The sequence below is a fragment of the Zea mays genome, chromosome 7 (assembly GCF_902167145.1).
Source record: "Zea mays cultivar B73 chromosome 7, Zm-B73-REFERENCE-NAM-5.0, whole genome shotgun sequence".
NCBI classification, from domain to species: domain Eukaryota; kingdom Viridiplantae; phylum Streptophyta; class Magnoliopsida; order Poales; family Poaceae; genus Zea; species Zea mays.
Window position 1 is genome coordinate 168,022,538 of NC_050102.1, and position 126,655 is coordinate 168,149,192.

The following is a 126,655-nucleotide window of genomic DNA, read 5'->3' on the forward strand; positions in this document are numbered from 1 at the left end:
ATCACATTCGGGGATGGAAACCAAGGTTTAGTCAAAGGTTTGGGTAAAATTGCTATATCACCTGACCATTCCATTTCAAATGTTTTTCTTGTAGATTCTTTAGATTACAACTTGCTTTCAGTTTCCCAATTATGTCAAATGGGCTACAACTGTCTATTTACTGATGTAGGTGTCACTGTCTTTAGAAGAAGTGATGATTCAGTAGCATTTAAGGGAGTGTTAGAGGGTCAGCTATACTTGGTAGATTTTGATAGAGCTGAACTTGACACTTGCTTAATTGCTAAGACTAACATGGGTTGGCTTTGGCACCGCCGACTAGCCCATGTTGGGATGAAGAATCTTCATAAGCTTCTAAAGGGAGAACACATTTTAGGATTAACGAATGTTCATTTTGAGAAAGACAGGATTTGTAGCGCATGCCAAGCAGGGAAGCAAGTTGGAGTTCATCATCCGCATAAGAACATCATGACGACTGACAGGCCACTCGAGCTCCTACACATGGACCTATTCGGCCCGATAGCTTATATAAGCATCGGTGGGAGTAAGTACTATCTAGTTATTGTGGATGATTATTCTCGCTTCACTTGGGTGTTCTTTTTGCAGGAAAAATCTTATACCCAAGAGACCTTAAAAGGATTCTTGAGACGGGCTCAAAACGAGTTCGGCTTAAGAATCAAGAAAATAAGAAGCGACAATGGGACGGAGTTCAAGAACTCTCAAATTGAAGGCTTCCTTGAGGAGGAGGGCATCAAGCATGAGTTCTCTTCTCCCTACACCCCACAACAAAATGGTGTAGTGGAGAGGAAGAATAGAACTCTATTGGACATGGCAAGAACCATGCTTGATGACTACAAGACTTCGGATCGGTTTTGGGCCGAGGCGGTCAACACCGCTTGCTACGCCATCAACCGGTTATATCTACACCGAATCCTCAAGAAGACATCATACAAACTCCTAACCGGTAAAAAGCCCAATATTTCATATTTTAGAGTCTTTGGTAGCAAATGCTTTATTCTTATTAAAAGAGGTAGAAAATCTAAATTTGCTCCTAAGACAGTAGAAGGCTTTTTACTAGGATATGATTCAAACACAAGGGCATATAGAGTCTTTAACAAGTCCTCTGGACAAGTTGAAGTTTCTTGTGACGTTGTGTTTGACGAGACTAACGGCTCTCAAGTAGAGCAAGTTGATCTTGATGAGATAGGTAATGAAGAGGCTCCATGCATCGCACTTAGGAACATGTCCATTGGGGATGTGTGTCCTAAGGAATCCGAAGAGCCTCCAAATGCACAAGATCAACCATCCTCCTCCATGCAAGCATCTCCACCAACTCAAAATGAGGATGAGGCTCAAGTTGATGAAGGAGTAGATCAAAGAGATGAGCCACCTCAAGATGACGACAATGATCAAGGGGGAGATGCAAATGATCAAGACAAGGAGGATGAAGAACCAAGGCCGCCACACCCAAGAGTCCACCAAGCAATCCAACGAGATCACCCCATCGACACCATTCTCGGCGACATTTATAAGGGGGTAACCACTAGATCTCGTGTTGCACATTTTTGTGAGCATTACTCTTTTGTCTCCTCTATTGAGCCACACAGAGTAGAGGAAGCACTACAAGATTCGGATTGGGTGGTGGCGATGCAAGAGGAGCTCAACAATTTCACTAGAAATGAGGTATGGCATTTAGTTCCACGTCCTAATCAAAATGTTGTAGGAACCAAGTGGGTTTTCCGCAACAAGCAAGACGAGCATGGTGTGGTGATAAGGAACAAAGCCCGACTTGTGGCGAAGGGATATTCACAAATCGAAGGTTTGGATTTCGGTGAAACCTATGCACTCGTAGCTAGGCTTGAGTCAATTCGTATATTACTTGCCTATGCTACTTACCATGGCTTTAAGCTTTATCAAATGGACGTGAAAAGTGCCTTCCTCAATGGACCAATCAAGGAAGAGGTCTATGTTGAGCAACCTCCCGGCTTTGAAGATAGTGAGTACCCTAACCATGTTTACAAACTCTCTAAGGCGCTTTATGGGCTCAAGCAAGCCCCAAGAGCATGGTATGAATGCCTTAGAGATTTCCTTATCACTAATGGATTCAAAGTCGGATAGGCTGATCCTACTTTATTTACTAAAACTCTTGACAATGATTTGTTTGTATGCCAAATTTATGTTGATGATATCATATTTGGGTCTTGAAAGGGAATTAGGCTTACACCTAGTCCCTAATTAATTTTGGTGGTTGAATTACCCAACACAAATAATTGGACTAACTAGTTTGCTCAAGTGTATAGATTATACAGGTGTAAAAGGTTCACACTTAGCCAATAAAAAGATCAAGTTTTTGGATTCAACAAAGGAGCAAAGAGGCAACCGAAGGCACCTCTGGTCTGGGGGCACCGGACAGTGTTCGGTGCACCACCGGACAGTGTCCGGTGCACCAGAGGACTTCAACTCGAACTCGTCACCTTCGGGAAATTCCAGAGGCGACTCCGCTATAATTCACCGGACTGTCCGGTGTACACCGGACAGTGTCCGGTGCTCCAAGGGAAAGCCGCCCCAGGAACTCGCCAGCCTCGGGAATTCACTTCAGCCGCTCCACTATAATTCACCGGACTGTCCGGTGTACACCGGACTGTCCAGTGTAACAGCGGAGCAACGACTATTTCGGCGCCAACGGCTACCTGCGTCGCATTAAATGCGCGCGCAGCGCGCGCAGATGTCAGACATGCCCATACTGGCGCACCGGACATCCAACAGTACATGTCCGGTGTGCACCGGACATCCAGGCGGGCCCACAAATCAGAAGCTCCAACGGTCAGAATCCAACGACAGTGATGACGTGGCGGGGGCACCGGACTGTCCGGTGCGCCATCGAACAGACAGCCTCCCAACGGCCACTTTTGGTGGTTGGGGCTATAAATACCCCAACCACTCCACCATTCATTGCATCCAAGTTTTCCACTTCTCAACCACTTACAAGAGCTAGGCATTCAATTCTAGACACACCAAAGAGATCAAATCCTCTCCAATTCCACAAAAGGCTTTAGTGATTAGCGAGAGAGATTTGCCGTGTTCTTTTGAGCTCTTGCGCTTGGATTGCTTCTTTTCTTTCTCACTTGCTCTTGTGATCAACACTCAATTGTAATCAAGGCAAGAGGCACCAATTGTGTGGTGGCCCTTGCGGGGAAGTTTTATTCCCGGCTTTGATTTGAGAAGAGAAGCTCACTCGGTCCGAGGGACCGTTTGAGAGAGGGAAGGGTTGAAAGAGACCCGGCCTTTGTGGCCTCCTCAACGGGGAGTAGGTTTGAGAGAACCGAACCTCGGTAAAACAAATTCGCGTGTCTCACTTTATTATTTGCTTGCGATTTGTTTTGCGCCCTCTCTCGCGGACTCAATTATATTTCTAACGCTAACCCGGCTTGTAGTTGTGTTTATATTTGTAAATTTCAGTTTCGCCCTATTCACCCCCCCCTCTAGGCGACTATCAGGTCTACTAACGAATCTACTTGTGAGGAATTTAGTAGGATCATGACACAAAAATTCGAGATGTCGATGATGGGGGAGTTGAAGTACTTCTTAGGATTTCAAGTGAAGCAACTCCAAGAGGGCACCTTCATTAGCCAAACGAAGTATATTCAAGACATTCTAAACAAGTTTGGGATGAAGGATGCCAAGCCCATCAAGACACCCATGGGAACTAATGGGCATCTCGACCTCGACACGGAAGGTAAATCCGTCGATCAAAAGGTATACCGGTCGATGATAGGCTCTTTAATCTACTTATGTGCATCACGACCAGATATTATGCTTTTTGTATGCATGTGTGCAAGATCAAGCCGACCCTAAGGAAGCTCACCTTACGGCCGTAAAACGAATCTTGAGATATTTGGTTCATACTCCTGGTACCCTCGGGGATCCACTTTTGATTTAATTGGTTATTCGGATGCCGATTGGGCGGGATGTAAGATTAATAGAAAGAGCACATCGGGGACTTGCCAGTTCTTGGGAAGATCCTTGGTGTCTTAGGCTTCAAAGAAGCAAAATTCCGTAGCTCTTTCTACCGCCGAAGCCGAGTATATTGCCGCAGGCCATTGTTGCGTGCAATTACTTTGGATGAGGCAAACCCTTAGGGACTATGGTTACAAATTAACCAAAGTTCCTCTTCTATGTGATAATGAGAGTGCAATCCGCATGGCGGATAATCCCGTTGAACATTGCCGCACTAAACACATAGCCATTCAGTATCATTTCTTAAGGGATCACCAACAAAAGGGAGATATCGAGATTGCATATATCAACACTAAGGAACAATTAGCCGATATCTTTACCAAGCCACTAGATGAACAAACTTTTAACAAACTTAGGCATGAGCTAAATATTCTTGATTCTAGGAATTTCTTTTGATGTTTTGCACACATAGCTCATTAATATACCTTTGATTATGTCTCTTTTATATGCTATGACTAATGTGTTTTCAAGTAAATTTCAAACCAAGTCATAGGTGTATTGAAAGGGAATTGGAGTCTTCGCCGAAGACAAAGGCTTCCACTCCACTCCATGACTCATCATTCGCCGTCGCTCTGAGCAACTCTTCGTCTTTGGTATAATCTTCACTCATATTTTATTTGCCAAAGGGGAGAAAGTAGTAATTAAGGGCTCTAATGATTCCGTTTTTGGCGATTTATGCCAAAGGGGGAGAGAGCATGAGCCCAAAGCAAAAGGACCGCACCACCACCAATTTTAAATTTTAGTCTTTCAATTTGGTCTTAAAGAAGTATTTTCAAATTGGTATCTTATTTGTGATATAATTTCAAATTGGTATACCCTCTTCAAAATTAACATCAAAATCCTCTTGAACACTTAGAGGAGGATTTCATTAAGGGGGAGTTTTGTTTAAGTCAAAGGAAAAGCATTTGAAACAGGGGGAGAAAATTTCAAATCTTGTAAATGCCTCTCAAGAATCTTATTCATTTACCTTTGACTCTTTGCAAAAGACTTTGAAAAGAATTTTCAAAACCTTTGCAAAAACAAAACATGTGGTGCAAGCGTGGTTCAAAATATTAAATAAGAAAGAGAAACAATCCATGCATATCCTATTGGCTCAATTCTAAATAACCTTTGCACTTACAATTATGCAAACTAGTTCAATTATTCACTTCTATATTTGCTTTGGTTTGTGTTGGCATCAATCACCAAAAAGGGGGAGATTGAAAGGGAATTAGGCCTACACCTATTTCCTAAATGATTTTGGTGGTTGAATTTCCCAACACAAATAATTGGACTAACTAGTCTGCTCTAGTCTATAAGTTCTACAGGTGCCAAAGGTTCACAATAAGCCAATAAAAAGACCAAGAATGGGTTCAAACAAAGAGAGCAAGGGACAACCGAAGTGTGCCCTAGTCTGGCGCACCGGACTGTCTGGTGTGCCACCAGACAGTGTCCGGTGCACCAGGGGACTCCAAGCTGAACTCCTCACCTTCGGGAATTTTCAGAGAAGCTCCGCTATAATTCACCGGACTGTCCGGTGCACCACCGGACAGTGTCCGGTGCCCCAAGGGAGAGCGACTCTGAACTCGCCAGCTTCGGGAATCCGCTCCGCTAAAATTCACCGGACTGTCCGGTGAGTCACCGGACAGTGTCCGGTGCACACCGGACTGTCCGGTGTGACAGCGGAGCAACGACTACTTCGTTCGCAACGGTCGACTGCAACACATTAAATGCGCGCCTGTGAGCGCAGAGGAGCAGAGCACGCGTGGGTGGCACACCGGACAGCCTACAGGGCCTGTCCGGTGCACCACCGGACAGCCAGGTGGGCCCACAAGACAGAGCTCCAACAGTCGAACCCCAACGGTCTGCTAACGTGGCTGGCACACCGTACAGTGTCCGGTGGCGCACCGGACTGTCCGGTGTGCGATGCGACTGCAGCCTTCCAACGGCCACTTTGTGGTGGTTGGGGCTATAAATACCCCAACCACCCCACATTCATTGGCATCTAAGTTTCTACACTTCTACACCTTACAAGAGCTACAGCATTCAATACTAGACACACCAAATAGATCAAATCCTCTCCCAATTCCACACAAGGCTTTAGTGATTAGTGAGAGAGATTTGTTGTGTTCTTTTGAGCCCTTGTGCTTGGATTGCTTCCTTCTTTCATTCTTTCTTACAAACAACTCAATTGTAACCAAGGCAAGAGACACCAATTGTGTGGTGGTCCTTGCGGGGAAGTTTGTTCCCGTTTGATTGAGAAGAGAAGCTCACTCGGTCTGAGGGACCGTTTGAGAGAGGGAAAGGGTTGAAAGAGACCCGGTCTTTGTGACCACCTCAACGGGGAGTAGGTTTGCGAGAACCGAACCTCGGTAAAACAAATCCGTGTGTCGCACTCTTTATTCGCTTGCGATTTGTTTTGCGCCCTCTCTTTCAGACTCATTATCATTTCTAACGCTAACCTGGCTTGTAGTTGTGATTAAGTTGTTAAATTTCAGATTCGCCCTATTCACCCCCCCCCCTCTAGGCGACTTTCACCTATCTACTAGGACCACCACTCTCAAGGACCCATGCCTTAGGGGCATACCCTAGCTCTAGGCAAAGTAGTGCCCTAACTCTTCAAGCAACTTGATGTTGGAGCACTTTGAAAGAATGAAATCTACACCATAATGTCCCATTAAGAGCAATTAATGGTCTTGAAGTCCTCGTGGCCTTGGAACACTCTAAAGTTCGGGGCACTCCAACACTTATGGGAACCAATATGCAAGAATGGTCTAAGACGTAGGCACTGATGTCTGGAGATGCTCCTAACTAGAATGGTATAAGTCTTAGGTCCCTATGCCTCGAGGTGCTCATGATGAAATATTTAATTGCATAGGGCTCTCTGGGTCCAAGGGCACTCATAATGGCATAAATGTTTAGTCATTTAAGGCCCTCTACTGGCATCTAGGTCCTTAAGGTCCCTAGTCTCATATAATATGAAAGGTCGAGCCTTGAGCCCATGGGGATAGAGGCCTCCCATGGGAGCAAGAGACTCTTGCTATGGCTAATATGAAGCTAACCACAAAATAGAAGAATGTGGGTGGTCCCATCAAGGGCAGTACAACCTCCAAAATAGGGACACCACATTTGTGGTCTACACTTGATAAGCTCATAACACCGGCATTTTAGATAAGCCTTCCATAAAACACAATAAATGTGTTATGTGTGATGTTAGACTGACAGGTGCATTATTAGTTTGTCAACACAACTTAGGTTGCAAGGGACTTGAGACCACTATTTGCTACGTGCATCAACCCTATGGCCACACGTGCGCATGCCAATGTACCATGAAGTGTTATCAAGTATAGAATGCGATATCGATTACCAAGTATATCATACCCAACAACATGGGCTCTAGAGGCTATAGAACTGACATAACATAGATGTTCCCATAGCAGGTATGGTTGCCACTGAAGAAGGACATCCCTAACACTATGCAACGACCAAAGGCATGGCCCTGCGTATGACTTCATGACCAAGATAGGATTGGATTTGTTGGCTCTTAGCTGACCAGACCCATGATATGGCTGACATATAAACTCTCTCATTCCTTACTCTATAAAAGGGGACGGAGTAAGGAAGGAAGGGGGTCATTTCGAAATAAAGGGATAATATTCTCAAGCACAACATCTAAAGGCAGACATAAAGGTGAATTAAGAATCGATATGGCTAGCACACTCACTAGAACCAACTGGAAATGGAGAGCTAGGAGGTTATGGTATTCAAATGGTTCTTGAGCTTGTAATCTTCTTCAACTTTATGTTCATCAATCAATGAGTACCAATAGTACATAGGGTATTATGCACAATATGACCCAAACCTCTTTAAACCGCTTGCTTATTGGTTTCTGATCATGCTCAAGTTCAACACACAACTTTCATATGCCCCGCTCTCTAATAACTCTCTTCGTTTTGGTACCTTACATACTCTATGTCTATCCACAACATTTGCTATTCTAGATTTTATAGGACATGCTATAAAAAATTATATACCAATCATTGGCCAATGCCAACTCTATTAGATGCTAGGAACCCTATTCCTCCATATCTCCCCCAAACACATCAATGGAAAATTTGTGTCTTGGCAGCAGCTACTGTTGCTGCTCCAAGTGACAGACGACGATTGAGTGGCATCAAGGGTGACCTGAAAATCTCCCTGCATGGGATTTTCTAAACACCCTTGTTAATGATAAGCTAAGAATTTGCCCTAACCCCTTAGGCACGATAAGAAGAAAGCCTCCTTTATCTATACGTTGGATAAGATGTGTCCTATCTCAATCTCCTAATGTAATAACATCTTTACCGACCATCCCATTGTCCCGTCTGGTTACCCTTGATTCTAGCCCCTAATTTCTTTAAGACTAACAATTGATCTTTGAACATGGGAACCACAAACAGAACATGCTCGTCCCAAGATGTTCAGCAGAACTCAAGTTCAAGCTACAAGGAAGTAGAGCCTCATCACAAAGTCACACTGACCTTATAAGATAGGATAGAGTGTCATATGTAGCTTGGGTAGGTGGTCAAAGCAACCAATGAGGACATCACCGAGGATCATGAGTGTGCCCTAAGGGGCCCACGTAGCCAATATGTCAATAAACTTGGCAACTAATGCCTTTTGTGTTTTAGTGGTCTTCCATCAACTAGCTTATCAACTCATTGAACAATCATCCTATCAAAATCCATGAGGCCTCAATGATCAGTTCGTCACAACATGATGGACTATCTGTCATGACACCAATGGATTTACAACATGCAAGTGTAGAGAAGCCTCTTTCACCTATCTAAAAATATGAGATCCACTATAATAATGTTGTCCTATCTACATCTAATTTTAAAGTCAAAAACTTCTTCATTTTTAATGCCCCATCGACCTCGTTCAACCCTTTTTCTCTTCATTATTTATATATAGTATCCGGTAAAAAATATCAAAATCAAAATTTAGTGTAAGTGGGGTCTCAAACGCTAGACCTCGTGATCAAAAAGGTACTTGCATGACAATACGCTAAGCCAACACTTATGCTCTTTAAGAAATCATTTTTTTAAATAACACAAGATGATCCAACATCATACCAAAACGTCCCGCAACCACCGTGATGGTGCCATGGTGGCCATACATGATACATATAATTCGATTATTGCAAAACTCAAGTGTTGTATTGTTATGAGGAACTCCACAACTAACATCTCAAGTTCACAAAGAACGTAAATACGCTTCCTAGCTAACTAATCGCTCGGGCTATTCCGGTGCAAACATCTACTCTTCTTCGATCCGAAGCCACTCTTTCCGGATTCAAATATGGTGTCATTTTTCCTACACGCCTAAATCTATATTATCCATATCCTCGACTACCTTTCACTTTCCGATAAAAAATTATAAATCCATATCTTCAACTGATGTTAAAAAACTTTATATCTTTAACTAATATTAAAGAGCAAAAAAGACCTTGGTCTAGCCCGCTTTTGCATTTTATATTTTTACTTTTCAAACTGTCCTCGCGTCCTTCATATCCCATGACTTGAACTCGAGCAGGGTAAAAAAATCTCGAATGAGACTCGGCGAAAACCGCCAAAAAATCTCGTTCTCGATGTTGGACGCCTTCAAAAAAACCGTAGATTTTCTCATTATTTCGTTTTAATTTTTTTATTCCAAAATATATATATAAACTAAAGAATCTCAGGAGTTTATAAATATATTTTTATTCAATAATTCATGTATTGATATTAAAAACAAATTTGATTTACTCTAGACCCGTTAACTAAAACCCGAACCCATATATTCTCTCCCACCAAGAAAGCAGCGAAAACCATCGAGAAAGTGGTGAAAACAGCCGAGAAAAATGAAAAACCAATATTCAAATTTGAAACCGCTTTTTCGCTAAAAACCCGTTCTCGGGGGTGAGCGAAAAATCACTTTAAAACAGGGTGATAAACCCTAGACCCGTTGTAACAACTAAGGGCATGTACAACCTAGATACAGCTGCACGGTACTCCAAGTATAAGACACAGCTAAAACACAACATAATACAGTGGTCATGTCTAAAACATGTGTCTTACCATATTCATTGTACCAATCAGAACATTCAATAAATTAAAGTGACCAATCAGATAGTCTCCTGTCTCGAATATAGAGCTAAGACACTGTGTCTTCGTCAAGATACATGTCTTGAGATTTTTTACATTCACCCCCCTAGACACACTCTAAGACACAACTTAAGACACCCACTGTACATGCCCTAACATCTAGCAATGATGTATTAGCTTCTCTAAGGCCTTGTCCGGTTATTGACTCCTAGGGATTTAAACCCACTCAACGAACAGGCCCTAATCACTTTAGGGCTTGTTCGGTTAGCTCTCAATCCATGTGGATTGAGTGAGATTGGATGAGTTTTAATTCCAAACAAGTCAAATTTCTTCTCAATTTTTTCCAATCCCATCCAATCCATGTGTATTGGGAATAACCGAACAAGCCCTTAAGTGTTTTATATGGGGCTCAAACTAATGATATGCACTAATACAAGCTAGAACAACTCGTGCATAACAGTAATGAGTCCCAACTACGAAATGTATTGGGCTCTATTTCAACGCATGGAAACATTCGCTAGTATTCTAAAGTCTAAACTGGTTTTAAAGTACTAGGTAGAAGCTACCTAAGCTGTTTTGTTGTTACAGGTCCCTAGGCTTAGCCCGGGTGATGAATAGATAGATGCGTGCGCAGTCGTTTAGTTCAGTCGGTGGCGTAGCTGGTAGTACTCGAAACTGGTTATTATACTAGTGTTTGAAGCGCGCCCCGCACGCGCAAGCCTGCTGTTTCTGAAGTATCTTTAGAATTATGATTTTAGCAATAGATATTATAGATAAGATAGTACACATTTGATGATCATACTAATATATGTAGCATATTTCATTTCATATATGTCATTGGACTATTGCAGGTACTGAAGAACACTGAACAGCACTGCGAACAGAAGAGATTCAGGAAGCACTGTTAGTAGAGAGGGCCAATAGCATTGAATGACAGAAAAACAGTAATGCGTTGTCCTAAACATATGTCCATGCGGAGTACATCTGGCCAGTTTGAACTGTGGTGAAGGATTTGTGCAGATAGTCATATGTAGTATCTTAGCGTGTGACTGCGAGATGGTCCAAGAAAAAAAAACTTATAGAATGTACTTAACATATATCATATCATTTTTTGACACTAAACATGCTTTACATACCATCATATGTTGTTAGTTTTCTTAGAATGATGTTTGTGGATGACGTTGTGAATATAGTAGTAGTCAATATCGATTCAAGAACTATTGTATAAAATTTGCAGAGCAAAGCTGCATTATTTATTTCCATGGTTGTATAGTGATCAGAGATCACAATCGGCTCAGCTGCTGACGAAATTGGAAGATGCTCCTAAGTTTGATTTTCCTTGCATGATAAAGAGAAGTGCTGCTGATTTTTTTGTGCAGTTTGATAAAGCCAACCCTATTTTTATTTCCACGAATTCTCAAAATTAGTATTCCTGAAAGTCCTTCAAGACTTCAATGCGCCCATTTTTCCTGAAACATAAAGCGTAAATTGATTGGTTTCTGAATATTCTGCCAAATAATTTTACGAAGTCTGTGAGAAGAATGAAATTCGTTTTATAGAGAATATGGCCATCACAGGGGCTACAACAGCAAACTAAATCGTAAAGACCTCGACCAACCTGAAGAAACACAAGCGGTTAATACTATTGAAGGTCCAAATACAACTGTGACTGTGACGGGTGTGTCAGGAATTGAAGCTTAAACTGAATGACCTCACACGCAACAAACGTAACCTAATTGGGTGTGCTTCAATTGTTCGTTGAGGTCACCTACCTTGTTTGGATTGTGAATACAACTGTTCCTAAAAAGCTAAATCTAGAGGCTATGTTCTAGCTTTAGCTAGATATCTACATAGCAAGTAAAATGGATGTTGGACAAATTTGTAGCACCAGTTTTTCATTTACAGTGTAAAAATGACCCGGAGTGAAATGCAGTTCCCAGCTATGTTGTGTCATCTTTTATGTGGGAGCAATTTGAAATTCCGCGATGAAGAATATTTGTAAAGGATGAATCCTTTGGTGGTTACCATGCTTTGAACATCAAAAAAAGTTCTTTGAACACTCTTCATGACACGTCACTCTCAGTAGCAAAACCATAGCTAGAAATTGATTACTTTCATTTTTTGGAATAACGTAAGGAAAATTATGCAAGTATGAAGCAATTCCTTCAGATAACGCTTCAAATTACTAATGACAATGCTAAGTTTCACATTTAACCTAGGCATGCACTCCACATTTCCAAGAGTCGATGATCAAAAAAAATCTGAACTTTCTAAAAACTCACACAATAACCAAGTACACTATTGTTCTGTTCGCAAGAATCATGGCACACCACTTTCAGTAACAAAATCAGAGCTAGAAACTGATTACTTCATTTTTGAAATAACATAGGGAAAACTATTCAAGTATGAAACAATTCATTCAGATAACACTTGAAATTACTAATGCCAACGCTAAGTTTCATATTTAGGCTAGGCATGCACTCCACAATCTCAAGAGTTCAAATGGATCCTCTATTTTATAATGTTTGCAACATTTATATGATGACATGATCTGCACAGCTAAAAATTACTAATATATTAGAAGCAGTCTTCTCACTAAGGTAATGACATATCATAGCTCGCCAAGTACTTTACAACACGACAGAACAAAATTTTTTAATTGAACCAGACTTGCAGGAAGAAGGGGTACTCCCGGTACAGCACGAGCGCGAGCTTATAGAGGACACAGTTCCCTTACAATCGAGCAAAATAAATTTAGAGAACTGCATGAAACCTGAGACGTTGCCATGGAGTTTCTAGGCCCACTTGGAGAACCCTAGGTCTCTATCCCCAGTGTCGTCCTCACCACTGATCTCTGCAAACCACATACACATGCAAAAAACCTCAACCCCTAACCATTCCCAAAATCGAAACACTGCCACGAATGGAATGAACCCATTGCATTGAACCTCGCGTGTATTACCGTGAGAGAAGAAGGGGTTGCGTTGGGAGCCGACGAGCTCGACGTGGATGAACGTGTAGTACAGGCTGAGCTAGCCGACCAAAATCAAATATGGTAATATAAATAGGAATTGATGGGAAAGGCAGGATGCCTTAAATAAATCAAGTATTATGTTTAGGCACACCTAGAACAAACATCAATTTCTTCAAAGTAAAGCAGAAAAACTCCATCTAAATTTGTGTGTCTTCAAATAAAAAAGAAGTTGTATGACGACCAAAATTACTAAGAAAAATAAAACAATAACAACTAAAGAAACATCTAAGCACCTCCATAAAGTAATTATAAAGCCTAGCGATATACTATCATCAATATGAAGGTTGCGCGAGTGTTTTCCTGATTTGTTTTCATAGTTTAAAGAGTGTTATTTTAGACATATAGGAGCAGCAATGTATGTAAATATATACACATATATATACAATTGTTTACAGTAGTAGAATAGTTAATTATGTAGATATAACAACACATGCTATGATGCATTATAAGCAATTAATCATCATCCCTAATGAAATACGTTGTATTACGGGGGATTTAACAAAATAAATTTTGTAACACAACATTTAGTAGCTTTTTCATCACTAAAAGTAAATGTAGGTAATCTGTAGCAACAAATACAGGTGGGTGTAAATAATTTCTCTATATTAACATGGAATTATGCCATCTTGAATCAATAACATGGTGTACTCCATAGATTACCTTATATTAAGAGCCCTGCAAGAAGGGCTGACCTTGTCTCACTTGTACAACAACCCTCCTTATATTTTAACGAATCCCATTGAACTAACATAGAGAACAAAGACATGATTGAGGTGGAGGCTCAGAGCAACAAAGTTGGAAGCAGTAACCTTGTCCAACGAAATACAACAACATAACAGAATAGTTGTACATTGGAATTCTTGATTAATATGCTTACAATTTGAGTGAAGTATAGCTAAAAATATTAATGTTTATGACACCAAATAAGTGCACAGATAAAAGTAAGTTAGTGCACAAAAAAATGGAATTGTCTCACCTTGATTCAATAGCTAGCATGGCGTACTTCATACATTAAGAGCCCTACAAGAAGGGTTCGACCTCCACTCACGTGTACAACAACCCTCCTGATATTTCAATGAATCCCATTGTATGGTTGAGATGATGCCTAAGAACATCAAGAATTGGAAAATAGAATTGCAACAGTTCCAAGAACTAAATCCTTCTGTGGCTAGACGTGAGAAGCAGTACCACATGGAATGATGCCCAGGAACATCAAGAACAGGGAAATAGAATTGCAACATAGTTTCAAGAACTAAATCCTTCTGTGGCTAGACGTGAACAACAGTACCACATGGAAGCAAGAATGTTTTCGAAAAATGTAATAACAGCCAAAAATGACTCGTCATTGGCTGGTGAAGGCCTTGGCTGATAGTATAACGCTAGGCTTTATATTGATGTAGCGAGAATGACGGTCGCGCAGCCCTCATTCGGGATTCGCCTGTCACCATTTTAATAAAGCATTCCAGCTCTAATATTGAAATGCAATATATAAGAACTCATCATCCGTAATGAGTGCACGTGTTGTGTTCACAGAAGGTTTAACAAAATAATTTTTTAACACAACATTTAGTAGGTTTTTTAATGCTAAAAGTAAATACAGCTAATCTGTAGCAACAATTCTAGGTGGGTTTAAATAAATCACAGTGAGAATAATTTCTATATTACAACAATTTCAGTAAATTGAGAATTTGAATAATTTTAACGCAAAAAGTAAGTTATTGTACAAAAATGGAATTATGTCATCTTGAATGAATAGCATAGTTCACTTCATAGGTTAGGAGCACCTGCAAGTAGGCATGAGTTCTTCTCAATTGTCCAGCAAGTGCTTCATGCAATGTCCAAACTCTGACCATGATGTTGTGGCATACTGTTTTCCCACTATGAGATAGTAGACATAAGTTGTTAGGTAAAAACAATGTGAAATTGATAGAACTATTAAAAGCAAGAATTATCCATCATTCGATAGCAATTATTTCAAAGAGTAAATAGATGAGTAAATATAAGATATTCTGTTACCTGGAAAGTTACTCATAAACGGCAGCACCTCTCGGTCGTCCAAAAAATTGCAGAAACTAAAGAGAGAGTGAGATGGTTCTGTCGGCAACACATGCAACATTTCCTATTTGTGCTAGATTATTAAAAACATTGATTTCAGATCTAGCCCCAACAAAGCATATTGCAAAGAGAATCCAGAAAAGCAGTTGAAGATCAGTAGCTCGCCTTTGAGTGTCTTCCCTTCGGCAGAGGAGAATTCACGCGCGAGAGGCAGAGGGACATTTCTAGGATTTTTTTGATAGTCTAGACCAAAATACAAAAATGTGGATCTAAAATTTAAGAAATTTAACTTATTCGTGTCCAATATGACTAAATAATACTGTGATTTTTTGTGTGCTATTCATTCCTTTGTGTCGGGTTTTATCTTGATCTGCGAAATTCAGAGAGTGTAGTCGAAGCAACTGGTAATTTTGAGGCCCATCCAACGAACACGAATCAAACTATGAGCGGATGCAAGTGGATGCTAATCAAACTGATAAAGAAATTTTAAAAAAATAGATCAAACAGAAACACAAAGGAAATGATGAGCGTGGATGGTGTACCTGCTGACCCATTACAGCCACGACCACATTCTTCTCTGTTGCTGGCGCGGGCAAAAAAACAGATCAAATAGAAACACAAAGGAAAAGGATAAGCATGGATGCTGGACCTGCTGACTCGTTGCCGCCACGATCCCCTTCTTTGTAGCTGTCTTTTGGAGGCGCTTGGCCCCGAGATGCCGCTTCCACTTCCACTTGAGTCCAGATCGCCCCCGGTGTGAAACTCGTCCATCTTGGGCGTAGTCCGCATGAGGAGGGCAGCGTCCATCCGCGCGGCGTCTTTCTCCACATGAGCCTCCGCGGTGGTGATCTCATCCTCCTCGCGCGTGTCGTTGCCGGCGGGAGTGGCAAGCATAGGGCGAGACGAGGCATCTCGTCCCCCATCCGGGCCTCGGGGATACATCACAGGCGGTGGTGGAAGAGCAGGAACTAGACAGAGGCGACTTCGAGGATGGGTATGAAACTGAGCGAGTGCTCGGTGGCGGTGTAGGAAGTGGGTGTGCGAGACGGCGAACCGGCGAACCGAAAGAGTAGAAGCGGGGGAGGGATTCCTTGCCTCGCAGAAATATCTTACTTTTTTCGCCAACGCTTGGAGCTTCCAGAACAGTCATGGAGAATGGAGCAGCGATGCGTCTGTTACTGTCAGCTGCAGGTGTTTTTAGCCGTTGTTACTCAATCGGATGGACGGCATAAAAGAGAATGACGTGGACGCACCAGGTGACAGTTTTCGACTCCGCTTTAATATATAGGAAATACCCAGTGGCACTGGCATAGCTAATTTCGTTCCTTTTAGCTCAATGGCACTGGCATAGCTAGTGTTTTGTTATTTCTTTAGAAATTCAGGTCTTCATCGAGGAAAAAGTCAAAACTTATTATATACCCACATGTCGTCTATATTAATCCAAGCTAGGTTGATTAACCGAATATTTCTTTTTTTTTCCTTTTTAGTCTAATATATGGTGTATCTCAGACCAACCAAACATGGCTAGAGATTTGTCTTTACAAGGCAATGTGAAATCTCATAATATCTTAATGAATATAGTGAAAAAACCGTAGATAAATGGCCTACTAGAGTGTTCGCAATGAAAAAACAATCAACGTAGATGCAGTTGAACAGAAAGATGACTCTTTTTCAGAATTTTACAGAATGATGAGAAAATGTTGAACTATAGCTTCATCTGACCAACGCCTCCCCTGAATGATCCATATAAAGGCCTCGACCTCCTGAAGCCATAAATATCAGTTATCTCACACGACGGCGGTGGCGGAGCATTTTGCACTATGGTTTCGTACTCGGCAGAATGGAGACCACCGTACACTTGTATACTAAGAATCTTCTTTTGTGGTGCATTGACCTTGACATGATCATTGAAGAAGCCTACCAACTCTTCCTTCTTGAGCTCCCTCAGTGCAGCAACCTGCCATCATAGAATTATCTTGAGTTCGCAAAAATAATACACGAAGACAAACAAGAGTACACACCTCTGCTTCTTTTCTATCAAATTTGAGGGTTCCTTCAGAAATCTCTCCATAGAAGAAAGCTGATTCTTCGCGTATGTTTTTGTATTTCTCCAGTTTCATATCAATAAGAGCACTTACATTACTCTGCAGGTGAGACCATTCAATTGTTATAATTCATTTATTATAAGATACTTGCATAAACCATGTAACAAAGCCAGAGAATGCTGTAAAAGAAGCAAACAATGCGACTCTGTTGGGGTTTTTTGTGATGAATACTAATTCCTCGCTTACGTCCTAGTTTTGTGGCTTTGTGTTTTTGTTGGAGTTTTTTCCACATTTGTATCTCTACTTTGAAGTGTTTTGGGACCGGCTTTTCCCTCGTGATAATAACACGTGCAGTTCTCCTGCATTATTCCGGGAAAAAAACAAACGATCCTCCTTAGAATCCAACACAATGTTATAATTTCCACTGGAGGGCTGGCCATGCTGCTCCAGATGCTCGGCGGCCAAGTGCCAAAAGATCAGAAAACACCAGAAGCAAGCTGCCACAATTCCAACGTCTTTCTTCACGGACACAACCCACAACGGCTTTTTTCACAGCCATAGCCTAACCAAACAGACCCTTAGTCCCAAACAAATTAAAGTAGGCTACAGTTGAAACCCAACAAAAACTATAAATCAAGGATCAGACATGTGGATAGTTGTTTTTGTTCACTCTTGTTCACGACTAAATCTTTGTCTATATTCTATCCGTTCAATCTTTTTTTATTCTCTTCCCATATGAACTTCAGTTCTCTCTCTTCACATTACTATCATGCTCTAAATCCCATTGTACATTGGTGTCTCTGAAGGTCTCTGTTGGATGTCCAAACTATTTTAACTGATGTTGGACAAGTTTTTCTTCAATTACTGCTAACCCTTAGCCTACCACGTATATCATTGTAGGCTCGATCCTTTCTTATATGGCCACAAATCCAACACAATGTATGCATTTCCTCAGCACTCATCTGCTAAATATGAGTGTCTTTTTGTTGTAGGTCAATATTCTGCATTAAACAATATAGCATGTCTAATTGTCGTCCTATAAAACTTGCATTTTAGCTTTTGTGATACTATCTTGTCACATAGCACGCTAGATGCTTGACGCCACTTCTTCCAACCTGCTTTTATTCTATAGCTAAGATCTCCATCAATTTCGCATCTCTGTAGCATTGATCCTAAATACCAAAAGGTGTCGTTCCTAGACACTACTTGCCCTTCTAAACTAACATCTTCTTCCTCGTATTATCTCCTTCCTCATTTGTAGGAGTGCCAAAGTCACGTCTGTTATTTAGTTTATTAAGTCTAAAACTCAGCCTTTAGGGGGAAAACCACCCCTATGGTATTATTTTAAGAAGCTTAATCGGAGCCCCGACCGAGAAAGGTCACGAAAGAGTCTCTTGTCACACGCTAGAGGCCCTTTCGCTTAAACTCTAGAGTCCTGTCACAGCTCTAGTTTTTTATTTACTCCTAACTGACTTTCATCAACTAATACTATGTCCATAAAAAACATACACCAAAGAATATCCCCTTGTACATGTCCCTTGTGACCTCCCTCATCTATCACCAAAGCAAAAGGTAAGGGCTCAAAGTTGACCTCTGATATATTTTTTTCGAAAAACACAGGAGAGCTGCGCATCTTTATATTAAGGTAGTGTTTGGTTGAGGAGCCAAGTAGAACGGAATCGTTCCGTCCTAGTTTTGGTGCTGTTTGGTTAGCAAGAAACTAGAACGGAGTCGCTCCAATTAGAGAATATTCTCTCCAGATCTGGAACCATCCCACTCCAAAAAATTGAGGGGACGGAGCGGCTCCGTTCCCAGCCCGCTCTCCTCACCGCTCTCTGCTGGGAACGACTCAGGTACACCTCTCTCTCTCTACTGGCCGCCACCGGCACCCCTACCTCTGCTGGCCGCCGCCGCCACCTCCCTCTGCTGGCCGCCCTCTCCTCTGCTGGCTCGCGCGCGCGCCCGTCCATCACCTTCCTGCTAGCTCGCGCGCGCCCGGCCGTCACCTTCCTCCTCTGCTGGCTCGCGCGCCCAGCCGTCATCTTCCTGCTAGCTCGCGCGCCCGGCCGCCACCTTCCCTCTGTTGGCTCGCGCTCGTCCGTCTGCTGGCCGTCGAACGGCCGGCCATCTCTCTGCTGGTTCGCGCGCCGTCCCGACGGCCAGATCTGGCCGGAGCAGCCATGGCCGCCTATTTCTGCGCAGCTCCCTCTGCAGCTCCCTCTGCGCCTCCCTCTGCGGCTCCCTCTGTTCAGCTCCCTCTGCGCAGCTCCCTCTACGCAGCCATGGCCGGAGCAGCGCCTCTCCCTCTGGCAGCGCCTCTCCATCTGGCAGCGCCTCTCCCTCTATCTATTTTTGGTTGATTGTAAACTAATTCACTCCTTGTTGATTGGAAACCAGATTGATTGGACAAAGAAGGAGAGCCAAGAACAACTACACCAAAGGTATACTTGTAAGACGAATTTGCCGCTCTATTGATTTGAATATACTATCTTCATGTGTTGTGAATTGGTTATGTATTTTTTGTTGGCATATAGATGGATGAGGGCGATGAACTTGGTACTCAAACCATAGCTGGTGCTATACGAGATGCAGCATCAAAGAGAGCGTTGCCACCAGGTTTGTTTGAAGCTGTGGATATTCTTCCTGATTTTGAGCTTAAGCACAAGGTTAAGTACTATTCTTATTTGCTGAACAATCCTAATGTTGCACAAGAGTTTGTGGAGGTGTCGTTGTTGTACAAGCTTAGTATGCTTACTGAGTTCATTAATGGTAATATGTAGGCTTGCTAGGAATACTTCATTTTGGGTGACATAAACTAGTATGTCATGTTCTATGTATCCATAAACAAGGCACTTTGGAATACTTCATTTTGGGTGATATGAACTTGTATGTCATGCTAATTGTATTCATGAACATGGCAATTTGGATTATATGAGTGTTGTGATGACTTGTGGTTTATATGTTATCATGTCAAATATATGCATGTTGTGATGAACTTGTATGTCATGCTAATGTCTACTTCAGTGACTCTTCAACCAAACAAAGGATGGAGTTGTTCTGTTCCAGTTCACTCTGCAACCAAACAAAAAACAGAGCCGCTCCGTTCCAGTTTACCAAACACAGAACAGAGCCGCTCCGTTCCTAGAATCAGGGATGGAACGACTCCGTTCTACTTGGCTCATCAACCAAACACTACCTAAGAAGGGAAATTAAGGTCCAAGAGGACCAGTACAAAAACCACCCTATGGTGGCCAGCAACAAGCATAAATAAAACTTCTGCGCATCTTTATATTAAGAAGGGAAATTAAGGTCCAAGAGGACCAGTACAAAAAACACCCTATGGTGGCCAGCAACAAGCATAAATAAAACTGTCCATAGGACCAAGATACAAAAAGACGACCAATGAAAAAATTAAGTCGAGCATGCTGCGCCTAGAGCGGCAGCAAAACCAAGGCTTCCGAGGTGTTTGGCACCAACCAGCACCCATAAGGATAGCTCGTCGATGAAGCTTCTATGCACCTTGCCAATGGTTGGCGAATCTCCATCGAAGATAACTCTTTCTGTGCAACCAAAGGCACCATGCTCCCAAAATAATGGCATTGTTGACTCCCTTTCTCTTGTTTCTGTGCACCTGAATGGTCACTATTCCCCACCAATCAGCAAAATTAGTATCCTCTGGTCCTGGAGTTAGGTGGCCCATACCAAAGGGGGAGAGGATGCTATGCCAAAACTGCCTGGCGAAGACACAACCAATCAACAGATGCTGAACTGCTTCTTGCTCTTGTTCATAGAAAGGGCATGCTTTCGGATGGGGAAGACCTATTTTTTGCAGCCTGTCAGCTGTCCAACACTTATAAAGTTGACCTTTGATATAGTCCTATTTTAATCAAGTCATCCCTATCCCCAACACTTGCTCCAACACTAGTTTGAACACTAGTGACTAGTCATAACATTGTTGTACATGTGCTTAATGGGTCCAACATACTTCGTTAGAACTTTATATTTGTCCAAAGTCCACCACATAACATTTCATGATATTTTAGCATAAACCTTCTCCAAATCAATAAAAAAACATGTGTAGATCTTTCTTTTGCTCTCTATACTACTCCATCACTTGTCTTATTAAGAAAATGGCTTTCATAGTTCACCTTCTGAGCATGAAACCAAATTGGTTCATAGTGATCCGCATTATTCCACGAGAAAGATGCTGGACAACTATCTCCCATAGTTTTAATAGTGTGGTTTATCAACTTAATTCCGTGGTGTACAACTTCGAATATCTGCCTTATTCCAAACTGCCGTAATTCCAATCCAAGAAAATTCATAGCACAGGAAAACCAAAAATATGATGCAGTCAACGCCTTGGGAATAAAATAAGATAGCTCACTTATGCGTCCTACCCTCTTTCATTACCAACACATGGGTGAAGAAAGAGTATCATATCCTTCACGATTAATAATAAGTATCAGTGGCTGGAATTATGGCTAAATTTAAACGGGCAAGAAAGGTGATCCAAGGGTGGCATAAATCCCTCCCCAATCTAGCTAAGTTGATTGTTAAGGTGAAAATGATCATTCAGCTTATGGACTTCATTGAGGAAAGCAGAGACTTAACGATTCAAGAATGGAATTTTAAGGATGTTCTCGTTCATCATTTGCATGATCTTCTTTCCAAGCAACGAGCATACTGGAAACAGAGAGGCCAAATCAAATGGGCTACTTTGGAGGATGCTGGCACGAAATTTTTTCACGCAAATGCCACTACCAAGCATCGTCATAACCTTATTTTGTCTCTCGTAGACGATAATGGCATTGTTGTTACCTCTCATGTGGACAAAGAAGATGTGCTCTTCCAAACCTTCAAAGATAGATTGGGGACCTCTCAACAAACGTCTATGGTATTCAACTTGTCTTCGCTGATTCAGCCAGTTAGCAACCTGTCAACATTGGAGACGCCCTTCTCCCGCAGCGAGATAGACCAGATCATCACAAACTTACCTACAAATAAGTCGCCAGGCCCTAATGGTTTCAACACGGATTTTGTGCGTAAATGCTGGCCGGTGATTGCTTCAGATTTCTATGAGCTTTGTGATAAATTCTATGATGGATCCATCTGCATGGATAGCATTAATGGATCTTATATGACTCTCATCCCTAAACATAGTTCTCCTGCCTCGGTGGGAGATTACAGGCCGATATCCCTCCTCAACACAAGTATGAAAGTGCTGACAAAACTTCTTGCTAACGTCTTCAGTTGGTGATTACCAAATTAGTCCACCAGAATCAATACGGCTTTCTGAAGGCAAGGACAATTCAGGATTGTTTAGCATGGGCTTTTGAATACATCTCTATCTGTCACAAGTCGGGCAAAGAAATGGTGATTCTAAAGCTGGATTTTGAAAAGGCTTTTGATAAATTAGAGCATGCGGCTATCATTGACATATTGAGGCATAAGGGCTTTGGGACCAAATGGATCCACTGGATTTCAATGATTTTAGGATCTGGTACATCACAAGTACTTTTAAATGGTGTCCCTGGAAGACGTTTTCACTGCAGGCGCGGAGTCTCTTCTCTTTGTCCTGGCAGCAGATCTCCTTCAGTCAATTATTAACAAGGCTAAAGACTGTGGCATTCTCAATCTCCCAATCCCGCATTCATGTGGGGTTGACTTCCCGGTTATTCAATATGCAGATGACACTATTCTGATCCTGGAGGCTTGCCCTAGACAACTTTTCTTCCTCAAAGTGATGCTTAATTCATTTGCAGACTCCACAGGCCTCCATGTGAACTATCACAAATCCAATATTTATCCCATCAATGTCTCAGATCAGAAATTGGCAATCTTAGCAAATACGTTTCACTGCAAGGTCGGAAATATGCCTTTCACGTATCTCGGGCTTCCTTTGGGTCTTAAAAAACCCAAATTGGGAGCGTTCCTCCCCCTCATTCAGAAGATTGAAAGAAGACTCACATCCACTTCTATCTTTTTATCTCAGGCTGGCAGATTACAAATGGTCAACGCGGTATTCTCCTCTCTCCCAACATATTTCACGTGCACCCTGAAACTCCCAAAAACAGTGATCAAGCAGATTGACAAATTCAGACGGCACTGCCTTTGGAGAGGAGCAGACATAAACGCAAAAAACCATCTCAAGTCGCTTGGAAAGCAGTCTGCAAACCAAAAGCCCAGGGGGGGTTAGGCGTCATAAACCTTGAGTTGCAAAACAAAGCTCTTCTTATGAAATGTCACCATAAATTTTATAATAGAGCCAACATTCCGTGGGTTAACATTATCTGGGCCAATCATTACAGCAATTCTTTACCTTCAGTTAAACCAGTTGGTTCATTCTGGTGGAAAGATATCCTCAAAATTCAAGACGTATTTAAGGAATTAGCCCGGGTGGAGATTGGAGATGGAAAAATTACACTTTTGTGGCATGATAATTGGGATGGTTTGCGCAAATCTGTAAGATTCCCGGAGCTTTGGTCTTTTGCCTCTCTCAAAGACATCACCATTAATCAAGCAAGGCTGGCGTCGCCGAACGAAATGTTTCACACTCCCCTGTCTGCCGAAGCGTTTGAGCAGTTTCTTGCCCTACAAGACATTCTGACAAATCTTCAGTTGCATGATCACAATGATAAATGGCTCTGCATTGCCTCTTCCAGTTTGTTTTCTTCTCAGAAGGCCTATTCTCACATGATAGGTAACCAACCGACTCACCCCCTCTTTTCCTGGTTGTGGAAATCCAAATGTCAACCTAAGCACAAGGTGTTCTTCTGGTTGCTGCTTAAAAATAGATTGAATACCCGCTCTTTCCTCAGGCGGCGTTCAATGGCATTGGACTCTTTCACTTGCGATAACTGTATTCTTCAGATGGAAGAGACGGTTATTCATCTTTTTTTCAGATGCAACTTTGCTTAGAGATGTTGGTTATTATTGGACATCCGTCCGCCTCGAACAACGGATCTTCTTCATACCTTGATGAGGATTAGAAGGAGATGGCAAGTCCCATGGAGGTTGGAAAGTGTCATCATTATGACGTGGTGCATTTGGAAGAGCAGAAACAATTGGATTTTCAATGAGATCCCACCCACAGTTAATGAGTGCAAGGCAATGATTATGAAAGAAATGTTTCTGGTGTGTCATCGAGTCAAGCCTTCTCTCAAAGGGGAAATTAGTAATTGGTTGCAGAATTCTGTATTGTAATCCTTCCTCTTTTTTCTTTCCTTTCTATGTAATTTGCATTTCTTGACACTAGTTTTCTTTTGAGTTAATAAAATTACTGTAGGTCCTCCCTACAGTACCTTCACTTCAAAAAAAGTATCAGTGGCTGGAAATGCAACTTGCTTTCATTCTGGTTGATAACAATACTACAAAACTCAGCTTGCAATAGGTTTGTCTTACTTTTCAGTCAAAATAACAGAATCAGGACCTGGTACCGGACAGCATAGATTTTTCAACTACAATTACCAAGCATGTAATTTTTCACAACTAATTAAGCAGTTTATGTATGGGTTTTTAATTTGAACACAATGGTGTGACTGAGTGGGTGTGTCTTGTATGGGTTCCTCCCCGTTTTTTTCTTCTTAATGTGATGATGAGTACGTGTTGGAGAAAAAAAGTTTGCGCATGGGTTAAAGCATTAACATGTTAGCAGATAAACATCTCGCAATCACCAGATAGGAAGCAACATGGTTAAACAGAGCACAAATAGCTTGATAAAACAGTAATTACATGGAAAGAGAAGCATGTCTAACCTTGAACTCTGCATCAGACATATTGTAGACATTGCTTTCAAACATGTTGAGAAAATTTTCAACTCTGGCATCCAGATTAGCAGGATCCTATTGAAATTGTACTGAATTTATTAGAGCCGAAGAGTAATTACACGTTCAAAAGAAGCACTAGAACTGTGAAGAGGATATTTTAAAAATAAATAACAGAAATGGATAAACTTTGTAATTAAGTATATTTACCTTCACCGTTGACTGGATTATAAATTGCAACCCACGGACACCTGAATCATTTCTGGGCGAAACACAGGTACACATTTTATTGCCAAATACATTACACAAAAATAAAAGATTCTCATGTAACCATAAAAATAAGAAAGGGTTCCTTGTACCTTTGCCTAAGAAGCGCTATGTAGCCAAGTTGCTCAACTGATCGCAATTGATGAAAAGCTGGCTGCTTGCCAACAAGAGCAAGTAGTTGAAGTAGAACATTTTGCTTAACATTATCCTGATGAGTCTGCAAATATGATTCTTATAGCGTTATGTTGTGTAGCAGGTAACAAATCCAGAGTCCTGGCACAATGTAATTGATCCAGGCATGGTACAATGGAATTGATACGAGCATGCATAAAATTACAGAACAGGACTACGTGAGCGTCAACTATGTCGCACAGTTAACATGGTGTAGCACTATGATATCCATTAGGTTAATCACCTAAATTTACTACTATATGCAGATTAAACATATGAATCTTTCAATAGCACATTTTTAGAATCAATTGGTATTACTTAAGAGGTACTTCTCACTGAAAACAATCATTCAAGAAGAAAAGTATAGAAAGCATGCCTGAATATAGTGCAGAAGAGCAGAATTTTCATCTTGGTGATTTGAGCACATTGCTGGATAATAGTATCTCAAACCCTTCTCAAGCTTTACAATCCTCTTGGCAAGATGCTGCGATGGGGATAGTGGCTTGCAAGCACTAATTGGTGCATTGAATAAGACATCTTCAACATGTTGAACGATATTGTTTGCTTCATTGGGTTCAATATTACCTGAAAATGATATATGCAGTTAAGAAGGGTAAGAATGAAGAGTATCGTCAGTCAAGACAGAAAATATGAAACAAGGGTATTAAATCAAATTCTTTTGAGGATGTATCAAATATTCCAGTCAACTAAATAGATAAACCTGCAAAATAACACTCGATGAAGGTTTTTGATAGCAAATGGGGCAAAAAAATTCCCAGATCACTAGCTTCAAGGTGAGAAAGTGCAGAAAATTCCTCATCCCATGGCCATGTTTGGTCCTCCAGTATTAGCGAACAATAATATAGGACTTGTTGGTATGGCTGCCGAAACTTGAAATTCTCATACTCCTTTGTCATAGCTTCCTGATGACAAAAAGAAAACGTCTTTAGTTCATACAAGTGCATAGAAGAGTCTCGGCTCACAATTGCATCACCTGTAAACAAGTACAGTAATAAAGAAGGCATGACCAGAAGCACCTTTTGATATTCTAGAACACCTTGGGTAACAGATACTATCAACTTGATTATTAGATAATAGAAGTCCCAATTCAAATAACAAGCAACAAATGTATGGCATGTTGATTACCCATAGATATTCAGATAAATTGCTTTACATAGAAACATACTAAAACAGGGTGGTAAAAAAGCTTAGGACACACCCCTTATGGAGGCCGAAAACAAAGAAACCTAAAAGTACTCATGTAGAAAACAAAACAATAGACGACCTTTACCACGATACAAAACATTTATGGCCAAAGACCACGTAGCCCTGCTGCTCCAGCCATACACCAAAGAGAAGCCTCATCTCGATTTCCTGGATGATCTTCGCAATGCATGGTGGAGCCTTATCATAGACACATGCATTTCGATGTTCCACAACATCCAAGCCACAAGTGAAACCAGGGTGTTAAATCCTTTCCTTTGTATGGCATGTGTAAACAGTCCCAGTCACTAATTCTATTAACTTCTCCATTAAAATAACAACATGAAAGAATTTTTTATCCTTACCATGTTTAGCGAATTCAAATGAGACGTTGAGAAGGCTCTTTGTTGTACAAGAGAGAGAAGGGGGGGATTCTGACAGTTAAATTAGAGTTTCAGCCCTGCCGCGGTGCCGCCGCCGGATCTAGATGGCAACAACTTCCCTCCCCTCGTGCAGACAACCATGGCACGACCAGATGAGACTTCCACCATAGCCACCACTTGCCGCGACCTGGAGTGGTTCTCCACCCATGTTGTGGTAGCGTGCCTGAGCCGTGACTGAGCCGTGACAGGCCAAAGGTGGACATCAACGCCGTCAAAGCTACATTCAACGCTCAGTTAGGCATGCACCCTGACAACATCACGGTGACCAAGCACTTCCCTGAGGATTTTTCATCACGTTCAAGCATCAGCACCACCGAGACATGGCAATGGCACGCAGAGACTTCTCTTTCCATGGCCGCCACTTCCACGTTAGGCGGTGGCAGTTGCCACTAAACCGTGACCTTGACGAGCTCAAGTATCATGTGTGCATCTGTCTCGAAGGGATCCGACTCCACGCCTGGAAGGAGAGCATCGCCAAGCGCACAGTAGCGACGTCCTGTGACATGAACTACGTCGAGGAACAGTCTCTGCAGCGGGGGACACCAGGACCCTCAACCTTTGGGCATGGACCTCGAACCCTTCGAGTACGACCAAGGTAACTTGGCTTACGCTTAGGCCATGCTCAGCAAAGCGTGCATATAACTGTAAAGAACATTGTTTTGCACTATAGAGTGCACTGTTTATAGAGTGGAGTTTGAAATAGGGAGTGGGATAGGAAGGCTACTAGAGATAGCCTTACCAGCAGCTGCAACTCCATGGTTGTCCACAGTGGAGTACCACTCCCTGCGGGAAGAGGCCTCACCTTCAGGACCATTGTGCACCTCGACCTAATGGAGGGACCGATGGGCAGGGATGGGTGCACGGTACCGAGGGAGGTCGAGTGGCGCTTAGGCGTCATGGATAGTGAGAGCACAGTATGATACCGCCATGGGCCTCTCTGATAGAAGCAGAAACCCTAACCCTGAAACAGGTTGGGTGATGTATTAATAGTAATATTAGATGGGCCTAGGCCCAACACAAAGTCAGCCACTCATACAATACAATAGACGCACATAGTACATCTAATATTCTCACTGCCACCACGATAGAAGTGGCCACGACAACGATGAACACCGCGGACACTCACGCAAGGAAGATAGGTACAGCTCTCGTCTTTTCCGCAACCTATCATCCCCCCCCCAAAGGGAGCACAAGAGATCGAAACTGAGGACAGGCGACAACAAAGATAGAGGCCCCATCACCATCGAATGATGTCGTCACCTCGCCAGCAGCCAACAGCAGCAGACTATGTCTTTGTCACAGAACTTGGTTCAGCAGCAGCAGCACCTTCAGCTTCACCATGAACTGCATTACACCACCCCCATCCAAACCTTATTCACCATGACATGCTGCAGCTTCAAGGAGAGTCGCTGATTTGCAGTTGCACTGCTGCTGGACTCCAGGACCAGGCTCCAGGCACCGGTGGGATGAGCGAAAGTGGGAGGAGCTGGTTGAGAAGAGGCGGGAAACACCAGCAAGGGAGAGAAGGACCCAGCGGTGGAAGAGAGGCGCGCTGCAGGCCACGGGAGGAGGCTCTCGGAGCCTGTGGAGGTTGGAGGGTGGAGTGTGGAGAAGGCAATGCGTGCGCTCTCATAAAGCACCAGCCACTGCTCCTCCCCCCCCCCCCCCCCCCTTTTTCCACAATGTATATGGTATATATACCAAAACCTAAAGGCCAGCTAAATCGGGTCAAATTCTTTGTGACAAAATATTTCCTTGGGGCCCAACTAGTCGTCCAGACTACTTGTCGGATGATGGATCGTGATTAGTCGCCAATTAGTCGGATGACTAGTTTTTTAATAGGTCTGATCAAATCGAAAGCCTTATCCAGTCCCAGTTTACGGTTAGGACAACTAATCACGATTAATCATGATCACTCGTCCAATCTAATAACACTGACCTAGCGATCGGTGGATGGCCCCACCAAACTTCCTGCACCCTTTGCACTGGCGCTCCAGAAACGGGACTTCACTTATGCCTTCACTGCCCTTTCGCCCAGTTGGTTTGGACACAGGTTACAACCTAGGACCAAAGAGCGACTTTCGATACCTCACAACACACCCCCAGCAAACTTCGATAGCATCAGCAACCGGTTTGAAGCCAAACTGATACACAAAAATCATAAGAGGGACTTCAATGGCATGGTCATCTACATCATGTGGAACTTATGGAAGGAGCTTAACCAGAGAATCTTTGAAAACAAGAGCCTAGCCGCAGAACAGGTGGCAGAGAGAACTGAAGAGTGTCTAGAAATTTAAGCGGGGTTCCAAAATATGTGTAAATCGGGCTCTCTCTGTGGGAGGAGCCGAGGAGGGTTGGCTCTTACCTAGCACCTGTCTAAAGCCAGGCTCAGGAACCTTAGCTCGGCTTTGGTCCGCAATCTTGTACATATACTCTTTTCTTACATAATTGAAAAACAGGGCTCCTGACACTTCGTTCAAAAAATATGGGGTATTTTAATGTGAACCCAGTCCCAACTCTTAAGGGCTCCTAAAAGTTCCAGACATACAACTCACACAAGAACAACCAAACAACATGCAATTTTGCGGGGAACTATTGTCGATTACCTTTATCACAGAAAAACGGTCAGCCTTAACTTCAAATTCTGCAATTTTTCCAATAACAGTCTCCAAAAGGGTTCTCATTTTGTCATTGAAGCCAACCATAGTTACCTACAAGATAGTACAAACATCGAATGGTAAAGGGACAGCCTTAAGTTTCCAAAACGAAAACAAGAAATTCATTTTGTATCATGTTACCCAGTGTCGTAGGCTTCCCGCACTGTGCGGGGTCTGGGAAAGGGTATCTTTAAGCGCCAAGCCTTACCCGCATAATATGCAGAGGCTGGGGCTCGAACCCGGGACCTTCCGGTTACAGACGGTAGGCTCTACCGCTGCACTAGGCCCGCCCTTCCTCATTTTGTATATTAAATATATTCCCTCAATTCAAAATTATAAGGTGTTTTTACTTTTCTAGATACATTGATTTGATTATGTATCTAGACATAGTGTATATCTAAGTGTATGGCAAAAACTATGTATCTAGAAAAGCCAAAATGTCTTATAATTTGGAATGGAGAGAGTAGGTAGTAACCCAATAAATAATAAGTAGAAAAATACATCCGTCATCAAGGAACATCAGGCAGGCACTCTGGTACCATGCAGTCTATGTGAGCACATGAGCGTTGCAAGGGGCATCAGAACTTACAACCGACTAAAATGTGTTTTGTAAATTGTAAAAGCACCAGACAGCAAAGAAACAGTAAAACTTCATACTGTAAAAGTGAGCATGCATCGAGTAAGATATGAGGTATTATATCGGTCCAAGTACTATGTTTTTACACCAGTAAAAAAATACAAAAAATAAACAAATTATAGACTAATATATGTGTGTGAATTACTTGAACAACCAACCTGAAAACCAGTGTCATTTGGCTTAACAACATAATAGAGGCCAGCAACTTGGGCGTCATAAGCTGAAAGCAAAAAGAAAATTGGTGTCATTACAAAAGATAAGAGTGCAAGTCTGAAACAAGTTAACTTAAAAAAAACAGTACAACCTTCCATGATACAATGCCTGACTCATGAAAAAACATGTATCTCAGAAAGCCAACACCAGAGAATAACATTTGTAAAACACATTTCACGGACATCCCATATTGGTATTTTATGTTACCTTTTTATTTCTTTAACTCGTTGTATTAACTGGTGTATATGTATATGAATTATTGCTAAATATGTTCCAATAAGAATTTTTTCACAGTTTCCATTTCTAGTATCTAATACATGTTGTATCCATTAATATACCCATGAGAAATTATATGACAAACAAGTGAAAGAATGCACTAAACAAATTGATCAGCCTGTGTTGGAACTTGGAAGAACCATAACAACAAATATCTAAGGGAGTCATACATACCATAATCATTCAAATAATCCATAAGCAACCTTGTGAATACATCAGTAAGAACTGCCGACTCAGGTGAGCTTTGAGATAGTGGACAGTGAAAATCCATCTTGATATAAGCCTTGGGTGTGAAAAACATTGTATCGGGCTTGTACCAGAGTCTCGAAAATTGTGTCTTCCTCAGCATGGCAGGAAAACTTACCTGGATGTAACAGAGATAGAGCATAAGCAGACAAGATGAAGTTAAGCAGGCAAGCCATTCAAAATATTACCTTTTCCTCTACACTTCTCAGTGAAAGATCACTTGGAATGAAGATGTTACGCTTTGGCAGGTGTAGATCTTCCTCAGGGGCTTTCCCTACCCATTTCTGCAAAATAATTGCCGTATACAAGACACAGGTACTTTTCTAGCTTCAACACAGAAAGTAATGATGTCCAAAAATGTACCTGTATGATTGATGGAGGGACAACTTCGACAGAATATGATGTACCATACCATGGCTCTGCTAATTTTGTTTTCCCTTCAAACTTTTTCGATTCCCAGAATATTCTGATAGGAAATATGGAGAGCAAAGGGAGATTAAAACAGAGGGAGCAAAACAAAAATTGCAAGACAGAAAATAAATTTCTCCATTTGTAATTTGTATGCTCACGTAGTGCCTTGAGAATTACCTTACAGTCTCAGGAGTCAGTTCATTTAAAACATTCTGAATAGCATCTGGTGAAAACTTTGATGGCACAGATGACGCAATCAACCAATCTTTTGGTGGAAAAATCTGTGGTGATAACAAAAAGGGTCCATTAATGGGTGCCATAGTTTACCGTTATTATAAAAAGAAAATAAGCATTTGGGGTAGCTTACAGCCTTACACTATATTAATCAAGGGAACTACCATATCCCGATATAATGTATAAAAATGACATTGTACAACATTTGTATAATTTTGTGTGAATTTGCCTACATAATACATATAGATCAACATTTACCACACTCAGATTGCTATGTGCCTAGACATGACTACCACAATCATGGAAATTGTGAAATGTGTTCTGTGGAAACCAAAGTAGGATGTTTCTACATATTATTTTGGTCCTTCAATGGCATGCAAATTAAAAAATGATGATATATTGCTTTTCTTTCATTCAATAATAAGTTTTACTCACTGTATAGAAGCAATTCACAGAGACAAAAGGTTCAGGTTGCAAAAGTCAAGATATCATTTAAATATATGTGAATTGCATTAAAGTGCATCAGAATCAGATGTTACCAGTTTTTAGTTTCCATTTAAATACATGTGAATTGCACTAAAGTGCATCAGATGTCACCAATTTTTAGTTTACAACAAGCATGTGCAAATAAATCCAGTATACAGAAGGGCAACAGTTGTGAAAATAAATTTAAGATAAGCATAACCGAAGTACCTGCATGTTAGAAGAAATATTTACAACATAATTGATAGGGGGGCTCTTGTCTCGGTAGTGGAATCCTGTCTCACAGATAGCTTGAAGCTTCAAAGTCCAACCAAAATTGTATTAGTATACGAAAAAATACATGTCAACAATCTGAAGCAGAGAGAGAGAGAGAGATCAACATCTGTACATTGTTGTTGAACAATGCATTTGTATTACTTGATCGTTTTATTTCGCCAGTCAGTGAAGCATATAAATAGTTATGCATGCGCGGATGATACAAACATAAATTACTGTTTCAAGACAAGATCCATGTTTAATTGGGTGATGAAGGAACATGCATTACATTGCAAGTATACTCCAAAATCAGATCTGTCTTGTAGGTTCAGCTAACTGCAGTAGAATATATCAGACAACTAGCTACTACACAACAACAACGGTTGAACAAATCAATGAATCATAACATGGAACTATATCTCATGAAAAAAAATCAGTGGAGACTTTTGTTCATATTATAGTGTTAGGCTGGTATTACTGATAAAAGGGTAAGTGGCATGATTGACTAAATTCCAAAATATACTAAAATATTTGTAACAGTCCTTGATCTAGGAGGCGTTTAGAGGGGGTTATATGGGGAATAGAGTAACGGTGGCTGCCCTAGGGCAGGCCGTGCCTAGAGGGAGGGAAGGGGCAGCAGCAGCACCAGCATGCCACAGCTGTCTGGCATAAGGGAAGGCGGTGTAGCCATGGCGGCTGGGAGAAGAGGGAGGGAGAGAGGATTAGGGTTATTGTTGCTCCATCTCAAAGAATACATCTCCCCATATATTTATATCTATAGGGAGGACACGACCCAACTCAACTTGACACACAAGTAACTATAACTTCTGGACTCTTCCAAATCCTAAACCTAGATGGGCACTGTAACGCGCTACAGTACCCGCAGGTACTGTTCACGCTAGGACCATATGACCCGACTTGGGCCCAATACCTCCGTAGCCCGTCACAATGCCCATGACATCATTCCCCCCCTTTTCTTCACAGCATGCCCTTGCATTGTGTCCTTGCCCAGTCATGGACGTCATTCGAAGAAGAAGCTCCTCCTGGTGGTGGCGCATGTTGTTGCTGAAGTGGCACCATGACGATAGGTGTCGGGTTTGGATACGTGACACTTCTCCCTGCTTCCCGAGACAGCACATCCTTGTGCTGGTATCTGTCACGGTTGGAGATGATGTTGTAGCGGTCATCTGTTATTTTTGAAGTGTTGAAGCATGCTTGATGTTGCCGGTTGTGTAGTCGTGGTGGTGGCCATGGTGGTCGCTTGAGGTAGCCCAATGGACTAGCTGGTGTTTGGTACTTTATCACGTCTGCAACACTAGGGTGGTGATGACGATGTTGTAGTAGATGGTGTTGATGCCACGGATGTTGTTGATGGTGTTGCCTCTTAGTTGTAGCGGAGTAACAGCGTTGTAGCTGGTAGTGGCTGTTGAAGTGTATAAATGGATTGGCTACCTTCTCCCATCAGCTTAAGCTTTTGGGTTGAACTGGTTAGTGCGTCCATTCTAACATGGTATCAAAGCCAGAGGTCTCGAGTTCGAATCCTGGCAGAGGCTTTATTTGTGCCTCCACCCATTTTATTTCCACGTTTGCGCCTTTCTCTCTGGCTGCACGTGAGTGGGGGTGTTGAAGTGTATAAGTGGATTGGCTACCTTCTCCCATCAACTTAAGCTTTTGGCTTGAACTGGTTAGTGCGTCCATTCTAACAGTGGCACGGATGTTGTAGGCCATGTTGGTGTTGAAGGCAGCGTCTCGGCGATGCTACTAAGGCTTGGTTACTACTTCTGATGAAGATGATGGTGTAACCCATGGTTTTAAAGTCGTCCGACTAATCGCGATTAGTCAGACTTATCGCTGCTGTAAGGGTGATTAGGGCTACCGACGCGATTAGGGCGACTAGAAACCTAGTCGTCCGACTAATCGCGATTAGTCGGCGATTAGTCATCCGATTAGGGTTGTGTCCGACTAGGTTCTCTGTTTTGGGCTCCAGCAGATGAAGCAGGTATCTGCTCTTTTCCATTTGGGTCGGCCCATCATGGGAACTGAAACTGAGTGCCGCTGCCCTTAGCCCCTTATACAGTCTTTTGCCCTAGCTGGAGCTGAGTGTCGCCGCCTTCATTTGCTTGCTGGACTGCTCTGAGCGTCGCCGCCCTCATCTGCTTGCTGGAGCTGGACTGCTGAGCGCCGCCGCCCTCATCTACTTGTTGGAGCTGGACTGCTGACTGCTGAGCGCTGCCGCCCTCATCTATCGTCGGCCCGTCGCCCTCATCTCTGCTTCGACCTGTGACCTGTCCCTGCTCCAGCATCCAGGGCGCGGCAACCTCTGCTCTAGGCTTCCTTCTGCTCTGTTCAGAGCTCAGACCATCCTCCACTCCCTCCTGCTCTGTTCAGACCTCAAAGGCTCAAACAGAGATGAGCACTTCTGGTAATCCCTCCTCTAGTCTTCTGTCCTTTTGCAATCTAGTATGTTGTTATATATATATGGTCTTGTTATAGATGGACGACTAGGGAGTCGACTAGGCTCGACTAATCGAGCTAATCGACGACTAGTCACCTTATCGGTGCTTAGGCGACTAGAGTCGACTAGCTGACTTTAAAACCTTGGTGTAACCCTTATGTCCGGGAGCGTATTGAGGCACCTTGTTTGTTGGAGTTGCTAATGTCGGGGTGTGGAGGATAGCATACATCAAAGTTGGTGTTATTAGTTGTAGAAGGAATTTGAAGTTGTGCCTATAATGGCAGTGGTGTTGATGATTGATGCTAGGTGTAGAGGTTGTTGTGTGACTGTTGGGATTGTTGTGGTTGTCACTTGTGTATGTTTTGTGTGGCCATCAATTGTACAATCCACGATTTGTGGTGCTGGTAGAGGGACAGCAAACAATCAATGCACATGACGCTTATTGTAGGTGGTAGTGTTGTGGCATCCATTGTTGACATAGATTTGGTGCAGTAGCACGTCGAAGAGGTGGCACCTATGGTTTCTTCTCTCGCTATTGGAGTTGAGTAGTACTATAAAAAGAACTTATTGAGCTCGAGTCCATATGTTGGCCAACCTAAGGATGTCCAATTGCGGTAAGGGGATCGTTGGTTGTTGTAGGTCGGAGTTAGTTGTTGTGGTGGCGGAGGTAGATTCGGTGGATTACCTTGCATGGTTGAGGATGAGGTGGAAGCATCTGGTTCTCGTTGTGAAGCATGATCGCCACGAGGGTAGTAAGGAACTAAGGATTGGTGATGTATGGGTAGAACTAGTTTTTTAGCCTCTTATATTCCCTAGTTTAGCTCCAAATTTTGGCCTAGAGCTCTATTAGTTGTCATAGGTGTTAGAGTACCTGTTTAGGGTTTGGGTTTACCCCATGTATTTACCATCTCACCCTTATAATGGGCTTGGCCCATCTTACACAGTCTATTAATACATCACCCAACACCTTGTTAGGGTTAGAGTTTCCCACATGGTATAAAGCTAGTCTTCTTTCTTTTTTCCTCTTCACCTCCCGCCCAGTCGTCGGCCTCCCCTTCCCTACCCCCAGCGCCTACCCCCCCCCACCAGTCAGCTCCCCCATATAGGTCCCCCCCCGCGCGCCCCTAAACCCTGATCATGTTGAACTTAAACTTTGATCTTTGTTTGATGCATATGCTTGAAATGTTCAAATTTGATTTGTGCCTTGGTTGGATTTGAATTCAAAAGAGAAAATAAAAGGAAAAGGAGATTAGAAATTCAGAATAAAAAGAAAACCCAAAGCAGCACGCAACTCACCCTGACTCGGCCATTCGGCCCAGCTCCCCGCAGCTCGCGCGCCTGCTCCCTCGCTCTCGCTGCCAGGTGGGACTAGCCTGTCGGCGCCAACTCTCTCAGCCGCACGCCGCTCCCTCGCTCTCAACCCTGCGGGCCCCACGCGCATAGCCGTTGTCACCCCGACCTTGCCTGCGAGCCCTGTCTTCCCCTCCCCGCAATCGCCGCTCGCTCGGCGCGCATGCCCGTCGAGAGAGCCAGCCCACGTCGCGCCCCACAACCCTCCCCCAGCTCTTTTGAGCCTCGCGCACACCTGCTCTCTCTCTCCCCTGCCTCATTTCTCTCGCCTGCGGCCCACCTCGCGCACGACTGCTGCCGCCCGAGCTCATCGGTGACGTGCGCCCGCCGTGTCGAACCGCACAGAGCTCCCGCCGTGCCGAACCGCACAGAGCTCCAGACCCCGCACTCTGTTTGACTCGATTCCACTTCTCTGCAACGAATTAGAGCTCGCCGGAGTTCTGGCACGTCGGTCCGCCATGCCTGTGAGTGGATCACGAACGGACCGATCCCCTGGCCCAAACGGTCTGCACCACCAACACTTAGTGCACTTCCCAAAACACGCTTATGAAAAGATTTTAACCCTCGAATACGAAAGCGTTGTTAGTCCTCATGCAAATGCAACATCTAAATATTGTATGAGGCACTAAGTTTCACACAAAGAATTATTATTGACCCCTCATAATAGTACGGCTATCTAGCTACTAATCTGGTAAATTCTCTAAACACCTTGTGACCAGCAAAAGTAAAATCCTGCATAATACATTTGCTTTCATCCATTCCACAACCAATGTTTAAGTCTTCAAGACTTTCAATAAAGCTCATCTCTCTGTGATCCAACCCGCATTCTTATTTCTCCAAGAATTTGTTAGTCCACATACGGTTGTCATTAATTACCAAAACATCACTTAGGGACCTAGATGCTTCACAGCTGCGAGGGCAAGGAATGGCCAAGGTGGCCGAGAGTCGAGAGAGGACGTCATGGCTGGAGTGGCCAAGATAACGGTGCCAAATGGAGGCAGGGGCAGGAGGACGTAGGGTTGGACAACATGGGTGGAGGATGTGGGGCGGGGAAGCGAATGGGGTATAGGGGGTTGAAGTTGTCGTAATGAGCAACCACAGCCCGAGTGGTAAGATCCCGTATGGTGAGCCCCTAGGGATCAAACTCCATAGAGCAGCGGTGGTGAAGCAACAAAACGATAGAAGGTTCTAGATGATGTTGGAGGCAACAAAGATGTTGTTGAGGTACAAAGGACCAAGAAGGACCGTGTACCTACTGAGGTGACAGGCAGAGTCGACCCAATACTGACAATGGAGTAAGGGAAGGTGGGGCTATGGGGATGGAGTAAAGCGACAGCTTTGGGGTCGAGAGTGGTGTGGAACGAGGCACCGGAGTTGGCAACCCAGTTGATGGGAGGAGGGGTTGGCGAAGACATGGGGTGCGAGAAGAAAGCCAAGGGAGGTACCCCTAAAGAGCCACCGGATGGGGGCTGGGGTCGGGAGCGGCGAGTATGCTGACGGCAAATATGGGTGGTAGTGTGCGCCGAAAAAGCTAGTCGTCGTGAAGGGAGACGTGCACACGGTAAGGAGGCACGTGAGCCGCGACGGAGCGAAGGAGGGGCATCGAGGGAGCAGGTGCACGAAGGGTTGCACCGACCGAGAGGGTCGCGCCGCCAGGGAAAGAGGTGTCACCGAGGAAGAGGGTGCAGGCGGAAGACGCGGCCGCGCCGAGGAAGGAGAGGGTGACGGCAGACACGTTGGGTGACGTCACGGGGCAGGCCGTTCCGGGAGGGAAGTCAATGGCGACACAGAATGGTGCAGACATGGATGGGAAGGCGTCGAGGCCAGAGCAGAGGAGGACAAGCGTGTTGCGCGCTGCAGGTGAGGGTGGGAGCAGGTTTCGCACTGTCGGAGAAGGGCACAATGTGCTGGACGGTGCCTGGACGACGAGCTAGGTGGTGCCGGCGACACAGAAGACAGAGCGTGGGCGACTGGATTCGGCGGCAACGGGTTGATGCAGGGGGAGGGAGCTACGGGCTAGAACAGGGGGAAGAGAAAGTGGCCGTCGTCAGGAGGGAAGTCGAGGGGCATTCGGTTGCCGGCCATGGGAGGGGTAGTGCCCCATGGTTGGAGGGGAAGGAGCAATGGAAGCGGCGGCAACGGCTGGATGGGTGACTAGGAGGGCGCGGGCAGGCCACGCATCCAGGCGCGAGGAGACGCAAACCAGCGACGACATCGGGCACAGACCGAGCCACCGAGGCTAGCATGGGGCCGCGGTGGGCAAGGCGCGAGCCGAAAGCGAGGAAAGAGGTGGGCCAACAACGCCGGCCGCTGGGGCGGTCGGAGCAAAGCAGGAAGGGTCGTGTCACTACGATGACTACATATCATCAAATAGCTGAAGAGTAAAGGGTTGGTGCCTTCCAGTTTGAATGTTGGGATTCCATAAATAGGCGAGGATGCACCTTGTAACAGATTCATGAACAGAAATAACTTCAAACCAAATAGCCCATACCTCCTCTTCTTCCCTTGTCCTGTCGATTCCTAGTCTTCTACCTTGGATTCTTCGTCGCCGCCGACTAGGTCAAGATGTGACAAGTTGGTATCGGATTCAGTTTGGGCACGTGTGGTTCCTCCCTGTCTACAAGGAGTTTTCTTGTGCCTGTGTACCTCTCCGACGAGTTCGTGCTCTTACCATCAGTTCATCGCCACGGCAGGTGATGGCTGGCATCTCGGAGATGGAACAATGTCTGGCTGAGAAGTTCGACGGGACCATCAAGTTGTCGGATACAACACTCAAGGAACATCCAAAAAGGATGACTCGACTAGATGAGGTCACCAACAAGTTGGTCAGCATCGAGAAGAAGCAAGATGAACAAGACAAGTCAATGGGTTGTATTCAGGCCAAATTCGACATCTCGATGAAATCATTGGCGCAGATGCAGCAAAAACAGTCTAAAGAGTCGGGTATGATGGGTCATCCTTCCGCCACTGTTCGCATGCCGAGAGATGGATTGATGGGGGCCAGGCCACCTCCTATTGGGGCTCCTCTGAATGGCTCTTCTGTTGGACCTTCCATTCCCAACCAAATATTGATTCTATTCTGAATATGGCGACAAAGAATGACTCTTCTGTTTCACGATCATGTTTGCCGAAAATGGATTTTCCTTGTTTCGATGGATCAGATGTGAGAGTGTGGTTGGATCAGTGTGAATCCTATTTTACATTGTATTCGATTCCTGGTTATTTCAGAGTTACTGTTGTTTCCCTCCATTTATCAGGAAAGGCTTTGTATGGGGTGGATCCTAGCACTGGTCTTCTCCCAGCCCTACTACATGTAGATCACTCCGAGGCTTCCAATGTACTGCAAGAGAGACAGTCATTTTTGACAATGATGAAGACAATTTAGCCCAAGTTCAAAACAAGATGAAACAACAGGCTGATAGACACAAGACATTTCGTGAGTTTCAGGTTGGTGAGTTGGTGCTTCTCAAATTATAGCCTTATGCTCAGCCTTCAGTGGTTAGTCGACCATGTGCCAAGCTATCATTAAAGTTCTTTGGGCCCTTCAAAGTGCCTCAGCGAATTGGCCAAACTGCTTACAAGTTGGATTTACCTGAGGATGCCAAAATTCATCCAGTCTTTCACACGTCTCAACAGAAGCCTTTGTATGTGTGTGTGGATTGCTAGGCCGATGATACAGGGGCATAAATAGGCGAGGATGCTCCTTGTAACAGATTCATGAACAGAAATAACTGAAAACCAAATACCCCATACCTCCTCTTCTTCTTCGCTTGTCATGCACTCATGTTGATTCATGCTCTTCTACCTCGGATTCTTTTTCGTCGTTGCCGACTAGATCGGGACGTGACAGGCCGACAGCCTAGGGGGGTGGCGACTGTGGTAGGGAGGGAGGAAAAAAGGACCTAGCTAAATACCATGTTGGAATATGTGAAACCCTAACCCTAGGTTGGGAGTATATTATATAGAAAAGTTAGGTGGGTCAAGCCCATTACAATAGGGGTAATTAGGTAAATACACTGAAATAGTAACCTAACCCTAAATAGTAGTCTAACAGTGGACACCAAGGGTATGTTGTTGATCAGACCGAGGGCGGCCGGAGCAGAGGAAGGGTCGACGGCCTGGGGCGACGACTATGGGAGAGGAAAAAAGGTCCTAGCCAGATAACATGTTGGAATATGTGAAACCCTAACACTAAACCTGGGTTGGGAGTGTATTATATAGAAGGGTTAGCTGGGCCAAGCCCATTACAAGAGGGGTAATTAGGTAAATACAGGGAAACCCTAACCTAACCCTCATAGTCTAACAGTGGACACCAACAGTATGTTGTTGATTAGACAGCTACCATTGTTATTTGTATTGTTGATGCCTTTTCCATCCAAAGACCCCCTATATGTATCTATGGAAAAAAAATTGGGGATTAATTTGGATGTCACATTCTATAGATGTCATTGTTGTGGTCCTCTTGCGAGTGAGATTGGCGCCTCTGGATTTAGATCTAGTGTCAATATAAAACTTTGGTGTCGTGCAAAAAAATTGTCCAGCTCTTTTCACCAATGATTCGAGTGTTGTTATAGATGGTGTTGGTGTATAACTGTATATGTTGTCAACGTCAACATTGGTTTGTTGATCGATGCATAATCGTTGTTGACGATGTGGTAGAAGTCGTTTGAATCTAATGACACCCTAAATGCATCCATAGAACAAAATTTGGGGGTAGTTTGGATGTAGAATGCACTAATTGCTAGAGTTTTGAGCGCATTGTTCTTAGATTTGTTCGGGTCTATTGTTGGGAGACATTGGTGTTGTGTTGAACTCTTGTCCAATTTCCTCGTCCATCTGTAGTAGATGTTGTTGAAGCTCAGCATTGTAGTAGATCGAGACGTGCCCAAAGGGTCGATCCGGTCTCTTGATATCAGGTGTAATAGTCCTTGATCTGGGGGCGTTTAGCGAGGATTAGATGGGGTATAGATGAGGGAGGGTGGCTGCCATAGAGCAGGTGGGGCTTAGAGACACGAAGGGGGAGGCAGCCGCAAGATATTGCAGCCGTCTAGCGTAGGGGAAGCAATGTGGCCGCAACAGCTAGAAGAAGGGTAAGGAAGTGAGGATTATGGTTCCCCTAAATTATTCAAGCTTCATCTCAAAGGACAAGTCTCCCCCTTTCCTAGGAATGGGTGTGTTTGCTTGCGTATAAACTCTTTTCTTCTATTAATAAAATTATATGCAGTCCTCCTGCATGTTCGGCAAAAAAAAATATAGGGAGGACTCGACCCGACACAACTTGACTCACAAGTAACCCTAGCTTCTAGACTTTTCCTAATCCTAAACCTAGATGGGATTTGCAACGCACTACAGTATGTGCTACAGCACCCGTGCTGCAGTACTTGCGGGTATTGTTCAAATGGGCTTAGTGGGCATGACTTGGGCCCAATAACTATGTAGCCCATCACGGCTATTTAGGCCCGTAAAATACTCATAGAAACTAAAAAGATCTCTGACATGCATGCGCGAAGCTTCAACTCATCGCTCATGAAAAAATAAAAATGATTTGATTTTGGTAATGTGCAATGTTATTCATTTTTATAATAAAAACATGTATTCCAAACCAAATTACCTCATCAAATATCCACTTAGGAGTTCCAGAGTTCTGCAGCAACTTTATATATCTGAACAATAGTCCGAGAGTATCCTCCATGTGTTCTATCACCAGTAATCAGGTTTATGATCTTCAGTTACATTTAAAAAGTTGATATCAAAATGGCCCCTCAGAAAGTACAACTCACCCTGGCCTACATCTGTGAGCTGAATAACAACGCAGAAGAATGAAAAATCATGACTCCAATCCCCTTCACCAGCTTCCAAACTCATAGCCCATCCTGAATATAGAACAGAACTGGAATTCAACCATGAATCCGTGATGACCAAATAAAGAGGATAAAGAACAGAGTTCTCTTGGAGAGGAATGAAAATGTCAGCAAATAAGTTTCATACATGAAAAAGGCATAACAGCAATAAAGAAATTTATACAGAACTGAGGCAAAACAATGTTGTTCTTTTTCTTTATTCGTGTGAAGTTTGTTTCTCTTTGACTTCATGACTTGTCTTCTTCAAATGTATGGAAAGCAATTTCTTCAGTATTTACTGTAAAGGCTTAAGCTACCATGGTAATTCCTTTCAGCTCTAAGTGATTCCTAACTAATATTAGCGGCACAAGGTTTAAAAAAGACATGTCATACAAAGAGCTACATGGCTATTTATTTAATTACTAAGTTTGTATGTAAAAAAAGGAATGAAACAGACAAAAACATAAACCAACATGTCCATCTATGCACTCTGCAGATAAGTGTAACATACAATAACAATAAAGAAAACAAAAATAGAGCTCTGGGAGTGACATGAACATGATAATATGATATATAAACATCCGGGTGAGGCATTCCCTCATTTTTCCAACCGGAAAAAAGAGGGATGCCTCGCCGGGATGTTTTGCCCCACGTGTGATCAAGCCCAGGAGACAATTCGGCACCTTCTTTCTGCTTGCATCTTTGCTCAGCAAGTCGGCATATTTGGCACAAAATTCTTGCTGCTCTTGGCTTGGGACACCTCACTCCTACAGCTGACGAGGAGTCTTTTGCAGAATGGTGGAGAAGGGTGAGCATCAAGGTTTCCAAGAGCAAGAAAAAAGGGCTTAACTCCTTGATCATCCTGGGAGCTTGGTGTCTATGGATTCAGAGAAACAGAACAGTGTTTGATGAAGAGTCCCCCTCATTATCTAGAATTCTTCGAAGGTTCCTGGATGAATGTACTAGCTGGGCTATGGCAGGAGCTGAAGAGCTAAAGCGCCTAGGCTTAGTTGCAGCTCTTAGCGAGGTCGGGTCAAGACTTGGTTCCGGTTTGTAATGTCCTACGGGTGTGTGTAGGATCCTTGGGGTACTTGCTTAGCAAGATACCCTCTTTTGTATGGTTTTTTCCTCTCTTTTATATAAGATGCTGGATGCACAGTTCTCCTGCGCGTTCGAGAAAAAAAATATGATATATAGTACTCCCTCCATCCCAAAATAGTAGTCGTTTTAGCTCTTGATTTTTATGTCTATATTCAAATGGATGTTGATGAATCTAAACGCATATATAAAACGCATACATCAAGTATTGTATGAATGCATTATTTCCCTAAAACGAATTTTTTTTGGGACAGAGGGAGTAATCACTACTCAGACACAAGCGATTTAGAACAAACACACACCGGAGACAACCCAACCTAAAAGCCCCAGCAAACACACGTCCTTTCCCTCTTCTGGCATGCGGTAAAGATTCCTAAACTGCAAGGAAGGCCACGGAATGATAACTTACCCAACTTCTTAAGTACGTAAAAAAGAGATCCTTCTCCTTCATGACCAATCAGATGGCTAATGTACTTGCAAGGGCCTTCTTTGTAACAACGGATATTGGGAGTGATTGGAAATAAGATTCTCAAAGTGTGCCCTTGTTTAATGGGAACTGCTTTGACAAGGACCTGCAAGGGAACAACTTGCATAAACAAGTGCACAAGCATCTGTAGCTGCAAGTCTCCTTTGTAAACTCATATCCTGTAAATAGCAAACCTGGAGATGTTCAGGTGTACATGGATGACCAGGAAATGAAAATGGCTTCCTCCCAACATCTCTAATATCGCAAAACTTATTTTCAACAAGGTTCTGCAGGTTATCAAGGCTATCTGCAAAATACAAAAGATATGAGAAGCAAAACAACCAAAAAAAAGTTTTAACAGCATATAACTTGTAAGGAAATACAGAACAGTTTGATGGAGAACCTTTTCCATACACAACGAGTTGCATCAAGTTAGCTGAGTAGTGTGAATCATAAAATTTAATAAGCTCAAGCCTTGTGTCCAATCCTTTCTCCTTTGCTTTAACTTCAAGTGTGTTCCAATTTCCTAATCAATAAGAATTCTGAATATCAGTTCTAAGGAATTGTCCAATATTTCAAGCAAGCAGTGAGAATCAGTTCCAAGAAATTGTCCATTATTTCAAGCAAGCAGTGAAAATAAGTTCTAAAGATTTCCAATATTTCAAGCAAGCAGTGAAGCATATATCATAAAAGAACTCTTTATTACATTGAAACATCATTTATTGTTGAAGCAAAGAGATATCATGTCAAAATGAAATTTAATAAGCTCAAGCCTTGTGTCCAATTTTATTTCTATCACTATCAAAAACTGAAATAAAAGGTTTCTGTAAACAACCAGTATGAATGCTAAAATAAAGAGATGTCATGTCATTCAAAGAAATATAAAATTAGATAGGAAATGAGCAGTGTATTCTAAATGTCATTAATCGTATGTAATGTAAGAACAGAAAGGAAAGGGAAAAAATGTTCAGAAAACAACCAGTGCTAAACTTATGATAAGGATGATTCTCTGCACAAAGATGCTTCTGAAGCTGAAAACAAGAAAGAACAGATACAAATAAAATCAGATCTCTATAATTAACTTGTCTGATTATTTAACATGAGCTTGGAAAATGCAAGTACCTGACTCATTCGCCAAGGATCTGACAAGAGGTTTTTCTGATTTTCTAAAAATGAAAAATGGAAGTTAGAAAATTAAAGTGTCATTCCAGTAACAGCAACAGAAAAAACAAAAAGATATCACATACCAGAGTCAACAGCTTTTATTTCCCTAAGTGTAGCATCTGGGGACATCAATGGCTTGATAAAAAATTGGGCAAACCTAAGATTAGATGGCACAAGCATAAGTGAAATTTCTCACAAGGAAAATAAGGTTAAAAAATAAAGAATGCAACAGGACGTACCTATCTAAAGCATCGTGCAGGCTATCACTGTTCACATCAAAATAGAAGTTTGTGTGTTCAGAAGATGTGAAAGCATTCGTTGAACCACCATGCTACAAGAAAACACCCATTATCCAAGCACTTTACCATAAGCAACACATAGCGACATAAATTTAGTGTAGAATAAAATGCATGGGTAGTCCCTAAACTTGTCCTAGGGTACCAACCAGATCCCCGAACTCTAAAAAGGTATTTTTAGAGTCCCTCAAAATATCATTGCCAGGTTCCAAACTTATCATATGGTGTCATCCAGGTCCAAACAAAGGTGGTCCCACATGTAAGCCTCTACCGTCCACCTCCATGCTCACACATCTCTTTCCCTCTTCCTCTCTCCACACTCCAAGCGGCACTGCATCCCCATCCAAACTTCTGCCTTCATCATCATCCACATCGAAGGTCACAACATCCACAGTAGTGAAGGTGGCTAGGCCGAACACCTAGGCGGATGGCTGCTTTGCTAGTGAGTTCTCACCGCAGTCAATAATGAGGTGTGGACCAAACCTCCATGGCATACAACTCAGGGCATGGAGATGATCAGGGCCCATTTGGACCTAGACAACATACTATGGCAAGTTAGGTGACCTAGATGACACTCATGACACCACGAGACAAGTCCGACCTAACAATGGCATGTTAAGAGCTTGGGCCCTTATATTGGCATGATATATTATCATCTTTTGGTCTTAATAATATCAGTCCTAAGAGAAGGGATACTTGTTTTGTGGACTGGTGGAGGAAAGCTCCTCACAGGGTCCATAAAAACAAGAGAAAGGGGTTCAGTAGTATTATCATTCTTGGAGCCTGGAACATTTGGAGGCATAGAAATAAGTGTGTTTTTGAGGGGAAGCATCCTCGCTTTTCTTCTCTGGAAGGAGGATATAGGGATGAGCTCCATCTATGGCGCTTGGCAGGGGCTAAATACTTAAGAGCCATGTTTGATCCTGGTTAGATTTGAGGATCTCTCTTCTTCTGCACCGCTTGTGTGCGTCTGCGGTGTGCTGGTGGCCTGGAGTGTGTGCAGGCCTAGTATCTTTTGGGTGTGTGTGTGTGTGTTTGCGGGTGTGTGTGTTGGTTTTCCTTTTTGTATGATTCTGGCCATGTGCCTTTTTTTCTTCTCCTATTAATACAAAGATATGCAGCTCTCCTACGTATTCGAGAAGAAAAAAAGAGCTTGGGCCCTAGAAGACACTCAAGGACAAGTTTAGGAACCTAAAAATAAACTTATGGGTGTTCAGGGACCTAAATGAAACCCAGGACAAGTTCAAGGACTGCTCATGTATTTTACTTTTGAGTGTATGAAATCTGCAAGCGCACCATGATAGTATAGAACAAGATAAATAGTACTCCCTCCTTAGTCATATATATATATATATAAGGATTGGAGAAGTCATGAACAGTAAACTTTGAACATTAACTTTTGTTAGTACATTATCAAGTACAAGGGTGCTGGGGAAGCAGCCGCGGCTAGGCCAGCTGTGCCCGCGCCTGTGGCAGCAGTGACACGCGCCCGCACCAGCGGCAGCCATGCGAACGGCATGTGTCGAGCCAGGGCAGCGTTAGTGAGAGTGGGAAGGCCAGCGATGGCAGTGAACGACGAATGCCCATAAGGGGACAGCGCGCCGGCTAAAGGGAGAGGAGGAGGAAGAGACGACGTCACGACGCCAGGGGAGAAGAGGGGCACGTCGGCCATGGTGGTGGCAGCAGCTACAAGGCTCTAAGGAGAACCTGTCTCAGGATACCATGATAGAGGAAGAAAAAATACTACACATTACAGTGATTGGAGATAGGGCTACAACCCTAATGGGCCTCTTGGGCTGGGCTCTAGGCCCAATACACACTAACAGTCTAACAATGTTGACAGGTTGTTGTTAGTTCAGGATTTAGGATATATTAAGCAAAATATTCCTTTGGCTATCACCAGCTTTCAATTTTCAATTGTTTGTTGTTTTCAATTTTATCTTTTGTGGGAAAAGAGAAGTTCAAGTAGTTTCCATGAACTCATTATTTGAGTTAGAGAAAGCTGATTTTTTTTACAATTGTATTAGTCTATCCAGACCAAATAATGGTCGAGGCTTTCATCAGGTCTAAAAACAAGGAAAACCAAAAACACTACAATTAAATGTTTTATGATGGTTTAGCTATTCTAGAATTAAGCTGCTACTTGTCAAGTTCTAAACAAGTTCCACTGTGCCAGCAAAGCTTCTAAGAAAGAAGTCAGTCACCACTAACAACTTGAAGAAATGCATCCAGGAGCTAAAGAAGAAAGAAGGATTTCATTGTCAACCAGCTAAATCCAATAACAAATTACAATAAAACAATTACAGCTGTTTACAGGAATCTATTTGTAAGAAATATAAACAAGACAAAGAAAATTCTCAACCTGACGAAATAAGGCATACCTCTGCAATGTACTTTGAGTAACTGTCTTCTTCTGGATATTTTTCACTGGCATAGAAAAGCATATGCTCTGTAAAATTGGAAACATTCATAAGGATAGGGAGAAAAAGAACAACCCACATAATATTCAATTTTCATCAATATGTTAGTAAAACTGTAACTAAAGCAGTATAAAAGCAGAACAATAAGTGTCTATATATGTAGAAATACAAATTAGATATATTGTTTATATATTATTAATCAAGTCCACAGATATTTAATTATCACCTTAAATGATCCTGGCAATTGGGTAAAGCATCAAACCAAGCAAAAAATGCATAGATAAAATTCAGGGAACTTTATAGAATGTCAGACAACTTGTAGAGTTCATCAACTAAAACTAATTCAACTGAACTTTCAACTAGCATATCATCCATAAATGGGAGCATACCATCAAAATGACAACATGTAAAGGTATTCTCCCAGCATCAATCACATTATTGACGTTTGTTTTGTTGTCATGCATGCATGGTTTCAGATGAGTAAGTTGTCTTGATGCTTTTTCACCACTAAGCCACAAGATACTTGCAGATTTTATGGATAAAACTTAGTTTCTCCAAACTAAGTGACTCTACGACTCACGTTTTTTCAGGGTTACTGGAGTATCCCAGTCCAGATATCATCAAACAACCGATACTTTCTGTAAATTTGAAATATAGTGAAAAATGCCAAGGAAGTTCTTTATTCAGCACAGCATGTTCACTCCACTCATCAAATTCAATGATATTTCGGCTGGTGGTAAAAGTTCATTTTGAAATGTTTTTTTCTCAGAAACCAGTACATACTTGAATGCTCAATGGAATATAGCAGGTTTAAGGAGAGAGAGGGGGGGAGGGGAGGAGTAACATATTTGACTGGACCTAGAGTATCGCTCAACGCTCATCCTCCTTTTTCATGTTTATTTGCACCTAATGCCTAATAGTATAGCGCTCTTGATTTCCATGTATGATCAGAGGAATAGAGAAGTAATATCTGTTTGACAACCAAATGCACATTCAAATGCAGTGTAACAAGCATTGAGACCTAAGTTGCGATAAGACGACACTACGACAGTACATGCAGATAGCACAGAAAAAAATACTAGTGTTCACGTATTTCTCACTTCCAAACTACTCACAACCAATCAGAGAAAAGCTACCAACAAAAAACAGGATCAAGCTGAAGCTCAGTCCAGTTCAAGCAGTAAGCGAGTTCAGGACTTCAGATGCAGCAAGATGAAACCGAACACTGACCGAGGAAGTGTGCGAGCCCTTCCAGCCCATCGGGGTCGCAGAAGTACCCCACCGAAACATTCATTGACGCCGCCGCCTGCAAAACAAAGCACAATTCACAACCTCGAAATCTCGCACCAAAATCCAAAACCCGTCGCCAAAACCCCCGTTCGGTCCATCCTAGCACGATCGGTGTAGCAGACCTTATCGGTGTCGGGGTCGCTGATGAGCAGGCACTCGAGCGAGTTAGGGAGCACGACGCGGCGGTACCCACGCTTGTCGTTGCGGGGCCTGATGATCTCGACGTCCCCGGTCGCGGCCGTCACCGCCGCGGCCAGCGGAGGGGCGGCGCCGTTGGCCGGGTCGCCGGGGGCGTCAGTCTCGCGGGGCCTCGAATCCATCGCAACGAGACTTCACGACCGCGACGCTTGGAGCGGAAATTGGCAACAAAGCGGAGCGGAGCAGTAAGCTGGTTTGGTTTGGCTTTGCTCCCGCTGTTGGATTTGGAGGGGAAGGGTGGGGGCAGACGGCGACAGGCGGCGCGGGTCAGTCAGATATCAGATCGGCTGGCCGGTCGCTTCACGGCACACGGCTTCAAGACTCGTCAGTAGGAAATGGACTGGACCGGCCGGTTGGCTGAGCCAGTCTGAAATAGATACGGCTATAGATGTCAAGCACGTGGTCTGTTAGCCCGGTACGAAACACGTTATTTTAGCACGACACGAGCACGGCACGGTACGGATTAAAGCGGATCCGGGCTCAGCTCGGCCCGGATAACGTACCGGGCCCGACAGACATTTGAGCCTGTTGGGCTGGTCCAAGCACGGCCCGGTATTTGTCGGGCCTTTTAACCAGCCCGTTTATTCTAAACCCCCTAAAACCTAAATCCCCATTTCCCCACCCACCCCGCCGCCAGCCCACAAGTCCCCGAGACCCCGACGGCCCAACCCGACGGCTGTCGTGTCCGCGTATAACACCTCGTCACCTCCTAACGCAAACTCTAACCCACTCTTCCTCCCTCTCGCTCCTGGATCTCTCCTCCCTGCGGCGGCGCGACGCGGCGAGTGCCGAGTGTCGGCATCCAGTGCGCACAGCGCACGTCCTCCCTGCTCCCTGCTCCCTGCTCCCTCCTGCAGCTCAGCAGTCATGGCTCGCCCCTGCAGCAGCAGCAGCGCCGCTGCCCGCCTCCTCCTGCTGTTCGTCGCTGTCGCAGCGGCGCTCCAGGCCACGGTCGTCGCGCCGCCGGTGGCCAGCGGCTTCATCCGCAAATCCTGCCGCGCGACGCAGTACCCGTCGGTGTGCGAGCATAGCCTCGCGGCGTACGGAGGCTCCCCGCCGCCGCGGGGGCTGGCGCGCGGCCCGCGCTCGGGCAGCGTCCGCGTACGTGGGCCGCCTGTGCGGCTCCCGGTCCGGATTCGGTGATGGCAGCCCCCGCCGCGGCGCGAAGAAGGGGTCAGCGGTCGCAGGTCCCGTGCGCGACTGTCTGGAGAATCTAGCGGACAGCGTGGGCCACCTCCGCGACGCGGCGCAGGAGATAGGCGGCGCCGGGATGGTTTTGTGTTTTGCGGGCTCGGGCCGGCACAGGCCACTAAATGGGTCGTGCTATTTAGTCCGGCCCTGCATGGTCAGTCCTACACCGTGCCATGCTCGGGAAGAGTTATGGGCCCGTCAGGCGGTACGGCACGGCTCGATTAAGTGGTCGGGCTTAATTGTGTCGGGCTCAAACGGGTCGGGCCATGTCTCCCGTTTGGACATCTATATATACGGCTTCACGGCACACGCTTTTTCATATACACTCTTAACGATAATAACCAAACTAGAAATTTGGGTTGTTGATGTAACAAACCAGCTCACAAGCTAAAATAAGCTAAGGTTTCTAATGCAAGGCAGGCAGCCCGTCAGTGATTTCTTGCAGCCTACGATCACAAGGGAATCCTAACAAGCCCACCAGAAAAGTCAAACGATCAGCCTTTGTGCGATGAATATGTGTGACCGTGATGTTCCGATTTCCCAATCCATCCACCAATAAAAAGCAAATGCTGCCACGAGTTGAACCCTCTCCGGAGGCGAAGCCTAAACAACCAAACAGGTGGCGTGGTCGATAAAAATCTACAAGTCAACTGGCGCGCGCCAGCGCGCGCGTTCATCTTGTTTTTGATGTTATACGTTTTCAGCAAGCCGAAGCAAACGATTCTATATACGAAACATGACGGTTCGTTATAGCACCTGATAAGTATACAGAAGGGTACATGACATAGTAGTACATAGATATCATGTAGCATGTCCAAAATAAGATCTGCTTCATGGAAGCTGTGACTCTAATTATATATAGAGACAAAATAGCGACGAACATGTTTTTTTCATCTGAATTTTGGCTCCGACGTTCCAAAATATTCTTATATTCTTGCGATACAACAGTAGGATACTTCAGTTATGCAGCAAAGTTTGGGTTTATTTGAAGTCTTGGTTGCATCGTTTACCTCGCTGTGTTGTGTTGTAGACAACGTCTACTCTTGTTGATTCTTGGGATTTTGTTTGATTCTGGATGAATGTAGGCTAAAAGTTTAGCTGCATAGTATAGCAAATATACTAATGGAGGATCGGGGACTCAATTGTAGACCTTTTGATTCTGAGATGAGAATTATAGACCTTTTTGTTGGCGACTCAATTGTAGTTGTAGGAGCTCTGCTTCTGTTAGCATCGGGGAGGTTTGTCTATGCAATAGTTAAATTATTTGTAAATGAGTAACAGGGAAAATGAGCGCAGTTGATAAAGGATACTGAAAAAAATACAATTATTGTATACTGAAAATATTTCAAGAAGACATGTCCTATTTCAAAGTATTTTCTTATAAGTGTTGGTGCAGAACCTGGTGGGTTGTTTGCTTCTTGTGAAATAGGCTTACCTCAGGCTTATTCTTTGCTGGAGAATATGCCAGCTTTCGGGTCATCTGAGGATGATTGAAACATATGTTACTGTATGAAAGCTTAAGAATGAAAAGGTAATTGATAAGTATGATTTAACTTACGCATGGTGAGTCTGCTGTGGAAAGTCTAGACATGGGTGTAGAAGGAGATTCGGCAGCTGTTGTTATCAGTTTGTTTTTTGTTGGAGTGAGAGGAAGTTGCACATCATCTTTTTCTTGTACTATTGGTAGTGATGTCATTCTTCCATATGATGCTACAATTCCTTTGATGAGCAATGTTTTTTTCTAGAAATCTGAATGACTGGCTGTTGAATTCTATAATGAATGTGTATTTCCGTGAAACTATTGCTGCAATTTCAGGTGGGATAGCTGATGCATCAGGAAAGGATGCAACAACTGTTGGACATGGTTTCCCAATAATTGTCCTAGCAACATTGTCGAATGCAAACATTTCAGCTTCTTCAGTTCCATCTGATGCCTTGAAAGTGAGCTTGTATCTATAACGGAGAGGAGAGTGAGTAAATTGTTATATTTTTATGGTACATTAAAGAAATTATTAAAAGTAGGTTGGAACAAAGCAGATATATTTAGTTGTAACAAACCAGACCTGAAGCAGTAATTTGTTGATCTACATGTGGAGCATTGACGGATGACGGGATCAGTGCTTGGTTTGTTTGGGCAAGTGTTGCAAGCAATATAATACCAAGTCTTGCCTTCAGGAATACATGTAATGGTTACCGTGCATTCATATCCTTGATCCTACGAATGAAGTATAAACACATGAATTACAATCGTGTGTGGAAGAAGAATTTTTGAGGTAATGTAAATTAACATTAGATATGCTTACCGGTACATCATGTGGGTTTAAAGACAGTATGTATTTAAGGTTGTGATGTTCTCGTTGTGGAAAACTTGGAGGTGTAATTTCTTGTTTGTCAAGACTGGGCAATTCTATGTTTATCTTTTCAGATTCAATCCTGTGAATGATAAAGTGATGTTAGTCTTCATTGTCCATTTTCCTTTTTTTCTAAAAAAACGTGGAAGTGTGTAATTGTTGTACCTGCTATAAAAAGCTTCAGCTTCTTCAATTGATGGGTTGAAGTACCAATGACAGGTTGCGCCACCACTTAACAGTACTTCCCCTATATAATTAGAATAAATGAAGATAAGAAGTGTATGAGGCTAAAAAAGCTATGAGGAAAAGTTGTATTTGTGCACCTTGATATTCTTTTGGTAAACAACCAACAAATAAGACCACGATAGGAGTTTGTTTCTGTGGGTCATAAGTGTTGGTCAACGAAAATTCTTGTGCACGTTTTCCCCATAGAGTAATTTTCAGAATGTGTCGCTGTGAGACAATTTTAAAATAAGCATGTAATGTATGTGAAATGTAGTGTTTGTTGAGCAATGAAGAATCAACTACTAATATGCAAAATAATAAAATAAGATAGTAAGGATGCTTTATGTTATAAAGTATTAACCTGAGGTTTTTTATCAGAACATGTCGATTGTAAGACGAGGGTATGTGTGCATTTTCGACAGGCTTAATCGCAGAGATTTCTGTAATAATACCAAGGACGTCTAATGTTTCATACAATAGTAAAAAAACACCAGGATTAAATCAGGCGAGAGATTGGATAGTTGTGAGAATGGGATTTCATGTCATATTTAGGAAACATACCATGGAAGTTTCTTGCATTTGATCCATCTGGATCAATCTTGTCATAGCTTGTTAGATGATAAACATAAAGGGGAAAACATGATTGTGAAGTGTGGCAAAGTTCAAGGGTTGTGTATGGTGTGACATACAACATGAGATCACCATCAACAGGCTTGTAGGTGGATTTTGCACGGGCTACTGAAAAGCGGGTCATCTTGTATATTTTGCCAACTTGAAATTCATCGCCTCTTGTAGCTGCTAGGAACGAAGGAATCTGACAATGGATAGCATTGCCCTGTGCAGTGATTGAAAAACTACTATAAGTATTTCACATTTTAGGTATTATAGAATACTGTCTCAACATAGCAACAGAAATATTTTCGCATATTGAAGCTTTGGTTACATTGGCACACAGAGCTAAATCTGGAGGTTATTTTTTGGTGTGCTTAATACTTACTGTGCAGTCTGTCAGGATCATGTCGATGTGTAATATAGGGCCATTGTCAACGGCACCTCGAAACTCCCATTTCCTGTGGATCTGTATTTGAACCTCTGCATTTCGATCTTGTAGAGTCAATGCTGAAAGTGGTTTATTAGGCATCCTGTGTAACATGGGATAGATGAAAAATACAGTTAGCATTTTGTTTAGAAGTATGGTATAAGAAATATATGTATGAGAAATATGTATGAGTTAATAATGCAGCATCATACAAAGCGATGATGAAAAACAAATGAAATCTGTACAGGTAGATCAGTTTACTCCTTTCTTAAGTGAATTAAAAGAGAGTAAAATTGTATGTAAGTGGAGGGAAAAGGGGGGTAAAAAGAGAGCAATGAATTGTACCGGCATTAAGGGAACCAGGAGTACTGTAGGGCACAGAGAGCATCTTCTGTACATGGATACTATACATAATAGGCTTGTTTAGGATATAAACTGAAATATAAAATGTATTTTTTAGATATTATTCTGTACATGAACAGCAAGTTGTAGATCATCCTTAATGCGCAGGAAACCGGGAAAAGATTTTCCTGTAAACAATATTTTTGGTTTCATCTGTTGATTTGCCATCATCATCTTCAATCAACACTCTGAGTCCTTTTTTGAAGTAACTCTAGAGAAAGCAACATATAGTTGCCCATGTGTAAAAACAGGTTTCTTCAAGTACACAGCAACACTGGATAAAGTTTGTCCTTGGCTCTTGTTTATTGTCATGGCGTAGCAAACTTTAATGGGATACTGCCTTCTTTCTAGAGTGAATGGTAGCTTCGGTGTTTTTAAAGTTAAACAAACACGTGGAATCAACACAGTTTTGTCCTTATATTTTCCAGTCATGATCTTAGCTTCAATAATCAGATCTCCTAGAGTAACAATGATTAACCTTGTTCCATTGCAAAGGCCTTCGGATTGGTTAATGTTGCGCAAAAGCATAATTGGACCTCCTTTTTTTAATATTAACTGATGTTGAGGGAAATTGTTGCCAGTAATTGAATTGAGGAATTCAACAGAATATAATAAGTCATATAAATCGTTGTTGTCTGGTCCTTTTACTATGCTATCACAGCTAAGATATTCCCTTGGATCACCAGGTATTAGAGTGACAACGAAGTTGTTGACTGTGTCTATAACATCATTCGTTGGAGAAAGTATTGCACATTCTTTCAGGTATTGTATGTCTGCATACTTATCTGTTAGATCTGGATACGCGGAGTCTACAATGCATTGCAGGCTATTATTTTGAGGTGTTAGTAAAATGTCTTGCAGAATTTTTATCCAATATTTTTCTGTTTCAGAGTCTTTTGCTCGTGCTGGTACTTTGCCATCACCTATGTCCAAGAGCCATTTGCTAAAGGAAGCAATTTCATTCTTACTTGCAGAATCTAAATGAGGTGATTTTAATCTCATATTTTCAGTCAAGTATAAGACAGTAATAGAAGTCCATAGAGGAGAGCTAGTTATTGCTGCGTCTATAATCTGTGATTGTGAACCACCTTCAATAACTGGGAGTATCTGTCTAGCATCACCTCCCAAAACAACTACCTTTCCACCAAAAGGTGTTTTTTCAGCTACAGGACATCGAGTTGAAAGTAAATCACGCAGTGTTCGGTCTAGAGCTTCAAAAGCTATTCTATGAGTCATGAATGCCTCGTCCCAAATGATTAATGAAGCAACTTCAATCAGTTCAGCTAGCATAGTTCCTCTCTTGATATTGCAAGTAGTGGTTTCATTTAAATCACATGGTATTTTAAATCGGGAATGTGTTGTACGACCTCCCGGAAGGAGTAATGCGGCAACCCCTGAAGAAGCAACTGTAAGAACAACCTTTTTTCTGCGAACGCAGATATGCTACGATGGTATTCCAAAGGAAGGTTTTTCCAGTCCCACCATACCCCGAAACAAAGTAGAAGCCAGGCTGTCCAGATAGCACATTTTCCACAATAGTGTTAAAGGCTTTCATTTGTTCTGTGTTTAATTGATGAATTAGGACTTCAGATTCATATGAAAGGCTGTTTGCATCATATGACAACTCTTCTTTGAGTAAATGATTGACATTTCTACCTTCTAGGTTGTCGGTTTTCCTTGGGAGGTTGAAGTCATGAATGTTGCCGCCACTCTTGTTAAATAAAACTGCTAGCTTATCTAGTAAATAATTCTTGAGATCATCTTCTGGTATTTGATAATTAGTCTGGTTAAGTGCCTTACGAATATTATATTCGATGTCATCAGCTAGGTATTTCCAAACTTTCCCAAAAAGTGTATACTCATCGACTACCTGACAATAAAGAAGCATTGTGACAAAAAGTTGTCTTAGCTGAGAAGACGTTGCCCAAGTAGCAGCTTCATTGAAAGCAGCCAACCATTCTTGATCATCACCAAGGAGCCCACGTGCTTTGCATGCTTCTTTGAAGGTATTATAGACAATATTGTTGTAGGTCCGAACCTCCTCATAACTGCGTGCACCTTTGACAACTAACAAAAGCATTCTAAGGTAATACTTGTCACCTGCCAGGGGATGCACATAGTATAGACGTCCTATCTTGCCTTCTCTTGTTTGTCTAGGATGCCAAGTTCTGGTCTTGTCATCCCATCTCCATTTTGATGGGAATTGAGAGTATGTAAGATTTCTAGCATTAGAATGTTGTTGATTAGTGGTAAACCATTCAGTAAGCATGGTTTTTCTGAGAAATGATTGTGACAATATGCCTGCCATGTTAGCTGAAGTTTTATATGTTATATAATTTTCATTTGGTAAATGAACATGCATTCTTTCAACAGCTGGGTAATGTCTATGTATCTCAAATCCAAATACTCGCCAGCAAGAATCAATGTCACAAAGGTATCTACTGTCAATGTATTCTTTGATTTCATTTCTTGCATCAGTTTCTTCATCATAAGGAACATCTTTGCCGCTCTGAATCCTCTGAAGAAACATTTTGCTACGATCTGGTCCTTTGGTCACATATTTGAAAAGGTATTTTATAAAGATGGTTTTGTTGCACCATTCAACATTTGTATGTGCACCAAATTTTTTCAATAACAACAAATTTGAAGGCACAATGTACCTATTATCCAGTGCAATCTTATTTTTGAAAACAACACGTCCATTATTTCTTCTTCTGTAGAGAACAAAGCCATTCTCATCAAAGGAAGTTTCCTCTTGAAGTTTTTTTGGATAGTTTTTTGAACATCGACCATTTTTCATGCAAGGAGCATGTTTGTTGTAATCTCCACATGGGCCATGGACCATATGTTCAGCAACTAAGGCGTACCCTAACGGATCAGTTTCTGGATCTGGTATCTCAGCAGTTATAAATGAGTCAATTAGCTCAGGTGTTGGTTGAGAAGTGTCAGTGGAGACCCAAAATATAATGTGTGCATGAGGCAAGCCACGTTTTTGGAATTCAACGGTATGTAACACTGCATGTAAATATAGATAATGTAGAATTTCAATGCGTTAGATCATAATGACAAAACATAATCAGGAAATTTTGCAAACGATGTTGCGTGAAGAGGAGAACATAGGAGAAATGTGTCAGGGTAACTAATATAAGATAGAAATTTTGTTGCGTTGGAAATTTTTACAGGCAGAAGTGTACCTGCCAGTAACGGACCAAAGATAGTTCCTGATCTAATATCCTGAAGTAATTCATGAAGCTTTAGATGGAAGACCCGTGTAACTACGTCTGATCTGTCAGGAGCTGTTTGACCATGCTGAAAGATACTTTCAGTAATTTCAGGCCATGAAGGGTTACATGTAAATGTAACAAAAAAGTCAGGAGGACCATACTTTCCACAAATTGCTAGACCGTCATGGTAATTTTGAATCATATAGCGTCGTCCTCCAACGTGCGATGCTGGAAGAACAACTCTTTTTCCCATTTCATCGCCATTTATGCATCCACGGCTAACAGCATCTGCTATTCCTTGGATACTTTCCATCCGTAAGTTTCTTTGATTTTGAGCAATGTAGTGAAGTCTACTCTCCTCAATAGCAGCACGTGCGTCAACTTTGGCTTGGCTTGATAACAGACCATAGCATAGGTACGGATTTGGCTGATTCTTCCTATAATGGAATTGATAGCAATAGTATTCTTGCATTGTCATATGGCGTCCTGTGGTTGCCCCAATAGGATTTCTATTACTGTAATGAATACCGAGCTGGAATCCACGTTCACCATAAGGAAATAAAAGAGGATATTGGAGAGGCATGTAAGCTGGATGTAATGAGGAGATTCTTTTAAGCTCTCTATTATGTGTTTCAATGATGATATCACGTTTGTACGTATCTAAAGAGAAGTCACCAACCACCAACATTGCAAGTTCATCAGTAGTTGGTAAGTTGTATTGAACTGGATCACCCTCTTTTGCGCCAACGATTCTGATGATGAAATCTTCATTATTGTGGTCAGCCAACTGATCTCTTGTCATTCTAAATTTCTTAGCAAATGGATTATGTTGGTCTAACATGCTAATCAAATCATGTACAATTGATGGATCAAGCGATTCAACGGGTCTATGATCAGCATCAAGACATTTCAATCTATTACTAACTTCGTTAGCAGTGTCGTACACATAAAGTTGAAGAAATTGTGGAGCAGAGTCATCAAGGGGTAAAAGAGAACCAACACGATGATGTACTTGACCACATATCTTGAACAGCGGCGGTCCTCGACCATCATTAATAGAGTTATCAATTCGTGCACCCATTGATGTGAAAGCAAAAAGACAGTTATATTGCCTGATACTACGCATGAATTTCTTGGACTTAGAATCACCATTGAAGATTGCCAAGGAAGCCAGTGGTTCAGGCCGATCTCTAAACGAAGGTATATAAATTTTCCCACTCTTACAGCAGGTATGATACTGAGGCCTTTCAGTTTCGCGATTTATAGAAGACTTCTCACCATACCAGAATAAAGCATGACAATGTTCACATTCATAATCTAGTGTTCCATGGTATGATCGACCTCGATATGACGCTAATAGGACATAAAAATGTTAGTAATTAATTAAAATTTTTCTGAAATACAATTTTATATCTATAAATAATTATACAATTATATAAGAGTCTATTTATTACTTGCATTAGAGGTGCATTGTTGTCATACCTTTAAGCGCAGCTATGTACTCTTCAGGAAAATAACCACAATTCATTGGTGTTCTAATACTTTTGGCAGGACCTGTGTTATTGTATTGTTAGAGGCAGCGGACCAAGTATTAATGTTGGTAGTCATTGTAACTATCGTCTATCCATTGGTACCTCGGGTGAGTAATCGCCGCTGGTCTAACGCTCTTTTACGTTGTTGTCGTGCCAGTGCAGCGTTTTTTTGGGTAGTCACAATTGAAAATTTTCTCCGAGGAGTAAAAGCCCAAGTATCGGTTACATGTGAAGCCACATGAGAAATAGGGGGATCTGCTTCGTCGTCGCCGTCCATTTCCTTTGTTGCTGAAGAATCACTTATTTTCTAGATTAATCTCTATATGACTGGGGAATTACTTGTCCCATAACATTTTGTCGAGGTATTATATGTTAGTTTGCGTTATGTATGAATGTAAGTACTAATTACGAAAACGGGAAAAAATGCAGACATATGGTAGAAGTGTAATCAATCAAAGAGATGGGAGTGGTAATTACCATTACAGATTCTGTGAATCGAAACTGAACACAGTAAAATGGTGATCTAAAAAATCATTGCAATGATCAGAACAGGAAGGAGGTACTATATTGCGTTATGCATGAATGTAAGTATTAATTACGCAAACGAAAAAAATACAGACATATGGTAGAAGTGTAATCAATCAAAGAGATGGGGAGTGCTAATTAGCATTACAGATTATGCGTACCGAAACTGAGTATAGTAAGATATTGATCCAAAAAATTATTGCAATAATCAGAACATGAAGGAGTTACTATAGTGTGAATTAGGAAGGTAATACCTTATCTTTGTTGATGGTCGATATTGAGCTATCGGAACCTTTTTTACGGATGAACTTCGTACTGCTGCGAAACACGGTTATTTTACATGTATTTGTCTACGTAGGTAGCATAGTAAATATATCAGAGAAAAAGATTATAGTTAGAAACTCAGCTCTTTGGACCTGGCTTCGAATGAAAGCGTAATCCCTGCAAAGTACAGTAATCGCAGACTTTAGTACGAAATATTTTTATATTGCGAAAACAGGAGATAAGATTGGAGAAAATATTTTAGGCACAAATAGATTTAAGGTTGAGAAATTGTGTGCAACTGCATACAAATTAGAAGCTGAAAGCGTAACCAGGAAAGTGACATACTGATTGTTTAATAAAGGGATGATAACATCTTAGTTATTTCATCAGTAAACTCTAAAGACAAAAGATTCTATTGCTGTTCCTTTTTTTCACATAGGAACCTCCGCTAGAAAGAGAGAGAGAGAGAGAGAGAGAGAGAGAGAGAGAGAGAGAGAGAGAGAGGCGGAAGAGAACGAAAAGAGGGGACCAAAAATGTATCTTCTTCAATGAAGAGAGCAGGAATCGAACGAAAAGAGGGTCATCTAGGAACCTTCGCCAAACATTTTATCCCAGATTTTTTAACAATTTATCGCTCATCGCAGTACCAATGAGGGCAAAAATAAAAAAATGATGGATGAAGTGCTGAAATGGCGTAAGAGAACATGGACTTCATTGAAGTGCGGTAAGATAAACTGGAAGGGGATGAATGGCGGTAAAAAAGTGAGGTTAGCGCAGAGAGTAAAAAATCACATAAGATTTTTTCGCTTTAGAGAAAAAAAATAAAGAAGGTTAGCTGAGCGAGAAGAAATCGCAGAAGATCGATTTTTTTTTAACAATCCACAACACTTTATAGCACATCTAAAATGTTGACTCAAGGATGGCTGGAAAAATACTATACAGTAGCAATGAGAGTAAAATATGGAGGTAGAGAACTTAAGGGAGGCAAGAGAACCTAGAGAACGATGGATGGTGGGGGAGCTGATGTCGTCTGGTGATGGCGGAGTTCTTGATGTGGTTGCGTTTCCTCTCTCTGTAAATGTGACGTCCTGCCTTCCTTTACTTTTGATAGGAGGTTACGGTGGTGAAGCAGTGTTTCTTTCTTCTTCTTTTTTTATTCAATCCATGGAAGACTCTGCACGCAAGCACAAGCGAGGACACGTGCCTTCTTTCGGAAGACTCCGGAGCACCTGACATTTTTTTTCTTTCTTTCTTTCGGAAGACTCCGGAGCACCTGACGGATTTTTTTTCCTTTTATTTTGAGTTTTATACGGGACATCGGATCACAATCTAAGGGTTGGAAATATAGTAGTGACGTGGATAGCATGGTTGCGCGGTTATGTTCAGCTGGTTAATATAGTAAATAGTGCTGAGGCTCTCTCCATCAAAAAATATCATATACCCAAAATATAGCGGATACAAAGTCTATTTAATTAAGTTGTGGCTGTAAAAAATTGTGAGCTATGACGTGTGAAAAAAGTTATTGTATGATGTGAGCTGTAAAAAGGTTGAAAATTGTTAAGTCGAAGCCATTAAAAGCTATTAAAAATATGTGCAGAGATGTTTTAAATTTTGCACTGCGAGAAAGTCAGCTTTGTTTTAGATAGCTAATTGTATCGCGGTATATTATTGGCAATTGGTAACTTTTTCTAATTTATTAGAATCAGTAATACAAACAATATTCAGTAACCACATACAACAGTCAATTACATAGGGGTATATATATAGTGCCTAGTTGCCGGTGCTTTGCTACGGTTGTTATATACTCAAATATAACTATTGTTTATTTCTAGACACTAAGGTACATTTGTTCCGGTGGTTAACTCCAAGTTTTTAAAGCGAGTGGGTGGCATTCGAGTGCTCGTTCTTCACTATTTTTTGCACGGTGTGGTGGGTGGGCCTAGAGTGTCAACACGGAGGGTGAAGCACTGGTATCACCAGTGCCCACGTTAGGTTCTTAATAGATTACTAGGGATGTGCATGTGCATTGCGACGGCACAAAATCTCTACTCCCACGAAACCGAAATCAACAACACAATCAGGTCTTAAGATGTGACTTATTCCCTCCATCAACGAAATAAGCCTGAAAAATTCTATTTGAGGCCTAAATGACCTTGCAACAGATGCTTGCAATCTGACAAATCTTTTTTAGGTACCAGAACATACTGAATCTTTAAAAAAGACAATTCAGATTGACACATAAATGCAATGACATGATCAGAAAAAGAAAAGAGGGGATGTGACCAGCCAAAAACACAAGCCCCATATAGTATCAGATGTCGTGCGTTGCGATGGTACATAAATTATTCGATAAAATATTAGTATATAATGATTAAACAAAAACAAAACACATGTTATCATCGATTCCCCAGCTGTCTGGGTAGCTGCCAACATGTATCCAATGAGTACAAATAATCCGATATAAAACATGATCGCATGTTCATCACAATAGTATTCCACAATTCAGCCTGCTTCACTGATTCCTTACACTGCACTGTAGGAAGCTCCTACATCCTTAATATCAGTCTAGAATCAAACCTGCTTACGGCCTAGAAGACGTTTAACCATCTCATCCTCAGACAGTCAAAGAAAATCACAATGTCTTATTCTGTTCCAACCTGAAATATCCAGGTAAAATAGTAGATTGATATTTCAGAACAGGTATAGAGTGTTCAATTAGATTACTACTACATGTGGAGGAAAACAGTAAGAACAATTCAGTTGGCATAGTAGTGTTCATAATGAATGACTTCAACAACACAAATTGATGCAAAACAGTAAAGGCACATCTTCTTAAATGATATCGATGTCAAATGTGCATGTGCTTATAAATGATTAATAAAAACATGACTATAAAGTAGAAACAATAGAGAATGACATGCCATGAAGATCATATTTAATCATCAATGAGCACAAAAAATGCCAACAAAATTAAAATGACTGCATGTACATCATATATAGAGAGGTGTTATTTAGAGTTAGCATGCAAGAAGAAAACCCATAACATGTAAACAACTTCAACATTACCTAGCAAATCAGAAATTCTGAGGGAGCTTAATGAAACTCCTTTAGAATATGGGTCCCTACATGGCAAAAATAAGGACCACTTGGCAAAAAAATGTGTCGAGCAAATGTTTATGCTAAATATCTAGAAATTGGAAAACAAAACATCAGACCAATCACTACCAATTTGATCGGCCACCAATGAATGTGGATGTTTGTTTGTGTTTATCAATTCGGTCCCTAGTCAAGGGTGAGTTCCTTTTAAAACTTTGCTGGTCCTCACCACCTTTGCTTATCTGTTGAACATCACTGGCATCTGCTCAGATTGATTTTCCAATTCACCATCACCTTTGTCCTCCATAGTGACATTAATTGTCCGAGGAACCAAGGTTGGCAAACATTTTACTTTCTTTAAAGCTTTCTCAATGGTGTACGAGTCTACCAGAAATAGAATACAACCGTAAGATTCTTGATAAAATAAAAAGACAACCATGGAAGGATAATCATACTCCAAATAGCTTCACATTCGATGAAACATTAAAAGGTATATGCAAATATGCAATAACTTCGCTCCTTAAAAAGCACAGTTGGTGATGGGGTCCTCTATTCTACAACCTCACATCTCTTCTCACTTCTCTCACAAAATAGTCAACCAAGACATGTGGGCTCGCCAGTACCAACTCATCGAGCACAACCTACAGCCAATTGAGCTCACCCCTCCTCACCTAAGTACCTAACTAATCAGATCCATCTAGTGCTTGAGGCCAGGATGAGTGCCAAGACAATACTCCAGCAACCATAGTGGTTCCTTGCCTCCGCTTGTCATTACATAGCTCCCGGCTTGCCCTAAGAAGGCATGTGCCACTACCATCAATTCTAGATACATCTATCTCCCTTTAGTCCTCTCCACCCTGCTTTATGCCTTATTTGTTCATGTCATCTTTAAAACAAGGACAACTTGAATGTCATATTTATATTAATTAAGCTCAAACGAGGTGACAATATTTATTTTGAATTTAGTTTAGCTCTATTTAAGGATAAATCAAATGGCATGTTTATTCTGAAGCCCACGGAACCAATAAAAAAGCTAATAATTGCATATGATATTCATTGCTTTGAAAATGTGACTGCATCGGTTTTAGGAATTAGGATTCAATAATACAGTGATGCATTCTAGATTTCTAGGTAGGCAAAGGAATTTAGTCCATGTGGTTGTTCATCAAAGATCAGACTGTTATGACTTTGTGCATCTAGCTCTACGATTCTAACATTCTCCATGCAGTTCTCTTTTGCGGTTAAAATATTGCCTTGCTCCTCTTGATTTAAGAGACAGTGTATTCAAATGTTTTTGTACTGTTGAAACCTTTTATCCCAGCCCATTATATTGTTCATAAAAATGTTTTTATGTAGCTGAAATAGCCTGACGACATGCTATCTTTCCTAGTGATTCTGAGTTGCAACGGTTGCTTCACATCTTTAGGTCCTTTTCTTTTCTTCTATATTCAGTCAATGGTACCACAACATGAGCAGTACCTTCCTTTTGTTATGATAGTATTATTTTGATAATTGTGAAATTGTTTTTCTCTTATCCTGTTGAAGGAACACGTAACAATTTGGTACACTTGTTATATATCATTAGTTCTTCCTTGGGATAATCTAAATGCATTACTAAATGAGATGATAGTTTGATTATCAATACTCTTCTCTGTTGGACACTACCCCAATGGCTAAATCACACTTGAATTCTTGGTTGTTTTAACTTTCATGGATTAGTTTGCTATGAACATATTAATGCCATTGTATCTCAGTCTGGTTCTACCATCCTGTATTATACAATGTATTGACTGAAATATGCTTTTGAAAAAAAGGTTGATGAACACCTACTAAGGAGCAGTGGCCTGGCGTGAGTGGTTTAAGGGATTGACATGTGTTATAAGGGTGATTTATTTACATGCCCATTTAGTGTGTTCTCTTAAATTGGAAGTGTGTTAATCATGTAACCTAATATACCTTGCTTCACTTACTTGAAGTTGATCCATTTATTTTTGTCATATTTGAAATTGGTATGTATATTTTGTTTTGTTGCCTTGCCCCAATATGTGACTTGCCTGATTGTTGAGTGCATTTATTCTTGACACACTTCCTAAATCAATATCTGGGTATGCTTTTAAAAAGGGAAGTGCAGTTAACAGTTCCATTTGGATGCTTCACCATGCCCTTAAACATAAAACTAAGTTGTATTTGGTTTCTAAAAAAAGGAAAAAGTTGTGTTGACCGTTTGTATTCATGTGTGTAGAAAATGCTTCAGCTTGATCCTTCAAACAGGATATCAGTGATGAAACATCCCTACTTCGATAGACTTGACAAGTCCTAGTTCTAGCCCTTCTACCATAGTGGAGACACCAGAAACGCTCATAAAAATAAAACATAGTATCATGCAATGAGACCTTAAAATATCCCGAACACCGGAAATAGAGCAATGTAACGAGCTGCATGATTGACGCGAGTAAACCAAAGCAGGCACTTACTAATGGATCCTGACAAACTCGATACCTTATCCTTGGGTGCAAGTGCCCTCGTCACCGGCAACATGCCCCTCAATGACGCCACCGACCTCACCGCCATCGTCACGCGGGAGGGCTCTGGTTGCTACGTCGTCGCGGGGCTTCGCTGGTCCCGACGCTTCGTCTCATCATCGATACCTATCAATTACAGGTTGCAAAATCAGGTAATTCCAGACAGACACATCCATAGAAAAAATAAAATTGAAATTGACAACAAAGTTTCATCTTCCTATAATTCTAGATTTGGACAATAAGCTTAGCTCCAGCAGCTTCGAGCACCAAAATCCCATCCCAGTAACCCCCATCTAACGACATTCAAGACAGAACAATTAGGATGGCGATGCGGGTTTGAGGGCTAGGCAACTTGCATTCCTACCTAGAAACACCTAAGGAACCTAGACAACAAACATAAAGGAGTGAATATGAGCTGCAAAGGCACGTGAACTGCTATCCTGCAATTTATATGTGGCAGACAAAATTACTAAATTAGTGGGAAACCTACCTATTTATGCAGAGAAGTCCTCTATACTCCCATCGTTCTAACAATGGATACCACCAAAATTGTCATACACCCATGCAGCCTTAAAACACAAACAACTATCAAATAGCTGAGGATTAGGTACAATGTCATATGGGATGTTATCTCCCACCCTATAAGCACAATAAAGATAGGTGGCAGATAACACTACAAGCACGAATTGTTCTTCCACCGATTCATACACCCATTGTTCAAAACAATCAAAAAGAAAGGGTCCGCATAAATTTTGAATACTATTGTACTAAAATATATATACACACATACATCCTAACTCTTGGTAAGAAGCAAGTTTAGACTTACTACTCATCTCACCTAGGGACGGACCTTGTAAAGGACATGGGTATACAGATGCACACCCTATAATATGCATGTATACTTGTAATAGATCAGATTCGAATATAAATAGTATGTCACAACTCACAACTGAAGGGCAATGAAGGACGATTATTGAAGAGGTGGACCGGTCGGTGGTCGATATTGAAGAAGGCAGTACCGGTTCAGAAGATAGAGAGCAGATTCTATTCTAGAAGGATAGATCATGTAATAGGTGTGGGATCTGCTGGTCCCTAGAAGGGCATATAAATCAGTAACAGATTGGAGGGGGGAAATTGGCTAATATCAGAAATTAGAACAACCACTTATATGTTCCTTACCTGGGTCTCTTACCAAGTGACAAGGGAGAGCACATCCAATCCGGTTCCTTGCGGACTACCAGCGCCACCGTCAGCCTCACACCTCGGCCACCTCATCGGAAGCCAAGGGGTGTAACATAGTAAATTGGGTTTGCGTGCTTGTTTTTGCAGAGCAGGAAGATAAGACCAAGCGATTGGCGTACCTTGTGATACTCCTCGCCGACGAAGGGCCTGAAGAAGATCTGGGCATCTGATGTATGGCAGCAGCGACTAAATCTACCATAGATGTAGTACCGCAAAGAATATGAACTGTGGGAATATAATGAATGCATGCTCACCTGCACAGCTCTGTTCAACCTCTTGATTGGCCTGGAACACAGATCACCGCATGAATTTTAGCAAAGAGATCAAAGGAGCAGAAAAAACAGAACAAACTTTATTTCTTGGTAGGTTGATAATGCAAGTACCAATAAAATTTTAGACAAAGACATGTCAACGTAGACCATTTAAAACTAAGTTATTGAGAGGCTAACCCATAGTCTAACTTCTGAAACTAGTTTCCGAATCATACTGCAATTCTGTTGATTCTTCATCATAACTTTAACTGTCTCAGCATCACATATCCTGATCCCACTTGCACTGCCTATCCAAATGCCACCACTGTGGGGAGGATGAAGAATAGAAGGGCTACAAAGATTCAATGCAAAGCACACCTGACTGCAGGCGCATATCCAGTAAAGGACATGGGTGTGCTCATGTACGCATAATAATCTTTGAAAGGGATCGAAGTTGGCATGTGCATGTACACACATGTAATTAGATGGACTCACAGAGTTTAGAAATTAATCATTTCTGAAAAAATTGGAAAAAAAACTACAAAGAGAAATATCAGCAACTCTAAAAAAGATGGGGAATATATCAAAACTAATAAGGGAGGCATATGTGTACATTTGTCTGTTGTTTTCTCTCCGTTCCTTAAGAACAATCAGAACAAATGTTCAGGTGAGAGGAAAATCACCAAATGTGTAGTTCGAAGCTAGTTATTTTTTATCTGTACCTGTACATTAACCAAACTGTAGCGGCGTTAATTTTTATTCCTACCTGGACATTTAACCAACCATAATTTCGCTCATGTATACTACAGTCCATCACAGCTCTACAAAAGTACGCTGTTGGTCATTTCAACAAACACATAGAACACTCATGCGCCGGTGCAATATAGAAACAAATGAGCTCAATAAACCTTGCGGGGGCATCCAGAGTGTGGACGCCTTCATTGGCAGGCAGGGGCAGGCAGAGGTCCCGACGGAGTCGAGCGCCCCGGCCGTCCACAACGCCTGGAGGAAGCGCTTTATCGGGGTGACGTAGATGTGGATGAGGACCACCGACAAGCCTAGCCCCGCGGAGCCGCCAGCGTACCGGAGGTCGGCGGCGCCGGTGACGGCGGAGGCGGTGGGGTTCCCCTCCGGCAGGAACGCCGCGGAGGCCGCCGCCACGAAGGACGCCGTAACCGTCACCAGCCCCGACCGGTACAGCAGGACCTCAAAGACGTCAGAGTCCTCTAGGGTCCAGGGACCGTAGGCGCCGTCGTAGATCGTGGCCTGCTCGGGTGGCAGCACCGCGCCGGGCCCGTCCCCGATGGCTCAGAACCTCGCATCGACGCCATGACCGCCGAGGAGGTAGGGCGGTGGTCTCTTGGTGAAGCATAGGGCGAGGCTCAGATGAGGTGGGAAAGAGACGCTCCATGGTGAGAGGAGCGCGACGGCGGCCATGTCGTTGAAGAGCAGAGCATGGGGGAGTGGATCGTGTGGTTGCGTAGGTCGGTGCAGAGATTTCTAAAGGACGGCGATGGGCTTCCATGGAGAGCAGAACACGGGGATGGCCTTCCATGGAGAGCAGAACGCGGGGACGGCCTTCCAAGGAGAGCAGATCGGGCGTGGGGGAGTCGATCGCGCGGTCCTGTGGGTGGACACAGAGATTTCGGATGGCGGCGCCGGCCTTCCATGGCGAGCAGAGGGGGGAGTGGATCGCGATGACGCGCCATCGAGTGTGCGAGGAGATTTTGGATCGCAGCTTCCATGGAGAGCGTGGGCGAGGAGATTTCGGATCGCGGTGCATTCCATGGAGAGCGTGGGTGAGGAGAGCCGGGATGGGGGCGGGGCATGCTTCACCCACTACCGGAATCCGAGACTTTGCCGAGTGTTGGCTTCTTTGCCGAGTGCCTTTTGTCGGGCACTCGGCAAAGAAAGCTGTGCCGAGTGCCGTACTCGGTAACGTTAGGCACTCGGCAAAACGTGCTTTGCCGAGCGCTGAACACTCGGCACAGAACGGCACTCGGCAAAGACAACTTTGCCGAGAGTCAAACACTCGGCAAAGGGGGCTCTCGGCAAACGGCCGTCAGCGGCCGTCCCAAAGCTGACGGCCGTTAGTCTTTGCCGAGTGTCATCCGTTGGCTCTCGGCAAAGAGGTTCTGTACCGAGTGCCACATAGTAGGCACTCGGCAAAGCATACTTTGCCGAGTGTCATCCCTGGACACTCGGCAAAGTATATTTTTATTTTTTTTATTTTATCTCTCGAAATTTTTGTGGTATGTTCCTACACTATGTAGACCTACATGTATCATGTGTGGACAATTTTAACAGAGTTTTCAATCGTTAGTAGATTTAGTTCGTTTATTTGAATTTCTTCGGAAAATTTAGATTTGAACTGTAAGTCACTCGAAACTTGGAAAACCGTGCATGCAAAAATGATATTCATGTTACTTAGCATTAGTTACGACCGATTACAGGAGCGGACCGGAAACTTCGAGCACCATGCTCACTCAACATGACCGTAAACTTGCCAATCAGGTGTTTAAAAATTGTATAAAACAGAAACAAAGTCAGAAAATCATGAAACCTGTCCACGTGTCATGATATCATATGTAGAGGCTGTGATAAAAATTTGAAAAAGTTTCGAGAAAGCTGTAACGCACTATGTGTACAAACCTAAGAGATCCACATTGAAACTCTATGATTTCATGTGTGGTTCTTTTAGGTTTCTACACATAATGTCTCACAACTTTCTCCAAACATTCTAAATTTTTTATCACAGACTCTACATATGATATCATGACATGTGGACAAGTTTCATGATTTTCTAAGTTTGTTTGTGTTTTATACAATTTTTAAACAGTTGTGTGGCAAGTTTACGGTCATGTTGAGTGAGCATGGTGCTCGAAGTTTCCGGTCCGCTCCTGAAATCGGTCGTAACTTGTGCTAAGTAGTATGGATATCATTTTTGCATGCACGGTTTTCCAAGTTTCGAGTGACCTGCAGTTCAAATCTGAATTTTCCGAAGAAATTCAAATAAACAAACTAAATGTACTAGTTATAGAAAACACTGTTATAATTGTCCCAAAATGGTACATGTAGGTCTACATAGTGTAGGAACATACCACAAAAAGTTTGGCAGGGAAAATAAAAAAAATAAAAAAGTAATTTGCCGAGTGTCCACAAATGACACTCGGCAAAGGATGGTTTGCCGAGTGCCAGCTGGATGACACTCGGCAAAGAATTGTAAAAGATTCTTTGCCGAGTGTCATCCAGATGGCACTCGGCAAAGAACACTTTGCCGAGTGCCCGTGATCTGGCACTCGGCAAAGAAAATTTTAATATTTTTAAAAAATCTTTGCCGAGTGCCAGATCACGGGCACTCGGCAAAGAAAGCAAATAAACGGCTCTCCCGTTCTTCCTTCTCCTTCTTTCTCTCCACTCCTCTCTCTGTTACGCTTACGCCGCGCCGCTCGCTCTCCGCCGCCGCCTCCCCGTGCCAGCCCGCTCGCCGCGCCGCCGCGCCGCCGCGCCACCGCCCCGCCGCGCCACCGCGCCCCGCGCTCTCCGCGCCCGCGCTCTCCAAGCCCGCCCGCTCGCCGCGCCGCCGCGACGCGCGCTCGCTCGCGGCCGCCAGCCCCCCGCGCCGCCGCTGTCCGCCCGCTCGCCGCTGCCCGCTCGCCGCTGTCCCCCCGCGCCCGCTCGCCGCTGTCCGCTGTCCGCCCGCTCGCCGCGCCACCGCTCTCCAAGCCGTCAGCCCGATCGCCGCTGTCCGCGCCTTCGTCCTCGCCTCCGCCGTCCTCGCCTCCGGTACGTAATTGAATAACGATGTAGAAATTAGTTGTAGAAATAAATGTGATTGTCGATTAAATGTGTGGATTAGGTGTAGAAATTAGTTGTAGAAATTAATATTAGTTGGTGATGGTGGATATGGATGTCGATTAAATGTGATTGTCGGCCATCGTGTCGTTGATATATGTGTGGATGTCAGCCATTGTGTTGTCAGTTTTATTTGCAGGTTTTGGAAACCTCCCCGTGCAGGGGAGATGCTGCCGAAATTTTTTATTTACAGACTTGTTTATTTTTTGCAGAGGTCTTCCTAGCCGTTGCGGGTCTGCCTCGCGTCGCCACTGCACCGACCCGCCACAGCCCCACTAGCCTGACTCCACCGCCACCCTAGGTATAACCTCTACATCCGCATCATGGTCGTAGATCACGTAACCCTGTTAGGCGTCTCCCGTTCGAAAGAGATACGGTCTAGATATGCAGATCTTTGCATATCTACAAATGTATCAGTTTCGAATTGTCCACGTTTTTTGGACAGCCTGCGGTTGCGTAGATGGTGTTAGTTTCCATGCTCTACTCCGGTCCGAGATAGAGTTTCGGCGTCACCTCCCTGTTGTTCTCCGGACAGTACACTCTCCCTGTCAGGACGTGTATCCGGAGAACAGCGGGTAGGTGCTGCCGAAATTTTATCTCGGATCGGAGTAGAGCATGGAAACTAACTCTATCTACGCAACCGCGGGTGGGATTAGGACCTATCATCACCTATTAGAAGGTAGGAACGTAGTGTACATGCATTACATGTCTATATTAAACTATACTCGGTTATATATGTTAGAGGATGGAGGACCGTGAGTGGATGTACACGGGCCGCGTTCGACGTAATGATGTCACCCCAGAATGGATTAGGAAGACCGATGCTTTTGTGGAACGGGCATATGGCGAAGCTGCTAAAGGAGCTAGCCTAGTCCCTTGTCCGTGCAGCAAATGTGACAACCGGAAAAGAAAACCAAAGAAGGCCATGGTAGAACATATTTGGAAGAATGGATTTACGCCGGACTATACTCGGTGGATCTTCCATGGTGAAGCGCATCGCACGAGAGAGGAGGTGGTGAGACAACGCGTCGAGGATTACGATGCTGATGCCGGGGTAGCGGACATGTTGAACGACTATCACGAGGCACAGTTCGCCGAAGGATGTATGGAGGACGAGCCAGAGGCGACCGCAAAGGCATTCTACGACATGTTTGACGCGGCACAGAAACCCCTTCACGGCAAGACAAAGGTTTCTCAACTGGATGCCATTGGGCGTATAATGGCGTTCAAGTCGCAGTATAGCATGAGTCGAGACGCCTTCGATGGTTTGTTGACAGTTATTGGGAGCCTGCTTCCGGAGGATCACGTTCTCCCAAAGAGCATGTACGAGGCACAGAAACTCCTTCGTGCACTCAAGATGACGTATGAGCAGATACATGCTTGTCCGAAGGGCTGCGTCCTATTTAGGAAAGAACACACTGAGGCAAAGTACTGTCCGAAGTGTAAATCGTCTAGGTTCATGGAGGTAGACTCTGGTGATGGACAGAAGAGGCAGCTCGACATCCCCGTGACAATCCTACGCCACCTTCCGTTCATACCGAGGATCCAGCGTCTATACATGACAGAGGAATCCGCGAAACAGATGACATGGCACAAAAAAGGCAAACGATACAATCCTGACAAGATGGTTCACGCATCCGATGGTGAAGCATGGACCCACTTTGATGTCATTCACCATGAGAAAGCTAAAGAGGCTCGTAATGTTCGTGTTGCGCTGGCCACAGATGGGTTCAATCCCTATGGAATGACCGCTGCCCCATACACATGTTGGCCTGTGTTCGTTATCCCCATCAATCTCCCCCCCGGCGTATGCTTTCAAAGACAGAACATATTCGTGTCGTTGATAATTCCTGGACACCCGGGGAATAAAATGGGCGTGTACATGGAGCCTTTGATTGATGAATTGGTCCGTGCTTGGGAGGAAGGGGTATGGACGTACGACCGAGCTACGAAGACAAACTTCAAAATGCATGTTTGGTACCAGTACTCCATGCATGACTTTCCGGCGTACGGGCTATTTTGCGCCTGGTGTGTTCACGGTAAGTTCCCATGCCCAGTTTGCAAGGAAGCTCTTAGGTTCATTTGGTTGAAGAAGGGTGGCAAATATTCGTCATTCGATAAACATCGACAATTTCTCCCTCCTGACCATGCATTCCGACTAGACATCAAGAACTTTACGAAAGGTGTCGTGGTGACAGACCGCCCACCTGCAATGATGACTGGTGCCGAAGTTCGCGAAGAGATAGATGGTCTCGTGGCCAACCCAGAAGGTGGTTTTGTGGGATATGGTGAGCAACATATGTGGACACATAAGTCGGGATTGACTCGGCTCCCCTATTATGATGACCTGCTCCTTCCACACAACATTGACGTGATGCACACTGAAAAGAATGTCGCCGAGGCACTTTGGGCAACAATTATGGAGATTCCTGATAAGTCAAAGGATAACGTAAAGGCAAGAGTGGATCTGGCAGAGTTATGTGATAGACCAAACCAAGAGATGAAGCCGCCTAGTGGTGGTAAGACATGGAGAAGGCCTAAGGCTGATTTTGTCCTGAGCAGGGCCCAGAGGAAGGAAGTACTAGAGTGGATCAAGATGTTAATGTTCCCTGATGGGTATGCAGCTAACCTTAGTAGGGGGGTGAACTTATCTACTCTGCGAGTCTTAGGGATGAAGAGTCATGACTTCCACATATGGATTGAACGAATTCTTCCGGCGATGGTTCGAGGCTATGTCCCTGAGCATGTCTGGCTAGTGCTTGCTGAGTTGAGCTATTTCTTCCGCCAGCTTTGTGCAAAAGAGTTAGCTCGGACCATGATTGCAGACTTGGAAAGGATGGCACCCGTGTTACTATGTAAGCTGGAGAAGATCTTTCCACCCGGCTTCTTCAATCCGATGCAGCATTTGATTATTCATCTCCCGTATGAGGCACGAATGGGGGGGCCCGTGCAGGGACGTTGGTGCTATCCAATCGAGAGATGTCTAAAGACTATCCGAAAGAAATGTAGAAATAAATGCAAAATCGAGGCTTCCATTGCAGAGGCATACATACTGGAGGAGGTGTCAAACTTCACAACAACTTACTATGGTGACAAACTGCCGAGCGTGCATAATCCACCCCCTCGTTACAATGATGGCGACAATGAATCGAATCTCAGCATTTTTCGAGGGCAACTCGGAAGCGCAAGTGGTTCGACCACCAAGACCCTGAGACATGAAGAGTGGCGCCATATCATGCTATATGTATTGACCAACCTTGAAGAGGTGACGCCATACATGGAGCAATTTCTTCATGAATTCTGGCGTCGATCAAGGGACCCAACTCCACAGGAATATGATACCCTTCTTCGAAAGGGTGCGGGAAATGGATTGCCCGATTTCATTTCCTGGTTTAAACGTAAGGTACGTGCTTAGTTTGTCATTTGAAGTTGCTCTTACGTGCGAATAATATAACAATCTAGCGTGTTTGAACTTGCAGGGCCAAAGAGAGCCGTCTATGAGTGCCGAGTTGAGACAAGTAGCCAATGGCTTTGCCTATAGGGTCAGGAAATTTTCTGGGTATGACGTCAATGGATACCGTTTTCGCACAACAAGCTACGACCAAAGCCGGCCCAATCGAAAAACCACGTGTTCTGGAGTCTATACGCCCGGGCTTGACGAGGTCGAGTATTATGGAAGAATTGAAGATATATATGAACTCAATTTTTATGGTTCCAAACCTCTTACTCCAGTGATATTCAAATGTCATTGGTTTGACCCTGATGTTACGAGACGGACACATTCTAATCTTGGGCTAGTCGAAATTCGACAGGATTCCACCTTACCAGGAGACGATGTCTATATTGTGGCCCAACAGGCCACACAAGTGTATTATCTTCCATATGCGTGCCAAACGAAACAACATCTTAAGGGTTGGGATGTTGTGTATAAGGTATCACCGCACGCTAAATTACCTGTTCCAAACGATGAAGATTATAACTTAGACCCGGACACATATGACGGAGAGTTCTTCCAAGAAGATGGGCTCGAAGGGCAATTTGAGATAGACTTAACCGAAGCGATCGGAATGGAAGTAGATATCGAAATGGTTGTTGATGACGAGGATGATGAGGTGGAAAATGAGAATGACTTAGAAATACTTGAAGGCAATGCCAATGAAGAAATTGCGCCTTCAGATGATGTCGACTATGAAATGGTTGATAGTGATGATGACACTTATGATCCGGCTAACCCGGACACATATGAAGATTATTTTTAATCGATGTAATGCTATATTTCATTTATTTTGCATATGTTTCTAAATACATATTTTTTATCTGTGCTTAATTGTTTACTCTTAATTGCAGGTTGTTGGACAAAGATGGTGGGCGGTGGGACGAGGACGAGGAGGGGGAGGGGGGAGGGGGAGGAGGAGCACCCGTAGGACGGAGGAGGAGGCGCAGCAGGACGACGCCGTACAGCAGCAGGTGGAGCAGCAAGCCGCTGTCGATGCGGCACAACAGGACGACGACGATGCGGCGCAGCAGGACGACGACGACGACGACGCCGCTCAGCAGGACGTCTCAGGTTCTGGCTCCTCAGGTTCGAGGAGTATCTACCTGCGAGGTCCCGCGAGCCTCCCTAAGCGACCCATACTTCGTGACAGACGTCCGCTGATACGACCCGATGGAGAGAGGTAGGTAACTTTACATATTGTTGCTGCCTTTTCATATTATATGTTCAAATTAATAATAGAAACTAATACTTCATCTTAATCACTTGGACAGGTCTTGGATGGTTTTGGAGACTGCAGGGGGTCACGGCCGCAACCCCAATGGCATCCTGGGCCTTCTATGCCGGGAACACTTCCCTGGACTTGTCGAGTACGCCGGAGTGACGAGCCCAGCATACACCTTCGACCACTACGCCGTCGCCCCCGATGCAGTAGATCGGGACGGCAGACAATTCAACAACAAGGCGGAGCGGGTGAAGCAAGAGCTGTGGGTAAGTCTTCATCGCACTATATTGTTTAATAAGTCGCATTTGTTGCATATTCTTGAAATAATGTATGGATACATCGTCTTTGTGTATGTAGGATTTCTTCAGGTGCGATGCTGGATATGAGGCCAGGGTGGATGTGGTGTCTACGACATGCTGTAAGAAGCTCGTCGTGGACATGCACTACGAGGCGCGCATCCAGGCCATCGTCACTTACCACGGCTCCGTCCTTGGGGAGAAGGTCAACAAGAAGGATGCCCGAACCATGTCGTTGACTCCGGACCAGTACTTGCAGGTAAATACAAAACTTTATTATTGGTACTAAATATGCTTATTTTTTTCTTCTGATATGCTGTGTACTTATATTTTTTTAGATGATTCCTCATTGGTGCGCCGCGCATCCTGAGTGCTGGGAGCAGATGGTGCAGAGGTGGTGCTCGGCTGAGTGGGATGAGGCGCACAACGCTAGCCGGGAACGGCGTTTGCTGATGCAAGGTCCCTCCCACCATCAAGGCAGCCGCAGCCTGGGCAAATACGCGGAAGCATGGGTACGCGCTCTTTTTTATTTAGGTATATAACTTTCGATTAGACATGATTTCTAACCATCTCGTTGGTTTTCTCGCAGTCGGCGGCACATGGTGGCGCGCCTTGCTCCACGTTCTCGGCATATGCCATGGCCCACAAGGGGAAGGCGACGTCCGACGTCACCTACAACCCGGATGACGGGCCCGAGGCGTACACCAACCCCGCCATCCACAGCCGACTCAGTGAGTACACCGCCATGGCCAAGGAGGTCCATGGGCCAGATTACGATCCGAGGACCAAGGACATCGACGGAGATGTCCTCATGAGGGTCGGAGGAGGCAAGAGGCATGGGCGGTACTGGATTGCCGACGGGGCAATCGACTCGTCCTCCACTCCCACTCTCTCTCAGGTGCGAGCAAGGAGCACGAGCGCGAGCCCAGCCATACGACCTCGGCAGGACACCTCACAGCATCGTATCCAGCAACTCCAGGTTATTCCTTATCTATTCATCGTTCATTGATTTTTATATATCTTCTCTTTGCATTATCGTAACATTAGGGCGAAATATTACAGACTCAGCTAGATGATGAGAGGAGGCAACGTGAGGAGCTAGAGAAGAGGATGGCGGAGATGTTCGCGTACATGCAGAGCCTTGGCGCCGCACAGGGTCATGCTCCACCACCTCCGTTGTTCCCTGCAGCTGACCCTACAGAGTTCACTACTCTTGTGAGTATCAAAATTTTAGTACTGCATGATATATATTCATATGTTCTCACACATACAATCTCTTCTCTGTGCAGGGTCAATCGGCGGCGTCGAACAACCCTCATGCTTCGTCCAGCCCTTCGCCGAACCAGTCCAGATGCCCACCTCGTTGATGATTTGTTTTGTGATGATCCAGACTTACCTTTATGAGTGTTGGTGATGTTAGTTACACTTTATCTTGTGAGATACTTGGTGATGTTAGTGATGATGCATACTTGTATCTGTTTTGTGATGATCCTGACTTTAGTGTGATCTGTTTTGTGAGACTTTGTGATATATATGGTGTTGATGATAAATGTGTTCATTCTGTGATGTGCTTGATATATAATGTGATGTGAATGATATATATCTTTTGTTTGTTTGGATGGAACAACAAAAGCAAATAAAAAAGGGACATCCTGGTCACTTTGCCGAGTGTAACACTCGGCAAAGGGTGGCTTTGCCGAGTGCTATGACCATGGCACTCGGCAAAGAAGGGAACCTGGGAACCGGTAAAGACATCTTTGCCGAGTGCTGACAGTGGCACTCGGCAAAGAAGGAAACCTGGGAACCGGCAAAGATATCTTTGCCGAGTGCTTTTGCCAAGACACTCGGCAAAGATACTGGCAATGGGGCCCACTGGAGGGTTCTTTGCCGAGTGCCAGGCCACCAGACACTCGGCAAAGAAACCTTCTTTGCCGAGTGCCATTAGGGCTCTCGGCACAGAGACTGGCTGTGGGGTCCACTGGACCAGTCTTTGCCGAGTGTCGCCGTAGGCACTCGGCAAAGGATCCGTCACCGTTACTTGGCGCCGTGACGGTGACTTTTCTTTGCCGAGTGCCAAATGGCACTCGGCAAAGACTTTGCCGAGTGCCCGACAAAAAGTACTCGGCAAAGAAGTTGTTGCCGATGTACAATTCGCCGAGCGTTCTTTGCCGAGTGTTACACTCGGCAAAGCCGTTGCCGAGTGTGAAATAGCCTTTGCCGTGTGTTTAGAACACACGGCAAAGAAGCTGATTCCGGTAGTGACCATAGATGTGGACACTCACATTACACACATATAGATTAGTAGAGATTAGCTAGTTGTTCGTGCTTTGCTACAATTTTTATATATCATATAAATAAATATTGAGATATTTATTTAAATATAATTATTGTTTATTTTTAAACACTAAGGGACGTGTGGTCTGGTGGTTAGCGCCAAATTTATAGAGCAAGGGGTGTGGGTTCGAATGCTCGCTCTACACTATTTTTTGATACAATTATTGTTTATTTCTAAATATTAAGGTACATGTGGTCTGGTTTTGGGCAGGTGCAGGTGGACGAGCCCAGAGTGTCAGCGCGGAAGGTGAAGTTGTGGTAGCACTAGATGCTCACATTAGGTTCTTAATAGATTAGAAGTGTGCGTATATATATATATGTTTCATTGTCGCGTAATGTCTACATCTACTGAGCACAAGCATTATTGTACTATGCTATAATGACATGTGCTCCATCATGTTTGAAAAACGCATCTTCTTTGATGTCAAATAAGCTAAAAGAAATGGTAAAGTAGCTAGGTTTCGGTTCATTATTGCGAATGAGCACTTAAGCAATTGAGGATAAGATCCTAACTGGTCTCTTGTTTTCTAGTGTTTATGACTCTCCTTTACACATCGAACTTGGTGGACAGTCCTTGCAAATAACAACAGAGGATGTTCATCTTGTTACTGGATTACCAAGAGGAAAGATAAGTTCCCTGAGTTGGATTATCATTCGATGAGTACTACCAGATTTAGTTTTAGGCTAGTAACAAGTACATCCATTATTTTGGTAGCACTAGATGCTCACATTAGGTTCTTAATAGATTAGAAGTGTGCGTATATATATATATATATATATATATATATATATATATATATATATATATGTTTCATTGTCGCGTAATGTCTACATCTACTGAGCACAAGCATTATTGTACTATGCTATAATGACATGTGCTCCATCATGTTTGAAAAACGCATCTTCTTTGATGTCAAATAAGCTAAAAGAAATGGTAAAGTAGCTAGGTTTCGGTTCATTATTGCGAATGAGCACTTAAGCAATTGAGGATAAGATCCTAACTGGTCTCTTGTTTTCTAGTGTTTATGACTCTCCTTTACACATCGAACTTGGTGGACAGTCCTTGCAAATAACAACAGAGGATGTTCATCTTGTTACTGGATTACCAAGAGGAAAGATAAGTTCCCTGAGTTGGATTATCATTCGATGAGTACTACCAGATTTAGTTTTAGGCTAGTAACAAGTACATCCATTATTTTGGTAATTACCCATTTTTCGTAGCGCTACATGTTCAAAAAAATTCCTATTAATTTGTTATGTATAGAAAACTACGCGAGAAAATTAGGATAGTTAAGATCTCTACAGATGATAGCGCGAAGGGAGAAAATAATTGTTATAAAGAACAACTCTTCTCAAAACCCCAAAACAAAAGGTGGTGAGTTATAATCCCATTCAAAGGATTCTTGTGGTTCTGGGGAATCCATCTAAAGGGGAACCAGAAACGGGGAGCTCTCCCCTTTTTCTGCCCGACTCTTTGATATTAACTTAAGAATGTTGGTTTTAAGAACGAGTAATTGTCCTTCTTCGACCCTTATTGCCCAACCGAAGAGCGGACATCTAACATGTTCCAATTATTGAACATGATCTATGGTCGGTTCGTGACCGCTAGACGTCGAAGGTGTCGTTGGGTGATTTCGTAGTTCCTACGGGGTGAAGACAATAACTACCATTCCATAAGTACTATCAGATCTAGTTTTTAGGTCAGTAACAAGTACATCCATTATTTTGGTTATTACCCATTTTTCGTAGTTGCTACATGTTCAGTAATTTTTTCCTATTAATTTGTTATGTATAGAAAATTACGCGAGGGAAATGGGATGGTTAAGATCTTCACAGATGATAGCGCAAAGGGAAAAAATAATTGATATAAATTTCGGATACAAATACAAATTCGAATTCGAATGTTTTTTCACATTTTTGTTGCAATGAGAAAATAATGCAAAAAATATACAAATTATTATTCTTGCCATTAATATATTCTTAACAATATAACTAAAGATTAGCACAAAAATCTTTGCATACTTATATTAAAATATTAAATCTATTATAGTGCGGTTGGTTTCGTAACGAAGTGGGTTGGGTTGAAACCGACCCATTTTTGTGGGTTGGATCAGACCCGTTGCTTGTTTGATTGAAGTGGCAGGTTGAACCCAATTTCTTGTTTGATTACAGGGTTGAAGTGGGTTGAAATTGCACTGTCTCTTGTTTGGTTTCGTGATGAGGGGTAAATGAAGGATGAACTGAATATGGTCACCTTCTTGGTCACATTACCACACTAAGGATGATATCTTTAATTCCAAATGAGATTACAACATTCAAAATAAATGAAACCAACACTATTTCAGTATTTGACAAATCTATAAGCACAACGAAAATGGGGCCCGCTCCTTCTCACCTAGTGGTGTCGGTAGGGGACATGGAGGTGGTATTGGTGGATGGTGGCAGGGGCTGGATCACGGCTCAACAACGTCGTTGGAAGGCGCGGACGGGGCGTAGCGCGCTGGAGGACAGGCCGGTGGGGGAGTCTGACGGCTGGAGATCACGCCGGCACCGGAGGTCAGGGCGGCGGAGGACTCTGACGGCGGGCGTGGTCGGGGGCGTAGCGCGTCGGAGGGCAGACCGACGGGGGAGCCGATGACCAGAGAACAGGCCGACGACGGTGGTGCGCCCTCCGCCCCTGCGTAGGCTGCGCTCGGGTGAAGATGTGGTGTGGTCGTGTGGGTGACAAGAGGGGTGGAGAGGGAGTGGGTTGAAGTGGTTCGCTTGTTTTTGAGGAATCCCTAGAACCCGCATCTTAAAAGAATATTTCGACCCGGAACCGACCTAACCCGCGAACCTTTCGAACCAAACAAGGGTTGATGCGGGTTCAATCCGTTCCAACCCGCATCAACCCACTAACCAAACACGTGCTTATATCATCCATATGTTTAGGATCCATCCCCATGTCCTCGCCCTCGGGGCTCTGGTATAGGCAAGGCAAGCATCTGTGAGGATGCTGTGAGTTGATGTAGAAAGCATTCGAACTAGAAAAACAAGGAATGGGTTGGCTTGTCACGATAGAAATCGTGCTGAGTGTAGCGGCATGCGGGTGTGGACGGTAACGAGGCGATGGGCTGGCGTACGCAATACATTACCACACATTTTTTTGCACATGTTCCTAGCCCATGTTCTCACTCCGGACTTAATCTTAAAGTTGGATACCAATATGATTGCAGTAACTGTTTCGCTTTTATGTAACTGTAGGTCTAATGTACATTGTATCATGGTTGCTAGTGGTGTTTACAAGCTGATGGCTGCAGATGGTGCTTACATTTTTGGCTTCTTTGTATCTGGTTTTGAGACATTGTAGTGAAGGTTGACATGGTAAACTCTTGTATGAACTTTAGAATGGTTATCTTTGGAGTGCCTTGTGACAGTTTGCCTTTTTATGTACTTCGGATTTGTATGGAATATTTCATTTGATGCATGTACTTTGGATTTGTATGAATATTTTTATCCTTGCTAATATTTTTGTGTATTGCAGCAACAATTTACATTTCTATGTTTTTCTGATTTTCTTATTTTTTATTGGTCGGGATTTTAATCCCTGTCTCTCCCAAATAGATATCGGGTAAAATCACCTCTAGAGGGTTCTAATCACCTAGTGGGGCAGGGATGTCTGGTGTAGGGTGGAAATTCCCTTCGGGGTGTAAACACATGTGTATTTTATTTCCAAACATCCAAAGGAACCCTTAGGGGATGGGGAAGGTTCTCCCCTATGGGGATGTAAGCGGGGAAAATCTTCCCCTGACAGGTAAACGGGGGCGAAGATGGGGAAATTGATAGTCGCCTAGAGGGGGGGTGAATAGGGCGAAACTGAAATTTACAAATATAAACACAACTACAAGCCGGGTTAGCGTTAGAAATATAAACGAGTCCGCGAGAGAGGGCGCAAAACAAATCCCAAGCGAATAAGCAAGTGAGACACGGAGATTTGTTTTACCGAGGTTCGGTTCTTGCAAACCTACTCCCCGTTGAGGAGGCCACAAAGGCCGGGTCTCTTTCAACCCTTCCCTCTCTCAAATGGTCCCTCGGACCGAGTGAGCTTCTCTTCTCAAATCAAAGCCGGGAACAAAACTTCCCCGCAAGGGCCACCACACAATTGGTGCCTCTTGCCTTGATTACAATGGAGTTGTGATCTCAAGAACAAGTGAGAAAGAAAAGAAGCAATCCAAGCGCAAGAGCTCAAATGAACACGGCAAATCACTCTCACTAGTCACTAGGGCTTTGTGTGGAATTGGAGAGGATTTGATCTCTTAAGTGTGTCTAGAATTGAATGCTAGAGCTCTTGTAGTAGTTGAGAAGTGGAAAACTTGGATACAATGAATGGTGGGGTGGTTGGGGTATTTATAGCCCCAACCACCAAACTTGACCGTTGGCTGGAGGCTTCTGCGCGATGGCGCACCGGACAGTCCGGTGCACACCGGACAGTCCGGTGCCCCTGCCACGTCATCACTGCCGTTGGATTCTGACCGTTGGAGCTTCTGACTTGTGGGCCCGCCTGGGTGTCCGGTGCACACCGGACATGTATTGTTTGATGTCCGGTGCACCGGCATGGGCGATTCTGACTTCTGCGCGCGCTGTGCGCGCATTAAATGCTCCGCAGGGAGCCGTTGGCGCCGCAGGGAGCCGTTGCTCCGCTGGCACACCGGACAGTCCGGTGCACACCGGACAGTCCGGTGAATTATAGCGGAGCGGCTGCCGCGCGAACCCGAGGCTGGCGAGTTCAGGAGGCCGAGCTTCCTTGGAGCACCGGACATGTCCGGTGCACACCGGACAGTCCGGTGAATTATAGCGCGCCGGCTTCCGAGAATTCCCGAAGGCGAAGAGTTTGAGTCTGAGTCCCCTGGTGCACCGGACAGGAACTGTTCACTGTCCGGTGGCACACCGGACAGTCCGGTGCGCCAGACCAGGGGTGCCTTCGGTTGCCCCTTTGCTCCTTTATTGAATCCAAAACTTGGTCTTTTTATTGGCTGAGTGTGAACCTTTTACACCTGTATAATCTATACACTTGGGCAAACTAGTTAGTCCAATTATTTGTGTTGGGCAATTCAACCACCAAAATTATTTAGGAACTAGGTGTAAGCCTAATTCCCTTTCAATCTCCCCCTTTTTGGTGATTGATGCCAACACAAACCAAAGCAAATAGAGAAGTGCATAATTGAACTAGTTTGCATAATGTAAGTGTAAAGGTTGCTTGGAATTGAGCCAATATAACTACTTTACAAGATATGCATGGAATGTTTCTTTCTTATATAACATTTTGGACCACGTTTGCACCACGAGTTTTGTTTTTGCAAATTCTTTTGTAAATCCTTTTCAAAGTTCTTTTGCAAATAGTCAAAGGTAAAAGAATAAGAGTTTGTAGAGCATTTTCAAGATTTGAAATTTTCTCCCCCTGTTTCAAATGCTTTTCTTTTGACTTAACAAAACTCCCCCTAAAGGAGATCCACCTCTTAGTGTTCAAGAGGGTTTAGGTATATCATTTTTGAAATACTACTTTCTCCCCCTTTTGAACATAATAGGATACCAATTGATAAATACTTTTGGAAAGCACTAAGTTTTTGAAAAAGTGTGGTGGTGCGGTCCTTTTGCTTTGGGCTCATTTCTCCCCCTTTTTGGCATGAATCGCCAAAAACGGAATCATTAGAGCCCTCGAAGTAATTGCTTCCCCTTTGGTCATAAATGAATGAGTTAAGATTATACCAAAGACGAAGTCCGGTCCTTTTGCTTTTGAGTTTTTACTCTCTCCCCCAAGGATGAAGTCCTTTTCTTTGATGCTCATTTCTCCCCCAAAGGATAGAGAGTTGCTTGGAGTGATGGCGAAGTATGAGTTACGGAGTGGAAGCCTTTTTCTTTGCCGAAGACTCCAATTCCCTTTCAATATACCTATGACTTGGTTTGAAATAGACTTGAAAATACATTAGTCATAGCATATAAAAGAGATATGATCAAAGGTATTTAAATGAGCTATGTGTGCAAGCTAGCAAAAGAAATTTCTAGAATCAAGAATATTGAGCTCATGCCTAAGTCTGGTAAAAGATTGTTCATCAAGTGGCTTGGTAAAGATATCGGCTAATTGATCTTTAGTGTTGATGTAAGAAATCTCGATATCTCCCTTTTGTTGGTGATCCCTAAGAAAATGATACCGAATGGCTATGTGCTTAGTGCGGCTATGCTCGACGGGATTGTCGGCCATTTTGATTGCACTCTCATTGTCACATAGCAAAGGGACTTTGGTTAATTTGTAACCATAGTCCCGCAGGGTTTGCCTCATCCAAAGCAATTGCGCGCAACAATGACCTGCGGCAATGTACTCGGCTTCGGCGGTGGAAAGAGCGACCGAATTTTGCTTCTTTGAAGCCCAAGACACCAAGGATCTTCCCAAGAACTGACAAGTCCCCGATGTGCTCTTCCTATTAATCTTGCACCCCGCCCAATCGGCATCCGAATAACCAATTAAATCAAATGTGGATCCCCGAGGGTACCAAAGCCCAAACTTAGGTGTATAAGCCAAATATCTCAAGATTCGTTTTACGGCCGTAAGGTGGGATTCCTTAGGGTCGGATTGGAATCTTGCACACATGCAAACGGAAAGCATAATGTCCGGTCGAGATGCACATAAATAAAGCAATGAACCAATCATCGACCGGTATACCTTTTGATCCACGGACTTACCTCCCGTGTCGAGGTCGAGATGCCCATTGGTTCCCATGGGTGTCTTGATGGGTTTGGCATCCTTCATCCCAAACTTGGTTAGAATGTCTTGAGTGTACTTCGTTTGGCTAATGAAGGTGCCCTCTTGGAGTTGCTTGACTTGGAATCCTAGAAAATACTTCAACTCCCCCATCATCGACATCTTGAATTTCTGTGTCATAATCCTGCTAAACTCTTCACATGTAGACTCGTTAGTAGACCCAAATATGATATCATCAACATAAATTTGGCATACAAACAAGTCATTTTCAAGAGTTTTAGTAAAGAGTGTAGGATCGGCTTTTCCGACTTTGAAGCCATTAGCAATAAGGAAATCTCTAAGGCATTCATACCATGCTCTTGGGGCTTGCTTGAGCCCATAAAGCGCCTTAGAGAGCCTATAAACATGGTTAGGATACTCACTGTCTTCAAAGCCGGGAGGTTGCTCAACATAGACCTCTTCCTTGATCGGTCCGTTGAGGAAGGCACTTTTCACATCCATTTGATAGAGCTTAAAGCCATGGTAAGTAGCATAGGCCAATAATATGCGAATTGACTCAAGCCTAGCTACGGGTGCATAGGTTTCACCAAAGTCCAAACCTTCGACTTGTGAATATCCTTTGGCCACGAGTCGAGCTTTGTTCCTTGTCACCACACCATGCTCATCTTGTTTGTTGCGGAAGACCCATTTGGTTCCTACAACATTTTGGTTAGGACGTGGAACTAAATGCCATACCTCGTTCCTTGTGAAATTGTTGAGCTCCTCTTGCATCGCCACCACCCAATCCGAATCTTGAAGTGCTTCCTCTACCCTGTGTGGCTCAATAGAGGAAACAAAAGAGTAATGTTCACAAAAATGAGCAACACGAGATCTAGTGGTTACCCCCTTATGAATATCGCCGAGGATGGTGTCGACGGGGTGATCTCGTTGTATTGCTTGGTGGACTCTTGGGTGTGGCGGTCTTGGTTCTTCCTCATCCTCCTTTTCTTGATCATTTGCATCTCCCCCTTGATCATTGCTATCATCTTGAGGTGGCTCATCTTCTTGATTTTGCTCTTCATCATTTTGAGCCTCATCCTCAATTTGAGTTGGTGGAGATGCTTGCATGGAGGAGGATGGTTGATCTTGTGCATTTGGAGGCTCTTTGGATTCCTTAGGACACACATCTCCAATGGACATGTTCCTAAGCGCGATGCATGGAGCCTCTTCATTACCTATCTCATCAAGATCAACTTGCTCTACTTGAGAGCCGTTAGTTTCATCAAACACAACGTCACATGAGACTTCAACTAGTCCAGTGGACTTGTTAAAGACCCTATATGCCCTTGTGTTTGAGTCAAAACCAAGTAAAAAGCCTTCTACAGTTTTAGGAGCAAATTTAGATTTTCTACCTCTTTTAACAAGAATAAAGCATTTGCTACCAAAAACTCTAAAATATGAAATGTTGGGCTTTTTACCAGTTAGGAGTTCATATGATGTCTTCTTGAGGATTCGGTGAAGATATAACCGGTTGATGGCGTAGCAGGCGGTGTTGACCGCTTCGGCCCAAAACCGGTCCGGTGTCTTATACTCATCAAGCATGGTTCTTGCCATGTCCAATAGAGTTCGATTCTTCCTCTCCACTACACCATTTTGTTGTGGAGTGTAGGGAGAAGAGAACTCATGCTTGATGCCCTCCTCCTCAAGGAAGCCTTCAATTTGAGAGTTCTTGAACTCCGTCCCGTTGTCGCTTCTTATTTTCTTGATCCTTAAGCCGAACTCATTTTGAGCTCGTCTCAAGAATCCCTTTAAGGTTTCTTGGGTTTGAGATTTTTCCTGTAAAAAGAATACCCAAGTGAAGCGAGAATAATCATCCACTATTACAAGACAATACTTACTCCCGCCGATGCTTATGTAAGCAATCGGGCCGAATAGATCCATGTGGAGTAGCTCAAGCGGCCTGTCGGTCGTCATGATGTTCTTGTGTGGATGATGGACTCCAACTTGCTTCCCTGCCTGGCATGCGCTACAAATCCTGTCTTTCTCAAAATGAACATTTGTTAATCCTAAAATGTGCTCTCCCTTTAGAAGCTTATGAAGATTCTTCATCCCAACATGGGCTAGTCGGCGATGCCAGAGCCAACCCATGTTAGTCTTAGCAATTAAGCAAGTGTCGAGTTCAGCTCTATCAAAATCTACCAAGTATAGCTGACCCTCTAACACTCCCTTAAATGCTATTGAATCATCACTTCTTCTAAAGACAGTGACACCTACATCAGTGAATAGACAGTTGTAGCCCATTTGACATAATTGGGAAACAGAAAGCAAGTTGTAGTCTAATGAATCAACAAGAAAAACATTAGAAATGGAATGGTCAGGAGATATAGCAATTTTACCCAATCCTTTGACCAAACCTTGATTTCCATCCCCGAATGTGATAGCTCGTTGGGGATCTTGGTTTTTCTCATATGAGGAGAACATCCTTTTCTCCCCTGTCATGTGGTTTGTGCACCCGCTGTCGAGTATCCAACTTGAGCCCCCGGATGCATAAACCTACAAAACAATTTTAGTTCTTGACTTTAGGTACCCAAACGGTTTTGGGTCCTTTGGCATTAGACACAAGAACTTTGGGTACCCAAACACAAGTCTTTGACCCCTTGTGTTTGCCCCCAACAAATTTGGCAACTACCTTGCCGGATTTGCTAGTAAGCACATAAGATGCATCAAAAGTTTTAAATGAAATGGCATGATCATTTGATGCATTAGGAATTTTCTTCTTAGGCAACTTAGCATGGGTTGGTTGCCTAGAACTAGATGTCTCACCCTTATACATATAAGCATGATTAGGGCCAGAGTGAGACTTCCTAGAATGAATCTTTCTAATTTTGCTCTCAGGATAGCCGGCAGGGTACAAAATGTAACCCTCGTTATCCTGAGGCATGGGAGCCTTGCCCTTAACAAAGTTAGATAAGTTCTTTGGAGGGGCATTAAGTTTGACATTGTCTCCCCTTTGGAAGCCAATGCCATCCTTGATGCCCGGGCGTCTCCCATTATAGAGCATGCTACGAGCAAATTTAAATTTCTCATTTTCTAAGTTGTGCTCGGCAATTTTAGCATCAAGTTTAGCTATATGATCATTTTGTTGCTTAATTAAGGTCATGTGATCAAGAATAGCATTAACATCAATATCTCTACATCTAGTGCAAATAGAAACATGCTCAACATTAGATGTAGAGGGTTTGCAAGATTTAAGTTCTACAACCTTAGCATGCAACATTTCATTCTCAGTTCTAAGGTCGGAAATAGTAGCATTGCAAACATCAAAATCTTTAGCCTTAGCAATTAAATTTTCATTCTCTAATCTAAGGCTAGCAAGAGATGCATTCAATTCATCAATCTTAGCAAGCAAGTCAATGTTATCATCTCTAAGATTGGGAATTGAAACATTACAAACATGTGAATCAACCTTAGCATTTAAACTAGTATTTTCATGTCTAAGGTTGTCAATCATCTCACGGCAAGTGCTTAGCTCACTAGACAATTTTTCACATTTCTCTATCTCAAGAGCATAAGCCTTTTTAACCTTAACATGTTTTTTGTTTTCTTTAATTAGACAATCCTCTTGGGAGTCCAAAAGGTCATCCTTTTCATGAATAGCACTAATCAATTCATTTAGTTTTTCTTTTTGCTCCATGTTAAGATTGGCAAAGAGAATACGCAAATTATCCTCCTCATCACTAGCATTATCATCACTAGACGATTCATATTTAGTGGAGGAGTTAGATTTAACCTTTTTCTTTTTGCCGTCCTTTGCCATGAGGCACTTGTGGCCGACGTTGGGGAAGAGAAGTCCCTTGGTGACGGCGATGTTGGCGGCGTCCTCGTCGTCGGAGGAGTCGCTTGAGCTTTCGTCGGAGTCCCACTCGCGACAAACATGGGCATCGCCGCCCTTCTTCCTGTAGTACCTCTTCTTCTCCTTTCTTCTCCCCTTCTTGTCGTCGCCTCGGTCACTGTCACTAGACATAGGACATTTAGCAATAAAATGACCGGGCTTACCACATTTGTAGCAAACCTTCTTGGAGCGGGACTTGTAGTCTTTCCCCCTCCTTTGTTTGAGGATTTGGCGGAAGCTCTTGATGACGAGCGCCATCTCCTCATTGTCAAGCTTGGAGGCGTCTATTGGTTGTCGACTTGGTGTAGACTCCTCCTTCTTTTCTTCCGTCGCCTTGAATGCAACGGGTTGAGCTTCGGATGTGTCGCCAAGCTCGTTGATTTTCCTCGAGCCTTCTATCATGCACTCAAAACTTACAAAATGCCCGATAACTTCCTCGGGGGTCATTTTAGTATATCTAGGATTACCACGAATCAATTGAACTTGAGTGGGATTTAGAAAAATGAGGGATCTTAAAATAACATTTACCACTTCGTGGTCATCCCACTTCTTGCTCCCGAGGTTGCGCACTTGGTTTACCAAAGTCTTGAGCCGGTTGTACATATGTTGTGGCTCCTCCCCTTTATGAAGCCGGAACCGACCGAGCTCCCCCTCGATCGTTTCCCGCTTGGTGATCTTGGTGAGCTCGTCTCCCTCGTGCGCGGTTTTGAGTACATCCCAAACCTCCTTGGCGTTCTTCAACCCTTGTACTTTGTTGTATTCTTCTTTACTTAGTGAGGCGAGGAGAATTGTTGTGGCTTGTGAGTTGAAGTGCTCGATTTGGGCTACCTCATCCTCATCATAGTTCTCATCCCCTACGGATGGTACCTGCGCACCAAACTCAACAACATCTCATATGCTTTTGTGGAGCGAGATTAGATGAAATCACATTAAATCGCTCCACCTAGCGTAATCTTCACCATCAAAAGTTGGTGGTTTGCCTAATGGGACGGAAAGTAAAGGTGTATGTTTGGAAATGCGTGGGTAGCGTAGGGGGATCTTACTATACTTCTTGCGCTCTTGGCGCTTAGAAGTGACGGAGGGCGCATCGGAGTCGGAGGTAGAAGTTGATGAAGTGTCGGTCTCGTAGTAGACCACCTTCCTCATCCTCTTGTGCTTGTCGCCTTTCCGATGCGGCTTGTGGGAAGAAGATTTTTCCTTCTTCTCTTTGTGATGAGAAGAAGATTTCTTCTCCTTCCCTTTGTTGGAGGAGCTCTTCTTCTTCTCCCTCCTTTTGGTGCGGGACTCTTCCGATGAAGTGCTCCCGTGGCTTGTAGTGGGCTTTTCGCCGGTCTCCATCTCCTTCTTGGCGTGATCTCCCGACATCACTTCGAGCGGTTAGGCTCTAATGAAGCACCGGGCTCTGATACCAATTGATAGTCGCCTAGAGGGGGGGTGAATAGGGCGAAACTGAAATTTACAAATATAAACACAACTACAAGCCGGGTTAGCGTTAGAAATATAAACGAGTCCGCGAGAGAGGGCGCAAAACAAATCCCAAGCGAATAAGCAAGTGAGACACGGAGATTTGTTTTACCGAGGTTCGGTTCTTGCAAACCTACTCCCCGTTGAGGAGGCCACAAAGGCCGGGTCTCTTTCAACCCTTCCCTCTCTCAAATGGTCCCTCGGACCGAGTGAGCTTCTCTTCTCAAATCAAAGCCGGGAACAAAACTTCCCCGCAAGGGCCACCACACAATTGGTGCCTCTTGCCTTGATTACAATGGAGTTGTGATCTCAAGAACAAGTGAGAAAGAAAAGAAGCAATCCAAGCGCAAGAGCTCAAATGAACACGGCAAATCACTCTCACTAGTCACTAGGGCTTTGTGTGGAATTGGAGAGGATTTGATCTCTTAAGTGTGTCTAGAATTGAATGCTAGAGCTCTTGTAGTAGTTGAGAAGTGGAAAACTTGGATACAATGAATGGTGGGGTGGTTGGGGTATTTATAGCCCCAACCACCAAACTTGACCGTTGGCTGGAGGCTTCTGCGCGATGGCGCACCGGACAGTCCGGTGCACACCGGACAGTCCGGTGCCCCTGCCACGTCATCACTGCCGTTGGATTCTGACCGTTGGAGCTTCTGACTTGTGGGCCCGCCTGGGTGTCCGGTGCACACCGGACATGTACTGTTTGATGTCCGGTGCACCGGCATGGGCGATTCTGACTTCTGCGCGCGCTGTGCGCGCATTAAATGCTCCGCAGGGAGCCGTTGGCGCCGCAGGGAGCCGTTGCTCCGCTGGCACACCGGACAGTCCGGTGCACACCGGACAGTCCGGTGAATTATAGCGGAGCGGCTGCCGCGCGAACCCGAGGCTGGCGAGTTCAGGAGGCCGAGCTTCCTTGGAGCACCGGACATGTCCGGTGCACACCGGACAGTCCGGTGAATTATAGCGCGCCGGCTTCCGAGAATTCCCGAAGGCGAAGAGTTTGAGTCTGAGTCCCCTGGTGCACCGGACAGGAACTGTTCACTGTCCGGTGGCACACCGGACAGTCCGGTGCGCCAGACCAGGGGTGCCTTCGGTTGCCCCTTTGCTCCTTTATTGAATCCAAAACTTGGTCTTTTTATTGGCTGAGTGTGAACCTTTTACACCTGTATAATCTATACACTTGGGCAAACTAGTTAGTCCAATTATTTGTGTTGGGCAATTCAACCACCAAAATTATTTAGGAACTAGGTGTAAGCCTAATTCCCTTTCAGAAATATTCCCCATTCCCGTTCCCCGCGGGGACCAGTTAAACTTATATATGATGATGTTTTCATATAATATATAATGATAAAAATAAACAATTACATTGTTAAGAGATAACTTGTTGTATAAATATGTTTATTTTGATGTACACATAATGATTTTTAACATCTGACAGTGTGTATAAGTGACAATGTTTTGTATTAATAACAAAGAAAGTATGCCATGATTATAATTTAAGCGGAGAACGAGGATCCCCGACGAGAATTTATCCCCGCGGGGAACAGGGACGGGGATGGGGAAGAAATGCCCCCCGCAAGAGTTCATGGGGATCCCCGCGGTCCACGGGGACGGGTATGAGGAGCCAAAACCCGACGGGGAATTCCTCATTGCCATCCCTACTTATGGGTGAAAAAACGAAAATCCCACCCAAACACCTCTGATTATTTTTTTTGCTTAAAATGACCACCAGCGGTGGTGAAAAGCTAGTTTACACATTAGAGCATCTCCAAGAGACTCTTTATTTTTGACTCTTTATTTGTTTCCCGTAAAGATTAAACCCTATATATAACATCTTATTCCAACAGACTCTACAACATGCAAGTTAGTTTGGCTAGTGAGGGAGTTAGTTTAGAGAGTCGGATAGATTGACAAGTTAAATGACTAGTTTGTTGGTGAGCTATTTTTTCTATTAACTAACTAAAATTTAGCTTGACAAGCAATTTAGTTAGTCTCTTGTAGATGCTCTTAGAGTGTCTTTTCCATACTACAGCTCAATCCCAACTTTTTCGAAAATCCCACATCCTGTCACCCTCCTGCACCCGACCCCTCCGTCGCTATCCTCCAGTCCGCCCCTATCGAGCTCCATCACCACCCCATCGAGCATCTCCGCCTCCACCCTCCCCTATGTGCCACCCGCACCCGAAGCTCCATCGTCGACCGCACCAAAGTTCCATTGTCGCACATCGCTCCCTTATAGGTTCTGACGTCCCTCCCTTGAAGCTCTCGGTCGATGTCCCTTGAATCTCCTATCCGCCGCTCCCTTCCAGGTTCCAACGTCCCTCCCTTGAAGCTCCCCATCGACGCCCTTGAAGCTCCTATCCGTCGCCACTCCTTCCAGATCCTCGTTGTCACCGCCCATACTAACCCTGGGCTTCCAATAGGATACAGGAAGCCCCAACCAGCCACCCCACACCACCGCATTCTGGCCACCAGCACACCTCCCGCATGCGTCGATTCCTTGCATGCGCGCAGTTTGTTTTCATTTGTATGCGCGAGAAATTAGGATGTGTATTGGTTTACTGTTGCATGCATGGAAACAAAGAAAATCAAATTTGAATGTTTTATTACATCCATAAATATAGAATCTCTATAACAACCGTGCAGCTAGGCTCGTTAGAAACATTTTATAAATATACTGCTACTAACTATGCTACACAGTGTAGGTATTTATGTAATATGGTAGGCTGCGTAAAAAATCAGTTTCCTGTTGCATGTGCACAAATTTAGGTTGACAATAATGTGCGTTGAGAGGAAAATGTATTGACGTGCATCAAACAAAAATCTAATTTTAATACTTTATTTTGTCCATAAAAATAGGATCTCTATAATAGCAATACAGATAGGTTCGTTAGAATCAGTTTATGACATATACTGATATTAATTATGCTACACTGTGTAGATATTTATGCAGTGTGGTACACCGCGTAAAAAATATATTTCCTGCTGCATGCGCATAAATTTAGGATGACAAAAATGTGGGTTGAAAGGAAATGGAGTGGCATGCATGGAAACCAAAAAAATCTAATTTAAATGTTTTATTTTGTCCATAAAAGTAGGATCTTGACAACAATAATGCAAATTGGATTGTTGGAACCAATTTATGGTATATAATGATACTAATTATGCTATACGATATAGAAATTTATGCACTGCGGTACACCGCTGTCGGCGTTTCGAGACAGGGGGGTCCCAAAGCCGACGAGTGAGTGTGCTGCGTGCCCCAGCCCAGATGGGTCGAGCGTGTGGGCGAGCGCGAAGGGGGGAGAGGCGAGGTGGCCGGAGTCGAGCGTGAGAGAGGTGGAAGTCCCGCGGCCTTCGTGTTCGTCCCGCGCCCAGGTCGGGTGCGCTTGCAGTAGGGGGGTTACAAGCGTCCACGCGGGTGAGGGAAGCGAGCGGCCCCAAGAGAGCGCCTGTCCTGTCCTCGGTCCCGCGCGGCCAACCTTCTTTAAGAAGGCCCTGGTCCTCCCTTTTATAGTCGTAAGGAGAGGATCCAGGTGTACAATGGGGGGTGTAGCAGAGTGCTACGTGTCTAGCGGAGAGAGAGCTAGCGCCCTAGGTACATGCCAATGTGGCAGCCGGAGAGGTCTTGGCACCTTGCTGGCGTGATGTCGTGGCTGTCGGAGGTGCGACGGAGCCTGGCGGAGGGACAGCTGTTGGAGCGGTCGAGTCCTTGCTGACGTCGCCCTGCTTCCGTAAGAGAGCTGGGGGCCGCCGTCGTCACAGAGCTTGTGGAGCGCCATCATTGCCCATCCGGCGGAGCTGGCCGGATGGGACGCCGGTCTTGTTCTCCGTGACCCGAGTCGATTCGGGGTAGGACGATGATGGCGCTTCCTGTTGACGTGGTGGGTCTGTGCCCTAGGCAGGGTGACGTGGGGGCTCCTCCGAAGCCGAGGTTGAGTCTGTCTTCTGTTGCCGAGGCCGAGTCCGAGCCATGGGGTCGGGCGAGGCGGAGGTCGTTCGGCCGAGGCCAGGGCGGAGTCCGAGCCCTGGGGTCGGGCGAGGCGGAGTTTCGTCGTCTTCCGGGTCTTAGCCCGAGTCCGAGCCCTAGGGTCGGGCGGAGCGGAGTTCGCCGTCTTCCGGGTCTTAGCCCGAGTCCGAGCCCTGGGGTCGAGCGGAGCGGAGTTCGCCGTCTTCCGGGTCTTAGCCCGAGTCCGAGCCCTGGGGTCGGGCGGAGTGGAGTTCGCCGTCTTCCGGGTCTTAGCCCGAGTCCGAGCCCTGGGGTCGGGCGGAGCGGAGTTTGCCGTCTTCCGGGTCTTAGCCCGAGTCCGAGCCCTGGGGTCGGGCGGAGCGGAGTTCGCTGTCTTCCGGGTCTTAGCCCGAGTCCGAGCCCTGGGGTCGGGCAGAGCGGAGTTCGCCGTCTTCCGGGTCTTAGCCCGAGTCCGAGCCCTGGGGTCGGGCGGAGCGGAGTTCGCCGTCTTCCGGGTCTTAGCCCGAGTCCGAGCCCTGGGGTCGGGCGGAGCGGAGTTCGCCGTGGCGCCTTTGGCAAGGCCTGACTATCTGTCAGACTCACTCTGTCGAGTGGCACCGCAGTCGGAGTGGCGCAGGCGGCGCTGTCCTTCTGTCAGACTGGTCAGTGGAGCGGTGGAGTGACGGCGGTCACGTCGGCTCTGCCGGGGGGGGGGCGCGTGTCAGGATAAAGGTGTCAGGCCACCTTTGCGTTAAATGCTCCTGCAACTCGGTCAGTCGGTGTGGCGATTTAGTCAGGGTTGCTTCTGAGCGAAGCCAAGGCCTCGGGCGAGCCGGTGATGTGTCCGCCGTAAAAAGGGGGGCCTCGGGCGAGACGGAAGTCTCTCGAGGTTGGCTGCCCTTGGCCGAGGCTAGGCTCGGGTGAAGCGTGATCGAGTCACTCGTGTGGACTGATCCCTGACTTAATCGTACCCATCAGGCCTTTGCAGCTTTATGCTGATGGGGGTTACCAGCTGAGAATTAGGCGTCTTGAGGGTACCCCTAATTATGGTCCCCGACAGTAGCCCCCGAGCCTCGAAGGGAGTGTTAGCACTCGCTTGGAGGCTTTCGTCGCACTTTTTTGCAAGGGGACCAGCCTTTCTCGGTTGCATTTTGTTTCGGTGGGTGCGCGCGAGCGCACCCGCCGGGTGTAGCCCCCGAGGCCTCGGAGGAGTGGTTACACTCCTTCGAGGTCTTAATACCTTGCGTAATGCTTCGGCTGGTCTGGTCGTTCCCTCATGCGAACTGGCCGTAGCCCGGGTGCACGGTCGGGGCCCAAGCTCTCGGGCTGGTATGTTGACGCTGTCAACGGTTTGGCCGGAGCCGGTTTTTGCGAGAGCAGCCCCCGAGCCTCTGCACAGGGCGAGAGGACGATCAGGGACAGACTCGACTTTTTACATACGCCCCTATGTCGCCTTTCCGCAAGGAGGAGGGGGGGGAGTGCGCCATGTTACCCTCGATGGGCACCGAACATGGTGTCTCCGGTGAGCTGCAAGCGGGTAATCCGAGTGGGCGTCCGTGCCCCATTCGTTGGGGGTCGGCTAGGGGCCCAGAGGCACACCCAAAAGTACCTGCGGGTGATTTGCCGGACCCGGTCCCCTGGCGACGGGGTCCGAGGGCTCGATGCCTCCCTCCGATGGGATTCCGTTACAAGATCGTTCCCGCTGGTCTCGGAAATGTCCTAGGGTACCTCGGGAGCGCAGCCCGAGCCTCGGTTATGTATCGAACGTACCCCTGGTCATCCCTCGCTCGATGTCTGAGGCGACTGTGAACCCTTCGGGGGCCAGCCTTCGAACCCCTGATCAGTAATGGGCGCGGAGCCCGAGTAGCCTAAGGCGGCCATGGAACCCTTCGGGGGGCTGGCCTTCGAACCCCTGACTAGTAGTGGGTGTCGGGCCCACGCGATCTGAGGCGACTGTTGAACCCTCCGGAGGGCCAGTCTTCGAACCCCTGATCAGTAGGGGGGGCTCGGAGCCCGGTTCCTTCGCAGAGAAGGATCCTTTTCGGGGTATCCCCCTTTCCCGGTCCCTGTTGCAAGAGATAGAGAAAGAGGAAAAAGGAAAAGGAAACGAAATCGAACGACGTGGCGTACCTCTTTTTGACGCGGTTATTACGGCGAAGGCGAAGCGTCGCGCGCTTCTCCCGCCAGAGGCGCCGCGTGTCCCGCCGCGGAGTTAATGCGACGGGGCGAGTGGTTGGCGGGGCGGCCGTTGCGCGTGCGCGATCCGTTCGAGGAACGGGTCACGGGTGCACCGTCTTCACGCCGTGGGAGGAGGCTCTCTTGCTGTCCCAGGATGAGACGTGAGCCTGGCTGACGACGTGTCTGCTGCGCCCGCCCGCCTGCCACCGCCATTACTGCCGGCCCACTTTCGGTCGCTTTGACCAACACGCCAGGCTGGCGCTGCTGGGTCGCGCGTCGGGTCGCCTCGAGTCGCGGCATAGGCTCCGCAACCGAAGAGGCGCGACGGTGGCACAAGTGGCGGTGCGGTCGCTTGCATGCAGCAACTGGCGCGCCGGTTGCTTGACGCGTGGGCCTGGGCTTCCAAGCTGGCGTGTCAGAAGTCGGAGAAGCGCGTCCACCTGGCGCGGTTGCATGCCGCCTGCATGGCTGCCCGCCCCTTCCGCCCGTTGGTCTGGGCAAAAGTGGGGGGTCACTCGTAACCGCTGGGCGGTCGCGCGCACCACGCGCGGCGGTTTGGCTTCTTCTGCCCTGAGCCGGTTTGCATGACATGCGGGACCCAGCCCCCGAGTCGCAGGGGAGGGCCTTGGAGCGCGTTGGAGAAGACTCAGCCCGTGGCGTCTGGGGGCGCACGTAGGGAGAGTTGCCTTTAAAAGGAGGGAGACTCCTTTCAGAAGGCAACCATGTCTTCTTCCTCCCTTATGCGTCGTGTCTTTCCATCTTCCAAGCCCCCGGATGGGGGGTATCCGCCGCCTTTCTGCCTCCTCGTTGGAGGAACGCAACTCCATGGGAGTTGGTACCTCTCAGCCATCGTTCGGCTTCAAGGATTTTCATCACGCAGCCTGGCCACACCCCGCCACCGGCGGTCACCCAAAATGGTGACCTCCAGTTCGACAGTGGGGAAAGCGGGCCAGGCCGCGGCCTCTACTCCTCCCTCGGCCTCAAGGATTTTCGTCATCCAGGCCAAGATGGAAGATGAGGCGAGTCGAGGGGCCGCCCCCGCGTGGGTCGGCTGCCTTTTTCTTCCCCCCGCGCCTGGGGGAGAATGGCGTCCTCGAGTCCCACGGGGACTTCCTCCAGCCATGCCGGGATAGGTAGGGTGCCAGTGGTCCTGGGTCTCCGTCTCCCTGCCTGAATGGCTGGTTCTCGTCCTCAGCGGGGGAGAGCCCTCCTGTCGTGACACCTGCCCCAAAGCTGCTGCCTAAGCCGCTTCGCTGCCCAGGGCGGGGGTGGTTGTCGTCGTGGTTAGAACGGGCGGCGGCGAGCCGCTCGTCAGTCTTCTGTTGCTCCGCAGGCCTTCCCCATGGAGTGGGGTCGTTCGTACCTGCGGAGGGGGGACCGGAGTTCCGTTCGTAATGGCATCTTGAACGCCGGTGGGTTTGTTCATTGTGGCTGTCGAGGCCTGAACATATATGTAATTTCGGCACGGAGCCGTGTTTTTTCTTCATTTTCGAGCACTAAGTCTCGCCTGTTGATTATCTGAACCGCTTTACCAAGCATGAGTCGCCCCGTGCCAAGGTGACGAGTGAGGTATCCGTATCCCGGAGGCGTAGGAATCCCTCGGCCCGATCGGCCTTGTTGTCTGGGGCTCCTCTAGCTTAGTTAAAGAGACCCCTCGGCCGCCCTTCGATGAGCCGAGGCCAGGGGTAGCGATATCAGTATGAACAGAGGCGGAGTTGGCTCGAGAATGGGAACCTGGTTGGCCGGAGCCTAGCCGTGTTGTCCGTCAGCGGAGCCGACGCCAAAGTCGATCCGCCGAGGCCTCGGGTCGGGCTGGCGCCCTTGGAAGCCGGTTGGCCGAGGCCCCAGGGGTAACCGGCCGAGCCGCCTGCTCGGGCCGGATTCCCGGAGGGGTCCCTGGACCGCGTCGCCGTCCGAGGCTGGGTCGGACTTTGCTGAAGACGTCGTCGATGCCGAGGGTGCTACGGCTCCCTTCAGCGTGAAGACCCGAGCCTGCAGGATCAGATCGTCTTGTAGCGTGTGCCTTCTGCGGCCGCCGAGGCCGGAAAACACACCCTCGCCGTGCTTGCGAAGCTGCGTCTTTTTTCCTCTTGTTTCGAGCATCTGGACTCTGTCGGTAACAGGGATGTTTGTGTGAGCGAGAGTTGCTTCTCGCGGAAGGGACGAGTGAGGTATCCGTATCCCAGAGGCGTGGGAATCCCTCGGCTCGGTCGGCCTTGCCGCTTACGCGTACTTTCACCCGTCCATGAGGCCCTGTCCCCGACTTAGTCGAGAAAGCTTGAAGGACTGCTTCGGCAGGAGAGCTTCCGAACGTGAAGACTTGTTCGGTCCACGGAGTCACTTTATCCGAGCGCGAGTTACTTATCGCAGAAGGTGATGAGTGAGGTATCCGTATCCCGGAGGCGTAGGAGTCCCTCGGCTCGGTCAGCCTTGGCTGCTTACGTGTACTCCGTCGTTTCCAGGATCCGCTTTCCGAAGTAGTCAAGAAGCACGAAAGTAATCCTACTAAAAAGAGATCCTTTTTCGAGGAAAAATTCGACGCAGAGGGGGTCTCTCCCCTTTTAGCCCCCGAGGGAGGGTCGGGCTTTGCCGGGGCTAGGCCGACCCTTCCTTGACGACTAAACTTTGCGTAGGTGCGAGGTATATGAATAACTTGGAAACATCTTAAGGGTAGAAGCGACATAGCTGTTTGATGTTCCAGGCGTTGTCGTAGATCTCGCCTTGATTGTTGGCCAGCTTGTATGTTCCGGGCTTCAGAACTTTGGCGATGACGAATGGCCCTTCCCAGGGGGGCGTGAGCTTGTGCCTCCCTCGGGCGTCTTGCCGCAGCCGAAGCACCAGATCGCCCACCTGGAGGTCTCTGGACCGGACCCCTCGGGCGTGGTAGCGTCGCAGGGACTGCTGGTACCGCGCCGAGTGTAGTAAGGCCCTGTCCCGAGCCTCCTCCAGCTGGTCCAGCGATTCTTCTCGGCTAGCTTGGTTGCTTTGATCGGTGTAGGCCCTCGTCCTCGGGGAGCCGTATTCCAGGTCAGTGGGCAAGATAGCTTCAGCCCCGTAGACCAGGAAAACGGCGTGAAACCCGTGGCGCGACTCGGCGTCGTCCTTAGGCTCCAGACCACCGAGGGGAGTTCCTTCATCCACCGCTTGCCGAACTTGTTGAGTCGTTGTAGATCCGAGGCTTGAGCCCTTGTAGAATCATGCCGTTGGCACGCTCTACTTGCCCATTCGACATGGGATGAGCCACGGCGGCCCAGTCCACCTGGATATGGTGATCCTCGCAAAAATCCAAGAATTTTTTGCCGGTGAACTGGGTGCCGTTGTCGGTGATGATGGAGTTTGGGACCCTGAAGCGATGGATGATGTTGGTGAAGAACGCCACTGCCTGCTCGGACCTGATGCTGTTCAGAGGTCGGACCTCGATCCACTTGGAGAATTTGTCGATGGCGACCAGCAGGTGCGTGTAGCCCCCGGGCTCCTTCTGCAAGGGACCGACGAGGTCCAGACCCCATACGGCGAAGGGCCAGGTGATGGGTATTGTCTGCAGAGCCTGAGCGGGCAGGTGGGTCTGCTTCGCATAGAATTAGCACCCTTCGCAGGTGCGGACAATTCTAGTGGTGTCAGCCACCGCCGTTGGCCAGTAGAAGCCTTGCCGGAAAGCATTCCCGACAAGGGCTCGGGGCGCCGCGTGGTGGCCGCAAGCCCCCGAGTGTATTTCTTGCAGCAGTTCCCGACCTTCGGCGATGGAGATGCATCGCTGGAGGATGCTCGAGGGGCTGCGATGGTAGAGCTCCTCTTCATCGCCCAGCAAGACGAACGACTTGGCGCGTCGCGCTACCCGCCGAGCCTCGACTTGGTCGGGGGGCAGCTCTCCTTGACGGAGATATTGCAGGTACGGGGCCTGCCAATCTCGATCAGGCGTGGCCCCGCTCTGCTCTTCCTCGACGTCCAGTGCCTCGCCCTCGGGGGCCGAGGGTACCTCGGGCTGAGCCGAGGGTGCCTCGGGCCGAGCTGAGGGCGCCTCGGCTTGAGCCGAGGGTGCCTCGGGCTCGGGCGCGTCGTCGATCTTGACCGAGGGTCGATGCAGATCCCGGGAGAAGACATCCGGGGGGACCGTCGTTCGCCCCGAGGCTATTTTAGCCAGCTCGTCTGCGGTTTCGTTGTAGCGCCGAGCGATGTGGTTGAGCTCGAGCCCGAAGAACTTGTCTTCCAGGCGCCGAACCTCGTCGCAGTAGGCCTCCATCTTCGGGTCGCGACAGTGGGAGTTCTTCATGACTTGGTCGATGACGAGCTGCGAATCGCCGCGGGCGTCGAGGCGTCTGACCCCTAGCTCGATGGCGATCCGCAACCCGTTGACCAGAGCTTCGTACTCGGCCACGTTGTTGGACGCCGGGAAATGGAGGCGCAGCACGTAGCGCAGGTGCTTTCCAAGGGGCGAGATGAAGAGCAGGCCCGCGCCGGCTCCTGTCTTCATCAGCGACCCGTCGAAAAACATGGTCCAGAGCTCCGGTTGGATCGGAGCCGTCGGCAACTGGGTGTCAACCCATTCGGCCACGAAGTCCGCCAACACCTGGGACTTGATGGCCTTCCGAGGGGCGAACGAGATCGTTTCGCCCATGATTTCCACCGCCCACTTTGCGATCCTGCCCGAGGCCTCTCGGCACTGGATGATCTCCCCCAGGGGGAAGGATGACACCACAGTTACCGGATGAGATTCGAAGTAGTGTCGCAGCTTCCGCCTTGTCAGGATCACAGCATATAGCAGCTTTTGAACTTGTGGGTAGCGGATCTTGGTCTCGGACAGCACTTCGCTGACGAAGTAGACCGGCCTCTGAACGGGCAATGCATGCCCTTCCTCTTGCCTCTCGACCACAACCGCGGCGCTAACCACCTGAGTGGTCGCGGCGACGTAGACCAAGAGGGCTTCTCCATCCGCCGGGGGCACCAAGACAGGCACCTTCGTAAGGAGCGCCTTCAGGTTGCCGAGGGCTTCCTCGGCCTCAGGGGTCCAAGCGAAACACTCGGCCTTCCTTAAGAGGCGGTACAGAGGCAGACCTCTTTCGCCGAGGCGTGAGATGAAGCGCCTCAGGGCCCCGAGGCATCCCATGACCCTCTGTACACCTTTTAAGTCCTTGATGGGCCCCATGCTGGTGATGGCCGCGATCTTCTCCGGGTTGGCTTCAATGCCTCGCTCGGAGACGATGAACCCTAGGAGCATGCCTCGGGGCACCCCGAAGACACACTTCTCAGGATTGAGCTTGACTCCTTTCGCCTTGAGACATCGGAATGTCACTTCAAGGTCGGAGAGGAGGTCGGAAGCCTTCCTTGTCTTGACTACGATGTCATCGACGTAGGCCTCGACTGTGCGACCGATGTGTTCGCCGAACACATGGTTCATGCACCGCTGGTACATCGCGCCCGCATTCCTCAAACCGAACGGCATGGTGACATAGCAGTACATGCCGAACGGCGTGATGAAAGAAGTCGCGAGCTGGTCGGACTCTTTCATCCGGATCTGGTGATACCCTGAGTAGGCATCGAGGAAGGACAGGGTTTCGCACCCAGCGGTGGAATCCACGATTTGATCGATGCGAGGCAGAGGGTAGGGAACCTTCAGACATGCTTTGTTGAGACCAGTGTAGTCTACACACATCCGCCATTTCCCCCCTTTCTTCCTCACAAGCACAGGGTTGGCAAGCCATTCGGGATGGAATACCTCTTTGATGAACCCTGCTGCCATTAGCTTGTGGATCTCTTCGCCAATCACTCTGCGCTTCTCCTCGTCGAATCGGCGCAGAGACTGCCTGACGGGTCGGGCTTCGGCCCGAATATCCAGCGAGTGCTCGGCGACATCCCTCGGTATGCCGGGCATGTCCGAGGGACTCCACGCAAAGACGTCGGCGTTTGCGCGGAGAAAGTCGACGAGCACTGCTTCCTATTTGGGGTCGAGCCCGGAACCGATCCGGACCTGCTTGGTGGTGTCGCCACTGGGGTCAAGAGGGACGACCTTAACTGTCTCCGCTGGCTCGAAGTTGCCAGCATGGCGCTTCACGTCTGGCACCTCCTTGGAGAGGTTCTCCAGGTCAGTGATGAGGGCCTCGGACTCGGCGAGGGCCTCGGCGTACTCCACGCACTCCACGTCGCATTCGAACGCGTGTTTGTACGTGGGGCCGGCGGTGATGACCCCGTTGGGGCCCGGCATCTTGAGCTTCAGGTAGGTGTAGTTGGGGACGACCATGAACTTCGCGTAGCATGGCCTCCCTAGTACGGCGTGGTAGGTTCCTCGGAACCCGACCACCTCGAACGTCAGGGTCTCCCTTCGGAAGTTGGAGGGCGTCCCGAAGCAGACGGGGAGGTCGAGTCGCCCGAGGGGCTGGACGCGCTTCCCAGGGATGATCCCGTGGAAGGGCGCAGCGCCTGCTCGGACGGAGGACAGATCGACGCGCAGGAGCTTGAGGGTCTCGGCGTAGATGATGTTGAGGCAGCTGCCCCCATCCATCAGGACCTTGGTGAGCCTGACATCGCCGACAACGGGGTCGACGACGAGCGGGTATTTCCCCGGGCTCGGCACATGGTCGGGGTGGTCGGCCTGGTCGAAGGTGATGGGCTTGTCGGACCAGTCTAGGTAGACTGGCGCCGCCACCTTCACCGAGCAGACCTCCCGGCGCTCTTGCTTGCGATGCCGAGCCGAGGCATTCGCCGCATGCCCTCCATAGATCATGAAGCAGTCGCGGACCTCGGGGAACTCTCCTGCTTGGTGATCTTCGTTCTTGTCGTCGTCGCGGGCCCTGCCACCCTCGGCGGGTGGCCCGGCCCTGTGGAAGTGACGCTGAAGCATAACGCACTCCTCGAGGGTGTGCTTGACGGGCCCCTGATGGTAGGGGCACGGCTCCTTGAGCATCTTGTCGAAGAGGTTTGCACCTCCGGGGGGCTTCCGAGGGTTCTTGTACTCGGCGGCGGCGACAAGGTCCGCGTCAGCGGCATCGCGTTTCGATTGCGACTTCTTCTTGCCTTTCTTCTTGGCGCCGCGCGGAGCAGACGCCTCGGGAGCCTCTTCCGATGGGCGGCCCTGGGGCTGCTTGTCCTTTCGGAAGATAGCCTCGACCGCCTCCTGGCCAGAGGCGAACTTGGTGGCGATGTCCATCAGCTCGCTCGCCCTGGTGGGGGTCCTGCGACCCAGCTTGCTCACCAGGTCGCGGCAAGTGGTGCCGGCGAGGAATGCGCCGATGACATCCGAGTCGGTGATGTTGGGCAGCTCGGTGCGCTGCTTCGAGAATCGCCGGATGTAGTCCCGGAGCGACTCCCCCGGCTGTTGCCGGCAGCTTCGAAGGTCCCAGGAATTCCCGGGGCGCACGTATGTGCCCTGGAAATTGCCAGCGAAGGCTTGGACCAAGTCGTCCCAGTTGGAGATCTGCCCCGGAGGCAGGTGCTCCAACCAGGCGCGAGCAGTGTCAGAGAGGAACAGGGGGAGGTTACGGATGATGAGGTTGTCGTCGTTCGTCCCACCCAGTTGGCAGGCAAGGCGGTAGTCCGCGAGCCACAGTTCCGGTCTCGTTTCCCCCGAGTACTTCGTGATAGTAGTCGGGGGTCGGAACCGAGTCGGGAATGGCGCCCGTCGGATGGCCCGACTGAAGGCCTGCGGACCGGGTGGTTCGGGCGAGGGACTCCGATCCTCCCCGCTGTCGTAGCGCCCCCCACGCCTGGGGTGGTAGCCTCGGCGCACCCTTTCGTCGAGGTGGGCCCGACGGTCGCGTCGATGGTGCTCGTTGCCGAGGTGGCCCGGGGCCGCAGGCGCGGTGTTGGCGTGCGCCCGGTGTAGACCGAGGCTTCCCGCATGAATCGGGAAGCCGCGGCATGAGGTTCCGAGGGATATCCTTGCCTTCGGGAGGCAGTGCTCTCGGCCCGTCGGGCCGCAGCGCCTTCCAGGAGATTCTTGAGCTCTCCTGGATTCGCCGACCCTCGGTGGTTGATGGCTCCGGCATCGCGCGGAGGAGCATCACTGCGGCTGCCAGGTTCTGACCAACCCCGCTGGATGCGGGCGGCGGCCTGACCCTGACATCGTTGGCGACGCGGTGCTGGAGACCTTGGGGCATGTGACGTATTTCTCCGGCCAGGGGTTGGCCCGCCCATACCTGCCCGACGTCCCGACGGATCGGCTCAAGCGCTCCTGTTCCCTCGTTGAGCCTGGCCTGCGCCTCGCGGACTTGCTCGAGTTGTGGGTCGTAACCCCCCGCCGGAGCAGGGACCACAGCTAGCTCCCGTGGGATGTCGGCGCGAGGCACCGGCCTAGGAAGATCACTGTCCTCCGGCATGCCGAGATGGTTGCCTTCGGAGGGATCCCCTAGCTCGATGTGGAAACATTCGCGGCTTGGGCCGCAGCTCTCGTCGCCAAGGCTGCGGCTTCCATCGAAACAGTCGGATAGGCAGTAGTCACATGCGGTCATGAAGTCCCGCATGGCACTGGGGTTGCCAAGTCCGGAGAAATCCCAACAGACGCTGGGGTCATCATCTTCCTCGGACCCAGAGGGCCCGTAGGTCGAGACGTCCGTCAGCCGGTCCCAAGGCGACCGTATACGAAACCCCAGTGGGGTTGCACTCGCCTCAATGAGAGCGCCCGCCAAAGCGAGGTCGTTTGGCGGGTTGAGGCCGAGTCGAAATGACGTAAGATGGGAGTTAGTCGGTACCTTTTGGTCGACGAGGAGCGACGTAGTCACATCGGGGACTGGTTGCACCGTCATCTCAGGTACGAGGGCGACGTCCTGCAGGCTTTCCGCGAGCGCGCCGGCGTCGTCTTCTTGCTCGGGGTCAACGTGTCGCGGGGGGACGGCGCTTGCCTTCGTCTTGAACGCGAGGTCGACGTCCGGCGTGCCTTCCGTCGGGGCGCCGGGGGCGTCGATTCGTTCGACGGCCAAAGAAGCGCGGCCTCCCACCTGGCCTTGATGGCCCCGCCTCCTCCTCCGTTGGCGGGGGAGAGAACGGAGCGAGCTCGAATGTTGTTCTTCCACCACGCGGGGAAGGTGTCGTCGATTCCGCCACCGGCGAGCGGGTTGTCGGTCGCCATTGTCGTTGTCGCGCGGCGGTGGAAGAAGTATCATGTCGTAGCTGCCGTCGAAGGACATGAACTCAAGGGTCCCGAAACGAAGCACCACCCCGGGCCGGAGAGGTTGCTGGAGACTGCCCATCTGGAGCTTGACGGGGAGCTGTTCGTCAGCACGCAGCAGGCCCCTACCTGGCGCGCCAACTGTCGGCGTTTCGAGACAGGGGGGGTCCCAAAGCCGACGAGTGAGTGTGCTGCGTGCCCCAGCCCAGATGGGTCGAGCGCGTGGGCGAGCGCGAAAGGGGGAGAGGCGAGGTGGCCGGAGTCGAGCGTGAGAGAGGTGGAAGTCCCGCGACCTTCGTGTTCGTCCCGCGCCCAGGTCGGGTGCGCTTGCAGTAGGGGGGTTACAAGCGTCCACGCGGGTGAGGGAAGCGAGCGGCCCCAAGAGAGCGCCTGTCCCGTCCTCGGTCCCGCGCGGCCAACCTTCTTTAAGAAGGCCCTGGTCCTCCCTTTTATAGTCGTAAGGAGAGGATCCAGGTGTACAATGGGGGGTGTAGCAGAGTGCTACGTGTCTAGCGGAGAGAGAGCTAGCGCCCTAGGTACATGCCAATGTGGCAGCCGGAGAGGTCTTGGCACCTTGCTGGCGTGATGTCGTGGCTGTCGGAGGTGCGACGGAGCCTGGCGGAGGGACAGCTGTTGGAGCGGTCGAGTCCTTGCTGACGTCGCCCTGCTTCCGTAAGAGAGCGGGGGGCCGCCATCGTCACAGAGCTTGTGGAGCGCCATCATTGCCCATCCGGCGGAGCTAGCCGGATGGGACGCCGGTCTTGTTCTCCGTGACCCGAGTCGATTCGGGGTAGGACGATGATGGCGCTTCCTGTTGACGTGGCGGGTCTGTGCCCTAGGCAGGGTGACGTGGGGGCTCCTCCGAAGCCGAGGTTGAGTCTGTCTTCTGTTGCCGAGGCTGAGTTCGAGCCATGGGGTCGGGCGAGGCGGAGGTCGTTCGGCCGAGGCCAGGGCGGAGTCCGAGCTCTGGGGTCGGGCGAGGCGGAGTTTCGTCGTCTTCCGGGTCTTAGCCCGAGTCCGAGCCCTGGGGTCGGGCGGAGCGGAGTTCGCCGTATTCCAGGTCTTAGCCCGAGTCCGAGCCCTGGGGTCGGGCGGAGCGGAGTTCGCCGTCTTCCGGGTCTTAGCCCGAGTCCGAGCCCTGGGGTCGGGCGGAGCGGAGTTCGCCGTCTTCCGGGTCTTAGCCCGAGTCCGAGCCCTGGGGTCGGGCGGAGCGGAGTTCGCCGTCTTCCGGGTCTTAGCCCGAGTCCGAGCCCTGGGGTCGGGCGGAGCGGAGTTCGCCGTCTTCCGGGTCTTAGCCCGAGTCCAAGCCCTGGGGTCGGGCGGAGCGGAGTTCGCCGTCTTCCGGGTCTTAGCCCGAGTCCGAGCCCTGGGGTCGGGCGGAGCGGAGTTCGCCGTGGCGCCTTTGGCAAGGCCTGACTATCTGTCAGACTCACTCTGTCGAGTGGCACCGCAGGCGGAGTGGCGCAGGCGGCGCTGTCCTTCTGTCAGACTGGTCAGTGGAGCGGTGGAGTGACGGCGGTCACGTCGGCTCTGCCGGGGGGGCGCGTGTCAGGATAAAGGTGTCAGGCCACCTTTGCGTTAAATGCTCCTGCAACTCGGTCAGTCGGTGTGGCGATTTAGTCAGGGTTGCTTCTGAGCGAAGCCAAGGCCTCGGGCGAGCCGGTGATGTGTCCGCCGTAAAAAGGGGGGCCTCGGGCGAGACGGAAGTCTCTCGAGGTCGGCTGCCCTTGGCCGAGGCTAGGCTCGGGTGAAGCGTGATCGAGTCACTCGTGTGGACTGATCCCTGACTTAATCGTACCCATCAGGCCTTTGCAGCTTTATGCTGATGGGGGTTACCAGCTGAGAATTAGGCGTCTTGAGGGTACCCCTAATTATGGTCCCCGACAACCGCGAAAAAATTTGTTTCCTGCTACATGCACACAAATTTAAATTTAGGATGACAAAAAATGTGCGTTAAAAGAAAATGAATTGGCATGCATGTAAACAAAAAATGATTTAAATGCTTAATTTCCCTCATAAATATAGGATCTCTGCGGCAGTCATCCATCTAGGTTCGTTAGAACCAGTTTATGATATATACTAAGGCTAATTATGATACACATCGAAATTATTTTTGTATTTCGACACACTATGTGCAAAATATGTTTCCTATTGTATTATGACACACTCCGCCTCCGCTCGTCTTGTTCGGTTGCGTCGGTGGCGCTTGCTCGCACGCCTTTGGAGTGTCGGTGTCGCTTGATTCTAGGGGAGCGTCGTCGTCGGTCTTCCGCCTCAGCACACCACCGCCGCTGGCCCCCGGGATCGTCGCCGCTCGCACGTCCGAGGAAACCGCCGCCACCGCTCGCTCGCCCGCGGGAACCGCCACCCCGGCTAAAACCTAATCCCTGGCGACCTAGGGATGTTTTTATAGCCGCCCGAACCTGGTGCGACTGAACTGGATGGCACCGTTGAGCCAGGGCTTACTCTAGTTATTGGAAGCCCATGGCTCCAAATATACAAATTATATATATATATATATTAGTACATATGTATATATTTATTTATATAAAAATATAAATGTATATATATATATATTACTTGGACTCAATAAAATTGAGTTATATAGACCTACTCAAAAGGTCTAGAGCGTATTTCCCTTCTTACTCAAGCGTCTAGCACTTTAGGGTTGTGATCTGGTTACCCCTAATTATGGTACCCGACAAGTACTTATGTATGTGACTTATTGTTTTTATGTAACAGCAATATGTGTTTTCTTTTAGTTGTTCACGAAGATGTTAGCTGAAACTCATTAGTTGCATGCGTGTAACATCCCAATTTCGATTTCCGAGGTTAGAACCCTGAAACTCCTAACCCCCTTGATTATCTCCTAAGACCCCATGAAGCATTTTATCCATCATATGCATACACCATGACTTCTTGTAGCACTTCACATAGAGTATTTTATATTTGGCACCTAGGAAATTAGGAGAATTATTGTTTAAAAGAAAAAGGGATCAAGGAAATAGAAATAGGAGAGAAATAGAAATAGAAAAAGAAAAAAAGAAACCTTCTCCCCCCTCGATTGGGCCGAATCCGGCCCAACCCTGTCCCTCTCTCCCGCGCGGCGCGTTTCCCCCGCCTGGCCCACACGGCCCATCTCCCGCACGCCCGCTCGCGCTCGCATCGCGCCTCCCCTCCCGCTGTCAGCCTGACCCCACCCATCAGTCGCGCTCGTCCTTTCTCCCTCGCGACCGCCCTCTCTCTGGCAGGCAGGCCCCGCCCATCATCTCTCTCTCTCTCTCGCTCGTGATCGGCTATCGGCGCGATCGCCACCGGCCACCACCCCACCACGTCTCCTTGCCATTACTCCTATGCCAGTGAAGTTAGGCACCGCTCCACCCCCTCAGTTCACTGTGCTCGCACCCCTTCACGGCAGCCTGCCCGTGCGGTCTCGTCCCCGGCGTTGTGCGCCCTCATCGCCGCCACGATGTCCCTCGCTGGCGCCAGCTGGCCTTTGGCCACTTCCTCCTCGGACGCCTATAAAAAGGACCGCCCAAGCTCCACCTTTCTTCACACCGGCCTCGGCCACCTCTCTCCCCCTTCCCCGAGTTCAAACGAGCCAGCTCCGCCGTCGTCTTCCTCTTCGGTGAGCTCCTCCCTCCTCTCTCTCTAATGGTTTCAAGACAAATTATTGTAGCTCATGAGATCCACCACTTCACCATGAACACGGGGCGCACCCTTCCCCTTCACCTATCACGCCCGTAGGCCTCGCCGGCGACCTCGCCGGCGCGGGCGCTCGCCACCTCGCCGCGGACCGACTGTTCCAAGCCCCCAATGACCAAATTGACCCCTCCACCATGACCCCCTACCCCCACCCGTGCTTCACCACCTCCCCAACCACTCGGGACCGAATCACCGGTGGAGAACCGTCGTCAGGCTCCGGCGACCGGTTTTCCTTCCGGCCGACCCCCCCCGTCACACACCCCCTAACGCCGTTTCCACTCCCTCGCTGGCACGTGGGCCCGCGCCCACGGTGCTGTCCCCGTGCCGCTCCCACTGGCAGACCGAGTTGGGTCGACCGCCCGCGTGGCCGCGCGTGCGAGCGCGCTCGCTGGGCCGAATTCCCCCTGGACCCAGCTAACCAGGAAAACCCTTTTCCTTTTCTTTTCCTAATTTCACATATGTGTATATATATTGATATTTTATGCACCAAAAATAACCCAAATATTTTATGTAACACAAAACAATAATATTTAAAACTTGGCACACTTCACTAAGCCACCATGGTTGATGTAATGTTCATTGCCTGTTTTTGCTAGGCGAAGAGGGATCCGATCCTCCGAAAATCGTAGCTCCGGAAGAAGGGTAGGAGCCCGACCTCTCGGAAATAGAACTTTCGTGCCAAGAGAGCTTCGACGAAGGCAAGTCCATTCTTCCCTTGATGCATAAATTACCTATTCTTTCTACCACTACCTAAGTCAGGAATAAGGGTTGGGTTCTGAAAGGGAAATAGGGTTTAACATTTTCCTATAAATGATTTTGGTGGTTGAATGCCCAACACAAATAATTGGACTAACTAGTTTGCTCTAGATTATATATTCTACAGGTGCTAAAGGTTCAACACAAACCAATAAAAAGATGAAAGTTAGGGTTCAAAAGAAAGGAGCAAAAGAAATCGAAGAGAACCCTGGTCTGGCGTACCGGACTGTCCGGTGTGCCACTGGACAGTGTCCGATGTGCCAGGGGCGATCGACTCCAACTCTTCACCTTCGGGTTTCTGTGGCTGCGCTCCACTATAATTCACCGGACTATCCGGTGTGCCACGAGACTGTCTGGTGCACTAGCGGAGCAATGGCTAGCCAGCGCAATGGTCGACTCAAACGGTCGCCTGCAACGTGAACAGTGAAGAATAGTGCGCGCAGATGTCAGAGCAGCCGCCAGAGCCGCACCGGACAGTGCAAAGTACCTGTCTAGTGCGGCACCGGACTGTCCGGTGCCACCAGACGACAGAGCTCCAACGGTCGAAACCGTCAAAACCCTAACGGTTGGGTGACGTGGCTGGCGCACCGGACACTGTCCGGTGGTGCATCGGACTGTCCGGTGCGCCCATCGACAGGAGCCTTCCCCAAAGGTTGAATTGGTGGTTGGGGCTATAAATACCCCCAACCACCTCCACTCCAACCATCCAAGAATTCACTACTCCGCATTCAATACAAGAGCAAAATACAACACTCCAAGACACAAATCAAAGCCTCCGATCCAATCAAAGTCCACAATTCAACTCTAGTATTTTAGGACTTGTGAGAAGATCATCTTGTCTTCTTTGTTGCTCTTGTTGCTTGGTTGGCTTTCTTCTTTCTCTCATTCTTACTCTCAAAGCCTTGTAAGCGAAGCAAGAGACACCAATTGTGTGGTGGTCCTTGCGGGGTCTAAGTGACCCAGGAAATCAAGGAAGAAAGCTCACTCGGTCCAAGTGACCGTTTGAGAGAGGGAAAGGGTTGAAAGAGACCCGGTCTTTGTGACCACCTCAACGGGGACTAGGTTCTTTGGAACCGAACCTCGGTAAAACAAATCACCGTGTCATCCGCTTTTATTTCTTGGTTGATTTGTTTTCCCCTCTCTCCCGGACTTAACTTTTATTCTAACGCTAACCTCGGCTTGAAGTGTGCTTAAAGTTTGTAAATTTCAGTTTCCGCCTATCCACCCCCCTCTAGGTGACTTTCAATTGGTATCAGAGCTCGGTACTTCATTAGAGTCTAACCACTCGAAGTGATGTTGGGAAGATCCGCCAAGAGGAAGATGGAAACGACCACAAGCCACGGGAAGGCTCCATCAAGGGAGTCCGGCGCCAAAGGAAGGGAGGACTCACCTCCCCGCGTCAAGTCGCACCGGAGTGGCGACAAGAAGAAGAAAATGAAGAAAGTGGTCTACTACGAGACCGATTCTTCGTCGCCCTACACATCCGGCTCCGACGCACCGTCCGTCACTTCTAAGCGCCATGAGCGCAAGAAGTTTAGTAAGATCCCCTTACGCTATCCCCGCATTTCCAAACGTACTCCTTTACTTTCCATCCCATTAGGCAAACCACCGGTTTTTATGGTGAAGATTATTGTATGTGGAGTGATAAGATGAGGCATCACCTAACCTCACTCCACGCTAGCATATGGGACATTGTTGAGTTTGGAGCGCAGGTACCACCCATGAGGGACAAAGGCTACGACTCGGACGAGGTCGCCCAAATCTGGCACTTTGACTCCCAAGCCACCACTATACTCCTCGCCTCTCTATGTCGAGAGGAGTATAACAAGGTGCAAGGGCTAAAAAGTGCCAAGGAAATTTGGGATGTACTAAAGACCATACATGAAGGGAATGAGGTGACCAAAATCACCAAGCGGGAAACGATAGAGGGAGAGCTCGATTGTTTCATCCTCAACCAAGGAGAAGAGCCACAAGCAATGTATAACCGGCTCAAGACCTTGGTCAACCAAGTGCGCAACCTCGGGAGCACAAAATGGGATGACCATGAGATGGTCAAGGTTATTCTAAGATCCCTTGTTTTTCACAATCCTACTCAAGTACAATTAATTCGTGGGGATCCTAGATACAAATTAATGTCTCTCGAGGAAGTGATAGGAAAGTTTGTGAGCTTTGAATTGATGATCAAAGGCTCCAAACAAATCGTCGGCTTGGAGCAAGGCGGCACCTCCACACCCGAATTGGAACCCGTCGCATTCAAAGTGACGGAGGAGAAGAAAGAAGAGTCTACATCAAGTAGGCTCCCCATCGACGCCTCCAAGCTCGACAACGAGGAAATGGAGCTCATCATAAAGGGCTTTCGCCAAATCCTCAAGCAAAGGAGGGGGAAGGACTACAAAACCCGCTCCAAAAGGGTGTGCTACAAATGTGGTAAGCCCGGTCATTTTATCGCTAAATGCCCTTTGTCTAGTGATAGTGACAGGGACAACGACAAGAAGGGGAGGAAAAAGGAGAAGAAGAGATATTACAAGAAGAAGGGCGGTGATGCCCACGTTTGTCGGGAATGGGACTCTAATGAGAGCTCCACCGACTCCTCTTCCGACGAGGATGCGCCAATATCGCTGTCAATAAGGGTCTTCTCTTCCCCAACGTTGGCCACAAGTGCCTCATGGCAAAGAACGACAAAAGGAAGAAGGTAAAATCTAGAGCCTCCACTAAATATACAACATCTAGTGATGAGGGTAGCTCTAGTGAAGATGAGGATAACTTGCTTAACCTTTTTGCCAACCTTAACATGCAACAAAAGGAAAAATTAAATGAATTGATAGGTGTTATTCACGAGAAGGACGAACTCTTGGATAGCCAAGAGGAATTCCTTATTAAGGAAAATAAAAGGCATGTTAAGGTAAAGAATGCTTATGCTCAGGAAATAGAGAAGAATGAAAATTTGACTAAGGAGCTTAGCATTTACCATGACACCATTTCCAACCTTAGAAACGAGAACAATAATTTATTTGCTAAGGTTGAGAAATCAAATGTTTGTCATGATTCAATTGACAATCTTAGAAATGAAAATGCTAGTTTGATTGCTAAGATTGATAAATTAAATGAATCAATTTCTAGCCTTAAAATTGAAAATGCTAGTTTAATTTCAAAGGCTAAAGAATTGAATGTTTGCAATATTTCTATTTCCAATCTTAGAAATGAGAATGCCATGTTACATGCTAAGATTGATGAATTAAATGTTTGCAAACCCTCTACATCTAGTGTTGATCATGTCACTATTTGTACTAGATGTAGAGATATTAATGTTGATGCTATCCATGATCACCTTGCTTTAATTAAACAACAAAATGGTCATATAGCACAATTAACTAGTAAAATTAATGAGCATGAAATTGAAAACGAAAAATTTAAATTTTCTAGAAGCATGCTCTATAGTGGGAGACGCCATAGCATTAAGGATTGAAGCGTCCCGATCCTTTGGGACTCAAATGTGATACAAGTACTAGTCCCAGGAGGCTAGTAAACACATTTCTTACTTCAAATAGTACAGAGTTTATATAAAGGTTATTACGATACCGGGGTACAAGCTCGAGAGAGCCAAATTAAGAAGCGCAGTAGGAAAATATACTAGCCCAAGCCACAGGCAGAACTGAAAGGTTTTTCCCATACTCAAAAACAATAACCAAGACTCAACCACCACTGAGCTTCCCGCTCCCGTGGCCTTAGTTTCTTTCTCAACACCCATTTAATCACACATTTCCCCTTTCATGAAACTCATAGAAAAAGCTCTAATTGCCATACCATACCAGACTCGTCCATACCAGTGGACACGGACTATTCGAATAGGTTTCAACTCTGCGAAGAGGGGTACACTTTACCCACTAGCCCGGTTTCTGCGGTCTCACCGTCGCGAGACCCAAATGCCGGATCTCTTTCCTTACTCGTACGTCCTAACCTTAACGGTTATCCGAAAGGAGTTAGGCCACCACCATGTCCAAACCGGACAAAACTTTCCCCCTCCTTATCCTCCCGGTGCTCCCCAGCCTTCTTAACCCTGGGGTTGGACCGCACGAGTTCGGATTGAGTGACTGCCCACACAGTCTCGAGTGGTTGTACTATAAAAGAGTACAGGTAGTGAAAATGACAAACCAGTCCTTATATGAGGGGACAATCCTTCTGCTCACGCCTAAACTAGCTGAGCCAACACCTTAGGCCCTCCCCTAAACCAGGGAGTCCCTGATCATCCCACTCCCAAGGTGATGAGGGTGAGTACCCTTCATCGCATAACCTTTCAAAAGAGGTTTTATTTGAAGAAACACAATGCCCTTCTTCCCAATCCATATTTCGTATCCAGAATGTATATGTTAATGCGGGCCATCTCTCACTCATAATGCAATATTCCCCCTAAATTCCTGGCCTAGGCAGTGGTAGAGAGAATAGGTAATTTATGCATAAAGGGAAGGATGGACTTGCCTTCATCGAAGCTCTCCTGGCACAGAAGATCTACTTCCGGAAGTTCGGGCTCCGGCCCTTCTTTCGGGGCTACGGGTTCCGGATCTGCGGCCCCCGCTTCTTCTAGGAAACATGCAATAAAACAATACATCAACAGTGGTTTACAGTTTATAGTGTGTCATTTTCTAACATCATTATTGTATGTGACCTTGGAAAACCTTTTTGATAATTTTTGGTGCATAAAATATTGAGAAAACTATTTAAATGAGAAATAGGGTGGAAAAGAAAAATAAAGGAGATTTCTCCTTTCCTGGGCTGGGGAAAAGGTTTTTTGCCCACCCCGGGAGTGAGCGCGCGCGCGGGAGCGCTTACGGCCCAGCGGCGGCCCATGAGCGAGGGGGAGACGGCGCGGTGCGCGAGGGTGACGGCGTTGCTGCGGGCCCACTCGCCAGCGAGAGCGGAGGGAGAAAACGGCGTTGCGGCCAGACGGCGTGGCGAACCGGCCGAGCGGCCGGGGGGAAAGCCGGCCGCCGGTGGGCTCGACGGCGGTTTGCCGCCGGTGGCCCGGTTTTCGACCCACGGGGAGGTGTCCTAGCACGGGCAGGGGCTGGCGATTCCAATGGTAGGCTCAATTTGGCTAGAGGGGGTTGGGAGGGGGCTGTCTGCGGGGAGGTGGCGGAGCTCCGCGGCGGGGATCGCCGCCGGTGGCCTCTGGGCGAGGGATTGGGGCGGAAGAGTGGTGTGCTGAGCTCGCGGCAATGCGAGGAAACTAGTGAGCTACCTTAATCGCTCGCGGGACCAACGGAGAGAGAAGAGGGGGGGGGGAACTTACCGGAGAGGGAGAAGACGGTGGCGCTCTGCGAATTGCGCTCGGACGAGGGACGAGAGGGATGGCCGAGGCTGGTGCGGGGAAGAAGGAGCTCGAGGCGAGCCTTTTATAGGCGCGCGAGGAAAGGGGGGGGCGGTGGAGCTTCTCGGCTCCGGTGAGCTACACAGCGCCGCCCATAAATGCCGCACAGCGCCACCGAGGGGACACCACGGCGGGGCGGTACCGGCGAGGACGCTGGTCAAGGGGAGGGGAGGACGGAGCGGTGCCAAACTTCCCTGTGAGGCGAGAAGACGGAGGAGGGGACGGAGGCGATGGCCGGAGGTGACCGCGGTGAAGGGACGGCGGGAGGACGACGAAACGGCTGACAAGCGGGGCCATCCTGCCAGTGGGGGCGAGCGTGCGAGAGAGAGGGCGGCTGACGGGTGGGGACGGTTCGCCAGAGGGAGGGAGGGAGAGCGTAGGGCGGGCTGGCGCGTGCATGGAAGCAGGCCGGAAATGGGCCGAAAGAGGAGGGAAGTGCGGGCGCGAGGGGGAGGAGGCCGCGGGTTTGGGCTGGGAAACGGCCCAGCAGGGGGGGGGAGAAGGGTTTTCCTCTTTTTCTTTTTATTTTCTAAATCCTATTTCCCTTTTTGCATCTTTTTCTTTTGAACAAATTATTTTGTGGGTAATCTAGGTGCTGGAAAATAGAATCTAAGTGATGTGCTTGTGATCAAACAAGGTGTATGCATAAGATGAAAGAAAATCTAAGGGGGTTCTTGGAATTAAAGGATGAAATGGAGGGAAAGGGGGTAGATTAGGGTTTCAACCCTAGGTTAGGATTTTGGGATGTTACAAACCTACCCCACTTAAAGGAATCTCGCCCTCGAGATTTAGACGGGGCTTGAGAAAAGGTAAGGGTATTCCTTCCTCAGAGAGTCCTCACTTTCCCAGGTGGCTTCCTCTTCTCCATCTCTGCTCCACTGAACCTTACAGAGTTTCACTTCTGAGTTGCGGGTCTTTCTGACTGCTGAGTCGAGAATCTTCACTGGCTTTTCCCGGTACTGGAGATCCTTTTGAATCTGAATTGCATTTGCCTCGATGCGGGTTTCTGGTACCTTTAGGCATTTGCGGAGTTGAGACACATGGAACACATTGTGAATATCTGACATGGATTCTGGTAGCTCAAGACGGTATGCTACGGGCCCTATTCGGGAAATGACGGGGTAGGGACCGACGAAACGTGGTGCCAGTTTTCCTTTTATTTGGAACCTTTTGACACCATGCATCGGGGAGACCTTGAGATAAACGAAATCTCCTTCCTCAAATCTGAGTTCCCTTCGTCTGTTGTCTGCGTAACTCTTCTGTCGACTCTGAGCTTCGAGCAATCTCCTGCGGATCAAGGCGACTTTCTCTTCGGCTTCCTTAACAAAGTCGGGTCCCTCTAGTGTCCTTTCCCCCACAATGGACCACATTAGGGGAGTTTGGCATTTTCTTCCGTACAGTGCTTGAAATGGTGACATTTTGATGCTGGCCTGATGGCTATTGTTGTACGAGAATTCGGCGTACGACAAACTAGACTCCCAATCCCTGTCGAAAGTTAACATGCAGGCTCTGAGTAAATCTTCGAGGACCTTGTTGACGCTTTCTGTTTGACCATCTGACTGGGGATGATAAGCGGTGCTGAAATCTAGCTTGGTGCCCATTGCTTGCTGGAGGCCCTTCCAAAATTTTGAAGTGAACTGCGTTCCTCTATCTGATACTATCTTCCGTGGAATGCCATGGAGGCTGACTATCTCTTTAAGGTATATTCGGGCAAGGGCGGCTCCTCCAAAAGTGGTCTTTACTGGAACGAAGTGGGCCACCTTGGTGAGACGATCGATTATTACCCATATGGAATCATTTCCTTTCTGTGTTCGGGGCAGTCCTGTCACGAAATCCATGCCTATTTCTTCCCACTTCCATTCGGGTACTGGGAGGGGTTGAAGTAGGCCTGCGGGCTTCTGATGCTCGGCCTTTGTTCGCTGACAGGTGTCACACCGAGCCACATACTGTGCTATTTCCTTCTTCATCCATTTCCACCAGTATCTGGCTTTGAGGTCTAGGTACATCTTGGTGGTTCCTGGGTGGATGGAGTAAGCTAAGTTGTGGGCTTCATTGAGCAGGGTTTCTCGTGCTTCTCCCACTGGCACACACAGGCGGTTCTTGAACCAGAGGACTCCTTGCTCATTTGTCCTAAGGTCCGGAAGTTGCTCCTTGCGAGCTCTTTCCATAAGTCTGGCTGTCTCTGCGTCCAGGTGTTGAGCCTTGCATATGAGATCTTCTAGATTTGGCTTGACTTCCAGGCTACCGTTGTCCCCCAGACATGCTGATTCTTTCTTCCAATCTTCCAGAAAGTTGGTTCCTTTAATCCCGAAAGGTTTTCGGCTGAGGGCGTCTGCTACCACGTTGGCCTTCCCGGGGTGGTAGTGGATTTCGAGATCATAATCCTTGATCAATTCAAGCCATCTTCTTTGATGGAGGTTGAGGTCCGGTTGCGTGAAGATGTACTTCAGACTCTTGTGATCAGTGAAGATGTGGCATTTGTTCTCGATCAGATAATGTCTCCATATTTTTAGGGCGTGCACTATGGCTGCTAATTCCAGATCGTGGGTAGGGTAGTTCTGCTCGTGTGGCTTGAGTAAGCGGGATGCATAAGCAATAACTTTCTCATTTTGCATCAAGACACACCCTAAGCCTTGCTTGGAAGCATCACAGAAGATGACAAAATCCTGGTGTATATCTGGCAGTGTCAACACTGGTGCAGTTGTAAGCTTCTCCTTGATGATTTGGAAACTTTCCTCACATCTGGGAGTCCATACAAACTTATTGTCCTTTTTGAGAAGTTCAGTCATAGGTTTTGCCATGCTGGAGAATCCCTTGATAAAGCGGCGGTAGTACCCTGCCATTCCCAGAAAGCTTCGTACTTCACTGACGTTGGATGGTTGCTTCCAATTTGAAACAGCTTCTACCTTGGACGGGTCCACTTCTATCCCTTCTGCAGTCAATATATGCCCCAGGAAAGCTATCTTTTCTAACCAGAACTCACACTTGCTGTGTTTAGCATAGAGTTGATGTGCTCTGAGTCTTCCGAGGACGATTCGGAGGTGACGCTCATGGTCCTTACGATTCTTGGAATAAATAAGGATGTCATCTATGAAGACTACGACAAACTTGTCCAATTCTTCCATAAATACCTTATTCATGAGGTTCATGAAAAAGGCGGGTGCGTTTGTTAGCCCAAACGACATCACTGTGAATTCATATTGACCATATCTGGTGACGAATGCAGTCTTCTGAATGTCTGCTTCCTTGATTCTCAGTTGGTGGTACCCTGACCTGAGGTCTATCTTGGAGAAGTATTTGGCTCCCTGCAGTTGGTCGAAGAGGTCATCGATCCGAGGGAGAGGGTACTTATTCTTGATTGTAACTTCATTCAAGGATCGATAATCAATACACATTCTCATACTTCCATCCTTTTTAGTAACGAAAAGAACGGGTGCTCCCCAGGGAGACGAACTGGGACGGATGTACCCTTTTTGCTGCAGTTCTGAAATCTGAAGTTTCAATTCTGCCAACTCTGTGGGAGCCATGCGGTATGGTCTCTTTGCGATGGGCGCAGTGCCGGGAATGAGATCTATATAGAACTCTACTCCTCTTTCTGGTGGCATCCCGGGCAACTCTTCTGGAAATACATCCTCAAACTCTTCGATTACAGACATGTTTTCTGCTGCCAAATTAAACATCATCGGGTCGTTTGCGGGCGGTTGGGCTTGACAGGAAACTGCCTTTCCTTGGTGATCTGTGAGAAGAACAGTCTTGCTTGCACAGCTGATGATACCCTTGTGCTTAGCTAGCCAATCCATTCCTAGGATTACATCAATCCCTTGGGATGGCAAGATGGTTAAGTCTGCCAGGAACACTACCCCACTTAAAAGGATTCTAACCTGGGAGCACCCGAGCTTGCACAGGAGGTCTGATCCCGGGGTTCGGGTGACCAAAGGGATGGCCAGGGGTGTAGAGGGGATGCCATGCTTTTCCACAAACTTAGCGGCTATAAAAGAATGGGATGCTCCCGAATCAAAAAGCACAGTAGCGGGAGTAAATTCAACAAGGAACTCACCGAGCACTACTCCCGGGGCTTGCTGGGCTTCTTGAGCGTCGACGTGGTTGACTCGGGCTCTGCCCTGATACTGAGTCCTGCTCTGCTGGCTGTTTGAAGGAAGTGCCTTGGAGGTAGGTGCCGATGGAATCTTGGGGCCATTCACCGAGTTGGAGTAGGTTGGTCCGGGTGCCTTCAACTGAGGGCAGTTGTTCTTGAAGTGACTGGGGTCTCCGCAGTGCTAACAGGCGTTTGCTGGCGGCTGGTTGCTTGCAACAGAGGGTGCCTGAACGGAGCTCTGACTCTGCTGACTGTAGCATGATGGAGTGGGTCCAGATGGTTTATTGAAGCTTGGTCCCCTGGGTAGAAGCCCAAAGGATCGAGCTCTCTGGTGACGTTCTTGCTGTTGAGCTCGGAGAACTTGGAATTTCCTCTTGATGTGCCCTTTTTCTTCCTCTTTTGCCCTTTCCACTTGGATAGCTTTTGGAGAGGTGAGAGAAGCTGTGGAAGTCTTGGCTGGCGAGGATGGTCTTAAGCTCGGGTCTTAATCCTCTCAGAAAACGGGCCATTTTTCTGGACTCGGTGCTGACATCCTCAGGCGCGTAACGGGCCAGCTCTGTGAACTTGTGCACATATTCACTGACTGTTCTCCCGCCTTGAGTTAGCTCCCGGAATTCATCCTCCTTGAGTTGGACTATCCCCTGGGGTACGTGGTGCTCACGGAAAGTTGCTTCGAATTCTGCCTAGGTAGCATCTCTGACGGCTTCACTGAAAGTGTCCCACCATGCTAAAGCCATTCCTGAAAGCTGATGAGCTGCCAGTTGAACACGCTGATTTTCGGGACATGCGATGGCTTCCAACTTCCTCTTGATCGTGCGAAGCCAGTCATCTGCATCGAGGGGATTGCTGGACCCCACGAACGTGGGAGGCTTGAGTCTCAAAAATTCTCCCATCCTGTCCTGTGGCCTTCCACCGCCTGGGCGCTGGTTTTCCAGACTTCGAGTGAGGACTTCAATGAGTCGGGTTTGATTGGCTAGAACTTGGGCTAGGTCTAGTGGTAGTTCCGGAGGTGCGGGGAGGTGGGTCTCACCCCCTTCTCCGCCAGCCTCTCCTTCAGCTCCTAGAGGAAGTCTTGCTCCAATCCCGGAGGCGGTAGACGTGGTTTTATCCGAAGCCATCTGCCATGGGAAAAGAGTCACTATTATGCACATGCCATTTTTTTAACTAGTTATTTTATTCATTACATCAAGCCATTACATAACACAGCACACTTGCTACCACAAGCTCATCACACATGAGTGCTATTTAGGGTACTCCCGAACTCCTTCTCTAAAGTGTCCCCAAATTCCTTGAGAAGGTCATCAAGGCTGGCCAGGGACATCTCCTCGGTGTCGGACGGGTTCCTTGGAGGGTTTTCTTCCTTCTGCTCAGTCTGACATCCTTGGCTTTTGGTCTTCTTGCGGATTTTTCTTGCGGGGGCGAGCTTCTTCAGTTTCTTGTCATAGTCCATTTTTAGGGTGCGGTAAGCTTCACGGGTATTGGTCTCTTCGCCCTCAGCTATTGAGAGGCTCTCTTGAAGGGACGCCTTTTCTTCTGAAAGTTCCCTGACTTTCTGCTTCAGGCTTTCCACCCGAGAGGTTAGGGAGGTGCAGTGGAGGGCGAGGTCATCATATTGGTTATCAAGGGTGTGAAGGAATCCGGCCATGTAGACAATGGTGGGATCATTCTCAATAGGATCTCCTCCTGATAGGGCCTGAAGTCTTTTCCTCTAGGTGGGGGTATTCTTGTTGCTGGGTGGAAAGTAGCGAAGGGGGGTTTCAAAGATCACTTTGTTGTAGTTCTGACACAGTTGTCGGAGGGCTTTTCGGGCAACATTTTGGCAAGTATCTGGGAAACGGTATCCGGTAAAAGTGACTTGGAAGGAAGGATGGTTTGGATAGTTTCGGCTTTCTCCTAGGTAGACTGCCATAGAGCATTTCTCCATTCCGCCGTCGATATGCTCCGTCCAGACGTATTCCGGCTTTTTGCGGATCCCCATGCGAAGCGCACAACTTCGCAAGAGATGCGGGAACCCTTCCACCTCTGAGCAGTAGGATGTCCTAATGGCCAGAGAGTCTTCCATCTGGAATAGGAAAAGAAGGGTCTTGTTAAAATAGGGGAGAGGAGAGAAAACTTTTCTTGGGGTAAGAGGTATTTTCTTTTAGGGCAAGTTTTAGGGTCAGGGCTGCGACCTACGGTCAGTCCTATGGGCTCTGATACCACCTGAAGCGTCCCGATCCTTTGGGACTCAAATGTGATACAAGTACTAGTCCTAGGAGGCTAGTAAACACATTTCTTACTTCAAATAGTACAGAGTTTATATAAAGGTTATTACAATACCGGGGTACAAGCTCGAGAGAGCCAAATTAAGAAGCGCAGTAGGAAAATATACTAGCCCAAGCCACAGGCAGAACTGAAAGGTTTTTCCCATACTCAAAAACAATAACCAAGACTCAACCACCACTGAACTTCCCGCTCCCGTGGCCTTAGTTTCTTTCTCAACACCCATTTAATCACACATTTCCCCTTTCATGAAACTCATAGAAAAAGCTCTAATTGCCATACCATACCAGACTCGTCCATACCAGTGGACACGGACTATTCGAATAGGTTTCAACTCTGCGCAGAGGGGTACACTTTACCCACTAGCCCGGTTTCTGCGGTCTCACCGTCGCGAGACCCGAATGCCGGATCTCTTTCCTTACTCGTATGTCCTAACCTTAACGGTTATCCGGAAGGAGTCAGGCCACCACCATGTCTAAACCGGACAAAACTTTCCCCCTCCTTATCCTCCCGATGCTCCCCAGCCTTCTTAACCCTGGGGTTGGACCGCACGAGTTCGGATTGAGTGACTGCCCACATAGTCTCGAGTGGTTGTACTATAAAAGAGTACAAGTAGTGAAAATGACAAGCCGGTCCTTATATGAGAGGACAATCCTTCTGCTCACGCCTAAACCAGCTGAGCCAACACCTTAGGCCCTCCCCTAAACCAGGGAGTCCCTGATCATCCCACTCCCAAGGTGATGAGGGTGAGTACCCTTCATCGCATAACCTTTCAAAAGAGGTTTTATTTGAAGAAACACAATGAACTTCTTCCAAATCCATATTTCGTATCCAGAATGTATATGTTAATGCGGGCCATCTCTCACTCACAATGCAATATTCCCCCTGAATTCCTGGCCTAGGCAGTGGTAGAGAGAATAGGTAATTTATGCATCAAGGGAAGGATGGACTTGCCTTCGTCGAAGCTCTCCTGGCACAGAAGATCTACTTCTAGAAGTTCGGGCTCCGGCCCTTCTTCCGGGGCTACGGGTTCCGGATCTGCGGCCCCTGCTTCTTCTAGGAAACAGGCAATAAAACAATACATCAACAGTGGTTTACAGTTTATAGTGTGTCATTTTCTAACATCATTATTGTATGTGACCTTGGAAAACCTTTTTGATAATTTTTGGTGCATAAAATATTGAGAAAACTATTTAAATGAGAAATAGGATGGAAAAGAAAAAGAAAGGAGATTTCTCCTTTCCTGGGCTGGGGAAAAGGTTTTTGGCCCACCCCGGGCGCGAGCGTGCACGCGGGAGCGCTTACGGCCCAGCAGCGGCCCATGAGCGAGGGGGAGACGGCGCGGTGCGCGAGGGTGACGGCGTCGCTGCGGGCCCACTCGCCAGCGAGAGCGGAGGGAGAAAACGGCGTTGCGGCCAGACGGCGTGGCGAACCGGCCGAGCGGCCGGGGGGAAAGCCGGCCGCCGGTGGGCTCGACGGCGGTTTGCCACCGGTGGCCCGGTTTTCGACCCACGGGGAGGTGTCCTAGCACGGGCAGGGGCTGGTGATTCCAATGGTAGGCTCAATTTGGCTAGAGGGGGTTGGGAGGGGGCTATCTGCGGGGAGGTGGCGGAGCTCCGCGGCGGGGATTGCCGTCGGTGGCCTCTGGGCGAGGGATTGGGGCGGAAGAGTGGTGTGCTGAGCTCGCGGCAATGCGAGGAAACTAGTGAGCTACCTTAATCGCTCGTGGGACCAACAGAGAGAGAAGAGGGGGAAACTTACCGGAGAGGGAGAAGACGGTGGCGCTCTGCGAATTGCGCTCGGACGAGGGAGGAGAGGGATGGCCGAGGCTGGTGCGGGGAAGAAGGAGCTCGGGGCGAGCCTTTTATAGGCGCGCGAGGAAAGAGGGGGCGGTGGAGCTTCTCGGCTCCGGTGAGCTACACAGCGCCGCCCATAAATGCCGCACAGCGCCGCCGAGGGGACACCACGGCGGGGCGGTACCGTCGAGGACGCTGGTCAAGGGGAGGGGAGGACGGAGCGGTGCCAAACTTCCCTGTGCGGCGAGAAGACGGAGGAGGGGACGGAGGCGATGGCCGGAGGTGACCGCGGTGAAGGGACGGCGGGAGGACGACGAAACGGCTGACAAGCGGGGCCATCCTGCCAGTGGGGGCGAGCGTGCGAGAGAGAGAGGGCGGCTGACGGGTGGGGACGATTCGCCAGAGGGAGGGAGAGAGAGCGTAGGGCGGGCTGGCGCGCGCGTGGAAGCAGGCCGGAAATGGGCCGAAAGAGGAGGGAAGTGCGGGTGCGAGGGGGAGGAGGCCGCGGGTTTGGGCTGGGAAACGGCCCAGCAGGGGGGGAGAAGGGTTTTCCTCTTTTTCTTTTTCTTTTCTAAACCCTATTTCCCTTTTTGCATCTTTTTCTTTTGAACAAATTATTTTGTGGGTAATCTAGGTGCTGGAAAATAGAATCTAAGTGATGTGCTTGTGATCAAACAAGGTGTATGCATAAGATGAAAGAAAATCTAAGGGAGTTCTTGGAATTAAAGGATGAAATGGAGGGAAAGGGGGTAGATTAGGGTTTCAACCCTAGGTTAGGATTTTGGGATGTTACAAGGATGGCATTGGTTTCCAACAGGGAAGCAATGTCAAACTTAATGCCCCCAAAAGATTGTCTAACTTTGTAAAGGGCAAGGCTCCCATGGCTCAAGATAACGAGGGTTACATTTTATATCCTGTTGGTTATCCTGAGCACAAAATTAGGAGAATTCATGCTAGAAAATCTCATTTTGTTTCCCATCATGCTTTTATGTATAAGAATAAGGCATCTAGCTCTAGGCAATCAACCCATGTTAAATTGCCTAAAAAGAAAACTCCTACTGCATCAAATGAACCTAATGTTTCATTTAAGACTTTTGATGCATCTTATGTTCTTACTAACAAATCAGGCAAGGTAGTTGCTAAATATATTGGGGGCAAACACAAGGGATCAAAGACTTGTGTTTGGGTACCCCAGGTGCTTGTTTCTAATGTAAAAGGACCCAAGACCGTTTGTGTTCCTAAGAACAAGGCCTAAACTTGTTTTGTAGGTTTATGCATCCGAGGGCTCAAGTTGGATTATTGATAGCGGGTGCACAAACCACATGATAGGGGAGAAAAAAATGTTCTCCTCCTATGAGAAAAACGAAGATCCCCAACGAGCTATCACATTCGGGGATGGAAATCAAGGTTTGGTCAAAGAACTTGGTAAAATTGTTATATCACCTGACCATTCCATTTCCAATGTTTTTCTTGTAGATTCTTTAGATTATAACTTGCTTTCAATTTCTCAATTATGCAAAATGGGTTACAAGTGTCTTTTTACGGATATAGGTGTTACTGTCTTTAAAATAAGTGATGATTCAGTAGCATTTAAGGGAGTACTCGAGGGTCAGCTATACTTAGTTGATTTTAATAGAGCTGAACTCGACACTTGCTTAATTGCTAAGACTAATATGGGTTGGCTCTGGCATTGCCGACTAGCCCATGTTGGGATGAAGAATCTTCACAAGCTTCTAAAGGGAGAACACATTTTGGGACTAACAAATGTTCATTTTGAGAAAGACAGGGTTTGTAGCGCATGTCAAGCAGGGAAGCAAGTTGGTACCCACCATCCACACAAGAACATCATGACGACCGACAGGCCCCTTGAGCTACTCCACATGGATCTATTCAGCCCTGATAGCTTATATAAGCATCGACAGGAGTAAGTATTGTCTAGTAATTATGGATGATTATTCTTGCTTCACTTGAGTATTCTTTTGCAGGAAAAATCACAAACCCAAGAGATCTTAAAGGGATTCTTGAGACGAGCTCAAAATGAGTTCGGATTAAGAATCAAGAAAATAAGAAGCGATAATGGGAAGGAGTTCAAGAATCTCAAATTGAAGGCTTTCTTGAGGAGGAGGGTATCAAGCATGAGTTCTCTTCTCCCTACACACCTCAACAAAATGGTGTAGTGGAGAGGAAGAATAGAAGTCTACTAGACATGGTGAGGACCATGCTCAATGAGTACAAGACTCCGGACCGGTTTTGGGCTGAGGCGATTAACACCGCCTGCTACTCCATCAACCGGCTCTACCTTCACCGAATCCTCAAGAAGACATCATATGAACTCCTCACCGGTAAAAAGCCTAATGTTTCATATTTTAGAGTCTTTGGTAGCAAATTCTTTATTCTTGTTAAAAAAGGTAGAACATCCAAATTTGCTCCTAAGGCTGTAGAAGGCTTTTTACTTGGTTATGACTCAAACACAAGGGCATATAGAGTCTTCAACAAATCCACCGGATTAGTTTAGGTTTCTTGTGACATTGTGTTTGATGAGACTAACGGCTCCCAAGTGGAGCAAGTTGATCTTGATGAGCTAGATGATGAAGAGGCTCCATGCATCATGCTAAGGAACATGTCCATTGGGGATGTGTGTCCTAAGGAATCCGAAGAGCATACACAAGCACAAGATCAACCGTCATCTTCCATGCAAGCATCTCCACCAACCCAAGATGAGGATCAGACTCAAGATGATGAAAATGAAGATCAAGAGGATGAGCCACCTCAAGAGGAGGACAATGATCAAGGGGGAGATGACCATGACAAGGACAAGGAAGATGAGCAAGAAATTCAGGGCCAAAGAACGCCACACCTAAGGGTCCACCAAGCAATTCAAAGAGATCACCCCGTGAACTCAATTCTCGGTGACATTCATAAGGGGGTAACAACTCGATCTCGAGTCACTCATTTTTGTGAACATTACTCTTTTATGTCCTCTATTGAGCCATACAAGGTGAAGGATGCACTAAGAGATTCAGATTGGGTGCTGGCAATGCAAGAGGAGCTCCACAACTTCACAAGGAATGAGGTATGGCATTTAGTTCCACGTCCTAACCAAAATATTGTAGGAACCAAGTGGGTATTCTGAAACAAGCAAGATGAGCATGGTGTGGTGACAAGGAACAAAGCCCGACTTGTGGCCAAGGGATACTCACAAGTCGAAGGTTTGGATTTCGG

At 46.4% G+C, this 126,655-nt stretch overlaps 4 protein-coding genes, 2 long non-coding RNA genes and 3 pseudogenes across 8 annotated transcripts; 2 read left to right on the forward strand and 7 right to left on the reverse strand.

Moving 5' to 3' along the window:
- Positions 1-11,344: 11,344 nt before the first annotated feature.
- On the reverse strand, positions 11,345-16,264 carry LOC100303907 (LOC100193042-like pseudogene; annotated as a pseudogene). Of its 2 annotated transcripts, NR_158578.1 has the most exons (8): positions 15,750-16,264; positions 15,169-15,280; positions 14,937-15,030; positions 14,129-14,216; positions 13,813-13,896; positions 13,081-13,145; positions 12,892-12,972; positions 11,345-11,587 (listed from the first exon to the last, which is right to left on the reverse strand). The product of NR_158578.1 is annotated as a protein-like pseudogene, transcript variant 2 (transcript). The 2 variants fall into 2 exon arrangements; NR_158577.1 differs by lacking the exon at positions 11,345-11,587 and having other exon boundaries at positions 12,710-12,972; positions 13,081-13,150; positions 15,750-16,142.
- On the forward strand, positions 15,940-20,379 carry LOC111589724 (uncharacterized). The gene is made up of 3 exons (XR_002748815.2): positions 15,940-16,463; positions 19,650-19,693; positions 19,787-20,379. It is a non-coding gene; the product is annotated as an uncharacterized lncRNA (long non-coding RNA).
- Positions 16,679-49,264, reverse strand: LOC103633315 (zinc-metallopeptidase, peroxisomal-like). The gene is made up of 26 exons (NM_001347229.1): positions 49,016-49,264; positions 48,834-48,909; positions 47,565-47,632; positions 45,127-45,218; positions 44,971-45,044; positions 44,846-44,889; positions 44,703-44,754; positions 44,127-44,249; positions 43,918-44,030; positions 43,667-43,829; positions 42,100-42,192; positions 41,931-42,016; positions 32,470-32,556; positions 31,720-31,823; positions 31,495-31,597; positions 31,320-31,415; positions 31,060-31,249; positions 30,555-30,616; positions 29,709-29,813; positions 26,178-26,379; positions 25,833-26,041; positions 25,378-25,502; positions 25,229-25,280; positions 25,010-25,096; positions 17,229-17,351; positions 16,679-17,164 (listed from the first exon to the last, which is right to left on the reverse strand). The coding sequence occupies exons 1-26, from the start codon at positions 49,211-49,213 to the stop codon at positions 16,913-16,915; spliced, it is 2,979 nt and encodes a 992-aa protein (NP_001334158.1). The 5' UTR covers positions 49,214-49,264; the 3' UTR covers positions 16,679-16,912.
- Positions 49,265-49,958: 694 nt separating this feature from the next.
- On the forward strand, positions 49,959-50,794 carry LOC103634349 (pectinesterase inhibitor 11-like; annotated as a pseudogene).
- A 534-nt stretch (positions 50,795-51,328) lies between these two features.
- LOC103633317 (uncharacterized) lies at positions 51,329-51,709 on the reverse strand. The gene is made up of 3 exons (XR_556454.2): positions 51,682-51,709; positions 51,462-51,526; positions 51,329-51,353 (listed from the first exon to the last, which is right to left on the reverse strand). It is a non-coding gene; the product is annotated as an uncharacterized lncRNA (long non-coding RNA).
- Positions 51,710-51,846: 137 nt separating this feature from the next.
- LOC103633318 (uncharacterized) lies at positions 51,847-53,271 on the reverse strand. The gene is made up of 6 exons (XM_020541738.1): positions 53,256-53,271; positions 52,957-53,157; positions 52,799-52,880; positions 52,586-52,715; positions 52,346-52,497; positions 51,847-52,235 (listed from the first exon to the last, which is right to left on the reverse strand). The coding sequence occupies exons 1-6, from the start codon at positions 53,269-53,271 to the stop codon at positions 51,944-51,946; spliced, it is 873 nt and encodes a 290-aa protein (XP_020397327.1). The 3' UTR covers positions 51,847-51,943.
- A 57-nt stretch (positions 53,272-53,328) lies between these two features.
- Positions 53,329-54,052, reverse strand: LOC109939330 (uncharacterized). The gene is made up of 2 exons (XM_020541016.3): positions 53,856-54,052; positions 53,329-53,693 (listed from the first exon to the last, which is right to left on the reverse strand). Exons 1-2 carry the CDS (start codon positions 54,036-54,038, stop codon positions 53,355-53,357), a joined length of 522 nt encoding a protein of 173 aa, XP_020396605.1. The 5' UTR covers positions 54,039-54,052; the 3' UTR covers positions 53,329-53,354.
- Positions 54,053-56,165: 2,113 nt separating this feature from the next.
- LOC103634350 (uncharacterized) lies at positions 56,166-58,196 on the reverse strand. The gene is made up of 3 exons (XM_035961251.1): positions 57,494-58,196; positions 56,960-57,314; positions 56,166-56,169 (listed from the first exon to the last, which is right to left on the reverse strand). The coding sequence occupies exons 1-3, from the start codon at positions 58,104-58,106 to the stop codon at positions 56,166-56,168; spliced, it is 972 nt and encodes a 323-aa protein (XP_035817144.1). The 5' UTR covers positions 58,107-58,196.
- Positions 58,197-67,768: 9,572 nt separating this feature from the next.
- On the reverse strand, positions 67,769-68,392 carry LOC103634351 (uncharacterized; annotated as a pseudogene).
- Between the last annotated feature and the right edge of the window lie 58,263 nt (positions 68,393-126,655).

Excerpts from the sequence above, each read along its gene's own strand:
- LOC103633315 (NM_001347229.1), bottom strand. The coding sequence starts at position 49,213 with ATGGATTCGAGGCCCCGCGAGACTGACGCCCCCGGCGACCCGGCCAAC. Across the intron at positions 44,890-44,970 it reads AATAAAAGCTGTTGACTCTG|AAAATCAGAAAAACCTCTTG; the intron begins GTATGTGATATC and ends TTTCATTTTTAG. Across the intron at positions 30,617-31,059 it reads GGATTATTTGAATGATTATG|CTTATGACGCCCAAGTTGCT; the intron begins GTATGTATGACT and ends TTTTGCTTTCAG.
- LOC103633318 (XM_020541738.1), bottom strand. Across the intron at positions 52,716-52,798 it reads GCTGAAGCTTTTTATAGCAG|GATTGAATCTGAAAAGATAA; the intron begins GTACAACAATTA and ends TATCATTCACAG. Across the intron at positions 52,498-52,585 it reads TAAACCCACATGATGTACCG|GATCAAGGATATGAATGCAC; the intron begins GTAAGCATATCT and ends CTTCATTCGTAG.
- LOC109939330 (XM_020541016.3), bottom strand. The coding sequence starts at position 54,038 with ATGCTAACTGTATTTTTCATCTATCCCATGTTACACAGGATGCCTAAT. Across the intron at positions 53,694-53,855 it reads TGATCCTGACAGACTGCACA|GGCAATGCTATCCATTGTCA; the intron begins GTAAGTATTAAG and ends ATCACTGCACAG.
- LOC103634350 (XM_035961251.1), bottom strand. The coding sequence starts at position 58,106 with ATGCCTCTCCAATATCCTCTTTTATTTCCTTATGGTGAACGTGGATTC. Across the intron at positions 57,315-57,493 it reads CTTTGGTCCGTTACTGGCAG|TGTTACATACCGTTGAATTC; the intron begins GTACACTTCTGC and ends ATTTACATGCAG.